The 135,320-nt window shown below is 37.4% G+C and overlaps 6 protein-coding genes and 2 long non-coding RNA genes across 10 annotated transcripts; 7 read left to right on the forward strand and 1 right to left on the reverse strand.

Moving 5' to 3' along the window:
- Positions 1 to 8,831: 8,831 nt before the first annotated feature.
- On the forward strand, positions 8,832 to 9,253 carry LOC119788206. Its single transcript, XR_005281434.1, has 3 exons — positions 8,832 to 8,915; positions 9,081 to 9,102; positions 9,182 to 9,253. It is a non-coding gene; the product is annotated as an uncharacterized LOC119788206 (long non-coding RNA).
- A 5,806-nt stretch (positions 9,254 to 15,059) lies between these two features.
- sri (sorcin) lies at positions 15,060 to 30,707 on the reverse strand. Of its 2 annotated transcripts, none has more exons than XM_038292381.1 (9): positions 30,572 to 30,707; positions 30,439 to 30,488; positions 27,490 to 27,543; positions 27,254 to 27,323; positions 26,870 to 26,913; positions 20,649 to 20,796; positions 20,379 to 20,492; positions 15,875 to 15,933; positions 15,060 to 15,362 (listed from the first exon to the last, which is right to left on the reverse strand). In XM_038292381.1, the coding sequence occupies exons 1-9, from the start codon at positions 30,687 to 30,689 to the stop codon at positions 15,336 to 15,338; spliced, it is 684 nt and encodes a 227-aa protein (XP_038148309.1). In that variant the 5' UTR covers positions 30,690 to 30,707; the 3' UTR covers positions 15,060 to 15,335. The 2 variants fall into 2 exon arrangements, with proteins under 2 accessions (XP_038148309.1, XP_038148310.1); XM_038292382.1 differs by having other exon boundaries at positions 30,598 to 30,691.
- A 5,486-nt stretch (positions 30,708 to 36,193) lies between these two features.
- LOC119788197 lies at positions 36,194 to 36,657 on the forward strand. Its single transcript, XR_005281432.1, has 2 exons — positions 36,194 to 36,339; positions 36,465 to 36,657. It is a non-coding gene; the product is annotated as an uncharacterized LOC119788197 (long non-coding RNA).
- Positions 36,658 to 38,623: 1,966 nt separating this feature from the next.
- On the forward strand, positions 38,624 to 51,953 carry snrnp48 (small nuclear ribonucleoprotein 48 (U11/U12)). The gene is made up of 9 exons (XM_038292385.1): positions 38,624 to 38,860; positions 40,964 to 41,077; positions 44,877 to 44,937; positions 45,218 to 45,298; positions 49,668 to 49,847; positions 50,081 to 50,202; positions 51,239 to 51,342; positions 51,431 to 51,658; positions 51,780 to 51,953. Exons 1-9 carry the CDS (start codon positions 38,711 to 38,713, stop codon positions 51,853 to 51,855), a joined length of 1,116 nt encoding a protein of 371 aa, XP_038148313.1. The 5' UTR covers positions 38,624 to 38,710; the 3' UTR covers positions 51,856 to 51,953.
- Positions 51,954 to 52,795: 842 nt separating this feature from the next.
- On the forward strand, positions 52,796 to 89,301 carry zgc:113232 (uncharacterized protein LOC541546 homolog). The gene is made up of 26 exons (XM_038292412.1): positions 52,796 to 52,994; positions 56,630 to 56,714; positions 57,611 to 57,685; positions 57,781 to 57,917; positions 58,623 to 58,766; positions 59,340 to 59,393; positions 59,492 to 59,545; positions 59,916 to 59,969; positions 60,102 to 60,155; positions 60,662 to 60,715; positions 63,719 to 63,772; positions 64,631 to 64,684; positions 64,879 to 64,932; positions 65,893 to 65,937; positions 70,870 to 70,923; positions 71,013 to 71,066; positions 72,966 to 73,019; positions 81,221 to 81,292; positions 81,769 to 81,804; positions 84,722 to 84,766; positions 84,874 to 84,906; positions 85,537 to 85,683; positions 86,751 to 86,927; positions 87,210 to 87,300; positions 88,244 to 88,321; positions 88,475 to 89,301. The coding sequence occupies exons 1-26, from the start codon at positions 52,974 to 52,976 to the stop codon at positions 88,678 to 88,680; spliced, it is 1,986 nt and encodes a 661-aa protein (XP_038148340.1). The 5' UTR covers positions 52,796 to 52,973; the 3' UTR covers positions 88,681 to 89,301.
- An 18,907-nt stretch (positions 89,302 to 108,208) lies between these two features.
- LOC119788198 lies at positions 108,209 to 112,654 on the forward strand. Of its 2 annotated transcripts, none has more exons than XM_038292391.1 (5): positions 108,209 to 108,356; positions 108,490 to 108,623; positions 110,191 to 110,419; positions 111,725 to 111,837; positions 111,988 to 112,654. In XM_038292391.1, exons 1-5 carry the CDS (start codon positions 108,311 to 108,313, stop codon positions 112,138 to 112,140), a joined length of 675 nt encoding a protein of 224 aa, XP_038148319.1. In that variant the 5' UTR covers positions 108,209 to 108,310; the 3' UTR covers positions 112,141 to 112,654. The 2 variants fall into 2 exon arrangements, with proteins under 2 accessions (XP_038148319.1, XP_038148318.1); XM_038292390.1 differs by having other exon boundaries at positions 108,214 to 108,356; positions 108,487 to 108,623.
- Positions 112,655 to 120,020: 7,366 nt separating this feature from the next.
- On the forward strand, positions 120,021 to 125,175 carry LOC119788203. Its single transcript, XM_038292398.1, has 9 exons — positions 120,021 to 121,196; positions 121,297 to 121,510; positions 121,665 to 122,246; positions 122,424 to 122,636; positions 122,819 to 123,042; positions 123,201 to 123,367; positions 123,715 to 123,816; positions 124,009 to 124,266; positions 124,417 to 125,175. Exons 1-9 carry the CDS (start codon positions 120,021 to 120,023, stop codon positions 125,111 to 125,113), a joined length of 3,633 nt encoding a protein of 1,210 aa, XP_038148326.1. The 3' UTR covers positions 125,114 to 125,175.
- A 1,455-nt stretch (positions 125,176 to 126,630) lies between these two features.
- Positions 126,631 to 132,243, forward strand: cunh8orf37 (chromosome unknown C8orf37 homolog). Its single transcript, XM_038292409.1, has 5 exons — positions 126,631 to 126,848; positions 128,983 to 129,085; positions 131,577 to 131,641; positions 131,866 to 131,931; positions 132,095 to 132,243. The coding sequence occupies exons 1-5, from the start codon at positions 126,727 to 126,729 to the stop codon at positions 132,192 to 132,194; spliced, it is 456 nt and encodes a 151-aa protein (XP_038148337.1). The 5' UTR covers positions 126,631 to 126,726; the 3' UTR covers positions 132,195 to 132,243.
- The last annotated feature ends 3,077 nt before the right edge of the window (positions 132,244 to 135,320 follow it).

Below are 135,320 nucleotides of genomic sequence, written 5' to 3' on the forward strand. Positions count from 1 at the left end.
CACTCACCAGCAGTCCAGTCCTGTTTCTCTTTAGCCCAGGCAAGACGCTTCTGACGCTGTCTGTGGTTCAAGAGTGGCTTGACACAAGGAATGCGACAGCAGAAACCCATGTCTTTCATACGTCTGTGTGTGGTGGTTCTTGAAGCACTCACTCCAGCTGCAGTCCACTCTTTGTGAATCTCCCCCACATTTTTGAATGAGTTTTGTTTCACAATCCTCTCCAGGGTGTGGTTATCTCTCTTGCTTGTACACTTTTTTCGACCACATCTTTTCCTTCCCTTCGCCTCTCTATTAATGTGCTTGGACACTGAGCTCTGTGAACAGCCAGCCTCTTTAGCGATGACCTTTTGTGTCTTGCCCTCCTTGTGCAAGGTGTCGATGGTCGTCTTTTGGACAACTGTCAAGTCAGCAGTCTTCCCCATGATTGTGTAGCCTATAGAACTAGACTGAAAGACCATTTAAAGGCTTTTGCAGGTGGTTTGAGTTAATTAGCTGATTAGAGTGTGGCACCAGGGGCCATCAATTTTGAACCTTTTCACAATATTCTAATTTTCTGATATGATGAATTTGAGATTTTCATTTGTTGTCATTTGTAATCATCAAAATTAAACAAAATAAACATCTGAAATATATGAGTTTGTATGTAATGTATGAATATAATATACAAGTTTCACTTTTTAAATGGAATTACTGAAATCAATCTACTTTTTCATGATATTCTAATTTTATGACCAGCACCTGTACTTCATGGCCACAATTAAAAATTTTTTTTGACCATGTCATCAGAGGGGCTCCGTAGGAATGAGTATGTTTGCTCACATAAAAAGATAATTAGATGTTATGAACTTAATATTTTACTTATTTTAAATGTAAATAAATGTCACACCAGCAAATTGTCTCACCCTATTACTTTAAATAAAGGGAAAATCCACTCAGTTAGAGAAAAGTTGATTTATTTATATTTCAGTTTCTGCAGTCTATATATATCTATTTGAATGCAGGGTCCACAACAAGTGCCAGGACCAGTTCTACAGGGGCACTGGCCCCCTGCTGGTCCCTATCTAGAGACGTCTATGTTCTTCTGGTGAAGTTAAGAGTAAAAGTTGGCATCCCCATCTTCCACTTTGACACGTGATAAAACAGCAGCTGAGATTAAAATATGATTTACATATAATTGAAAAATCTTGCAACATTAGTTTATAAATACACTAGCCAAGAATTTACACTTTTAAAGGTACACTATGCAACCGGTGTTGATTTTCCAGCGAGGCTCCCCCCAGAGGTCGAAAGTATAAGTGCACTGTTCTCCTGGTTTCTCCGTCAAGCCAGGCGCGGTTGTTTTCAGCTTAGCAGACAGGCGAACGCAACGAATGACCAAGCATCTGACGCGCATGACGTGCCGCAAACGCGCTGCTGCTCGAGATGGAAAAATTTAATTTTTGCTGCTCGACGCACCGCGTCAAACAATCAAAGAAGCTGATCTGGGAGCTGGCAGGGAGAGACACAGCATGATCAGCGCTATGATCACTCCTCTTAAACAGTTTATTGACGCCTAAATTAACTTAAAATGCAGAAATCTGCCGGCAGAATATGTTTGCTTTTATTATCCTGCTGCCTGCAGTTTGGATTATTTAGATGAAAAACACCTACCAGCTGCAGCGGTGAACCGCGAGGAGGCGACCCGGCCAGAGGCTGCTGATGAAGGGATTCCAACTGTCGGCGCACCGCTGGTATGTGGGGGTCTGAGCGGCTCCGACAGAAAAAATATTGTAAGGCAGGATGATAATCTGAATGAACTGACGGCACTGATTACGTTTTCAGGTGTATTTTCTCACTTAAAAACATATTAAAACTACTTTATTCCCACTGATCACAGCAAATATAGCTGCAAGGCAGAGAAAGGATAGTGAAGCTCCGCCCAACGCGCGTCAGACACACTTTTGCACCAGAGCAGCAAAGCTGCTTCAGCAGCGCGTCAGAACTAACTGGTACAAGCAGTGCTGCGTCCGGTGTGAAAGCAGCACTGCACAAAGATCGCCACTGTGCTAGCTAGCATGCTTTTAACTGGGGGGTGTAGCAGTTCTCGCCGTAAAGCAAGACCGACTCTCGCGAGACTTCTGAGCCTGTGGGTGCGGGTCAGTGATCCTGCAATTGCAAGTGCGGTATTTCCCCCACAGACCACCAGGGCGGCCGAGAAAACCTTTGTTCAACCTGAAATGACTCATTTAATCATCCAAAACGTTATGGAACACATTAATTAACTGAAAAATGTTGCATAGTATGCCTTTAATTACAAACAGCCTAATGCCCAAAATTTCAACTGATAATTAAAAACGAGGGTCACTGGAGCTTTGACTTAGCTATACCATGTATATTTTTAAGAATTTTAAAGGTTTTACTTCATGTTTTCACTGTATTCTCATTGTGTCATCTGCCTACAGTTTAGAAATAATGTTTAGTCTTTGCCACTAACACATGTGCAGTGATAAGAAGGAGTTTCCTAAATCCAAAATAGGTCTGTTTGTTTGTTTGCTTTTCTGCCATTGCTGTTCTGGGAACAGACTCTGTTCTCAGAGGAATGCTGTTTAACTGCAGCTATGAGCAGAAAGACAGTCAAACCTGTTTCTTGACATTTGTAGTAGGTCACTACTTCATAATCTTATGTATAGATGTTGCATTTGACATATTTATTCATATAAATTCATATAAAAGCATGTTGGGTTTTAGCTCTCCTTACTTTACTGGTGTTAAACTCTTTATCTCATTCACATATCTACAGAGCCTGAACGCTGAAGATTATGCTCGAAGTCATGGTGTGTGACGACTCACTCTAAAGCAACCTGTGGTTGAAGCACTTTTGGTTTTAAGCACACGGAGGCCCGTCCTCCAATGCACATTCAAGGGGAGGGGATGGGATGGGAGGGCAGGAATACATGGAGGGAACAGTTAAGCAGGAAAACTACGAGTGTTCAACCACTTTCAAAGCAAACTTCTTTCTGAAACAAACCAGTTAAAACTTGTTTTTAAGGTTGGGAAATATAACATGGAGTATTATCCCTAAATGTTCTTAGATCATCTTCAGTTAATGTATTACTGGTTAATGTATTAATACTTTGCACATAAAATTATGTATCTGTGTTTCATTTTTTTTTATAAAACTGTATTTTTTGTTTGATTAGGTTAGTTAACATAATATTTTGCCCAGGATCATAAAAGTGTAAATTAATTAATGTTACATTGGTGATCAGTTCTATGGTTCATGTTTTTTTTAATACTGCAGCTTAAACAGCCCAGAGCTGTATGCTGAGAATTAGAACAGATAATATGGAAGAGAAGAGTTATTGGGCAAAAGAACATATTATATGAAGGATAGAAAGTTGGCCACTCTGAAGAATAAAAAGAAAAACATTAATAAAGCCTTTTTCCAGGGTGGAAACATCTGATTCTGGGGGGCACAGCCTTCCAGTGCCACCCTATGTTCCTGGGAATCAGACAGTCGACCAGTTTGGACCAGTAGGTTGAGAGGCAATAGAGTTACTGGTGAAGACACATTCTCTAACTTTGCCTGCAAGCTAAACTCTTGTGGTATTTGTGGTTGAGAAAACACCCAAGAATGCATCTTGTACAGCTCCAGCTTCAAACATCATCGAGCATTGATACGGAATCAAGTTGTGTATGTTTACCTGAAAAATTATTTAATAGAGCTCAAATTTTCAAAGAGTCAAAAGTTACAGCGTTGCTTTAAGAAGTGCATGCTTTTCAGAGGCCAAGATTATTAAAATTATATTCATAAAAAAAATTGTTATTAACTTGAAATAGAGGGATAACTTATTTTCTGAATTGCTAGTAAGAATTCTAATGAAATTCTTCTCTACAAATTTGGTTAGAAGGCCTGATTGTTTCACAAAGCTTTATCTGATCTTCCTTGTGATTAATTTACAAATACACCTTAAAACAAAGAGGAGTGCTGCTGCTGCTAGAATTGCCATAACTCCATTTAGTCAAATATTTCAACAGGCAACGTTCGAATGAAAAACATTTTTTATCTATCCAGTATTATCCCTCAGCGAACCTTTGTGGATGTTAAACAAAGTGACTACCTTTATCTTTTTACATTCAAATACAAGGCAGATGACAGTTTAGTGTTCTTTTTTCAACAAGTGGAACAAATGTGTATACTTAGATTAATATTTAACTTAGTTCCTATAAAAACATAAATGTCTACACTATTACCTAATTAACATAGCTAAATGTTTTCATATAATTTCTTAATATGCTGTTACTTTTAATCGTTTATAGTTTAACTAACCATATACAATAAAAGAAGAAAAACTTTGTCACCTTTGGTTATTGTTGTGTTCTTTGTTTTCTTCAGCCATTACACTAAGAAGCTGAAGAAAACAAGGGGGGGTCAAATAATTTATTTGAACTACTGTAGTTATTTTTTTTCCTTTGCCTCTTTACTGATTTCATTGTGTGTCAAGTGGTTCAGTTGTGTCTTTTGTTTAACTTCTCTGAAGCACTCACACTCGTACTCGTCGTCTCCCGCTTTATCCGGTACCGGGTCGCGGGGGCAGCAGACTAAGCAGAGACTCCCAGACTTCCCTCTCCGCAGACACTTCCTCCAGCTCCGTTGGGGGAAGCCCTAGGCGCTCCCAGGCCAACCGAGAGACATAGTCTCTCCTGCGTGCCATGGGTCGTCCCCTGGGCCTCCTCCCGGTGGGACGTGCGTGGAACACCTCCCGAGGGAGGCGTCCAGGGGGAATCCGAAGAAGATGTCCGAGCCACCTCAACTGACTCCTCTCGATGTGGAGGAGAACCAGCTCTACACTGAGCCTCTCCCGAATGACCGAGCTCCTCACCCTATCTCTAAGGGAGAGCCCAGCCACCCCACGGAGAAAGCTAATTTCAGCCGCTTGTATCCAGGATCTCGTTCTTTCGGTAATGATCCAGATTTCATGACCATAGGTGAGGGTAGGAACGTAGACCGACTGGTAAATTGAGAGCTTTGCCTTTTCGCTCAGCTCTCTCTTCCCCACGACAGACCGGTGCAGCGTCCGCATTATTGCAGCAGCCGCACCAATCCGTCTATCGATTTCACGCTCCATTCTTCCCTCACTCGTGAACAGGACCCCAAGATACTTGAACTCCTCTACTTGAGGCAGGGACTCTCCTCCAACCTGAAGGGGACAAGCCACCTTTTCCCAGTCGAGAACCATGGCCTCGGACTTGGAAGAGCTTATTCTCATCCCTGCTGCTTCACATTCGGCTGCGAACCGCCCCAGCGCAAGCTGTAGGTCTTGGCAGGAGGGAGCCAGCAGAACTACGTCATCCCCAAAAAGCAGGGACGAGATCCGCTGGTCCCCAAACCAGACCCCCTCCGGTCCTTGGCTGTGCCTAGAAATCCTGTCCTTAAAAGTTATGAACAGGACTGGTGACAAAGGATAGCCTTGTTGGAGTCCAACATGCTCTGGGAACAGGTCCGACTTAATGCCGGCAATGCGAACCAGACTCCTGCTCCGCTTGTACAGAGAACGGATGGCCCCTAATAAAGGGCCCCCGACTCCATACTCCTGGAGCACCCCCCACTGGGGGGCACAAGGGACACGGTCGAATGCCTTTTCCAAGTCCACAAAACACATATGGACTGGTTGGTCAAACTCCCATGAACCCTCAAGCACCCTGCAGAGCGTATAGAGCTGATCCACTGTTCCACGGCCAGGACAAAAACCACACTGCTCCTCCTGCAGCCGAGGTTCGACAATCAGCCGGACTCTCCTCTCCAGCACCCTGGCATAGGCCTTTCCGGGGAGGCTGAGAAGTGTGATTCCCCGATAGTTGGAACACACCCTCCGGGCCCCCTTCTTGTGGAGGGGAACCACCACCCCAGTCTGCCAATCCAGGGGGACTGTCCCCGACCTCCACGCGATGTTAAAGAGACGTGTCCACCATGACAGCCCGACAACATCCAGAGCTCTAAGATACTCAGGACAGATTGTCACCGTGGAGTTTTTTGACCACCTCGGTGACTTCAACCTTCTTCCCCCACGGAAGGCATGTCTGTCGGGTTGAGGAGAACCTCAAAGTATTCCTTCCATCGCCCGACAATATCCTCCTTCAAGGTAAGCAGCTTTCCACTCCCACTGAAAACAGTGTTAGTGAAGCACTGCTTTCCCCTCCGGAGGTGGCGGGGGTTTTGCCAGAATCGCTTTGAGGCCAACCGATAGTCTTTTTCCATGGCCTCTCCGAACTCCTCCCAGGCCGGAGATTTTGCCTCTGCAACCGCCCGGGCCGCGACACGCTTGGCCTCACGGTACCTGCTTGCTGCTTCAGGAGTCCAACAAGTCAGCCAAGCTCGATAGAACTCCTTCTTCAGCTTGACAGCATCCCTTACTATCGGTGTCCACCACCGGGTTCGGGGATTGCCACCACGACAGGCACCGCAAACCTTACGGCCACAGCTACGGGCAGCCGCATCGACAATAGAGGCAGAGAACACAGCCCATTCGGACTCCATGTCTCCAACCTCCCTCGGAACCTGAGAGAAGCTCTCCCGGAGGTGGCAGTTGAACACGTCCCTGACCGAGGGTTCCACCAGACGTTCCCAGCAGACCCTCACTACTCGTTTAGGCCTGCTGAGTCTTTCAGGCTTCCTCCTCTTCCAACGTATCCAACTCACCACCAGGTGGTGGTCGGTGGACAGCTCCGCCCCTCTCTTCACCCGGGTGTCCAAGACATGCGGCCGAAGATCAGAAGATACGACTACAAAGTCGATCATCGACCTTCAGCCTAGGGTGTCCTGGTGGCAAGTGCACAGATGGACATCCTTATGCCTGAACATGGTGTTCAATATGGACAATCCATGACTTGCACAGAAGTCCGATAATGAGACACCACTCGGGTTCAGAGCTGGGGGCCCTTTCCTCCCGATCACGGCCCTCCAGGTGTCACTGTCGTTTCCCACGTGGGCGTTTAAGTCTCCCAGTAGAATGATGGAATCCCCGGGAGGGGCACTTTCTAACACCCTCCCCAGGGATGCTAAGAAGGCCTAGTACTCCGTACTGCCGTTCAGCCCATAGGCCGAAACAACTGTCAGAGTCCTCTCTTCAACCCGAAGGCGAAGGGATGCGACCCTCCCGTCTACCGGGGTGAACTCCAACACGAGACGGCTGAGATGGGGGAAGACAAGCAGCCCCACCCCCGCCCTCCGCCTCTCCCCGCGGGTCAATCCAGAGTAGAAGAGAGTCCAGCCTCTCTCAAGGAGCTTGGTTCCAGAGCCCTGGCTGTGCGTAGAAGCGAGCCCAACTATTTCTAGCCGGTATTGCTCCACCTCCCGCACAAGCTCGGGCTCCTTCCCCACCAGTGAGGTGACATTCCCCAGAGCCAGTTTAAGCGCCCGCGGATCAGGTCGCCGAGGTCTCCGCCTCTGGCTGACGCCCAATCCACTTTGCACCGGACCGTCATGGCTCCCCCTGCAGGTGGCTGGCCCACTGGGGGATGGCCTCGCATCGCTCCTTCGGGCTGGGCCCGGCCAGGTCCCGCGAGGAAGAACCCGACCACCAGGCCTGGCTCCAGGGTGGGATCCCGGCTCCGCCATACCGGGCGACGTCACTTGCCTTGCTGTATTTCTCGTCATGAGGGTTTTTGAACCGCTCTTCGTCTGACCTGTCACCCAGAGCCTGTTTGCCTTTGGAGACCCTACCAGGGGCGTTTAGATTTAGGTTTCAGTGCCTGGGATCACTATGTTTTTCCCCATTGTTTATCTAAAAAAAAGGCATCAGATAGCTGTGAATCGGGCAAAAGATGACAGCAACAATCCAGTCATCTTTGTTATCTTTAAAAGGACTGTAGGAAGTTCTGTACTATAATTCTTCTTAAAGCACGATTATAAATGCAGACAAGCAAGGTCACAAATACATTTACAGATACACTGGAATAATCATTCTTTAAATGAAAATATTTACAAGAATGTTTAATTAAGGGATTGTTTGGTTACAAAATGATATGACATGCATATCAACAATGGTAAACATCTACTCCAAATGACTAAATCCATCTGATCGTATTTCTTCATTTCTGTTTTCTTACAATATAATTCCATGTTGTCAAATAATGTTCTTCCCCTGAGATAAAAAATACTGTTTGCCAAAGCTAGTGTAGGCCTAATGCTCTGTACTGTGCACCATAAACTAACAGTTAAAGTAGCAAAAAAGCAAAAGGGTTTTTTCCTGGGATCATAAAAGCACAAAAAGTTGTACTTTCTTTTTTTTCATTCATCATCATGTTTTTTTTTTGGTAAACAATCTTTTAGAATCTCTAGCTGAAAGTGGTGAATGTCTAAAACAAAAAGACATCAGATAAAAAATGAAAAAAAGTCAGTTATATTAGCATAGAAACCGGAATAATTGCTATGCTACCAAAACACATGTTCTCAAAACGTGCTACCAAACGTGATGTTTAGTGATAGCACACAGAACAGACTTGCAAATATGAAGGTCAGATGACTGTAAAGTTAAGCTGATGCATGTGTGGTTTAGTGTCCTGCGTTTTCTAACAGTAACTTTAGAATTATTTTCCTTTTTGTAAATAAATCACTTTCTAAAGATGTGCAACTTTGTATGTGTGAGCTACTTGGGATGGGAAGAGGATGGATCCACTCTTTAATATGTTATGGTCTGGCAACCCTAGACGGGTCGTAACACAGTAAAAGAAATTATATTGTTTTGCATAAATGTAAAAAACGTCCACAATGTCTTCTGAGGCCGTTTTCTCAAAGTTTGGATGATAACTTAATCTGATCCTTTGCAGTTGTCCAGCCTATATAAGTATACCCTGTACACTCGTTCCCACTACCAACATCTCACAAAGAGAATTAGATCTTCACAGAAACACTTCACAGGAGTATTTCCTCAAAGGTAGAGTATAGAAATATTATTTTATATTGAAAAAATTTTCTTAGCCTGTCACCTTTTACATAGACTGTCTTACACAGGACAAAATACTAATGTTTTAAAATAAAATATGACATTTTGAGAAAACAATACAACCTAAATTCTATTCTATTTTTTTTATTCTGACAGTGGAAGTCAAGCTCTTTAAGAGGTAAGTCTTTGTGTTTTTTTCCAATATAAAACAGTTTAAGTCATTCTACTAAAAAAAGTTTGTTTTTGTCTTTTTAAAGATGAAGGCCCTTTTCCTCTCAGTTGTTTTCCTTCATCTTTTGATTTTAATACAAAGTGTTGAGGTAAGGATGTTCATTTTTAAATCACACTTGCCCTTAAGTCAAAGGATTATTTAAACAAGATTAAATCATGCAAATTTAGAATCCATGAAAGAATGTTATATAGTAAATAGCTGTTAATTTTGTTCCTTTGAATCATCATCTGTCTGACTTCTTGATGAGAGAGTGTAATCCAATTTAGTAGGAATACCGGGATAATGTTTATCCCACTTACGACACTCAGAAAAGCTTTGCTTTACGAATGATTTTTGTTGTGTGTTTTTGTGTGTTGTCTTTTTTACTGTTTAAGAATGCATGTACTTTAACATAATTTTGCAGGAAATCAGACCACATGGCTTTTCTGTTTTACAATGAGTGTTTTCTGTTTATTCCTGCAGTATGAATTTGGAGATATCATTGCATTCCCCAGAAAATGTCCCTGTACTGACAAAATTATGTACAAGCACTATGCTTTGTATGTGGATGGTGAGATCCCTGGTGCTGATGGTGACATAATCCACCGAGTAGGTGAGTATTCCACTAAAAGTGAAAACTATTTAAAAACCGTTATAATTAAAAGTGTGTTGTTTGAAAATGACCATTGAGAAAATATATTTAAAAACATTTTTATTTTTTTGCTGACTGGCAAAGAAAGTGACTAGATGATGCATGAAACCTAAAAGTGTCTTACATGGTATCCACAATTGTTTACACTCAATTTTCAGCTTGTCAATTATTTAAAGGTTTGGTTTCATCAAATAGGAATAAACAATGCTTAGATATTTTATTTCTTTCAACTTTGACAGGATTTCCCCTAATGAATGACATCACGTTTGGTCATCTTAAAGATGAGAAGGAACACCACAAAGAAAATGTTCCAGGTCTTCCTAAACCAAGCAAGGAGGAAATCAAAAAAGGCATCGAGGCTGTGCGTAGTAAACCTGATCTATATGGTCCATTCAAAAACAACTGTGAGCACCTTGTTACCTATCTGCGAACGGGTGAAGCTAACTCAAAACAGGTATGTTGTTAATCTAAAAGCGTTCCACCGCTGTCTGTATTTTGCTGAAAAGATCACAAAACACTAGAACACTTGCAGAGGGAAACCATGTTTTAATTTTATTTCTTTATGTGAAAAATAAAATGCAAAATTGAAGAATGCATGATTTTATACAATTGTAGATTCTTACATATTTGCATATAGCCCATATACTAAACCCAAAATGTCTACACACTACTCTTTGGATTAATATTTTAAAAAGTACAAAAATAAACATACGAATAGAAATGAGGATGGAACACACATTTAGCTTGTTTTTTTTTTGTCCTTTTTATTGGCTTTAAAAAAAACATGAATGAAAAGGGATTATCTTATTAAATTAAAGCCTTCTGTGTTGTGAACTTTTGCAGCTGTACCAAGTTATTTTCATTGGCTGAGTACCTTCCTGTTAAAAGTTTATTTATTTTCTAGTGAAATATCTTTTAATTTAACCAATACTTTAGTTTTAGTCTGCATCATTCAAATAAGTTACTTATGTTTTTTTTTTAAAGTAAAACTTTGTTTCACTTATAACCCTCTGCTATCGTTTCAGGCATCTGACATAAACTCTGTTCTTTTCACAGTCTGAAACCATCATAGGATGTTTTCCTTGCTTTGGCAAAAAGGAATGTAGTGTTTGGGACAAACTTGTGAAGGAGATGATGGAAAATGAAAAACGTGAGGCGAATTGTAATTCTAGCTGTGAAAGGTCTAATGTCGCAGGAGGTTAAAACTGTGTTAAGTGGAAATTTTGCATTCTCTCTGTGCATGGTAAAAAAAATAAAAATTAAAGCAATGAGCAAAACTTGTTTCCCTATTCTCTTTTTAAAGCAGTTGAATGTATTTTACAGTAATTTACATGGTGTAAAATACTTTGAACATGCTGTGAACATTTCTAAAGGTTAGTTTTCTCCATAAAAAAGAAAACAACCCAGCAATAAAAAAAAGGACTTTTGCATGTAGTCCAAATGCATAAGGTGATGAAATATTTATAATAAACATAAAAATACACATGCACACAAAAAAGTACTAATTATAAAAATCTAGTTGTTCTTTCCAAACTTCCCATGTAAAGAAAAGGGTTATGATTACCTCAAGCAATCCATCAATTAACCCAATTTACTAAGATGTATGTCATTAGACAGCCACCTGCCCAGAGACTCGTGATCCCTCCCCATCCAGCTTGGCTGAATTTTACAATAAACTACTCCCTTGAGTTTGTGTCCATGCCTGATTCAGCATGTGGGTCCAAAAGGTTCAACCAGACATGACAGCTACAGATTAAAGAGTAATAATAAAAGCTTCAAACATGCATGTAGTAACATGTTAGTCGAAAGAAGACAAAGATTATAGTAGATTCTTCTAAGTACTTAAAAAAAGTAAAACTTAGTCTTTAGTTAATTAATTTTAGTTATTGGGATAGAAAGGGATGAATGAAAGTGGCTTTTATACAAAAATTAATGAAGAAAGTAATATAATAATAGATATAATAATAAATAAATAAAGTGAATTTAAGGAAATATTAACCTTGTCATTTCCTCACGGGAAAGCTTAATTCTTTTCAGACGCTTGTGGTGACCTGGATGAGCTAGAGAGACATGTACAGATGTATTTAGCAATAGCTGTTTTAACAAACAAACAAACAAACAGACAAAGCAATCGTGTTTATATAATTGCACAATTTGTCAATCATCCAACAAGCTGAGTATTACATTTGCGTGTAAAGTGTGAATTTTTAACACATAGGATATATTATCCAATAAATAATGCAATCCAATAAAAATCCTGTGCAATATTAACATTTATTAATTTTCTTCTTCTTGTCCAGAAAGGAGTGGAGAGAATTAGACACTCCCCCTCTCCCTTTGTGCATGTTGTGCAAAGTTATCTTGTAGTGACAATATCTTTCCTTTCAATGGTGCAGCCATAGTTCAGATTATACAAATAGTGAGACATGCTAGAGCTAAATATGTGCATTCTATAGAACAACTGAAATTAAAAATATATATCCCTAAGTCAACCTGAATTTATCCCTTTCCAAAGCAGCTTAAGAGTGGTTAAAATCAGAGGTACTGCTCTCAAATAGTGATGTTAACAATTTGGACACTGCAACTAATTGAAATCTAAAAAAGAGATTTTTTCTTAAAATTTGTGCATTTTCTCTTGAATGGAGGAGGTACAAAAGACACCTTGCCAATGGAAAAAGACGGTATAAATTTAACATAAGAAAAAACAATTGTTTTGTCTTATGTCAAGAGCATGTTATCTAATTATAACTAAAAGTAAAAATACTAATTCCATCTTATTTACATACTCAGATTAAGGCGAAATACACTAAATTTAAGAAATTTCTAGTTATTTCTAGATACCGTAATTTTTGCAGTGGAGAAAAGCTGGTCTCAAAATCTCTGAGACTGCAGGTGTAAAGCAAACTAGTTTATTTAAAATCAGAGGATTTAGTGTCTCAAACAGAACCAGTTTGGGTCTTTAATACAGATTTCAACAGATTATCTTGACTATAGTTCAGAGAAAGTTTAGAGAAAAACAAATCAAACTAAAACTGTTTTTTTATATACGAACAAGTCAGATAGGATGATTTACTACATAAAAGTTCACATGTAAGCTAAATCTGATGTTGAGAAGCTATTGAAAGATTTCATGTTCTGAAGTATAACACAGCTTTGAGAAGTCAGGCTTTTAAAACCAAACCTATAACATCTGTGGTTTCAACTGTTAAAATCCAATACATGCATAAAACCACCAAACTCATCTGTGTAGAAAAGTTTCTATAACCTTTGTGGTTTGACTACAGAAAAAATGCAATATTTCCTTTACAGTAAAACAGCATTTTGAAAAAAACATCAGACAACAGATAAAGCAAGCTTGATGTGACCTCTGATTTACCTTTTTAAATGTCTATTGCTATAGGCTGCTAAGTTTGCCAGTGCAGTAGTTTTACATTAATGAGACATACATGACAGAATGGAGAGTTATTTGTATTCTGTGCTATAGCCACCAATGATATTTGGTATACTGCAAGTTATGCAACCTGGATCAGCCTAAAACATATTTATGCAGCCTGGTTCTCTGATGTTCATAGTAAGCTGAACAAAAATCATTAATCAAACATACGAGCCATAAAAAAAACTGAGATTGTGCTCCAGTGAACATCAGTGCTAAAAAAAAAACGCAGACAGGATCACAGACCAGGGGCCTACTTTAGAAAGTGGGACAAATGAGAACCAGGAAGGAAGGAAGGAAGATAGGAAGGAAGGAAGATCGATAGATCATTATCTCCCTTTTATCTCCTCTTTCTTTCATCTTTTCATCCTTTTTTCTGTTTTACCTCTTCTGTTGTACTTACACTGCAGTATAATCTGTAAAACTCCCATAATTATAATAAAGCTATTTATATGCATGAATCAAGCGGAACACTATGGTAATAGCCCTACTGCTCCACTTGTGATAGTAAAATCTGTTGGGCTCTTTATGGCATCAAGACAATTATTCTTATTGCCACATTGCCGGAGAGGACACTCTTAAAAAAAAAAAATCTAGTTCTGTTGATTTAATTTGTAGAAGATCTTCATATTTCAGCCCTTCAGAATCTAAAATTACTCCACTGTACAAATCAGTCTTTATTTAAGTTCTTCATCAATTATAACAAAAAAGAAGGAAAGTTAGTATGTTTTGAAAAATACCAGAAAAAACAGACGTCTTTAACGTCCTGGTTACGACCTCTAGTGTGCTGTGGAGGTACTGCAGGAGGGTTGACAAATTTATATCTGTTACCCAAATTGTTAACAACTCAGGCAACATCTGCATATGGCTTTAACGAGGAAAAATATGTTTATTTAATCTTTAAACAAGAACTAGATGTTTTCACCAAGACCTTACAGCTGTGGATATATTCTTGATTTTTTTGGCCGATATATATTTTCAGGCAGACATTAAATTTAAAACCCTCTGAGCTTAATGATGTATATTTCAGTCATCATCACCCCAACGTGTCTGATACAAACAACTTTTTTAAGCACCCCTGAATGGGTCAGTAAAACCTCAGGTACCAACCTCCCAAACCCCAGAGCGGACACGGTAAGGGGGTCCTTGCTTCATCTCCTTTTCAATCTAGGGGTCCCAGAACAAGCACGTTGAAGACCCTTACAGTAAACTATTTAAACTATCACCCAATATTTAATGGTATTATATTTATAAGGTACATTTCCAGATTATCCCTTGCTGAAACGTTTTAATAAATTTATAGTTTGACATCTTTAAATGGAAGCAGATCACAATCTTACAGGAATAATTATCTTGAAGGACATAAAGTTCTTATTGGTGTGATGAAATCCAATAAAATGCGTCTACATTAATGTAGATTTTAAGAACTGTATTTTTGCAAGCCAGCTTCACCTACAGAGGCTGATCAAAGCTCCATTTGATCACATCTGTCGCTCTGAACTGTAGAAAAGTAGATCACTTCTCCACATATATTAGACTTGACTCTTTATTTCCTGATTTAAATCTCTTTTTAAGACCCAATTCTTTTCTTTGACTTTAGACACAATCTGAGATGTTGATTCTGTCTTACTCCGTCTTACTCTACTTTATTTATTGTGTTTTTGATCGATCATTTGTATCTAATGATTATATATCTCACACGTGTTTGGTGTTTACAGTTCTTTATACCGGTAAGTAGATTTGGTATGGTACATGCACCACACTGCAAACATTAAGGCTTATCAGGCTATAAAAAGCAATGTGAAAAAAAAAATCGCAATAAATAAGAAACAGAAGGAAGACAGTCAACAGGCTTCATATTGTGTTTTAATTTCATAAAAGTCTGTTTATAGTTAACATCATATGGTAGAAAGCAAGCAAAGCATTTATAAAAGAGTAATAATCATACTTATAAGATGCTAAATGTTTTGTTCTCCTATATAAGGGCAAGAATGGCTTATAAGTGACTTAAGCTTTGAAAATGGGAGATGAATTTATAGAAAACACATAAAATAGAAATGATTAATAAAAAAAACAAAGCAGTTGGATGGTCCTCAGTGGAAAGGTTTGTCCTTTTCAAACGCTCATAGCGACCTGGATAAACTAAAAAGGACAGAGATATGACAAGAGTTAATATGCAACTAAACATCATCCAACTGCACCTCAATTCTCTCTAATTTGTCTACATTTTATCTGCTAATGCTAAAGGATTAAATGACTCAAATAATAAACATTCAATAGCTAAATATCTATATGTTTCTCTTTGATCAACGTGAAAAAAGGACAGCAGAAAGTGAGAACATAAAGTAAAGTACATTTTTTTTATTTTCTTTCTAAACCAAAGTGGAGCAATGAGTTAAATATACTTTCTACCATTAGATGGCGATATGTACCTATCTAAGTAAAAAATTATTCTAAACAGGAGCTACAGATGTTATATTAAACAGAAAGATCTTTCTATAAATATTCTGCACTGATGATCCATTGTTGAGAAATTAGTTTCTTTTCAAAACATTGTTGCAGAGGGTTCAACCTTTAAGGTGTCACTGTCGATATCTGGGCAATATTGAACCCTTTCAGACACTAAAAAGGTAAATTTACTTGTATAAACTTACGTCGTCATACTGAAAGGTGGCATTCCCACTGTGGGCCGTGTCCCTTCTTCGGAACTGATCTAACACACAGGAATTTTAGGTCAAAGGTTTAAGTGAACAAAAGTGGAAATGTTATATGAATACAAAAAAATACCAAATATAACTTAGCACTTCAGTCAGAAATGACGTCTTTAACTGATGGAGTCTCTAGATCCTGAAGAGCAAATACTCCCCAAAATTAGAAGCATTTTCATTTCTGGATACGTAGATGTTTGAGCATATCCCTTTTTCCTCAGAGTCAATGATTAAACTCAATCAAATTAAAGCAGCATGTCGCTCATATGTCCTAAGGACAAAATCTGTGCTCTATTCCGCTTTTATACTGAATACAAAAAAATACCAAATATAACTTAGCACTTCGTAAACAGAGATCACAATTGTCTATTTTATTTAAAGTTTTTTTTAAATAACTAACTGGTAAATTATTATTCAATGTTTTTGATCAGATCTAAAAAAAAAAAGAAAAAAATCTACTCTTTTGAACAGTGAACCAGTGTAGGTATCTAAGGACTGCAATGAACCAATTTCTTGTTCTTGGTGAGGACTTTAGCTGCTGCTGAAATGTATGTCGGAGTCTATAAAGTAGATTTCCAACGATTTTTTTGATTATACTTCAGAGAAAGTTTTGAGGAAAACAACTCAACAAACTACAGTAAAACTGGTTTTCCTCTTTATATAAATCAATCAGTCTCTTTATTTAGACACAATTATGGTCCATGAACAGACAAAAAAAGAATAATAATAAAAAAAGACATTAATAAAAGATAAAGATATATAATAAAATAATCAATCCCTGACATATGAACTAGAGTGCCAATGATTCCACAAACTGGAGAAGAATCTCACTGAGCTTTGAACAGGATTGGTCAGAGTCTGAATGATGCTGTTTGCAGAGTCTGTTAATCTACACATACATATATAAAGAAGTCAGATAGGATGATTTGTTAAAAGTTCTTATTGTAGCTACAGCTGATGTTAAGATATTGATAAATTTCATGCTCTGAGGTTTAACACAGCTTTAAGAAATCATGCTTTTAAAACCAAACTTATAACTAGTGTTGCACCAATGCCGATACAAGCATCGGGCGGAACCCCGATACTGCACTTAAAGGAATAGTACACCCAAAACATGATTAGCCTTCATTTTCTACTCACCCCCATGCTGAACAACACTCTGGAGTACTTTTTTGATATCTCAAATGCATCTGGAGATCTGGGAGGCTTCTTGCTGTCGGCTGACATTCAAATAATGGAGGTCCATGGTACCCAAGACAGAAAGGTCCATAAAAGTCCACAAAAAACGTGTCAATATTCCTCCATACTGCTCGTCCAATGTATTCCAAGTGTCCTGAGTGGGTAGCGTCCAGAATTTACTCGAAACGGAGTCATTTAGAATGTTTTTAGAGCATAAACAGTAGTGTATAGGATTTCCTAAAAGCGCGTTCACGAGTCTACGGAAACCGCGGCAGACCAAACCAGATGAAAGTGCGCATTCAGCTCGGCAAAGAACTCATGCTCTCCCTCAACACTGAAGTCCTCAGACATTTTTCTTTCGTTGTTTCTTTCTTTGCACAGGTAAAAAGCAAATTTCTTCTTCTACGCTTGCATTATCGGCAGAGCAGACGCTGAATGCGCACTTTCATCTGGTTTGGTCTGCCGCGGTTTCCGTAGACTCGTGAACGCGCTTTTAGGAAATCCTATACACTACTGTTTATGCTCTAAAAACATTCTAAATGACTTCGTTTCGAGTAAATTCTGGACGCTACCCACTCAGGACACTTGGAATACATTGGACGAGCAGTATGGAGGAATATTGACACGTTTTTTTGTGGACCTTTCTGTCTCAGGCACCATAGACCTCCATTATTTGAATGTCAGCAGACAGCAAGAAGCCTCCCAGATCTCCAGATGCATTTGAGATATCAAAAAAGTACTCCAGAGTGTTGTTCAGCATGGGGGTGAGTAGAAAATGAAGGCTAATCATGTTTTGGGTGTACTATTCCTTTAAATAGTGGTATCAGCAAATACTGACAAATAGGGCAACGATACGATTTTCAGAGCCAAAAGTTTATTCAACTATTGTCACCCATTCCAGGTATACAATAAAAAGTTCTATTGGATACTACTGGAGTAGTATGCAGTTCTTCATATATACACACACACGTTAATTTCATAAATACTGTAGATGGTATATGTTTGGTATCGGCCAATACCGCATAGCCAGGTATCAGGGAAAAAATAAATAAAAATAACATCTGTGGTTTGAACTGTTAAAAACAAATACATGCAAAAGAAAACCACCAAACTCAGTGTGGAAACTTTTCTACAATCTTTGTGGTTAGACTACAGCAAAGAAATGAAACATTTCCTTTTCAGTAAAACAAAAAAAAAATTCTTACCAGAACCTCAACAGGTAAAGGAAGCACGATGTGACCTCTGATTTACCTTTTTAAATGTCTATTGCCATAGGCTGCTAAGCTTGCTAGTGCAGTAGATTCATATTAATGAAAGATAAATGACAGGATGGAGAATATAGTTACTGTTATTGTTTCCTATAACAACCAGTGATATTTGGGATACTGCAAGTTATGCAACCTTGATCGGCCTAAAACACATTTATGCTGAATAAAAATCATTAATCAAGCATAGAAACCACAATAAACTGAGATGGTGCTGCATCATTATGATACATTTCACCAGTATTGACTGACAGGTTGTAGCAACAGCTGAAGGTCCAGAGATAAAAAATGCAGACGGGATGAGAGACCAGGGGCCTGTTTTAAAAAGTGGAATAAGTGAGAATCCAGGATAAGTTCTGGGGTTAATATCTGCATATGCTGGGTTTTTTGTTTCAGAAAACCAGATAGCCCTTATCCTGAGTGAAGTTACTGCTGCGAGTTACACCGTGAGCTCTGGTGTTGTAAATTTCAGCTGAGACTAGTCAGAAATGACGTCTTTAACTGATGGAGTCTCTAGATCCTGAAGAGCAAATACTCCCCAAAATTAGAAGCATTTTCATTTCTGGATTCGTAGATGTTTGAGCATATCCCTTTTTCCTCAGAGTCAATGATTAAACTCAATCAAATTAAAGCAGCATGTCGCTCATATGTCCTAAGGACAAAATCTGTGCTCTATTCCGCTTTTATACTGAAGGGCAAACTGTCAGAGATGTAGCATTAAACTGTTACTGAATAGCAGAGGTACCAAGTAACAAAGTACAAATACTTTGTTACTGTACTTAAGTACACTTTTTTGGTATCCATTACTTATTTTTCTTCCTACTTCTGAGATTTAAGTCAGAATTCTAAGATTAAAGTCAGAATTCAGAGAAAAATGGTCAGAATTCAGAGAAAAAAGGTCAGAATTCAGAGAAAAAAAGTCAGAATTCACAGAAAAAAAGTCAGAATTAACAGAAAAAAAGTCAGAATTAACAGAAAAAAAGTCAGAATTCACAGAAAAAAAGTCAGAATTAACAGAAAAAAAGTCAGAATTCAGAGGAAAAAAAGTCAGGATTCAGAGGAAAAAAGTCAGGATTCATAGAAAAAAAGTCAGAATTCAGAGAAAAAAAGTCAGAATTCAAAGATTAAAGTCAGAATTCAGAGAAAAAAGTTAGAATTCAGAAAAAAGGTCAGAATTCAGAGAAAAAAGGTCAGAATTCAGAAAAAAAAAGTCAGAATTCAGAAAAAAAAGTCAGAATTCAGAGAAAAAAGGTCAGAATTCAGAAAAAAAAAGTCAGAATTCAGAGAAAAAAAGTCAGAATTCAGAGAAAAAAGGTCAGAATTCAGAGAAAAAAGGTCAGAATTCAGAGAAAAAAGGTCAGAATTCAGAGAAAAAAGGTCAGAATTCAGAGAAAAAAAAGTCAGAATTCAGAGAAAAAAAAGTCAGAATTCAGAGAAAAAAAAGTCAGAATTCAGAGGAAAAAAAGTCAGAATTCAGAGGAAAAAAAGTCAGAATTCACAGAAAAAAAGTCAGAATTCAGAGGAAAAAAAGTCAGAATTCAGAGGAAAAAAAGTCAGAATTCAGAGGAAAAAAAGTCAGAATTCAGAGGAAAAAAAGTCAGAATTCAGAGGAAAAAAAGTCAGAATTCAGAGGAAAAAAAGTCAGGATTCAGAGGAAAAAAAGTCAGGATTCAGAGGAAAAAAGTCAGGATTCATAGAAAAAAAGTCAGAATTCAGAGAAAAAAAGTCAGAATTCAAAGATTAAAGTCAGAGTTCAGAGAAAAAAAGTTAGAATTCAGAAAAAAGGTCAGAATTCAGAGAAAAAGGTCAGAATTCAGAAAAAAAAGTCAGAATTCAGAGAAAAAAGTCAGAATTCAGAGATTAAAGTCAGAATTCAGAGATTTAAGTCTCTGAAGAATTCTGATTCTTTTTTTATTTTTTCAGTGGCCTTAATCCTGTTCCATATTATTGTACCTGGTCTAGCAAAAATGCCTTCAGTGTCTCATATGAACCCATGATTTACTCACCAGTCAGGGCACGGAGTCTCACACAGCAACTCACAAAATCATCAAAAGGAATTCTGCCATGGTTGCTGTAGCGCTTCATGATACAATTCATAGCCTGAGGGCTTAGATTGTAGCCTGCAGAAACACAATGTTAAAAAAGGGTGAGGGATTTACAAAAAATTGTTTTAATCATGGTATGCGCCTTAAAACAAAAACTTAATTTCAGCAGAAATATCCAAGCGGTTTTAAAGAGTCAAAAGTGACAAAGCAAATCTTTCAAACTGTCCTTACCCATTGTGCCGATGGCCTGCTGCAGTTCATGGCCCTCCACTGTCCCGCTGTGGTCCCGGTCAAAGGATGTAAAGGTGCCTTTCCAGCCGTTGAGGGCCTGGCACAGGTCCTTGAACTCGTTGAAACCCATCATCCCAGACATGTCCCTCTAAGAAAGCATTTCCTGTCAAGGAATTTTCACTTACTCCTTGTTATCCCTTCTTTCTATCACAAAAACAGATTAGCTCCAATCTTTGGATTTAAATCTATGTTTACTTAATATTCTTAAGAATTAGGTTAAAGCAAAATTAAAAATTTTTTCTAAACTAATATTTGTAAAAACAACAGTTGCATATATTTATATATATATATTCTCTTTCTTATTGTTTAATGGCTACTCTATCCGTTCCCTCCATGCCTCACGTTTGCTTATTGGAAGAGTTTGCATCTGTGGTTTTGTGGTTGGTAAAACCCCCTGATACCTGGAAGCCTTTTGGCTTGTCCACAATGTGGTTTAAGGTTTAACAGTTTTGACACGATTCCGTGAGATTTAAGAAAAGAAAAAAAAAAGGTAAAGCAACTGAGAAAATAGAAATGTGGAAAGACTAGAATTTATAATAACTGAATTTAACTAATTTTATCTCCAGAACATGCAGACATGTTTCTGTCTATAAAAGTTATGATTCTTATAAGTATAGAAAACTGTACTGGAGTTTTTTTACCTTTACTCAAATGCTAATCTCTTAGCCCAGTTGTCTCAAAACAACAGCAGAATAAAGAGCCTAAAGATGGTGGATAGAGGCTGTTTATGGATAGAAAACCTGGGCCGGTTTGTGAAAAAAGCATTTTCTCTTACATTATTTAAAAATTTACTCAGAACAGCTTGTATTATGTGCAGCTTTCAGCAATTAATATAGAAAAAAATTGCAAAATTTATGTGAGGCTAAAATTTAGAACAGATTTTTTTTTTTTTTTAGATAAAACAGGGCTTTGCATTCATGCTGACCATGAGGCAGATTTGAAAATGTGTTTGTCATCAAGATTCGTTTTTCTTAAATATTAATTCAATTCAATTCAGTTTATTTATATAGCGCCAAATTCACAACACATGTCATCTCAAGGCACTTTACAGTTCAACCAGATCATACAGTCAAATTGATACAAAGTTTTCTATCTAAGGAAAACCAGTTGATTGCATTGACTCATTGACTCAAATACAATCCCCCACACTAAGCATGCTTGTAGCGACAGTGGAGAGGAAAAACTCCCTTTTAACAGGAAGAAACCTCCAGCAGAACCAGGCTCAGTGTGAGCGGCCATCTGCCGAGGCCGACTGGGGTTCAAGGAGACAGAAGCAGAGATACAAAAAGCAGCTGTAAAAGGCGGCCCCGTCCAGGAAACACACAGCCAGGCAGACGAGCTCCAAGGCAGCTCCCATGCCAGAGGACGAAGAGAGCACATCCACTCAGTCACGGTCAGAGAAACAGGACCACACTGGAAAACAGGCCGATCTCCAACATCTATTAACAAGGGTGTTGATAGAAGCAGCACAGCTGATGTTTTTTTCCAGGATGACGTCACAGCCAAACAGGAACAGACGAGGCAAAGCTACTCTGAGGAAAAGCAGAGAGAGCAGAAGGTTAGAGATTGAACTAACAGATTCTGCAGAATAGGAGAACAGAGAGAGAATGAAGCAGAATGATGAAATGGGGGTCCCTATGTCCTCCAAAAGTCTAAGCCTATAGCAGCATAACTATAGAGATAGCTCAGGATAACCTGAGCCACCCTAACTATAAGCTTTATCAAAAATGAAAGTTTTAAGCCTAGCCTTAAAAGTAGACAGGGTGTCTGCCTCACGGACTAAAACTGGTAGTTGGTTCCACAGGAGAGGAGCCTGATAACTAAAAGATCTGCCTCCCATTCTACTTTTAGAAATTCTAGGAACCACTAGTAAACCTGCAGATTGAGAGCGAAGTGCTCTGTTAGGAACATAAGGAACAATCAGATCTCTGATATAAGATGGAGCTTGGCCATTTAAGGCTTTATATGTGAGAAGGAGGATTTTAAATTCTATTCTTGATTTAACAGGAAGCCAATGAAGAGAAGCCAGGATAGGAGAGATATGATCTCTCTTTTTCATTTTCATTAGAACTCTGGCTGCAGCATTTTGGATCAGCTGAAGGCTTTTAACTACAGTTTGTGGACTTCCTGATAGTAAAGAATTACAATAGTCCAGCCTTGAAGTAACAAATGCATGGACTAGTTTCTCAGCATCACCCCTGGACAGGATATTTCTAATTTTTGCAATGTTCCTCAGATGAAAGAAGGAAATTCTAGAAACCTCTTTGATATGGGATTTAAATGACAGGTCCTGATCAAAAATAACACCAAGATTTTTTACTTTATTATCTGAAATCAGTTTAATCCCATCCAAATGAAGTGACTGGCTAATCAGTTTCTTTTTCAGAGACTCTGGTCCAAAGACTATAACTTCTGTTTTGTCTGCATTCAGAAGCAGAAAGTTAAGAGTCATCCAGGTTTTTATGTCTTCAAGACATGCCTGTAATCTATGTAATGGGTTAGCTTCATCTGGATTTATAGACAGATATAGCTGGGTATCATCAGCATAACAGTGGAAATTAATCCCATGCTGTCTAATAATTCTACCAATTGGGAGCATGTATAAAGTAAAGAGAATTGGTCCTAGCACTGATCCCTGTGGTACTCCACAGGTAACCTTTGAGCGTGTTGAAGATCTATCATTAACATGAACAAACTGAATTCGATCAGATAGATAAGATTTAAACCAGTCTAGTGCTGTTCCTTTAATTCCAACAAAATATTCAAGTCTTTCTAAAAGAATATTATGGTCAACTGTATCAAATGCAGCACTAAGATCCAACAGGACGAGCACAGATACAAGTCCATTATCTGAGGCCATGAGAATATCTTTAGTGACTTTCACCAGAGCTGTTTCAGTGCTATGATGAGCTCTAAAGCCAGACTGAAACTCTTCAAAAAGTTCATTATGGTGGAAGTGATCGCAAACTTGTTTGGCAACTACTTTCTCAAGAATTTTGGATAAGAAAGGAAGATTGGATATAGGTCTATAATTGACCAAGTCATCTGGGTCAAGAGACGGTTTCTTAAGCAGAGGTTTAATTACAGCAATCTTAAAAGCTTTAGGTACATATCCCTGTAACAGAGATAGATTAATCACATCTAAAATGGAGGAGGAGATCAAAGGGAATACCTCCTTAAATAACCTGGTTGGAACTGGATCTAACATACAAGTTGAAGGCTTAGATGAAGACAATAATTTTGCTAATTCAGAGAGTTCAACTGGATCAAAGCAGTCTAAACCCGGTTCAGATTCCATGACTACCTCAGGTACAATCGCGGATAGAGGAGTGCTTATGATCTTATTTTTAATAAGATCAATCTTATTTATAAAGAATCCCATAAAATCATTGCTGCTAAGAGCAGGTGGAATGGACGGTTCAACAGAGCTATGGCTCTGGGTGAGTTTGGCAACTGTATTAAAAAGAAATCTTGGATTATTCTTATTCTCCTCTATTAATGAGGAGAAGTATGCTGCTCTTGCTTTACAAAGGGTCCTCTTATACAGCAGTAAACCATTTTTCCAGACTAGGAAGGACTCTCGCAGGCCTGTGGAGCGATATTTTCTCTCCAGTTTCCTAGCATTTTGCTTCAAAGTACGCAGCTCTGCATTAAACCAAGGAGCAAGCTTTGTATTTTTAACGGTTTTCATTTTCAAAGGAGCTGCGTTGTCTAAGGCAATACGCAGAGAACTAGCAACCCCATCAACAAAATCATCAACCTGTGAAGGGGAATAAGCTAAGCTTTTGCACTCTGCAGCACTGCTCAGTGACACAGAGCAGAGAGAAAGTGAAGCAGATTCTTTAAAATTTATAACTGCACTATCTGATAAAGATCTACTAAAATTGAACCTTCTTTTGGGGGAGGAGAACTCTGTTAAAGTAATCCTGAAGGTTATTAGAAAGTGGTCAGAGAGGACAGGGTTGTGAGGAAATACTGTTATTTCTTCACATTCTATGCCATATGTCAGCACAAGATCCAAAGTATGAAGATGAGAATGCGTGGGACTATTCACATTTTGAACAAAGCCAATAGTGTCTAAGATAGCATTAAAGGCTGCTCTTAAGCTATCGCCTTCAATGTCAGCATGGATGTTAAAATCTCCCACTATAATGACCCTGTCAGTATTTAATACCAAATCAGAAAGGAACTCTGAAAACTCATCTAAAAATTCAGAGTAAGGACCTGGTGGACGATACAAAGTTACAAAAAGAAGAGGTTTTCTTGCCTTGAAATTTGGATCAGGGAAATTAAGGGTTAAATGTTCAAAAGAGTTGTAGGTATTAATTGTTTTGGGAGTAATCAGTAAGTCAGACTGGAAGATTGTTGCTACTCCTCCTCCTCGCCCAGAACTTCTGGGGATGTGAAAATTTAAATAGCTTGAAGGAGTTGCCTCATTTATGCTCACATAATCCTCTTGCTGCAGCCAGGTTTCTGTAAGGCAAAACAAGTCAATGTGATTATCACAAATCAAGTCATTAACTAGTAGACTTTTAGAGGAAAGCGATCTTATGTTAAACAGACCGCATTTAATTGTTTTAACTTTTTCCCCAATTGGAGTTATTTTGATTTTAATTAGATTGTCATGATTTACTCCTTTGGGAATCTTTGCTAATTTATTAGATTTTGGTCGTGGGCAAGACATTGTCTGGATGGAGTAAAGAGTGGGTAACAGTAGAGAAGCTGCAGAGATGTGTGTTAAACTACAACTCTGCTTCCTGGTCTGCACCCTGGGTGGTCAGGGTTTTGGAGGACTAATAAATGTGGCCAGATTCCTAGAAAGAAGAGCTGCACCATCCAAAGTGGGATGGATGCCGTCTCTCCGAATCAGACCAGGCTTTCCCCAAAAGGATTGCCAATTATTAATGTAGCCCACGTTGTTTTCAGGGCACCACCTAGACAACCAGCGGTTGAATGACGACATGCGGCTAAACATGTCATCACTGGTCAGATCAGGGAGGGGACCAGAGAAAATTACGGAGTCCGACATTTTTTTTTGGCAAACTTACACACCGAAGCAACACTAATTTTAGTGACCTCCGATCGGCGTAACCGGGTGTCATTACCACCAGCGTGAATAACAATCTTACTGTATTTAACCTTATCCTTAGCCAGTAGTTTCAGGTAGGATTTGATGTCGCCCGTTCTGGCCCCCGGCAAACATTTGACTATGGTCCCTGGTGTCTCTAATGCCACGTTTCTGACTATGGAGCTGCCAATCACCAGAGTGGGCTTCTCAGTGGGTGTGTCACTGAGTGGGGAAAACCGGTTAGAAACGTGAACGGGTTGGTGGTGACCAGTGGGCAGAGATCCACGACTACGCTTTCTGCGTACAGTTACCCAATCGCCTGGCTGCTCAGGCACTTTTGGAGAACAGCTACGTGGGGGGCCTACTTCAACAGCCTGAAGCCTGGATTCTAACTCTGACACCCTCGCCTCCAAAGCTACAAAAATACTACACTTATTACACATCCCATTATCACTAAAGGAGGCAGAGGAATAACTGAACATCTGACACAGAGAGCAGGAGAGAGGAGAGGAAGAAGGAAGAGTTGGAAAAGAGTCAAGGGAGGGAGAGAGAGAAGCCATAGCAATGCTAAGCTAGCGCTAGCCTAGGCTAGCTACTTCTTGCTATCAGAAATAAAACCGTGTGAAACTGACAAGTGCTCAGTAGAAAAGTGCAGCAGAAGGTGCTATGTTTTAAAGTAGTCAGTTAGAGTTACTTAGATACAGAGATATCACAGAGAAAATAACTTAACTTCAGATGGAGATCCTCTGAACAGCTGCACACTCAGTTGCATCACTTTTATTGTGTTCAACTTCTAAATTCATACCACCCATATTAACTTGTGTATTGAACAAAATGTGTAAAATAATATTGAATATGAGTATTTTCTCATTCATAACCCACAAATTCAACAGCTTATATCCATTTGATGAAATAATAAAAGCTTTTAGCAGTCTCACAGCCAACCAGAATCTCAGATTTTTAGAAGTGACTGAAATGAACCATTGACTCCATTTTGTTATAACTAGTAGTGACACTTTTTTATGTGCAAAACATGTCATTTTAGGACCATTTCAATCTAAGAGAGGATGGTTGAATAACGTCTGAAGGATACATCCAGCATGTTGATCATCAGTTTGCACGTCTCAATGCTGAAAGCTGCAGAGAGAAGGAAACATAACACAAAGTAATGCATATGCAGCAAAGGGAAACAATAGAACAAAGGTTCCTTTGGAATACAGTTTAAAAAAAATAAAAATAAAGGAATACTGTTCGGATCCAAGGCTCCTTTGACTTCAAAGATAATCAGAGGTATTCAAATTCAGACTACAAGTGTAAACTTCAACTTTTGTAGAAAGGGGGAACAATCTTTCACAGGTGATGGAAACTCAAGAGGTACAAAGATCTATAGTAACAGTTTATAATTTAATTTATAATCATCTGTGAAATGTTAATGTGTCTTTAAGCTGGTTTATCCACTAAAATGTTTCCATCTTACGTTTGTAGGATCCAGACATGCCGGACTGCGTGAGGCAGCGCTGCAGCTCTTCTGCAGAGATCTGTCCATCCTGATGAGGTTTCATAAAATAGAAAGAAGGAACGGCACACAGCTCAGAGTCAGAAAGCAGCTGATTACTTTAAAACTTACATTAGCATCAGAACTCACTGCAGATATTTAATTAGACATGAAGTGTGAGGATATCAGTCATAGTTTCCTTAAAGAAATCTGCTTACCTGTCCAGCCACTTGTGTAAAGTATCCATACATTGGATCTTGTTGCTGCGGCGGCTACACAAAGGGAAGCAGAAGTTAAGCCTGTAGATTTATAACATTATTTCATCATCACTGAATTATTTGATTCTTTAGTTATGGGATCAGCTAACAGTGCAGAAGATCCCTTTACAAAAGTAAAACAATTCAAACCAAACCCCCCAAAGAGTTTGAGCTGCATTCGAATACTATTAAAATCATACAGCCTTTTTTTTTTTTTTTTTTAAAGGTTGTGAAATATTAGGAGCGTCTAATAGAGAAGTACGATGGTGATGTGAGAAGAAAGCTTTTGTACAAACAGGAAATAAATGAAACTGTTAAAAATAAAAATAAAAAACCTCAAAGTATCTAAACATTTCTTTTTTGTTATCCACGCGATTAGAAACTAATTTACTATCTGGAATATTCTTCTCCAATAGTGTGAAACCATCAATATGTAAACAATATAAGAAACTACATCTTTTCAAAATCTAAACACTCACAAAAAACATTTAAGTTTCATTAAGTAAAAATAGTCACGTAATGATTAACTGGTCAGTAAATTTTATAATTAAGATAATTGAACTTTATTGATCTCACACTGGAGAAATTTACCTCTGCATTTAACCCATCCCTTTGGGGAGCAGTGGGCTGCCATTGTGCAGAACCCAAGGAGCTGTGAGGGGTTAAGGGTCTTGTTCAGGGACCCAGAGTGGAGGCTGTGAGGATCGGACCGGGTACTTTTAACCTTCTGAGAGCACAGGTGCACTTCTCTAACTGCTCTTCTGATTTAACAGCTTAAATGTCATCATATCTGCTGCCTAAGCTACAGCAAACTGAACTCTGTGATTTATTAATGATTCAAACGTATGCTTAAATGAACAGAGAGAAAGAGACAAACACCTGCAGTCAACCTGTAACAGCCGTGTCAAAGACTGAAGCCTCCATACATGGCAAGCATACTTCACCCCTGCACCTGCCACCTCCTGCTTTATCCTTTTTAATCCTAAATCATATATGGATTATCAGGGTTTCTACACATTTTTAAAATATTTTTTGGATGGATGGATGGATGGATGGATGGATGGATGGATGGATGGATGGATGGATGGATGGATGGATGGATGGATGGATGGATGGATGGATGGATGGATGGATGGATGGATGAGTTTTAATATAAGTCACACTGGATGAATCACTATGGAATTAGAATGAGGTTATGTTGTGGTTAAATATGGAAATGTATTTTATAAGGGAAAAGTAAGAAAACAACTGTATTGAATTTAACCATTTTCTGCAATGTTTAAGGCTGAATAGGAACCTTGCAATACTATTTGTTTTCTTTATTTTGTTATTCAGTTCATATGCACGGGTTAGCATTGTCAAGTTGTTTCCAGTGGAGAGATAAACAGAAGGTTAAGGTTTGGAGGAAGAAGAAGAACAACACATGAATATGTTTAACATGAATATTAAACACAACTGTAGATCCAACCCTAAAAACGTCCATATTTTCCCCATTTCAATCATATAAAATAAAAACTAACAATAAAGCATGTCCCAATCTAATAGGAAAAGCAATATATTTTGGGGTTTTCTTCAAATGGATAGGCCTACCTGAATATCTAAAATCTCCAACATAAGGATGATGATAGAGGAATCAACTCCTCTTTAAAATTTATGAAACCCATTGGTTATTAATAATGCTTCATCAAGTATTGTTACTTGATGAAGCATTTCTAAGATTCCACCCAACAAACCAGGTAATAAAAGTCTGTATGATTCATGCTGTTATCATACGGGGTCAATATTGGTATCTGCTGAAACTTGAAGCTGCAATAAGTTTTTTGTGCTGGAAATTTAAAAGTTGTATCTAATCATCCGAACTAAAAGCATCTCCCAAAACCAGGAAAATTTGGTTTGATGCAGAAATTGGGAAAACTTAACAGCTTAATTTTCCGGTGGTTTTAAAAAGAAAAAAACACCACTTTAGCGAAGCTGCAGAACCTTTTATCTATTACGGACAATATTTCTTATAAAACTTTCATTTACCCAACACAGAATTTACACACTAACAATACTGCAGCACTTAGAATAAGAAATTGGATGTCACTGACTTTTAGATAGGGACTAAATGATGCATTAAAAGCTTCCAAAGAATTTATAAATTGAATTCATTTAAAACTTCAGGACTTTAACTTATTTAAAAAATATATATAATTAAATCATATTGCCAGACTGATTCACCTGAGAGCAGGTTATCATAAAGGTTTCCACCCTACCTCACCCTGAATGGCATAAAAGTGTCACATGCACATCGCCAATCAGATCAGCCATTCAGGATTAGTTTAAAGTTCAACGGTTAGAAAAGGTTAGTCTGTCTGAGTATCAGCCTGGACTGATATAAAATGCTACAAGCCTCAGCTACTCAATGCAATATTAATCTAAATAGAATAAATACACTGAAAGCTTAGGAATTGTATTAAAAAACAAATAAACATCACCTCTGCAGCAAAACCAAATATTTCATTCAGGTTCTTTATTTTGTTAAGATTTGATGAATAATTTAATAATCTAGAGATAAGTGGGTCTATATATTACAATTAAAATTTAAGAAAGTTTATAGTGACATTTTTTAGCAGATGAATGCTTCTAAGTTTAAATGTAAATCAGTAATCAAAAGATAATCCTTAAGATGTTTTTTCTCTTTTAAAAATCTTCTACTTTAATTGATTTTTTTACACACTATAAAGATTACTGTAGTTAGTACTTAAAATAAGAAAGAAACGTTGAGGGAATTTTAAAATACTTTCTAGAAACTTTGCCCTTTTTTTCTGAACACTTTACAAACGTCCACTTCCGCCCTCTGTGTCTCAGACGTCCAATCAGGGTCAGAAACATCAATATTCCATTTTAAATCCCATAAAATGTTCTCACCATTCCAGGGAATCCACCAGCCGGAGCGCCGTATCCTGGGTAGGCCATTTCTAGATCAATAAAAACCAACAAATTAAGGATATTAAATGGAAAACTGCTGTCTTTGGGGCAGCGTAGGCGCACAGAACCGCACCGTAAAACACGGAGATTGAAAAACACCTGGAATGAAACTCAGTTTGAAGAACCGAGCTTGTTATAGGCAACTTATTAGAAATAAGGGGCGGAAGAGAGACGTGAAGGTGTAAACACATCCGTTTGGCTGTTAAACGATCGAATTTCCTGATTGTGAAGCGCCCAGCTGCGTTCTGATTGGAGGAGAGGACCTACGTCACTTAATGTTGCCCAATCAAACGCCCTGGTTTGAGATAAGAGGTTATAAAGCTGAAGTGAAATCTGAGCGCGTTTTAAATACTACCGCAAAAAGATACACCCATTTGAATGAGAAAGATAGAAGACTACGATTATGAGAATAGGGATAAAAAATAAAATAAAATAAAAAAATAAAATGAATGTCTGAGGAGACATTCATTCATTTCAAGGAGACACGCCCTATATATGTAACATCTGGAGTAAATTTCTAGGGGAAGGAGAGGAGGGCTTCATTGGATTCAGGAACACTCATTTCCTGGAGAAGACTAAAAGGATCTAATGATCTTTGAGCTTTGAACAGATTTACTGGAGTTTTACGCAAAGGGCAAAACAGATAAGAAAGCTATTGCTCTGTTCAAGATTTTCTGTGGCTCCGCACCAACGCCTTTAAATAAAGAAGAATTTCACCCTCTTTATATTGTTCTGTTTTACATGTTTGCAAAAATATATATTTAAAAAATGCATTTTCCTTTTAATCATTAGTCATCATTCTGTTCTGTGTCCATCAGAAACATGCAGCGTTTGGAGTTTTGAACTATTCAAGGATTAAACTCAGATTTTAAGAACTTAAAATAGCCTTTTTAACAATGTAGGCTATATGGTGCCCCTAAGCAAAAGAGCAAACAAACAGACACTCAGCTGGGATTAGAGGTGAGTATTGGCATGAGTGTTGCGATTCGATACATGTCGCGATACTTGGGTCACGATACGATATTATCACGATATTGCAGTATCACTATATATTGCCATATTTTCCCCAGCTATCAAAATCAAATGATGAGATAAAACAGCAAGTGCTGTATATTTTCATCAGAAAATATTGATTAGATATTATTATTATCCATGTTGTTTGGGGTTTTCTTCCACTGTGACTGCCTCAAATACAGATTTGGTGCTGCATGCACAGTTAAAGGGTTTCACAGCGCTTTCTGCCAGAGTGGTGGTGCAGAGGTAGCCCATTTTCCCATCAATGTTTTATGTAACCATTGTTTTTTTTTTTTAATCGATACTAAGAAGTGAAAGATCGATATTATATCGGGCAGCCGAATATCACGATATATTACCAAAACAATTATTTCCCACACCCCTAGCTGGGATGCTGGAGAGAATGTGGAGAAAACATGGTGGACCATTCCCATATATTTTGGTTGCGCCCCTCCACCCAGACTTACTAGAAGGAGGTGAGAGAAGTTATAGATACGGCGTTGGATTATAGTGTGGATGTGACATTTCTTTTTTTTCTGTATTTAGGTCATTTTCCAGAGGAATTAGACAAAGATGATGTGTATCTCTAAAAAATTATGATGGCAGCAGGGAAAAGGGCAATTACCAAATATTGGCTTCAGAAAGATGCACCTACAGTGGGCACATTTGTTGGCATAATAAAACATTTACATCCATTTGAGCAGATGACCTATTTCTTAAGGCTGCAAAAAGAAATTGGAGAAAGAAAGTGGGTCGAAGGGTCCGTTTACATGAATGACAGAACCAACAACACAGTTTAAACAGACTATTTTACTGTATAGATTGTATTGTATTTATTATGATGTGCACTTTACAAAAAATACCATAAATAAAAAGTATTAAAAAAAAGAGTTTGTGTCACTCCGAATCAACGCCTTTAAATAAAGAAGAATTTCACACTCTTTACATTGTTCTAATGTGCTTGTTTGATATAGATTTGAAACATTAAGACTTTTCTTTTATTTATTAGTCATTATTCTGTTCTTTATCCATCAGAAACGTGCAGTGTTTGTTTGGTTTTTCTGAACTATTCAAGGATTAAACTCAGAATTTAAAATTTTCTTACTGTTACGAACTTAAACTAGCATTGTTAACAATGTAGGCTATATGGTGCATAACATTAAACCAAAATTGTTGTTCTATAACAAATAATTAGTCTACATATTAAAACAATACACCTGTAAACCTGCTTTTATTTCTGATTCTTATTATTTATTAATTAGCATTCAAATGGTCAAATGGTAGCTTTTAATGAGCTAAAACAAACTTTTTTTAAATTACTGATCTTTTTCATTCCAGGATTAAAACTACAATGATGGTCCATTTATTTACATATTCTGTTTTGGAAGAACTGGAAAAGTTAAAGTTGGTTTTCAGCCATAGATGTTAGTTTTAATTTCAGACCTTCCTAAGAACCCCTGTTTGATGTTTTCATGGTTGGACCAACCAAGGGTAGTGAGGTTTTGAGCTCCAGCTGTTGGACTGGGACGCAGCTCAATCCATCACTGTGGCAGTAGTGGTCATTTATATATAGTTTATTCCTCCAAGTAAAATAGATTTGTATTATGCAAACAAAGGACATAACCTGTACGAGAAGAAAAAAAATAGAACGTCCAAATTTTAGACAAATGTTTAGTACAATATATAGCATATACTATAGTATAAGCAGCAAAGCTTTTCAGTTTATGATATTATGAGTAAAGCTAGAAGGTGGATCACGGTCTGGAGGAAGAAGTTGGAAATCTTTTAAAAGAATAATCAGAGCATGACAGAGGCTAAATTCCTGGCTGTGTTAAAAGTTTAACTCCTCACAGAATCTAGCAGGCATGTAGACTCTTTCATGTCATTTGTATTGTGGAAATGAGCCAGTGAGTGCAAACAGCCCCACAGCATGATGCCACTAACATTAATACAAATGAACACAGTGATACTCGAAGGCTCATCAACTCCTCCAAACTTACATCTTGTCATGGAGGCTAAATAGTCTAATTTCTTCAATCAATAAAAATCCAAAACGGATCCAAAGTTTATGACGATGAGAGAAACCTTTAATTCAATTTAATTCAATTTGATCATCCAGTCAAATTGATTCAAAGATTTCTATCTAAGAAAAATCAGTTGATTGCATCGACTAATTGACTCGAATGCAATCAATTGCACTAAGCATGCTTGTAGCGACAGTGGAGAGGAAAAACTCCCTTTTAACAGGAAGAAACCTCCAGCAGAACCAGGCTCAGTGTGAGCGGCCATCTGCTGAGGCCGACTGGGGTTCAAGGAGACAGAAGCAGAGACACAAAAAGCAGCTGTAAAAGGCGGCCCTGTCCAATAAACACACAGCCAGGCAGACGAGCTCCGAGCCAACTCCCATGTCAGAGGATGAGGAGAGCACATCCAGCCAGTCACAGTCAGAGAAAAAGGACCACACTGGAAAACAGGCCGATCTCCAACATCTATAAACAAAGGTGTTGATGGCAGCAGCACAGCTGATATTTCTCTCCAGGATGGAGTCACAGCCAAACAGGAAGAAACGAGGCAAAGCTACTATGAGAAAAAGCAATGAGAGCATAACATTAGAAATTGAACAAACAGATTCTGCAGAGTGGGAGCATAGAGATATAATGAAGCAGAATGGTTAAAAATTGGTTTCTTAACTTTTGAGTGAAACTGTAATATGTATTGGGTCATCACAACACAATATGTTTGTGTTTTTAGTTATAGGTTAGTTGAAACAGATATGACAAAAGCAAACTGAACTGAATTCTTCTGAATTGAAACGGTAAAGCGCAGGAATGATCCTTTAATTACAAGCGTTACATCATCGACAGTGAAAACAAACCAATCAGCTTGTTTTCTATGATGAAATGCACGTGGTCACTCCTTTTTGTGTCCGATATGCCAAATCCAGTCAGATGCTTCGTTTTTTGCAGAAGAAGCTTTCTGGAAAGAAGGAAAGTGTCATTGTAACTACGGTAAGACACATTTTCCAGCAGGATGTATAAACTTTCTCCTGAATGTTGGATTCAGCCACCTGGACCTCAGATTTGTGTCAGTCCTTATAATCCGGGCAGACTTGGAATTACTTCATGTGCTCTGAACCAGCAAGATGACGATGAGGGCGGAGATGAAGAAGTGTTTGTAGCTGCGTGCCATCACACCAGGGGTAAATCTAAGCTTACTGGTAATCAAGATCATAAAGAAATTTTATTCAAAGTGCCTGAAAAATCATTCAAATAAAAGGAGAAAATCTGAAAGAAGTCCTCAAGGAAATGGTGTCACTTTTTATGCAGTATTGTTCAGTTTTTATGATTAGTTTATTGTTATGTTTGTGTATTTGCATCTTCCATTGCTACGTATGTATATCAGTGACTTTCTGTTAATACAAATTCACTTAAAACTTACTTATGCCTTATAAAGGCATTATTAATTAAATATTCCCCGTATGCATCCTTTCATGAGTGATAACATCCTTTAAAATTTACACAAACAGAATAAAGCAATTCAGTGTTACTCAATCCTTTTTGCTATTTGACTCTGCTTATATAGTGTTGTTTTTTACCACCTAAACACTGCATGCAGTGTGAGCGTACATACTCTGTGTTGTACCTGCAGGGCTTCAGATTTACTGGCATCCAAACCCAGCAGGTCTCTTCAGGAAACAGATGGATCAGACATATGTCTGCAGGAGAAATCCTCCTTCATCCTCCAAGCATGCACATAACGGTAACTGTTCCAAATGCTAAATTAACCCTGCTTATCACCTTTTTCTACAGGTTGTCGTGACATTACTCATCAAACTGACCATGCTCTGTGGTTCACTTTTGGAAATCAAGTCCCCTCAGAGACTCCCACCACCCCAAACCTGCCTGGACATGATTACTTTCCAGGGGATCTAGTAAGAGGAGCAGAGCATGTGGAGGTTTTGCAGCAATGGGTTGGCTGTTGTTGTGGTGGACAAGTGGTAGAAACCAATGCATGTGGTGGAGTTTATGGCCAAAGAGAGCAAGAAGGGTTGAACCCTTGCTGGTCAGGATCTCCACCCAACTACTATGTTGGTAAGTAGAATCCTGATGCTTTATATTTACCTGAACAGCTCGTCCAAACGGTCCCCAGGTGTTTTGGTAGGAATACGATAAATAAAAGGTATAGACTTTAGAGAAGTCAGGGCAGGAAACAATGACTGTAGCTCATTAATCTAGTCTCTGTTATCTGGCATCTTAAAAATGTTCAGTTATAATTTTATTTAAAAGGAAAAAAAAGGACAGTTTATACTAGGATTTACTAAATAAAAAAACTCACAAATTTGGTTTTGCACAAAAAGCTCTTGATATTATTTACCATCTGTAGGATTTTACATAATTGTCCTGTTTAAAAAAGTCTCTTAAATTGTTTATTCTTTTAGAAGGTATTAGATTAATTAGAATTTTCATTAACCCTAAACCGACGGAAAGTTTTTTTTTTTTTTATATTTTGTGTTGTTTTTTAATAATTAAATGATAATAAAGGTTAAAAGAAGGAGAAGTGGATTGTTTTGGAGGAGCAACATGCATCTTTAATGTAGTGACTAATATTTCTGGACTTACTATATATAGTCAATCGCAGCCAACCAAGATAAATTATTAATCACAAGCAAATCAGGAATACTCCAACCTAAATATGATGCAGTGGATAGTTAATAGGGTGTAATAACTCTGACTTTTATAACAAATATCTGTTTGCAGTGAGACCAAACGTGGTGGTTGAAGTGCAGGTGGTGGAGGAAGTTGCTGTGGAAGACACTGTAGAATTAATGTAAGAACAAAACATCTTTAAAGATTTTTTCTCCTATGTTCCTCTGTTTTTTACATTCGTCTTAAGATAGATAATAACATCACCCTAAATAAATTTTTCTCTTGTTTGTTTCCTGTTTTAAAAAGGACCGAAGATGTTTATGCTGATGACGTCCTGGATGTGGAATACAAGCAAAGCAAACAGCTGTAGCCGCCATAAAGACCTGAGTAGCTTTATTTGTGTTTTACTCTAAGATAAATGTCTTCAGATGTTCTCAGTTTTTCCTTTGTTATAACTTAAATGCTTTGGTTTTATTATTTAAATAAATCTATCATGGATAATTGTTTTTTTCTTTTTTATAAGCATTCGTGGGACCCGTTTTTTTTTTTTTTTTTATCTTTAGTGAACTTCTCAAAAATGAAAAAAAATATATATGTTTTTTTTTTCTTGTATGAAAGGAAAACATCTGATTGATACGGAAGAGGATTAGGGCCACTGAAAAAAAAAAAGTTAACAGATTTTTTACTTTTTTTTCAGTTTAGTATGGGAAAAAAGTCAGAATTCTGACTTAAATCTCAGAATTCTGACTTTTTTTTCCATACTAAACTGAAAGAAAATTTAAAAATCAGTTAACTTTTTTTTTTCAGTGGCCCTAATCCTCCGTAGATTGACTTACTGAAGAGCTTAAACAATTTTTTTTCTATACTTAACCGCAACCTAACTTGAAAGAGAGCAATGTAATGAAACTGTGGCCTGTCCTAACATGCTCTGCAATGTGTTTGAAAAGCTGGAGGGAATAAGTGAATAACATCATTATGGGAGAAAAAAAAATGTCCTGCAACATAAAGGCTTATTTACGGTGTTTTAGAAATTGAGAGTTCTTGTGAAATAAAACAAATAAATTATTCACAGATCTGTAGAGATGCATAAATTAGCACATGGTCAAAGTTGCTAATGGATTTAGACACATCCGTTTTTTTCTAAAGCTCTATGTGGTGTTTCCATTTGTTTAGAGATCTTTTTATAGAGAATGCCACACCACAACCAAAACCCTCCAAAAACAAAATATTTGACAAGTACACCACAAGGACCACATTGACAGTTTTTTTTTTTTTGTATGTTTGTTTGTTTTCTTGCCCAAAACTATGCATATCTCACATTTCAGGGGTAAAAAAAAAATATTTATTATTTAGCAAATGCAATGCAAGCCAAGTTTATTCACAAAGCACATTTAGTAGCAACTAGCAATTCAAAGTGCTGTGCATGAAAAAGACAGATAGAGTCAGATTACATTGGGATGAAGGGGAATACATAATTAATAAGCATTAAATTTTTGATAAGAAAATAAAGGAAAAGTGAGACCAAAAAACTTAACTTATGTTTACATATCACAATCAGAGGCCAAACTGAACAAATTTGTTTTAAATCTCGATTTTTATTAATTTGGGGTTTCAGTGCTTATATAGTTTTCTTGAAGTTTATTCCAGATTGTAAGAACTTTAAGCTGCTTTTGGTTCTGGTTCTGTAGAGTAGATTAGAGCCAGTAGACCCGGAAGGTCTGAGTAGTTGATCTGATGAAAGCATTTTTTGTAATGTACTCTGTTACTAAGCCACTTAGTGAATTATAGACTAACAGGAGTATTTTAGTCTATTATCTGAGACACAGAGAGCCAATGGAAGGACTTTAGAACTGGGCTGATGTTCTCAACTTTCTTAGTTCTAGTGAGGACGCAGGTAGCAGGGTTCTGGATCAGCTGCAGCCGTTTGATCCAGGCAGACCTGTGCCATAGCTGCAGGGATCAATTCTACTAAAGTGGAACAATGCATAAATTAGTTTTTCAAGGTCCTGCTGAGAAGTCCTTTAAACCTGGAGATGTTCTTTCAGTGAAAGAAGGACAACTTTGTAGTAAGTGAAAGTAGCAAGTCTACTAAATATAGAAAGTGGAGATAAGACAGCAAGACAGGAAAGACACAAGATTATATAAGATTATAACGGAAAATAAAAAGGGTAATTATTACAAAGGTAATTACATAAAGAAGCTAATTAAAAGAGATATATACATTTATGTCTCACTGTGTAATAAAATTTTTACCTATATTTATTTGTTTATTGTATATTTGGGAGCTATTAATTGTATGCTTATTTATTTATTGAGCATTTATTTATTTATGTGTTTATTTTTAAATACGGTAGAGCTGGTCCTCGACGAGTCTTTGTATAGTGTTTGTTATATAAATAAAAAATGAAATAAAAAAATTCAACTACCAGCATGCATTGCTAGTACTTATGTCACTTCCGTATGCGTCATCATATCGCGCGGAAGCGCTTTCTCTGGTGCAGTAGTCGCGTTTTTAAGCAGATTTTAGTTTAGTTTGGTACTAGAATACACCAATGTCCGCCTCTATTCCTCCAGAAACTGTCCAGGATCGCCTGGACCGTCTGAAGGAGCTGACAGAGTTTACCGAAAAGTGCAAAAAACAGTTAAATGAAATATTTGAGACGCTCGGATGGTCACAGGAGTACGACGATGAATTCAATAAGGTAAATCTTGTTAGATATCTGTTTAGCTTCTGTTTGCTAATCAATAATTTGAGTTCTAAACCTAGAACCTTTCAAAAAGAAAATAATAGTTGGAAAGAGATAGTGAGATGAGGCCTCATGAGACATTATTGAACCGTTTGGCGAAATTGCTCCAATGATTCCCAGAGTTAATGAGGCTCCATGTGAACATATCACCACCTACTGGTGGAGTGCAGAACTACAGTTAGTAACAAAATCTGATTATTTTGCAATAGTTTTTCTTTTTTTTCTTCTCCATTTTAAGTTCCTTTGAAATTGTTAATGAATGGTGTGTATAATAGTCTTTTGTAAGTTTTTTTCATTTTACATACACAGTTTTTCTGCTATTTTGGTGAAATAAGCTCAAGCAGACAGTGAATGTGTTTGTGCAAATTGGGCAATGATGAGCAAAATGAAAGATGTTAGTCATTTTTATTATACATAATAGTTTTTCCACGGTTTTTGGTTTTAATCGGGTTGGAAGTTATGTGTTCAACCAATCTTTTGGCTAAACCGACCAATTTAATTTGGCAGCGTTTTTACCCAATCTATATTTCTACTAGGGCAAACCAATAAAAATTAGTCACATTAGCCAAAATAATTAAGTATAATCGCAACTTTCAAAAGTGAGTCTTGAACCATCAACGTCAGGAGTGGAAGTCGGTGTCTTACAGGTGACGATGATGAGGGAAATACTTCATAACACTAAAGTTACAACTGTGTCCAACAGCTTGCTCAGAATTTAATCATTACATTCTATAATCTAACCAAAATAGTTTTAAGCAACTAGATTTGTTGGAAAAAACAACCAATTTTTTCTTAGAATCTATCCAAACTCTATCCAACTGACAGCAACTATCCTACAAACTCCCACATCTGCACTGAATCCTTGCGCTTTCTGGACCACTTCCTGAAGCGCTCATGTGGTATCGCTGTAGCGAGGCTTCGGACGTCATCAATTTTGGACCCTCTAAACGAATCATGCCTGTTTACTGTTTTTACTGTATTTTTATTTTAAAAATATGATATAAAATCCTAGTAGCCTACACAAGTATCATCATTCACATTTTCCCCCAAATTTTCACGTTATGATATACATTATTTATTGGCTGCATCAAAAATGATCAAAGATATTTTCAATTTAAACACAGATATGAATTAATACAATATAACCAACAATAACTTAAATTATATCATTGTACTAGGTCATCAAATCAATTCAGCTTAGTCTGTCCAATAAGCTGCCTGTAGTGACTTTATTTAACCAGGAAAAAATCCCATTGAGATTAAAAACCTCTTTTTCAAGGGAGTCCTGGCCAAAAGGTCCAGCAGGGGTCAGTATTCTGTTAGACAGTATCAACGCAGCATCAATACAGTTTGGCTTCAAGATGCCTCATTAAACATCACTATGCGCAGTTTGAGAATCAAGGAAATAAACGGGAATTAAAAAAAAGCAATTCAGATGAAGAGTTGTGCAAAGGAAGCGTGTCAGGGAAGAGATAAAAATAATATTTAGATTCAGTGCTGAAGATAAAAAGAGTCATTTGAGCCCCATTTTTATCTCCAGAGACATAAATAAGAAAATTGGGGAAGTGGAATCAGTGAAGGAATTGAGAAATGGTAATTTGCTATAATGAGGAGCAAAAGAAGCGCTCATGTGGTATCACTGTAGCGAGGCTTCGGACGTCATCAATTTTGGACCCTCTAAATGAATCATGCCTCGACACGCACTTCAGGGAACGCCCCCCCCAACCCCCCCCCCGTTACTGGACACACGCCTCGAAGCCTCGGCTCATCTCATTACATCACTTCCATTTACATTATATGAGTGATGTGTTTGCTATTGTTTACAGTTGAATTCTGCAGTATACAGTATGTTACACCAGCCATTTCAGCTCCTTGTTATATTTTGCAAGATTTATTTGTATTTTGTCTTGATACAGCAACTCTCTAGTGCAAGTTTTTTATTATTGTTTTTAACATGCTATATGTAGCCAAATTTACATAAAGTACAGCCAGCGATTGATTGGTATCTTTGTTATACTGTTTCAATTTTCCTTGTTTTTGATTTTTATGTTTTATCAGGAGCCGATGGAGCAGTGTCCCTATGACCCAAACCACAGAGTCCCCGTCAGAACCATGGAAAAACACAAAGCCTCCTGCAGGCTCAGCAAAATGGGTTATCCTGCTGAGGAACAGGTAGCAGCTGAATTTCAACAAAAACAGATTTAGTCATGTGAAGTGAAAAAAAAATATATATGTATATACAGGTGCTGGTCATAAAATTAGAATATCATGAAAAAGTAGATTGATTTCAGTAATTCCATTTAAAAAGTGAAACTTGTATATTATATTCATACATTACATACAAACTCATATATTTCAGATGTTTATTTTGTTTAATTTTGATGATTACAAATGACAACAAATGAAAATCTCAAATTCATCATATCAGAAAATTAGAATATTACTGAAGACCAATAAAAACAAAGGATTTATAGAAATGTTGGCCAACTGAAAATTATGAACATGAAAAGTATGAGCATGTACAGCACTCAGTATTTAGTTGGGCCTCCTTTGGCCTGTATTACTGCAGCAATGCGGCGTGGCATGGAGTCGATCAGTCTGTGGCACTGCTCAGGTGTTATGATAGCCCAGGTTGCTCTAATAGTGGCTTTTAGCTCTTCTGAATTGTTGGGTCTGGTGTATTGCATCTTCTTCTTCACAATACCCCATAGATTTTCTATGGGGTTAAGGTCAGGAGAGTTTGCTGGCCAATTAAGAACAGGGATACCATGGTCCTTCAACCAGGTACTGGTAGCTTTGGCACTGTGTGCAGGTGCCAAGTCCTGTTGGAAAATGAAATCTGCATCTCCAAAAAGTTGGTCAGCTGCAGGAAGCATGAAGTGCTCTAAAACTTCCTGGTATGTGGCTGAGTTGACCCTGGACCTCAGAAAACACAATGGACCAACACCAGCAGATGACATGGCACCCCAAACCATCACTGACTGTGGAAACTTTACACTGGACTTCAAGCAACGTGGATGAAGTGCCTCTCTTCTTTTCCTCCAGACTCTGGGACCTTGATTTCCAAAGGAAATGCAAAATTTACTTTCATCAGAGAACATGACTTTGGACCACTCACCAGCAGTCCAGTCCTGTTTCTCTTTAGCCCAGGCAAGACGCTTCTGACGCTGTCTGTGGTTCAAGAGTGGCTTGACACAAGGAATGCGACAGCAGAAACCCATGTCTTTCATACGTCTGTGTGTGGTGGTTCTTGAAGCACTCACTCCAGCTGCAGTCCACTCTTTGTGAATCTCCCCCACATTTTTGAATGGGTTTTGTTTCACAATCCTCTCCAGGGTGCGGTTATCTCTCTTGCTTGTACACTTTTTTCGACCACATCTTTTCCTTCCCTTCGCCTCTCTATTAATGTGCTTGGACACTGAGCTCTGTGAACAGCCAGCCTCTTTAGCGATGACCTTTTGTGTCTTGCCCTCCTTGTGCAAGGTGTCGATGGTCGTCTTTTGGACAACTGTCAAGTCAGCAGTCTTCCCCATGATTGTGTAGCCTATAGAACTAGACTGAAAGACCATTTAAAGGCTTTTGCAGGTGGTTTGAGTTAATTAGCTGATTAGAGTGTGGCACCAGGGGCCATCAATTTTGAACCTTTTCACAATATTCTAATTTTCTGATATGATGAATTTGAGATTTTCATTTGTTGTCATTTGTAATCATCAAAATTAAACAAAATAAACATCTGAAATATATGAGTTTGTATGTAATGTATGAATATAATATACAAGTTTCACTTTTTAAATGGAATTACTGAAATCAATCTACTTTTTCATGATATTCTAATTTTATGACCAGCACCTGTATGTGTGTGGATTTGTTTGCTTATACTCTTTTAGTTAACTCAAAGTACAAATTCTTCGTTACTGTACTGAAGTACATTTTTTCGGTATTTGTACTTTCTATTCCTTATACACTATATTGCCAAAAGTATTTGCTCACCTGCCTTGACTCACATATGAGCTTAAGTGACATCCCGTTCCTAATCCATAGGGTTCAATATGACGTCGGTCCACCCTTTGCAGCTAGAACAGCTTCAACTCTTCTGGGAAGGCTGTCCACAAGGTTTAGGAGTGTGTTTATGGGAATTTTTGACCATTCTTCCAGAAGCGCATTTGTGAGGTTGCACACTGATGTTGGACGAGAAGGCCTGGCTCTCAGTCTCCGCTCTAATTCATCCCAAAGGTGTTCTATCGGGTTGAGGTCAGGACTCTGTGCAGGCCAGTCAAGTTCATCCACACCAGACTCTGTCATCCATGTCTTTATGGACCTTGCTTTGTGCACTGGTGCACAGTCATGTTGGAAGAGGAAGGGGCCAGCTCCAAACTGTTCCCACAAAGTTGGGAGCATGGAATTGTCCAAAATGTCTTGGGATGCTGAAGCATTCAGAGTTCCTTTCACTGGAACTAAGGGGCCAAGCCCAGCTCCTGAAAAACAACCCCACACCATAATCCCCCCTCCAACAAACTTTACACTTGGCACAATGCAGTCAGACAAGTACCGTTCTCCTGGCAACCGCCAAACCCAGACCCGTCCATCAGATTGCCAGATGGAGAAGCGCGATTCGTCACTCCAGAGAACGCGTCTCCACTGCTCTAGAGTCCAGTGGCGGCGTGCTTTACACCACCGCATCCGACGCTTTGCATTGCACTTGGTGATGTATGGCTTGGATGCAGCTGCTCGACCATGGAAACCCATTCCATGAAGCTCTCTGCGCACTGTTCTTGAGCTAATCTGAAGGCCACATGAAGTTTGGAGGTCTGTAGTGATTGACTCTGCAGAAAGTTGGCGACCTCTTCGCACTATGCGCGTCAGCATCCGCTGACCCCGCTCCGTCAGTTTACGTGGCTGAGTTGCTGTCGTTCCCAAACACTTCCATTTTCTTATAATACAGCTGACAGTTGACTGTGGAATATTTAGGAGCGAGGAAATTTCACGACTGGATTTGTTGCACAGGTGGCATCCTATCACAGTTCCACGCTGGAATTCACTGAGCTCCTGAGAGCGACCCATTCTTTCACAAATGTTTGTAAAAACAGTCTGCATGCCTAGGTGCTTGAATTTATACACCTGTGGCCATGGAAGTGATTGGAACACCTGATTCCAATAATTTGGATGGGTGAGCAAATACTTTTGGCAATATAGTGTATTTTCAAAACAAACGTTACTCGTTACTCTTGGCTTCGGTTTAATGTTTATAAATATTCACGTCATGTGCGCCATCCAATGCAGATCATTGGCTCCATCCACATCTAGTGAAAACTAGTGTAATTGGATGAGTCATATAACGCAAACACTCATTGGTTAGCTAAAGGAAATCATCAGAAGCAAGTAGGAGTTCTATAAACTGCAAAGGTGAATTGTCTATGCCATGCTACAATGTGGGATTCAGAAAAAGATGATGAACTGTCAAAGGTCGCACACAGGCGAGAACGTATCGGGAGACGGAGACCAACAAGACCTCCCTCATCCTTGGCACTATCTCAAAGAAATTTTGTTGAAATATTAGGCTTTCAATTTATATTGTGGCATCTGGCTGTTTTTTTTTTTAAAGGTTACTTTATACTTTTACACTTTAAGTAGTTTTTGGAGCACATACTTTTTCACTTTTACTTGAGTAAAGAGGTCAAGTTGATACTTCAACTTTTACCAGAGTGTTTTTAAACTGCTGTATCTATACTTCTACTTAAGTAACAAATGTGTGAACTTTTGACGCCACTGATCACCTGTCAGCTCTCTACACAGTTAAACAATTATTAACATGTGTGATACAATTTGTTTCGATTTAAGGGGATGTTTTTTTAATTCGAGCCCAGAACCCAGGCTTATAGTTTTAACGCCTATTAAATGTGATCCATATGTAAACCACGCTTCCTCAATTATTGATGCTGTTAAACTGACATCTCTTATCGCTGTTCTGCAGAAAGAGCTGTACGACCCATCTGTGTGCTATGAAAACAGCAACGTTAAAAGTTTTTTGATGGGTAAGGTCATTTTGAATATATACTTTGTTTAAAAGTGTCATTTTTTTCTGTCAGCTAATTCTATATTTTTCTAAAGTTCTGTTAATATGCAGCCCCTTTACATTGTTTTTTACCTCTGAATTGTAGTTTTATGTCATTTAAATGTTTATATATATATAACAAAGTATATATATGAAACATGAAAAGACAACCTAAATGATATAAAGGTACAATAATTATATGTTAAGGCATCAATGCTCTGCTGTTAAGTTTGTATGTTGTTTTTTTTCCCGTTTTGCAGACAAATCCACCCAACACCAGGTTATACTACAGGCTAGATCTGCAGCCCCACTTATGAAGATGGAGGGAGTCTTCTGGCGAGGTATAGTCTCACCTTTAATTACTAAATCAAGCTTGCTTTTTGTGCTGGATCTGATATTACAGCCAATAAACAAACTGCCCACTAGATGTCACTTATGTCTTAATTTCATTTTCTGCTGTCTTTTAAACTTGCAAACATCTTCACCAAATCTTTAAACAGACTTAAGTCAGAGGTAACAGGGCTTTGGCTCAGTTTGGACACCTATCCAGGAGTCATTGTCAGTTCTCTCAGGTCACAACAGAGTTTTTAGAACAGGGTTCTGATACCTGCAGCTCCAGGACGGCATGCTGCTTTCTGGACCCTCTAAAATAGCTCTTGATGGCTCTTGAAGCAACAGCGGCATTGGATGTAGGAGTTTTCCCAGAAATTGAAGGGTTGTCAGTTCAAGCTCCAGTTTTCAGTGATGTTTTGTCCTCGGGCATAGCACTTCACCCACATCGCCTACCGCTGGTGGTCAAATCACCATCAGTGCGTGAATGGGTGAATGAATGAATGAGTATAGTGGAAAGCACTTTGGTCAAATCACCAGACTTAAAAAAGTAATTTTAATAGTGGCTATAAATGATATAAGGTACTAACTTATATACTATAATAACAAATACCAGCATTAGAGGTTTTATGGGTTCTTATAAAAAATATTTTAATAGAATTTTCCCAGCAGAATAAAACTAAAAGAACCAGAAATTAGTTTTTAGAACTTTCTGTTTTTCTTTTAGTTAGCTTGGAAGTTTGTTTTTTTATTGCAATAAAGAACGTACAAGAACACTATAGAACATTATTAATTACAAACAGATACAACATCAAAGGGCTTTATAAAACAGAGCAGTTTTACAATGTCAAAATCAAATCTGCTTAATGGTTCAAATCTTTAAGAGCAGTTATGATTTTAATGGCTTTAGCATTTGAACTAAATTCTAAGGATTCTATATAGATATTAATAGAGGATAATAAAATCTGGAAATTAGGTTTTTGTTGCAAATATTTGGAGGTGTGTATATGATATTTACCATAAATAATAAAAAAATTTGACAACATATAAGAATTCTGTTTTGACATGTTCACATTTCTCCATCCCAAACAAAACATCCTTATCTGTTAAAGTAATATTGAGATTTCTTTGATTAAAAAAAGTGACATATCTCTCCAAAATATTTTTGTATAATTACAATCCTACGGAGCCCCTAAAGGTAAATGGAGGGAAAAAATAAACTTTTGCGAGATCTAGCAAAAAATAAACTTTTGCGAGATCTAGCAAAAAATAAACTTTTGCGAGATCCCACAATACTTTTGAGAGATCTCGCAAAAGTATTGCGAAATCCTGCAAAAGTATTGCGGGATCTTGCAAAAAAAAAACTTTTGCGAGATCCCGCAATAGTTTTGCGAGATCTTGCAAAAGTATTGCGAGATCCTGCAAAAGTATTGCGGGATCTTGCAAAAGTATTGCGGGATCTTGCAAAAAATAAACTTTTGCGAGATCCCGCAATAGTTTTGCGAGATCTCGCAAAAGTATTGCGGGATCTCGCAAAAAAAATAAACTTTTGCGAGATCCTGCAATACTTTTGCAAGATCTCGCAAAAGTATTGCGTGATCTCTCCGTACAATCCCAAAAAAGATGAATACGCTTTTCTTCATTATTTTTACAAAAAGTACACATCTATATGTCCAAATCCCATTTATATCTTTTTATCAAAAATGCATTACAGGTGCTGGTCATAAAATTAGAATATCATGAAAAAGTAGATTGATTTCAGTAATTCCATTTAAAAAGTGAAACTTGTATATTATATTCATACATTACATACAAACTCATATATTTCAGATGTTTATTTTGTTTAATTTTGATGATTACAAATGACAACAAATGAAAATCTCAAATTCATCATATCAGAAAATTAGAATATTGTGAAAAGGTTCAAAATTGATGGCCCCTGGTGCCACACTCTAATCAGCTAATTAACTCAAACCACCTGCAAAAGCCTTTAAATGGTCTTTCAGTCTAGTTCTATAGGCTACACAATCATGGGGAAGACTGCTGACTTGACAGTTGTCCAAAAGACGACCATCGACACCTTGCACAAGGAGGGCAAGACACAAAAGGTCATCGCGAAAGAGGCTGGCTGTTCACAGAGCTCAGTGTCCAAGCACATTAATAGAGAGGCGAAGGGAAGGAAAAGATGTGGTCGAAAAAAGTGTACAAGCAAGAGAGATAACCGCACCCTGGAGAGGATTGTGAAACAAAACCCATTCAAAAATGTGGGGGAGATTCACAAAGAGTGGACTGCAGCTGGAGTGAGTGCTTCAAGAACCACCACACACAGACGTATGAAAGACATGGGTTTCTGCTGTCGCATTCCTTGTGTCAAGCCACTCTTGAACCACAGACAGCGTCAGAAGCGTCTTGCCTGGGCTAAAGAGAAACAGGACTGGACTGCTGGTGAGTGGTCCAAAGTCATGTTCTCTGATGAAAGTAAATTTTGCATTTCCTTTGGAAATCAAGGTCCCAGAGTCTGGAGGAAAAGAAGAGAGGCACTTCATCCACGTTGCTTGAAGTCCAGTGTAAAGTTTCCACAGTCAGTGATGGTTTGGGGTGCCATGTCATCTGCTGGTGTTGGTCCATTGTGTTTTCTGAGGTCCAGGGTCAACGCAGCCACATACCAGGAAGTTTTAGAGCACTTCATGCTTCCTGCAGCTGACCAACTTTTTGGAGATGCAGATTTCATTTTCCAACAGGACTTGGCACCTGCACACAGTGCCAAAGCTACCAGTACCTGGTTGAAGGACCATGGTATCCCTGTTCTTAATTGGCCAGCAAACTCTCCTGACCTTAACCCCATAGAAAATCTATGGGGTATTGTGAAGAAGAAGATGCAATACACCAGACCCAACAATTCAGAAGAGCTAAAAGCCACTATTAGAGCAACCTGGGCTATCATAACACCTGAGCAGTGCCACAGACTGATCGACTCCATGCCACGCCGCATTGCTGCAGTAATACAGGCCAAAGGAGGCCCAACTAAATACTGAGTGCTGTACATGCTCATACTTTTCATGTTCATACTTTTCAGTTGGCCAACATTTCTATAAATCCTTTGTTTTTATTGGTCTTCAGTAATATTCTAATTTTCTGATATGATGAATTTGAGATTTTCATTTGTTGTCATTTGTAATCATCAAAATTAAACAAAATAAACATCTGAAATATATGAGTTTGTATGTAATGTATGAATATAATATACAAGTTTCACTTTTTAAATGGAATTACTGAAATCAATCTACTTTTTCATGATATTCTAATTTTATGACCAGCACCTGTAATAGCTTGGAAGTTACGTGTTTTATTATCATGCTTTTTAAAAACTTAACATATTTTGTCATTTGTGGGGGAAAAAACTCCAAGTCTCTTCTGTTTTTTTGTGCAATTAGGGGAAGTATAGAAATGTAATTATTTTCCACAGTTAAATAAAAACTCAAAAAGAAAACATTATATATAAAACAATATTTGATTTTTTCCTTTCTGTCATCTATCAGTCCTCTAGTTATTCCACTGGTTCCTAAACTTTTGGTTTAAAAGAATGTTTTCAGCCCCTTAAGACGACTTTCTAACTGTTGAACAATGAAAAGTCAACTACAGGAAATCCTATTGCAACAAAGTGAACTACAATCTCTTTAAAATTGTGAAAATACCACTTTTATAGTGTAATTACTTTGTGTTTAAATCTCTGTTTCTCTGTGTTGCAGTTTAATATTCCTATTAATAGTTTCTTTTTAAATTGCCTCTAAAAATTGGTAATTTTTTCAATTCATGCCCCCTGCAGTTATGCAGCATCCCCCACTAGGGGGCGCACCTCCATTTATGGAACCACTTCTTTAACCTACTCAGGTGTTAATTAACTGCATGGTGACTTATTTTTAAAAAGGCTTTGGGACTTTGAAAACGTGAGTCTGACAAAAAGGTGAAAAATAGTTAAAATTTCGAGGTTCGGTCCTTAAGTTTCTTTAAGTTTTCAAACTCTGGATGATAGCAGTGGTTCCAGGAAATGTAGAATATTGGACCTCCCAGTCATTTATTCCACGTTAGCTCCTAATTGTTTATCTGTTGTGTTAATACTGACTCAGCTGAAGCAGGTTTATGCAAAAAGTGACTCATCATAAATGCTGAAACATTAAAGTTTTTTTTTGTATGTTTTGAGCCACAGGAGCTCGGCTCTGCAAAGGATTTGCAGTACATTTTGATCCTGTACTATACTTTGATCCTGTTTGTTTTGTTGGGGAATCCCTCATTAATCTGTGACCAGCAGTAACCAGTGAGATAGCAGGCAGATGTACAGGTTGTATTCTTGTGTGTAAAAGCTCTCTGGTCCTTCATCAGGTCAGTACTCTGGCCAGCCTGTCGACGTGCCTCAGAACCACAAGCGAGCGGTCTGTGACCTCACTGTCGCGGACCGCTTGGCTCTTTACGATCACGTGGTCGGCGTACTCGGACAGCAGAATGAGGCTGCGGCATCCAACGACGATCTCTACGTAGATTTGGTTTCAAAACTTCAAAAAGGTGACAGTCACACTTTTCATGGCTTTATTTTAATCTAAGGAATATAAACCAACATTTTAACAAAGATTTTTTTTTTATCGGTTTTGCTTTAAAAACTGAACCAGATGTCCCTGCATTTATGTCACTTTAAAGTAGTCTCTTTTGAGTTTATATATACTTAAAGATTCACCTTATTGTGCCTTTTTTGTTTGTTTTTAAAGGGATCTTATTGATGGTTGTGTGTTTTTGTGCAGATGAAGGACAGAATGAACCAAAGAGTCACCTGGAGTTGATGGCGGAGATGAGGGACTATAAGAGGCGACGCCAGTCTTATAGAGCCAAGAACGTTCACATCACTAAGAAGTCCTACACTGAGGTAAACCCTTCAGTTACACTGTTGGGCTGATTTATTTTTCTTTCCTATTTGTTATTTGAATGCAACCTGCTTCCTATGTTTTAAAACAATCACTTCATAGAAGCATGAATTTGCTCCTTCAACCTTTTTCTTCCTAACATGCATGTTTGTAATGACAGCTTTGATAGTCAAATGCTGGTTCGACTATAGGGTCTTTTAGTTTAAAAAAGCCACTATAAACATTTCAGTTCATTTATATGGCACCATTGAGTCAATGACTTTGCAATAATTTGCAATTTATCCATCCATTTTCCATCACGCCTATCCCTGCTGGGGTGCCTATCTCCAGCTGTCTACGGGTGACAGGCGGGGTACACCCTAGACAGGTCGCCACTCTATCGCAGGACAACACAGAGACGAACAGGACAAACCACCATTCATGCTCCTAAGGAGTATTTAAAGAAGCAAATTAACTAACAGTCATGTTTCTGGACTGTGGGAGGAAGTCGGAATACCCAGAGAGAATCCATGCATGCTCAGAGAGAACATGCAAACTCCGTACAGAAAGACCCTGGGCCTGGAAATCGCACATGGAACCTTCTTGCTGCATCTGCTACCCACTGGACCACTGTTCATATTATTTGGAATTTAATCAGTAATAAATTAGCAGTACAATCAAAAGAATGCATCATTATTCGTTGCATGTGTGTGAGCTGGCTAATGCTGGCCTTTTTACCTTTTTATTTCAACCATATGAGTTTAAATTTCATCCTAACCTCCCCTTATTATAGGTTTTTCATGTTTTTTTTCCCTTTGGATTGAAACATGTTATTAATTGATTATTTAATTTCCCTTTCAGGCCACTTCCAAAATGTATAAAAACCTAAGAAATCCTCTTCCTAAACCAGTCACTGGATTCCAATCAAAACTTTCTCAATTATAGATTAGATTTTTAATTTTGATATTGATCAGCCTGTGCAAAAATCCTCTGTAACTTCATCATTTGTTCAAAACAAAGTGGAAAAATCAAAGTTATATCTTTGTGATCACCCTGCAGGTCATCAGAGAGGTGATCAGTGTTCATTCAGAGGAACTCGCCAGACAGTGGAAAGAGGACGAGGATGAGAAGCAGTTATCCAGATCTGATCAATCCCCTCAAGGGTAAACAAAAAAAAAAACAGTTTATTAGTTTGTTTGATTAATTAGAGAACCACTGTAGGAAAGACAGAATGTTATTTTATGTTTGAAGGCGCTGGCTGGAGAGAGGACGATCAAAATCCGCAGAGTCCCATCACTCCCACAGCAAGCGCCATCGCAGCTGCGAAAGGAGCCATGAACGAGACCGTGAGCGAAGCAGAGAGCAAGGACGCGAGCGAGACCGTGAGCGAAGCCGAGAGCCAGGACGTGAGCGAGACCGTGAGCGAAGCCGAGAGCGAAGGGACAACAGGGAGCGGAAGAAAAAGAAAAGAAAAGAAAGGTAAGAAACCCCAACTCGGTACACTGACAATTATTTCTGCTATGACAACTCTGCTTCAAAACAACTATACTTCATCTTCTTTAAAAGTTCTCTTGGGTAATACAATAATTGCTCTTCCTAGGGATTCCCGCTCCCCCGACGGCCGCCATCATAACAGAAAGAAAAAGAAGAAGGAAGATAAGGAGAGGGACAAGTGAGAACGCCGGATCTGTAGCATAGGAAGTCAGAAAGCTCATCCAGTTAAAACATGCTCCTGTTTATTGGTCAACTCTTTGTTTTTTACCTGTTTAAAGGTAATAAAGATTTGTTCAAACACCTATTCTATTCTCTCTTTTTAAGATTTTAAATCATGTTTTCATGTAAATTGTTTACATTTCTAGACATCTGTTCACCATAAACATGCCACAAATCATTATTGTCATCAAAGAAAAGACAGGATGAAGGAAATTGGTTCACTTGGATAAATTTAACAGGCTACTGAGTTTCTGTTACTGTTATAAGTATGTTTTGAAAATACAAGAATTTAAAAAATATACATATTTAATTCTGAATGAAATTATTAACTTCTGGCTGCCTCTAAGAAATTTACAACTTTTGATTTATTTCCAGCCAATTGACACTAAATCTCTAATTTTTATTTTAATTGGAAGAAAACTCCCACCTGTTATTTCAATAATCATCAGATCTCCTGAAATTTTTAATTATCCTTATATTTTATTGTTTATAATTGCATAAATTTACTTCAGATGTTGGCTTCTGGTTCCAAAAATCTTTAAATGTCACCTCTCATAGCTTGGTTAAATTTGACTTCAGATTTAATTTCCAGGCATTTTACTAATACCGTAGTCTTTATTTTTAATCATGAGGTATCCAGTTAAGTCTTATTGTAAATCTATGCTTTTCGTTCCAATATAATTCAATCATATATTCAGAGTTAATTAAATTGAATGAAAATGCAGTCAAATTAAGTGAATTTTCTTCTTCCAGTTGACAAAACAATGATCCATCTTAGGAAGTCCAGCTTATTGCAACCATTCAGAGACTTTAGTTTGTGGTAGAACATGCAGTTCTTAATGGTTATCACTAATCCATAGTCTTCCTCTGCTGAAGCCGGTTCGTGGATCAGGTATTTCTCACCCTGTTGGGAAGCAGAGGTAGAAGACTGAGAGGAGCCTGGGAGCCCGGCGGATCCAGAGGAGACAGGAGGAGGCAAACCGACGCAGTGATAATGCTGTGAAGGCCAACAGTCTGCCGGGCTTTCCTAATATCCTGATCAGGATCCAAACGGGTTTGAGGAGACGGTCTTCTCAGCACCATGGGATCATCCAGGGATAAGGTGAGAGGAAAGGTTACTTTAGGCTCTAATTTTAGATTAAATATTTTTGGCCATTTAGATAATAAATAATGTATGAAGTGCACATTGGTTTAACTTTATATTGATCAATAATAATGAAACTTTCTTGGAAAATGGAGTCGGACAGTGGAGACAGAGGATGTGTTTAATGAACTAACTGTTAATTTTAGACATATTTCTTTAATTAGTCAATCATTGAGTAAAAAATTAATGCAGAACTTCAGCCAGAAGCAGAAACACTGCAGGGGAAAAGGCTAGCAAGGCCCTTTAAATCAAATAACTCGCTGATTTAGTGTGAACCTCTTGCTAAATCATAGCTTTGATGAAAGGTCCTCATTTTCCTTTTTTATGTTGGATTTATATTGCCTTTTTTTTAAGTAGAAAGCATGTAATCTTCTGTATTTGGCTCTTATAGATGTTTATTTTACTTTATTTACTGAAAGTCACTTTGCTGTTTCTTTTTTCACAGTTTTTTTGTGTTCGGTAACAACATCTTTAAACTGCCACATATATCAGAGTATTATTACTTTTTCATGATTTAAACACTGGATGAATAAAACAGTTTCCTCTGGTGGGGACGTTTCTCACCTTGGCGTCCCAGAGGTCCTTCTGCTCAGTGTAAAATCGCTTCACTCTGGATGCGCAGAATTTTAATTAAAAGGGGCTGTTAAAAGCATGTCATTATTTATATTTAAATGATCCTTTTTTCCATTTTCCTTTTTGTATCATAGTAATAACACAGCTTTGATTTGATTTATACATGCATTTACATCATCTCCCTTAAAATCAAAATTTTTTTAGATTTTTCCACCTCAGTTTCCCTTCATTTAAGTTAGAAAAGCGATTTAAACCAGGAAGTTGTGTTTGAGGTTTCATCCTCACTAATCATCTGGTTATTGACTCCATGTTCTGGTCTATCAGCTGCTTGTGTGGTTATAGTGCAGGTTTATGTTCAGGCTCAGATGGAGGCTTCAGGAATGTCTGATGAGTCTGAGAAAAGCTCAGCAGTGCAGCAACCTGACAAAGAAGCCTCAGTGTGTTTAGTTCTCACACCGAGCACAGCCTGAGTCGCACGTACGGGTTAAAACCAGGGTCCGTCCATCTGCTGTCATGCACTTCAGCACCTTTAGCAAAACAGTCACACCAGTTACATTGAATAAAATAAAAAAGAGCTGAAAATAATGAAAGAAATGAATAAAATTTTTCTTTTTTTACCTGAAGTTAGCCTCAAACATGAATATGAGTAAAAAGGTCTTCTGCTAATTTATGAACAAAAACCTCCACACTGATCTGAAGAGGTATGGAAACCATATGAGATGTTTGTGTGTGTTTATGATACAAATAGAAAGTATTTTGCATCCAACCATAGTTAATCTGAAGGGATTTGATGGCCCCTTTTGGATGCTCTGTGCTTCCTTGCTGTAAATGTGATACAGGATGTTCATCTGATGAAAGACGAGGAAAATATCACAAAACTTTGTCTGAGAGAAGAAAATCATAAGGGATAAAAGATTTATAACACCTCTGGATAGTGAAAAAGATAAATTCTATACTGTTTAAGTAAAAAAAATAATTAAATGAAGCTAGGTTTAATATTTGAGAATCATCTAACAAAATAAAAGTTCTTATTTGTATTATTGTCTTGAACCTTTTTAATCGTCTCATTAAGGTTGTTTACAGTCAATTTATCCCCTGATTGCAATACATTGTCAGGCTGTCCATAAATGCAATAAAAGGTAACTAATTACAATAGAAATCTTATAAAAGAAGGTTTAATTGTTTGATATAAAAAATACTGAATTAGAGTTTGCTAGTTTTCCATTTGCTTTTCCATCTCAGGTTTTGATAGCATAATGACAGGCTTATTTTTATTTTTATTTCTTTATAGTCGCATTGTATTGTTTCTTTTTTTTATTTTTTATTTTTTTACAGTGTCCTGTCTGGCAAGGTGGCAATAAGAATAATTGTCTTGATGCCAAAAAGAGCTCAACAGATTTTACTTTCACAAGTGTAGCAGTATGGCAAATGCCATATTGCATATGAAAGAAAGAAGAGAAAGGAGACAATGACAAAACATTTTCAGTCTGCTTCATCACCTGTAACGAGATGAAAAAAAGAACAGCACAACCGAAAGACATGGTGCGAGATATACAATAAATCAACACCTTGAAACTATCGCTAAAGTAATATTATTAAGTCTGACATGTACTCTGTGTTACCTGAAGATACGGATGTGGGCTTTGTATCGTTTCTGAAACTGTAGACTATTTTATGCACATTTTATGGCAGAAAGTGTCAAGACTGAGTGAACCTCAGTGCTAAAACATGCACAAGGATTTCCTTTTTATCCTAAATATTTCTTGCTGATGGATAATATTCAGTGGTAAGACTTTGTGTTTTAATAACTTATATCCTGATTTGAAAAAGTGCTACTGGTTGCACTTGTTTAAATGCACTGGTAGATTATTGCACTTATTTTGAAGATTAATAATCTAGCAGAATCTGCTCTTGATTAGTATTTTATTGTCAAAATAAAATCAAAAAGACTTTTTGGCTAAATCTAAGATTGTAAGACTTGCTTAGATGGAGTTTTTCCTTGCAGTTTGAGTGACCTGATTCCCATTGCATTCCCATTTTTATGATTTCTCTTTTCCTGAATGTACAGTTTTTTTTTTTTCCTTTGGACATTTTCCTGCAGAAAAACTGTTTCTCCTGTTTCTCACCTACTTTAAGTTAGATTTTACCAGAACCCTCATTCCCATCTTCTTTCTTTATAAAACAAGCAGCATTTTGTTAGTTTGACAAACAAATAAGATAACTGTGCATGGAGGAGAATGATGCTGATAACAAGAAAAGCAATGCAAATATGAACCTGATAAAAGAGGTTTGTCACATTTCACATCATACTTTTAGGATTTCAATTCAATTCAGTTTATTTATATAGCGCCAAATTCACAACACATGTCATCTCAAGGCACTTTACAGTTCAACCAGATCATCCAGTCAAATTGATACAAAGTTTTCTATCTAAGGAAAACCAGTTGATTGCATTGACTCATTGACTCAAATACAATCCCTCACACTAAGCATGCTTGTAGCGACAGTGGAGAGGAAAAACTCCCTTTTAACAGGAAGAAACCTCCAGCAGAACCAGGCTTAGTATGAACGGCCATCTGCCGAGGCCGACTGGGGTTCAAGGAGACAGAAGCAGATATACAAAAAGCAGCTATAAAAGGCGGCCCCGTCCAGGAAACACACAGCCAGGCAGACGAGCTCTGAGCCAGCTCCCATGCCAGAGGACGAAGAGAGCACATCCAGCTAGTCACGGTCAGAGAAACAGGACCACACTGGAAAACAGGCCGATCTCCAGCATTTAAAATGTATCAACCAAAGCTGCTTTGAAAGGCACAAAATAACGTTTTTCTAAAGTTTGGATCTTGCTCATTTGAGCGGAACAATTAGCAGTATGCTCCAAGTATTTCTAGAGAGATCTGTATGGATGTTCTCCATTTTAAAACATCTCACCCAAATTCTATTTGCTAAAGTAAATATCTTTCTATTCCAGAGTAAAATTCCGAAGCAGTTTGGAGTTATGAAACTATCTATGTTTCCATCAGGTTTCCCTTTTCTCAGGGCTTCTGGTGTTGGTGCTGTGTGCCGTCTCATCTCTGTGCCAAGAGGAATACTCGGGATACCACTCAGGTCAGAAAGGCTCCATGTTCAGGTTGAAGTAAAGGTTGAAGCTCCTGCTGCTGCAGTCTGTTGTTTTACATCAACAATCAGCTGTTAAAACCAAACTAACACGATCAAAAGACAAAAGAAATAATTTAAATTTCTGAAAGAGCTTAGAAACATTTTTGAAGTTAATTAAAAGCTGTTTCTGAATAAATTAGGCAGAGAACAACAGGTTTCGGGTCTTAAAAATCCTCAAAAGTGTTTTAATATAAAAAAAAATTATTTTCAAGGCCTGGAAATTTTTTGAAAACAGCCACAAATTGAGGGCTTAGGTTTGAAATTTGGCACTTATATTTACTGCTGTAATTTGTTGGTTAATCCAGAAATTAAACTTTAAATTGTTTAATAAAAACTTTTGAGAGACTTTGCTATTTTCTTAGATTCAATGTTTTCTGTTTTTTTTATATTTAATTTTTTCAAATTATACGTATTTTTTTTTATCTTTTTCTTTTTGTTATCTTTAAAATGCTTTCTAAATAAGAATGTTAAAACTCAATCAGAAAAAGATAAATTTGAAAACTGTGACATTTATAAGTATAAAATACATTAAAAAAATAAAATTTAATAACTAAATTGTGAATAAAAAAACTAGAATTAATATATAAAGATATACTATCTTTGTTGGATTGATAACTAAGAAAATGCTTTATTGTGAATTATGATCTGGTGGATACAAGGTTTTGTGATATGATTTTGCAGATAGACAAAAAAAACTGTTCATAAATGATTTCAGGAATCTATAACCTTAAATAAACAAATTTAAGTTGTATATGAATGTCATGATTCTGCACTTATGTCTTTTTTCTCTCTTTCAACAAGTATCTTGAATCTGACATCCATAATTTAACTGTTTATCCATGCAGGAGAGACGGAGAAACACGTCTATGAAGAGTCGTCTGCATTCGACCACTATGACAGGAGAGGCTCCCATCATCCTGGTAGGACTCCAACTAGTCTTGATCACCCAGCAGCAGATCAAACATCCAAAATTATCTGTGAAGTTTAAGGATTAAATGTCTGAACCCTTTTTCAGAGCATCAGCCTGAGCCCACTCAGTTCTATGATGAGGACTCCAACCCAACCAGGGTCACCATGATCACTGAGGACGTCTTTCCTTTTGCTAAAACCACAGAGTCCCACTACGCCAAGGAGGACACAGAGACCATGCAGGTAAGACAGCAGGGAGATGTTTCCATGGACAGAGGATATTAGTTATTGACCATGCTGTGTATGAATGTTTTATCAATTATTAGAAGAAGAGTTTACTCTGCAGCCATTTCACATAAAAGTTTAAATCTATTAAGGTATAAAAATAAATAATTTCTCTCTGCTATTAAAAGCAAACATGGACTCTCAGTATAACTGTCTATTTATAGGTGGAAATGGTGAAACCTTTGGCTTTATTTCTGGCGCTGCTTTCTGCCAAATCCAGCCACTAGGAGGCGCCAAAGTCAGAGTTCTGACTAAGAAAAACACAAGAGGTCGTCATTAAACTGTAATTCTTTGAAATTGCTATAGTCACTTTGTTGTATTTCATTTTATTAAAATAAAAAAATAAATAAAAAACAGCTATGAGCCTTTAGCGCAACTGAGGTTCTGTTAGATTAGCAACAAGGAATTCTTTTGATAGATCCTAAACTTTTCATCTAGATAAGAGATGGATGATGGACAGACAGACAGACAGACAGACAGACAGACAGACAGATAGACAGATAGATAGATAGATAGATAGATAGATAGATAGATAGATAGATAGATAGATAGATAGATAGATAGATAGATAGATAGATAGATAGATAGATAGATAGATAGAAATCATGAAATCTGTTATAGTATCATTTCTTACTTACTAATTCCTTCATGGTTTTATTTCAGGTACCATTTCAGTACCCAGCAGGACGAGACACAGACTCCTCAGATGAGGAATCAGGAGGTGATTCTGCTCTTGGACAGGAGGGGCCAACGGAGTGCGACTGTGAACCTGGGGAGCCCGGCTTTGGTGGTTTTGCAGGACCAAAGGTGTGAACTTATCACACTGTTTTAATGTATTAATAAACTGCTTACTGTAACAGAAAACAAAACAATGGCTATATATATATATATATATATATATATATATATATATATATATATATATATATATACTTCTCTCCTTTTTTTCGCCATCTATATCTATATATATATGAATACATTCATTCCAAACTAATATCTTTACACGATCCACGTCATTCCTTCAATTTTTTTCCAACTTTTTGTCTGGCAAACAAAAGATTAAATACATTTTGTCTGAGGAGACCAAACATTTGAACTTTTCTTTAACTACAGTAGTAATATTCAGCTACAATTACTTTTTCATATTTTAAAAAAGTATAAGAATTTTTTTTTTTCAAAATACTGAATTGACTTTAATTATTTCTGAATGCAAGAACTAGTTAAGAAAGTAGCCTTGCATGAATATTTAAATATATTTAAGAATGGACCCTGATATTTGAATCCTAATGAATTCTTCTACTAGAAGACATCAAAATCACTTCATTTATGGTCATCGATGCTGATCTATATTTTATCTGAATGATTCTGTCTTTCTGATAGGGATCCAGAGGCCTGCAAGGTCAAACAGGCCTGCCTGGTATTCAAGGAAGAGAGGTAAGAGTCCAAACTCAGTCCTGCTGCATGTTTCTTTAAAAACAACAAAAAAAAGCAAATAAAAATGTGGATAAAGCATAAGATGCTTGTTATTGTAGGGATATAAAGGAGCTAAAGGAGTTCGGGGAAGAGGAGGAGACACCGGACCAGTTGTGAGTAAATTAGATTAATGCTTATTATAATGTGTTTACTCGCTTTATCTGTTTTTCTGTCTGGTAATTACTCCCAAAGCTTCCCTTGCTGACATTGTAATCAGGAGCTGAAAGTGAAAACTCAGCAAATTCAGGCGAAAATGAAACCAGACGTAATCTACAGCGCTGGAAACATCAAAGAATATTTGGTTGATTTTGATTTCCAAATTAAAAGTGAAATTTAAAAAGGAGTTGCATGAAAATGGTTTCAATTTCGAAAATGGAATAAAATAATTAAAAAAAATTAAAGGAGTGTATATCCATGTAGATGAAGCGTAAAAGATGTGACATGAATGATATCTTTAGTTTTGAGTTTTCTTTCCACTTGCAGGGCGATGCAGGACCCGAAGGAGAAGAAGGAGCTTCAGGTTTCTCTGGGGGGATGGTCAGTTCACTAAATAAGACCCAACACTTCATATGAATTTTAAACTTTACCTTTAAATGATTTAGCTGGATAATTTCACAGGATTCTAATGAAGCTGAAAACATTGTTTAAAAAGCAAACTGATTCCTTCAGGGTGAACCTGGACTTCAGGGAGAGCCAGGTGAGCCTGGAGAGCTTGGTCTGAAGGTAATTATACACCAAATCTCAATTAACTGAAAATGACAATGTCTTAGAATAAAGTTTATAGCCATGTTTTCAACAAAGAATGAGTTTTAAAATAAAGGATAGCAGAAACTTCCCAAATACAAATTTATTTATTTTGAAGACGAATCTTCAGATCTAAAACAGTTAAAAGCGTCTTCTAATAGGAAATAAATTCTATCCAGATAGAAATTGTTTGTCCCCAATCTTTTCAAAACTAAAGATCACCATGTTCATTTAAAATATGTGGCATAACCACTTACTGAGGAGAAATATATGGCAGCAAAAGATATAATGTTTTTTTAGACAAAAGCACAAAGTAGAAAAGTATGAGTCTGAACACAAAGCCTTGTGGTTCTCCAATTTCTATTGAAGATGGAAAATGTATAAAAAATGTCGAAGGAAGGAAGGAAGGAAGGAAGATTAATTTGATTGATTGATTTGATTGATTGATTGATTTGTTAATGTCTATTGTCTCTTGCGGTTGACAGGGGGACATCGGTATGGAAGGCCCCCGAGGAGGAGTTGGACCTGCTGGTGAGCCTGTAAGGAGCTAAATCTGCCACCCACCTGGACAACATTTTAACTTCTAATATGTAATGAAAAGTTTTAATAGAAACATTTAAAACTTTGTAAAAGTTTTGAATATTTAACTGGTCAACTGCATTGTCTTATTTCAAGTCTTTATTTTAAATTATCTTAAAGAGTAAAAATGCTTATTCCGTTGGCAGAACATCTTATTTACCTACTCAAATTAAGGGTAAATACACTTAATTTAAGACATTTTTACTTATTTCTTGCTTGTTTTTGCAGTGAAGTTGCTTACTTTGGCATGATACTTCTCTTTGCTCTGCTACATTAACAAGAATAGCATCAATATTTCCCTGTAATCTCTGTAAAATCTCTGTACAAATTATCATTCTCTCAGGTCCTTCAGCCACGAAACAGGCCTAAATCAGAGGGAACTGGACCTTCATTCAGTTTTTCTAAAAACGATTCAGCACCTCTCCACGAGTCTTTGTCAGTTCTGTGGGCTCTCACTATATCAGGGATTCTTAACCCTGGTCCTCAGGGTCCACTGAGCTTCATGTTAAGATGTGTCTCTACAGCACACCTGATTAAAATGATTGCAATTTCCTCCTTGACAGACCTAAAATGCTGCAAAAGCCATTGAATTACCTTTTCATTCAGGTCAGGTGTGTGGAGGCAGGGAAACACCTAAAACATATAGGACCGTGGGCCCTGAGGACCAGGGTTATGAAACCCTGCACTAGAGAACCCTGTGGTTGGAGCGCTGTATGAGTTTTAAACTTGGCCATTTGAATCATGATAAGACTGATGTGTGCTATGCTTGGAATCTGAAACCACAATCCTCCCCCTCTGTTCAGTGATGACTTTTCCTTTACAACAAAGATGGCTTCCTTCCTTTCAAACCCTCTTTCCTGGGTCCAGGATCTGAACATTTTGGTCGTCACAGGTTGATCTTGCAGGTACAGCCGAATCTTTCCCACAAAGCTGTGCTGCTCCATGTGTTTTTTGCAGCTGTTTGGTTTCCCTGATGTTGGAGTCTGAGCAGTAACACATTGCATAAAAAAACAACATTCAGCTGGTTTGACGGCTTCTGTCTTTGGGATGAGCCAGTTCTTGTATTAGTTGTGGGGTTTGAAATTCATGTGTGTTTGGAGAAAGTTTGGTTAGTTTCTTCTAAAATTGTTGGTGTTTGCAAACTGCCCACAATCTGGACCATATCAATGTAATTGTGTCACATTCTGCTCATAGCTGAAGATGCTGGACCAGCAGATCCATCTGGTTGGCCTTACTCTATGGTTCTAATTGGATATTTAAAACAACATACATAAAGACAAAAACATACAAAAAGATTTAAAAAAAAAGTTTTATAGGTTTTGCCTTGGTGTGGTTGCGAGTTTCTTTGAACCAAATCAGAGGTTATACAGGAACATTTAAAGTTAATTGCAAAAGGATAGTTTAGTATAAAGCTCATGTTAAAGGAGATAAGAAGCTTGACACTAAAAATCAAGACATTTTAAAAGCAGCTGCACATGATGAAGCTTAGCCTTATAAATTAAGCCATAAATTAGGAGATTTATGAATATGTATTGAAATAAAGTAAAAAAAAAAAAGAAGAATTTTCTGATTAAAGATGTGATGACTTTTGTAATGAGATTGTAATAACATACCAAGGTGTAACCAACCCAAAGGTTATTCATTCATAGCAGTCCTATGTTTGATCTTATTGTGATTGATTTCTCTTAGTAAATGTGACAATTACGGCTTTTAAACATGTTCATGCTGATGCAGTTAAAGGTGGTTTTTAAAAGGTAGTCTTAAACATTTCAGTGTTATTCTCATGAGGTGAGCCAGGTGGGCTGTAGCAGGTGGCAGACCTAATATAATAATTTATCTGGAAACCCCCCTGAACATCCTCTGCAGGCGGCGTAGCGGGGATTCACTAACCTCACAGTAACGGTAAACAGCAACCTTTGGAACCATCATGTCTGGGCATAAAAACCTGCTTCATCTTAGATTTAACTTTACTCTCAGCTATCATACTGAGGCCTTTTGTTCCCCCAACGCTTACTGTTCATATATGTCAGAAATAAGCACTTTTTTTTGACTGAGATTCACATAATACAATCACGTCTACTAAGATTTAAGCATCATTACTTAATAATTAAAACAATTTAAACTCATATTTACTCTGATTTAGCAAGATTTGTTACTTTTGTCCATTATTTAGTAAAATTTCAGTAAAATTTCAGCTAAGTTTATTTACGACCAATTCATTTTCCAGGATTAAAGGATAAATGTCTCAGCATGATCTGGAAAAACTAATCCATGCGTTTATTTTTAGTCAAATTGATTACTGCAACAGTGTTTTCACAGGTCTGCCTAAAAAGTGGATCAGACAGCTGCAGCTGATCCAGAACGCTGCTGCCCGTGTCCTCACTAAGACTAAGAAAGTAGAGCACATCACCCCAGTTCTAAAGTCCTTACACTGGCTCCCTGTATCTCAGAGAATAGACTTTAAAATACTTCTGTTAGTCTATAAATCTCTGAATGGCTTAGCACCTAAATACATCACAGACTTGCTATCAGTGTATCAACCCTCCAGACCACTCAGGTCTTCTGGCTCCAGCCTGCTCTGCATACCTAGAACCAGAACTAAACATGGAGAAGCAACAAACAACAGAAAACTGTAAAAGTGCGGAAAGCCTGAGTTCCTTTAAATCAAGACTAAAAACGCATTTATTTAGGATTGCCTTCTACTGTTCTAGTTTAAAAAGTTCAACTAAAACATATTTTCTTTAGTCCAACTTTTTTTAATATTCTTTTTTGTTTCTGCATTTTTTATTTTATTTATTTATTTATTTTTTCCTACTTGCTTTGATTCTGTTTTATCTTCCTGTATTTTAATCATGTAAAGCACTTTGCATTGTATTTGTACTGAATTGTGCTATACAAATAAATTTGCCTTGCCTTGCCTTTAAATTCACCCTGCTAATACTTATCTCTAACATTTATCCCAGGGGCCTCGTGGGGACCCAGGCTCTTCAGGATCAAGAGGAGGTAAAGGCATCAAGGTACCACAGTTTTTATTTTGTGCTTGTATTTTTTTCCTGTTTCCTTTGCCAACATGTAAGAATAGAAAATGCATCTATCCCATGCAATATTCTTGTAAAATTCAAACTTTGCACAAAAGTCTTATAAAAGAAGTATAGAATTCGTCGGAATTGTCTACATCATTGAGTTTTTTTTTTATATTTTGAAATGTATTCCTACTCAGTGTTTTTTCTAGGGTTGTCAGAAATAAATAAAAAAATTTATAAATTATTTATTTGTTCCACTGCCCGCTTAATTCAGTGGAACAAATTTAAACAGCTTGTGCATCATGTTACATTCAAAATTGTAGGGTCATGATAAAAAGAAACTGAGTCCACACAGAATAGGGCTTTTTGGCTCCTGCAGGAGGAGAGAGCCACATTCAGCCACATCTTTCTCTCTCATGGGTCTCCTCGCAGAAGCCTTTTATCAGCAGATCATAACACATGGGGTGGGTTACAGAACAGTGTTCTTCTGACAAGGCAATTGATCAGGTCATAGGACAAAATGCTGCTCCTGATTTAATCACAGAATAGAGTGGTCTCCTGATAACTGTGATTATCCTTGCACAAACATCAGCAGTTTTCTAACAAAGTTGCATGACAGTTTGCAGTAAACAGAGTTAAGCATCTCATTTCTTTAATGTTCTATATGCACATGCATTAATTTTATACCGTAATCATAAACCTGACACATCAAATTGGCACTTTGAATTATTCACAATTATTTTTCATAATGCAATAATTTGCATTGTAATAAAGTAATCTAACCTTTTCAGTTTTTCCTAGGTTTTAGTAGTTATTATTTGAATGTTTTTCAATTGTGTGTTTTCCGTTCAGGGATCTCGAGGCGACCCGGGTAAGCAAGGCCCTCAGGGAAAAGATGGACCCAAGGTAAAGACATTAAACTGCAGTACAGAGTATATTCGTTTTTTTTATTCAACTGGATGCGGTAAATATGAATGAAGGATAAACCTCTAACTGTATTTTATTTCCTTTTTTTCTTTTAAAATTCACCTGTTGATAGTTTGGGTCCTTTGCTAACAAGCAGGGATTATCTCATTGAATTATTTCATCTCATCTCTCAGGGTCAGACAGGAGCCCCCGGATTTCCCGGTGACATCGGAGAGAGAGGCTACTCTGTAAGATAAATCCTGTTATTCTTAGTGAATAACTAATAACACTGCTAATAAAAGGAAATTTCATTTCAGCTTTTTGGTCTTATATGAACATGTCTGTTAATGCTTACCTTTTATAATGGGATCTCCATTTCATAATCTCATTGATTTTAATTTCATTAAATCAGTTCTGCTCTGCAAAGAGAGCAGAACTTAGTTTTCTAATTAGTTGTTTTGCATCTGTTATTATTTATTTCTTATATTGTGTGTAAATGGTGGGACAGTGATTTTTGTTGTTTATTTTTTTAAGCATATGCACTGATCGATGGCACTTTTTAAAATTTTGTTGTTCTTGTGACAATGACAATAAAGATAAATTGAAATTGAGAACTTTTATTGTCGTAATAAAACATGAGTTTTCTTGGAGTCTCTGAATATCAGTGGCAGAAGCTCTTCAGTACAATTAATTTGACCCAGATCTGACAAGAAAAACACTAACATGTGTTGTTCGCACCTTTTCTATCCGCAAATCTCACTTTCAGCAATGCCCCCTCACTGCAACCCACAAGCGAAGCCACATAAATTAATTTCCTGTTATTGTTTCGTGTTTCTTTCAAAATCTTAAATCTTGTTATTGATATTATTTACTTTGGTAGGGATGGAATCTAATTCGAAGTCCTTTAAAAATCCTGCTTTTGGTCTTTTTGCGCAGACCTTAAGCACACATTTATCCTGGGAAAACTTATCTCGGGCCTTTCAAAGCTGAATATTTGTAAAAAAAAAAAAAAAAATTTATCAAAACTGAATTGTGCACATTTCCCTGTAAAACAATCTATTACATACAATGAAAATATGCTTTTAGTTAAGGTTAAAGATTCTCAATTAGAATTGTGCATCACAGCAGATGTTACCCATCAGATTTCGTTATTGTTTTTTTTAACCTTTGCATCATTTCTTAAAATAATTTCTACCCTTTTCTTTCAGGGTTATCCAGGACAAAGAGGACCTGCTGGACCAAATGGACCAAAGGTAAAAAAACTGAGGATTGTGTTTTTATCTCATTATCCTCTGATGTTTTTCTAGAGCTTAAACAAAAATCAAAGTGTTGGGGAGTTCACATGTCGGTTTGTGAGGTATTTAAAAAAAAAAAAATCTCTCTGGTGAGTTTCACTTTCACCATTCTGACCTTAGTCGTATCAACTTCGGAAGGAAAACAACAAAGTTGTTGTTTAAAAAAATTCCTTTGAGGTTTTAAAATGGTTTTGAGATTTTTGTTGTTGATTTATTTGATTTTTCATGTAATTCCGGTTTGTTTTACAAGATCTGGAAAACCCATCCACTTGCAGAATGTAGGTCATGTTGTGAATGAGTAAAGGATGAGTCTAAAGTTCAGAAAGAATCTCACACATCCTAACATAGTAATACTTTCACTGTACATTAACCCCAGTATTTCTACTGTCACTGCGTTAAATGAAATTAGGAAAATTGCAAAGCGATACTTGATCTCTGATCACCTGTTTTTCAATTTCTGTTATGAACATCTGTCTTGATATTAAGATCTGATCAAGGTAGAGGTATCGGTGCAGTGTAGTTAAACTTGGATTTTGGTGTAGAGGGATTTAATTTAAACTGAATTTACAGTCAAAGCTTTTTGGTAATGTTTTTGCGACAATTTATCAAAAGGATTTCCCTAGAGCTTGAACGGTTACGGTAATACTGTAACACCTGGACAGAATCTGGAGACTTGATAATTCAACCGACACAAGGAATGAGCGTTATAAAAGAGTGTATTAATAAGTAAACTGGTGTTGCTGAAGCAGGAACTGAGTGGGACTGGAATCACTGTGTCGAAGGCCTTCATGAGCAGTTATCAGTCCCATAGAAATTCAGAATTCTGACTTTTTTCCCATGCTAAACTGAAATAAAATTTAAAAGTCAGTTAACTTTTTTTTTTTTCCCCAGTGGCCCTAATCCTCTTCTGTATGTTGGGGAAGAAATGTCTCGCTTTCATTTTCCCATTTTAATAGCCTTTATATCTATTATTGCTTTTGTCAGATTCAAGTTATCGTTATTGTGGACTTTATGGTTTTTTGTTTTTTTTTAAACGAATGGTACCAGAAATTCTGTCCATGTATACCAGAAAACCTGAAATAAAAGTAAAATGTTAATTATCCTTTAATTAAATGTGTATTGGTGTAGTGACATTGACCCATTAAACTGAAGGCTGTTTGCATTTTAACTTCTCCACATAACCTTAATGATTCAAGTGTGTCCGACACGCTTTTTGTCACAAAGGTCCCTGGTGTGTTCAGTGTCCTTTCTGCCATTTCTTTCTTTTCAACTCTTTTAAACCTGGATTTTTTTTTTATTAGTGCACATCATAGGGGAAAACAACAGTTTGTGAGTTTTTAAATGTAATCTAATCTAATGTAAACACATACTTACATTTCAATGCATTAAATCATAAGAAATGGAAAGACCAAAATGGTCATTTCGCAATAGTCCCAACATTATTCTGTTCAGAAACCAAGTTTAGTCTGTTACATGAGTGCAGTAGGTATAGAAACCTGCTTTTTTTATCTGGTCGCCTTTGTTATCTCTAACCAACAGCTTGACACATCGAGAGAAAATTCATTTTCTGTTGGCTTTAACTGAGGCTTAACTGATTCAAGTTAGTAACATTTTTATTCTGTTGAGGATTTTTCAAGCTTTTGAAATAATTTTCTTGCACATCTACATGACACACAGGGCTGGCCCTAAATCTCTCAGTTTGAATTTGAGATGCCAAAAACCAAATTTTCTTTATTACTCTAAATACAACAGTGCATTTCTAAAGTTACTTGAAGGTAACTGGTGTCAAACTGTGAGTGAAAGTGAATGCATCTCAGAAATCATTTGGTCATTGAGTCACGCATATGAGATTTCATGGACAAGTTCCTGGAATTTCCCTGACTGTCCTCGCCTGAAAGGCATCTGTATGATTATTATAGGTATGTATATTATCTGTCAGTCATCAGCGCATTACATGTAAATAATGGTTCTCTTCTCATGGGAGTGTTTTAGACACCATATAAAAACATTACTGTGGGGCTTTTCCAAAGGCCTCACTTCATTTACTGAGAACAGAAAAACTGAAAGTGAAACCAAACCATACTGCAGGGATTTCAACATCAGTTTCATTGTGTTTAAATATAAATAAAACACATTAAAACTAAATGAAGCGGCAGAACCACTTCTGTTCTCTTTAGTTTTCAGTTTCCTTTTATTTACACAGAAGTACAGTCAGAACCTTTTGGGCCGTTGTTCTTCCAGCATGTTTCCGATTGTGGTTTCTAGTTTTATAGGTATATAAAGTGCAATTACTATTTGATGCACTGTGCAATAACCTGTTTCTCTATATTTGACACACAGTGCAATAACAATATCCATCTATATAAATACCCATGTAAACACCCTGTACAATAACCCTGTATAATAATCCTGCTAGAAAAAAATGGTGTCATATGTGGACACACTGCATATATTGTAAATATCCCATGCACCTTTATCCTCCTTTGACACGTTCTTCTTCCCCTTTGAATATTTGAGCTGATCTCCACTGATTAATAAAGTCAATCAATCAATCAATCAATCAACCAATCAATAGTTGTAGCTAGTATATGAAAACCCTTAGTATATGTACCCAGTATTTATTAAAGCTACAGTGTGTAATAATTACAGGGATATACAGTCAGAAATGTAATATATTATACATAACTATGTTATTTATCATCATCTGCGAGCTCAGCCTCTTAACCTTAATATTTGCGTTGTCTTAGAATTCGTTATTTATAATTACATAGGAGCGGGTCTCGAAGCCATGGAGGCAGACATCTTTGCGCTACGGCAGCGCAGAGCCAACAAACTAGCGATTGCGAGATCGCCAAAACGTCACAACGATGTAGAAAAAATAACGGGTATATTTATTATCTTAAGTCTACATGAAATCTATACCCTACACAGACTAATGAAATACTATCTGTAAAATTATCTATGTAAACAAACCTCATCACTTGAGAAGGTAGGTGATGTGGACGTCGTGGAAGACATTTTGTCGCGTAACGTTCGCCGTACTGTTGGGGGGGAGAAGCGGTGGGGGGGAGATGTTCATGTTGCTGCGGTCTGCCGTCTGGACGTTAGATGTTGCTAAAAATTACACACTGTAGCTTTAAGGAGACTCCAGGTCGAACTATTTAAACTTCTTAACTGCTAAGCATTTGTGCTAGGAGTAAACTGGGAATTAAGGCAAAATAAGAATGTGAAATCAAAAATGCCTGTTTTGCAATTTGTCAAAACATTTAGACCCCGTCCACACGAAGACGAACCCTGGCCTAAACGCACAAATTTTTCACCAAACCAGCCTCTCATCCACACGAAGCCGGCGTTTCGGGGGTCTGTAAACGATCTTTTTTTATTCAGCCTTCAGAGTGGGAAGATTTCGAAACGCCGTTTTCGCGTTTCCATCTTTACGCTCTAACCGCATATTTTTTTTTACACGCATGCGTCATAGCGTCGCCTCTAAACACGCATGCGCGACACATCACAACAACAATGGCGCCATTGCTGCTAATGCTACTCACCCTGCTGTCGGGCTTACAACAGAATCTTCTTCTTCTGGAATATCTCCAGGAAGAACAGAGCAATATCGACGACATAGTTCAGCACCTGAATTTGACTTAACCACGAAAATGGACCCGCAGGGCAACCATGTATAAATATTAGTGCGCATACCCAACATTTTGTCGCTTATTTTTGCTTTGGCACCACAGCGCCACTTACAGGCCTGGCATACATTTTGCAGCGTTTTCATGCATTCGTGTGGACGCTCACATTTATTTTACGCCTCCGGCAAACGTTTTGGAAAATATCAGCGTTTCGTGTTCGTTTTGACTTCGTGTGGACGGGGCCTAAATTGAAGGTTTCATAGTGGAACAGTTAAAAGCACTAATAGCCTTGAAACAAGAGGGCTGTAGATCTCTGCATGCAGTTTGAATCTTGCACCCTGGGAACAACCTTTGCATGTGACGGTTTTCTCTGGGTCATCTGGCCTTCTCCCATATTCTAAAAACATGAAAGGCCTCTCTTGATCTAAGTGTGAACGAGTGAATGATTGCTAGAGAGATTAGTAGTCTATCCAGGGTGTCCCCCACCTCTCCTGCAGTGGCCACTGGAGAGTGGGTCTGCCTGCAATGATGCATCCCTGTTACAGACAATGGAAGATTGGAGTTTGCATCACGTCAGAAGTATTAGATTTTCATTTTAATTAATACTAGCCTGGAAGATTTAATATAAAGAAAAAAAATAACACTGATTTTACTGTATGATGAAATTCTGGTATATTTTTTGTTTTTACTTCTGTTACACTTATCCGAAGATCATTACAACTGACTGGTGTTTATGACTGTATTTCATCCACAATTACGTTCAATGAACAGGGGTGTAAAAAGTTTTAATATTATTACATAAGTAGAAGTATAAATCCTACCGTTTAAGTATACTTTTGTAGAAGCTAGGGTTAGGGTAAGAAAAAGTAGAATGTATAACACAAAAGTAGAAATGAAGCGATGACACAAACGCAATAAAGAAACCAGGCCAATAAACTGTTCAAAAAAACCAAAAAAACAACTGACCTTTATTAAGAACAATCAGAAAACAAGCAAAAGAAAAGAAATTCTTTAAAATTTTGGCCTTACTGATTTTAAATATAATATTATAAAAAGATTAAACATATTAACTCATTCTTTATCACCTAAAGACTAATTTTATGCTATTGTCAGAAAACAGATGTATGGCAGCTTTTAATAATGATATAAATATTTTTTTAATGGGAATTTAAAAACACTAACAGTTCAAAAGCCTGCATTCCACCTCTGAGCTGTTTTTTTAAGTGGATCTTTCCTGTTGTTTTTTTTTTTTCCATAGGGCCCTAAGGGTTTAGGAGGTTTTCCAGGAAGTGATGGTGACCCTGGAGAGGATGTGAGTGGTTAAATCTAAGCCCTTAAAATGACAGAAAATGTCATGTCAGCTGGAGCTATCCTAAAGATTGTTTTGTTTGGCCTATTTAGGGTCCGACAGGAGTCACAGGTTCGATAGGAGAACCAGGACCGTTTGGTGTTAAGGTAACTGTTCACTTTTTAAAAGATAAATATTGCTCGGAATGATACAATTTTTGTCCTTTGGCTATCTAAGAATCGTGACAGTTTGTATACATAATTTATCTATACATTAGCTTTAAGGTTCCTTTCAGTAAAGGGTTAAGCTTAATTCAAGGCAATCTTCAGAGGCCTTTGCTTTAGTTCAGAAAGACCCACTCTAAAGACTCTGTCACACCTTGCTGATTTAGACAGCCTATGCCTGACGTCCATAAATCTCATAAAAAGCTGGCATATGCTGATATGTATAGTATTTTTATAAATTTTGGGTGTATAAATAGTGTATTCATAACGATTCCAGAACATATGTCCAACAACAGCCTGACTTATGCATAATGCATGACAGCTTATTGCCCATTAAATGATGTAAAAGCTCGAGTCCTGTCCTGAGGGGGCAGTGATGCACCCGGAGGCGTCCTGCCTGTATAAAAAGATGTATTTGATCACAGTACTAACCTAGCTGCTATATACCGCTCACCGAAAAAAGAAAGAATAAATAAATACAAAGAAAAAAGAAAATTTGCAGTCGCAGCAGATTCAGCGTCATGTCTTCTAAAAAGTTTCACCTTGTCGCTCACGCTATGATGGGGATGAAGTCTGGAGAACAGACGTTTTCCGCTTCTATACCAAAACGTTGCGTATATGCCATCAAATGGCAGCTGTAAGTTAGAAACATATTCAGTGGTTGTCTAGAACACATCAGATACGTTGATATGTGTTGGAGATAAGTTCTTGATAAGTTACGCACAAGTTTTGCACAAGTTTTGGTTAAGCTAGACGCCACGACTTATGAGTATATTACACTTAACGTATGTCAACGATCAGATAACTTACCTGTAACTTATGCCCCATGTATAGGATACACTGGCATATGTTGAAAGCATTTTGAGCATGCTCAAAAATTATTAACGTATGTCGATGTATGCTAGTGTGTTTCAGCGTACTTCAGCGATCTCATAACTTATACAAGACGTACCCATAACTTATCCAACGTATGCTAGCATTTTTGCCAGATTTTCCGTAAATCAGGCATACGCTGGTCTAAATCGTGGGCTAACATAACTGCCTTCGAATAAAAAAAAAAAAAAAAAGCTTTTATATTTATCTCCTAAGGTTGTATTCGGCTATATTCGGATTTCTTGTTTAAAGGCAGTGAATCTCTGTTGGTAAATCTTTTTCTTCTGGGATGGCTTCTTCCTGCTTTACGGAAGAGGATTAGGCCACTGGAAAAAAAAAAAAAGTTAACCGATTTTTAAATTTTATTTCAGTTTAGTATGGGAAAAAAGTCAGAATTCTGACTTTAATCTCAGATTCTGACTATCTTCTCAGAATTCTGACTGAATTTTGATATTAAAAAAAGTCAGAATTTTGAGAACAGGGGTGTAAAAAGTTTTAATATTATTACATAAGTAGAAGTATAAATCCTACCAATACTAAACTGAAATAAGATTTAATAATCAGTAAACTTATTTTTTTTCCAGTGGCCCTAATCCTCTTCCGTACTGCTTATCTTGTAGCTCTAACTCAGATAGGAAAAACCAACAGCTAGTTTTCTCTTCATAATTGATTCTCTGTACAGTTTATTGATTGTAACACAAATCTTAATGAAAGGTTCAGCTAATGTTTTACCCTCAAGGCCTGTTTTTCAGGTTCTGTAGTTCTTTGGAAATTTTGTTGCGTAACATGCTGGCAGCACTTTTGGATTTTCTTTCCAAAACAAGTCCGTCTAACAGCCTGCCATAAATAGCAATTTCTGGAAATACCACCGCTCCCCCAAACAGAAAGTCCCACTTTATTGTTTATTTGAATTCCATGTTATTATTCTTCTCATTAATTTCCAACTGTTCCTGTTCTTTTCCTGTATAGGGCAATAAAGGTGATCGTGGTGTGCGGGGACCCCGTGGTAGAGAGGGCCGAGTGGTGAGTTTAAGGAACAAGACTGTTAGTGTCTAGACATGAGAAATCTTTGTCTTCCAGAGAAAAGCCTGATGGGGTTTTTTTCTAGATAACTACTGAGTACTTTTTTTTTTTTTTTACTTTGTCTGGTTGTTTTTTATAATGGGTTTTTCTTTCACACTAATTGGGGAAATTTTTCAGCCAGACCTTAAGAAATAAATATGGTCACTTTTAATTTTATCTACTGATGTTTCATCTGATGTTAATCTCATGCACACATAAGGCATTTTCACAAAGCTAACCTGAACCATTTCATCCCTAAAACTTACCCTGAACCCTAAATCTCCTCTGGGTTGTTTGTGTTTTTTTCATTTAACTTCATTTTATTCTTTGTTGCTACTTCAATTAAAAAAAAAGATTAAAACATAAGAAAAAAGAAAACATTTTCTAATAATTTTATAATTATCTAATGAAGGTTAGGGATGTATGCCTGGATCCATAATAAAGCTTTAAGTCCTTCATGAAAGCATTTCCTCTATAAACTGAAGGAAAATTTCCTTCTTCATTAATATTTTAAAAAAAATAATAAATAAATGAAAATATAAAGATATATAAAAAAACAAATAAATAGTCATTACTGTAAGCTGCCGGTCTTAGGAAAACATAACTTGATATTAGCATTTTTTAAAATCCATAAATCTTATCAATTATGTAGATTTTGAATAGGAGGCACCCTAGAATGGACCCTTGGGGAACAATGACCAGCAGCATGTAGGAGGCTTTTGCCTACCTGGCGAATTTGAATGCGTGCGAAATGCTTTCACTGGGCAGTCGAATATCAAGTCAAGCAAAAGGTGACGGAACTGTTGAAATATTTGCAGGTTTTGCATTCGGTGTGAAGAACTTTAAAGGTACACTATGCAACCGGTGTTGATTTTCCAGCGAGGCTCCCCCCAGAGGGCGAAAGTAAAAGTGCACTGTCGTAAATATGCACAGCTGTTCTCCTGGTTTCTCCGTCAAGCCAGGCGCGTTTTTTTTTTTAGCTTAGCAGACAGGAGAACGCAACGAATTACTAATGCTGCGTTCACACCGCAGCTGGCGCGACAGAAGCAGCGAGTTTACATGCAACGTAACGTCAAGGCGCAGCAAAAGGTCCCGCGGCGCGTTTTGAGCAGCAGGCGCAGCACGTCTGAGCAGCTGAAGCAGCGCATCGGGCGCGTTTAAGCATCTGACGCAGGGAGAGAGACACAGCGCTGATGATCAGAGCGCTATCATCACTCCTCTTAAACAGTTTATTGACGCCTAAATTAACTTAAAATGCAGAAATCTGCCGGCAGAATATGCAGTTTGGATTATTTAGATGAAAAACACCTACCAGCTGCCGTGGTGAACCGCGAGGAGGCGACCAGGCCAGAGGCTGCTGATGAAGGGATCCCTACTGTCGGCGCACCGCTGGTATGTGGGGGTCTGAGCGGCTCCGAAAGAAAAAATATTGAGGGCAGGATAATAATCTGAATGAACTGACGCCACTGATTACGTTTTCAGGTGTATTTTCTCACTTAAACACATATTAAAACTACTTTATTCCAAATGATCACAGCAAATATAGCTGCAAGGCAGAGAAAGGATAGTGAAGCTCCGCCCAAAGCGCGTCAGACACACTTTTGCACCGCGCAGCCAGAGCAGCAAAGCTGCTTCAGCCGCGCGTCAGAACTAACTGGTACAAGCAGCAAAAATGAAGCAGCAGACAGGATTTTGCTGCGTCCGATGTGAACGTAGCATAACTGCACAAAGATCGCCACTGTGCTAGCAACGAGAATGCTTTTAACTGGGGGCGTGTAGCAGTTCTCGCCGTAAAGCAAGACTGACTCTCACGAGACCTCTGAGCCTGTGGGTGCGGGTCGGTGCTCCTGCAATTGCAAGTGCAGTATTTCCCCCACAGACCACCAGGGCGGCCGAGAATACCTTTGTTCAACCTGAAATGACTCATTTAATCATCCAAAACGTTATGGAACACATTAATTAACTGAAAAATGTTGCATAGTGTGCCTTTAAGAAATTGTTGTGCTGTTTAAACACTGTTATTTCAGTGATCTCACTGATGAAAAGGGGGATTGAGGCCTGTAGTTCTGCAGTAGCAGCTTGTCCAAGTCGCTGTTTTTCAAGAGCTGTTCGGCCTGGAGGAAAACACCTGGCAAAAGGGACGTGTCTTTTATTAGAGTTAAATCATGCGCTATAACAGGCAGAACTATCTGACGAAAAGGCTTGGGGGAAAAAACACTGAGATGGCATGATGAAGAGCATAGTTGGTGAACAATTTCTTTTAAGATCTTTTAAGAGTATTTGGCAGAACTGGGACATTTTGGCAAAATCTAATAGTTGGGGACACATTTTAAACTTTAATCTTTTTATTTTTTGGGTTAAGAAGTTAGCACATTTGTTGCATAATAATGCTGTTTTGTAATTACGTCACTAACTAGAGCGTCTGCTAACACCATTAGCTGCAAACCTACACCATTTGATGCAAACGGTGAAAAACTTTGATTATGGTGTAAATATTTAGAAAACTATTCAACATGATTTCCAATGCTGACAGCATTATATAGTTATTTGTTACTTCTTAAATTATTCTGAAAACTAAATCTGTTTTGCTGTGTATATACTTTCACAAAATTGCACACAAGAGGCGGCAGGTGACAAAGGGATGGAAGAGGGGGCGTTAGGACAGGATTTCAGCTGGAGTGGAGGAGGCGGTGCTGTGGCTTGTTACACTTCTTATCTTGGTCTGCAGACAGTGCTAAACAGCCCACCTAGTGGTAAGCAGTGTTGGGCATGTTACTTTGAAAAAGTAATTAGTAATAGTTACTAGTTAGTTCTCCCAAAAAGTAACTGAGTCACTCCACAATAAAAGTAACTAGTTACTAGTAAAAGTAACTATTGCTTTACTTTTGTGTTTCTCGCCCCCGTAACCCTCACCACCTGGTCCCCACCTTCTCTCCGTGTGTTTCAAAAGGCAGCTGAATAGAGTTGACGACAAAGACAAGAACCTGCAGAGAGGTTTGCGTTTATTGCAACTCAACGTAAATGACATCACGGGGGAACGCTATCTGATGGGCCTATAAACCCCGTCAGATAGCGTTTCCCTCTTTTTAATACTCTCAGGCTCAAATTAAGTTGTAGCAGCAAGAAAAATCTGATATTTTGAGAAAATGATCATATGGGGTAGTATAGGGTGACCAAACGTCTGTATTTCCCGGGACATGTCCGTATTTCACGTCCTGTCCCGGGCGTCCCTGGTTTATTTTTTAGAAAGTGAGGAAATGTCCTGATTTTTTAAATTACCTTAATTGGACCATTAAATTTACAGGCACTAGGGCACTGCGCACGACGCTGCGTGTGACGTAATCCCTGAGCCGCGTCAGTGCGGGCAGCCCTGTTCTTAATCAGAATATAGATTGCGTGGCTGTCAGTACGCCAACATCATGCAAAATCGCAAATGTATGTTTACTGACGATTTACAAAAGAGTTTCCCCGCTTTCTGACTGGGTCGAGACACATTGGAAGGCCTTGTGCACAGTGTGCAAAGCAGGCACATATGTCTCCCATATGTCCAATGGGATCTGAAAAGCCACCTGGACACTGAAAGTAAAGATAGTCTATTGATATGTTTGTTCGTTTTTGGTACATTTTGAGTTATTTTTGCTACACAAGAGGTATTTTTTGTTAATTAGCTCATTTGTTAATTTATTTTTTCCAATAGCCTACAGAACAGACATTATTTCGTTCATTGCTGAGGCTGAGTATCATCTGTTATTGGGAGTTGAGAGTTATTGTTAACTTTTATTGTTAAGTGAGGGATGTTTAGATGAGACATTATTTCTTTCATTGTGCTATTCATTCATTACAGGAATTGTTAAGCATTTTTAATAAATACATTTTGAATAAATGTATTGTTTGTTATTGGAGTTATTGCTGTTGACTTTTACTGAAAAGCATTTTTGATAAATCAACTGTAAATATAATGTTATTGTAGGATTACGTAGGCCTATGTTAAGTGAGTGCATGCCACAGACACCCCCGCTCCAAGGTGTCCTGGTTTTTCCAAATGAAAATATGGTCACCCTAGGGTAGTTACATACAATTCATTGCATTTGAGAGACCCTCAAATGCAATGAATTCTAGGATGTTGCAGATTTTCAACAGTGGCCCAGAGTGGTAAATTAACACTGTAGACTGAATCTGATATGAACGTTAACTTTATTTGAATGTTGCAAACAACAAATTAACAAAACAAAATTGGAAAAACAAATTCTCTCACAAAATTAGAGACAAGTTTTTCTCAAACTTTTTCTCCACCGACATCTCAAAACCTCTTGAGAAGGCCGTTTCTGTTAAACTGTTTCTAAGAAATATAGGCAAAATAGTAGATAAAGCATGTTGCATCCATTGGTACCTGTTTGGGCACACATTGCAAATCCACAACATTGAAATCGAGATGCCTCTGGTGAAAAACCCCAGAGGAGATCAAATCTACTAATAAGCATGTGTCATATCTATACACATTCATGATTCATCTTATGTAATATTGATTTCAAAATAATGGAAATCGGTAGTGATACTTAGATGAAATTGGTGCTTAGAAAATCTGTTTCAGTGACACCCAGGACTCAGCCATTTTGAAAGTGAGTCAGCAGTGCTATCTGGTGAGCTGGAGAGAAATTGTTTGTTGCATATGCACAACTAAGTCCTTCTGTTTTACTTCTGAATAACAAAAGCTCTTAAATACGGATGTGGAGTAATTAGCTAAGTGTCATTTAGCTGTTGCAAATCTGCAACATCTGCCTGGAGAGGGTTAACATGGGGGAACGGTATCTGATGCGGTGTAAATATTCATCAGGCTGCATTACCTCTACTCATGGGTGTGAAGTTTTTTAACAGGGCGTTCAGATCTGGTGAGTGTATGAAATTAATAACTGGGGATGTCTAATCCTGTGTGTTCGGGTTGTTATAGTAACGGTGTTAGTAACGCCGTTACTCCCATCACTGGTGGTAAGATTTTGATTTTACTGTAGTTCCTTTTACAATCTCTGACTCACTGAGTCACTGACTTTCAAGAATAATGAAATATTCTGATGAATAATAAAACAATCAATCAATAAACCTTTAATGTTTATGCATCTGTAATGAATTACAGCCAACTCATCTCAGTTAATCGTGGCTTATTAACAGAAACCCAGCCAGTTTCATTTAGGGTTTGTTTTAAATGAAATGAAATTCTCGCTGGGTGTCCCCCACTTTTGGTTTAGTTTTTTTTTTTTATTCTTTGTAACTTCCTTTAGTTTTGCATAAAAGGGTTATTCTTGTGTATCGGCAGTCTTTAGGAAGTCCTAACATCTGGTATTCGAATTGACAGATCGAAAAGGAAGTGAGAACAGTCTGCTTTCTTGTGAAACAAGAAAATACCTTTTCAGTAATGATAGTCATTCTAATTTCAATCTGATGCTTATTGAAGTGCATTTACCTGTAAAAGCAATGATTACATTTGATAGCTAGTTTAACCAAAAACTTAATCATGTATGACCTTAACTTAAAATCTCTGTTTCTAAGTTTAATAGTACAATTTTAGATCATAAAGATTTTAACTGATCAATCAATAGAGTCCTTTTATTAATGCAGCAGTTAATCAGGTTTTAGAGAATTTTTTTATACATCCTGATAGATATATAATAGTAAAACCTTTTATAATATAAATGTGTCAGTGAGGGCATATTGGTCAGCAGCTGTGTGGGCGTGAATGTCAACATAACCAGTGACCTTATCATCTGAAACATGAGGGACTTCCCCTTAAAGACAAAAATATTAACACTCTGATCAACATGATTGTGTCTTATAAAGGTTATTATTTGAGCTTTTGCCAAAAGCCCTTTTGTGTGTTTTGACTGTACTGCATTTTAAGTCTAATCTCTGAATGTTTGACTGAATGAATGACTCCAGTGAATTTCAAACCATGGTCGATAATTCCCTACATGAGGCTCATGCAGCAGAACTGTAAATTATTCTTATTGGTTTATTTATGTACTGAACTGAGGTTCTAGACCAGGGGTCTTTAATTCCGGTCCTGGAGGTCAAGGGTTCTGCACCTTTCAGATGGGTCTCTGCTTCCCTACAACTAAATCAAATGGCTGAAATATCTCCTCAGCATTTTTTTTAGACCTAGACAATTTTTATTGAAATTTCGTTTTGTACAGCTTACAGACAGTAAATAAGCAGCAACTGAGCCGTGAAAAGAACATTTCCATTCCATAAAGTGCAGCAGTGATCGAGTGTAAACAGTGTGGGAGAAAAAATGTGGTGCAAAACGCACTGATATGGAAGTTCAGATCATTTCAAGACAAATATATATGGTGCAAATATGCAGAATATTGGTTTGTTGTTATCAGTGTGATGCAGAGTCTGTGACTTGATTCAGAGTTTTTTCAATAGTTCAGCAGTCTGATGGCGGTGGGGAAGAAGCCGTTGCAGAATCTGCTGGCCCTGCATCCAATGCTGCAAAGCCTCTTCCCAGAGGGCAGCAGGGAGGAGGCTTGTAGTCTTTTTCACCTTTCGTCCTTCTAATGACCTGATTATTTAACTTTAAGATACTGGAGACTGGATCTCTAGGACTGGAGATGAAGACCCCTGTTATAGACCATCAGAGAGTAGAAGTGGGAAAACAGTCTTCCAGCTTTGTATGCATACAGAGCAAAGATCGACCGATACGGTTTATTCTAACACCAATCTAACCGATCCTCAATTTGTGCTGCCAATATTTTTTGGTTGACTCTTGAAGCCAGTATTTCTTTGTCCATGTAGTACATGATAAAAATGACACAACATAGACAAACGTTAGAGTCTCAATTTAAACAAAAAGGTAACATTTATGAACCAATCAAACAAAATAACAGGGATGGAAGGAAAGGGCGATGCATGCGCTTTACTTGATCTTTATTTGATTTTGCCCATTCTGCTTCACAAAATAGCTCAAGCTTAGTCAGATAAGAAATCCTCCATTAGACCTTTAAAGGTATAGTGGAGGATTTATGCAAATCCTTTAAAAGACCCGTCCTCTCCACTTTAAACAAAAAAATGAGCATGCACGAGCCTATTGCATCGCTCATACACACTTTCTTTCCAAAAGAAAATTTGCAATTTTTCCACTATGTCAGACTCACCGCTGGTAAATGAAAAAGGGGACGAGCACGTAAATATATCACCATTGATATATCACCATGACAATTAGGAGGACCACTTATTTTGATGATGAACATCCTCCACTCTACCTTTAACTTTGCATTTTTTCAGAACTTTAAACCATAGCATATTTCTGCTATGAGGCAGGCAGTGCTCTCCTCCTAATATAACACTTTGCATGAGACAGCACCTTCGTCCACATGTTTGTTGAGTCTCAAACAGCTTGTGGCAGACATTGGCGTTTTCATGTCTACAGACTCTCCCACCTGAGTTTTGGATCTTTGTAGCTCCTCCAGAGTTACCTTTTAGTTTCTTTACAAAGGAATGTTCTTGTTGCTCTTGCTGTTGATACATATACTGTTTTTTCTCTTATATTTTACAAACATGGACTCTATTTACTGTTTAGACGAACTGTGAAGGCAGCTGATGTTTTTGTTTAGAGGTGTCGCAATAAATGGGATTGAATATAAAAGAACAAAATCCTAATAAAGTTAGGATAAAGGATTGTGGAACATGGATTATCTTGGAAAGCTGTGGACTCAGTTTAACATTGTTGCTTAAAAGTTTAACGTCACTCTTTGTTTCTTAAATCAAACTTCTTTTTCTAAATCTATTCATAAATATTTGCAAATAATTGTTACTGCTGCAAAATTACCTGTGTTAGCTGCTAGATATTCAAGTTTCCTGAAAGTTTTCTTTCAAGGGATCATTAGAGTTAAGGTTATATAATTAGATTTCATCAAACAGAACCTTAAAAAAAATGGTTTCTTTAGTTTGGTTCTTCAATTTTCTTTTATAAGTTGCAACCAGTGATTTGATTCTTGGTTCTCTCCTAATATACATCAGTTTTAAACATTTTGAGTTGATTTATGTCATGTCAGCATTCCTAATACAGTTATTCTAGGGGTCTGTAGATGTTGATAACTAGTTTTAAAAAAAATATGTTGAAACCAAAAGATTTCAACTTAATTACATTTTTGTTTTTTGTCCAACAGGGAGATCAAGGAGAACCTGGAGATGCGGGAATACCAGGAAAACATGGACCCAAAGGTCTTCAGGGTCCAAAAGTATGTGCACAGCAAGAAATAAGATTTAAAGTTTAAATTTTAATCAGTTTTGTGTGAAAATTCATAAATCATAATGTTTTTACTGAAAACCTTTGCAAAATATGACTGAAATTATTTGAATTTGCTTTCTTACTGATTTTAAGATCAGTTTTAAAAACTGCAAAACAAAAAAATATATTCTTTTTAATTGCAAATTATCAAAATTTGCTATAATCCAAATATCCAGAATGCTATGATTAGATGGATTTTTCTTTATCTTTTTAATCTTTAGATTTCCAGGTTGCACTTATTTCTTTTTTTGATTCATTTTATTTGTTAGGTCTATGTCAAAATCATCTGGAACTTCAGACGCCTATCTATGAAAATGTTTTTGTGACAGGATGTTATATTAGTTTACTTTGGAAATAAACTGATTATTTTTTTTTTTTTTTTTACATTTAAAAAGTTTCTATGTTTTACAAATTTATTTTTTCTAGGGGGGCAAAGGAGAGACAGGACCTGATGGGGTGAAGGTGAGTTTTATAAAAATGTGTTCTTTGCTTTCAACAATAATATATAAATGAAACTCTATATGTTTTTGATGTATCTCTTTGTATTATAGGTTCATTTGAACTGGTCCCTCTCAGAAACACGTTATTATGTTTAAAAAGTTACAATATTAATTGTAACTTAATGTTCAATTCCAAATTTTTTCTCTAAAATCCAATTGTTTTGCCTTGTTTTTCACATTTCCATATATGCGACTTGTATGTAATCTCCTGTGTGAACTGCATTCATACAACAAAATGTCCTGCATGTACAGTAAAGGATGCAATGATGTCACAAGCAAGCGAGCATGCTCTGTGTTTACGGAACTGAAAACATGGATAGTAGTGCTGGAGCACATCTTGCAATCTTTCATCTCTTTTCCAACCAGAAACGAGTAAATTATTGATGCATTCTTTTCCAGAAAGTTGAAAATAAAGACTGCTGTCTGCGTTTTTTTCCTTCATGGTTTTTGTTTTACTTCCCACTTATGCATAGCACGACGAAGAATAGTGACCTTTGTTGAGTATTAATGGCGTTCAGGTCGGATGAATGCGACCTGGCCGTTCAGACAAAGGTCACATTTGAAAAGATCAGATTTGTATCGGATTCAGGACCACATAGCTAAGGCTACAGTCACACAGCAGCTTGAAGTGACACAAATCTGATTTTTTCCAGTATGACCCAGGCCTATTGGCTATGTGGTCCTGAATCTGTTACAAATCTGATCTTTTCAAATGTGACCTGTGTCTGAACTGCCAGGTCCCATTAATCCAAGCTGAAAGTCATTAATACTAAATGGTCACTATTCTGCAGACGATAATACGGAGAACCGTCTTTATTTTCAACCATCTTGAAAAGATTGTATTGTTGATGCACGGCTGAGGTTAGAAATGAAATTAAAGATTGCAAGACGTGCTCCAGCTTTACCATCCATGTTTACTTCCGTAAACATAGCGCACACTTGCCTGTGATGTCATTATATCCCCTTCTGTGCATACTTAAATTGTAAGCGCACTTAAGTTGTATGAATGCAGTTCACACAGGAGTTCACATATTTTTGGAAATGTGAACGACCATGCAAAGGAATAGTATTTCACAAACAAATCGGAATTGAGCGTTACGGCCTGCAGTGTGAATATAGCCTAAGTGGCCTTTGAACAAGTTGCATTTGAACAAATTTGATCTGTGTTTTTTAGAATGTCATGACAAGATCAGATACAGGTCGCATATTGGCCGCAAAATCGGATTTGGGTGACTTCAGCAGGAAGTGTGAACATAACCTAAGACATTCCTTCTGGCCATGAATGGTTGTGTCTGACCGGGGAGGCAGAGGAGCTTGCTTTTCCACACTAATTATCTGTGTCATATTTTAATGCCATAGTGACAGTTTTTAAAAATATGTAAATAAAAAAAAAAAATTCAAGTTACTAAGTGCAGCTTTAAATCTTGGTATTTGCATGTATTTAATAATAATCCAAATGTTATAGCTACAATTTTTTCATCTTTAAAAATAAGACATAAGAACATTTGGACTGGTGCAGAAAAAAGTATTCATATAACAGAAAGAAATAGTATATCTAGATAGTTAATATTTCTTTTATTTTGACGGGCCCAACATATCAAAATATTTACTTCTGGTTACGATGCCAGCCTGAACACAAAAGGGTTCTGCACCAAAAGTTAAAACAGGTTAAAAATCATCAGGGATGGAGCTCAGGTCCTGCCGGATCTTAGTAACGTTGTCTTTGCGTTGCTTTTTATTTTTTGACAATTTAGCCAAAAGAAAAAACAAAGGTGAACATTGGGACCGTTAAACTAACGAGCTCAAAGCCATGAGATGCATTTTTCCTTCTGGACAGGTAAACAGGCTGGCAAACATTAAAATTGAAGGTTGAAACGAGATCAGGCGAGCACAAGTGTGCCACCAGCTGACCCGGGGGAGTCAAACTTGTAGCTATCAGATTTTTAAATAGTCTTTGAAATTCTGAAATATTTTGGTTAATTAAGTTCAAATTGTATATCTTTGATCTAAAAACTCTGAACCTTGAGTTTAGCGACAGTTGGTCAAATCACATAAATTAAAATTCTGGTTCTGGTAGACCTTTGAACACAGAAAGTGCATTACAGTTTGTTGCATCTGTAGCTGCATAGCTACAGACACAGGATACTCACTCTGACTGCAGGCCTATGTTAAAAAAAGTCAACTTTGGGGATGTTTGGGTCTGAACTGCACCAGAAAGGAATGTACATAAAAGCTGGTTTGGTTTTACAAAACCCAAACAATCAGATGTATGTGCTTTACTCGCCTGAGGAGCACATGACACCATGACACCTTATGAGAGGCTGTGTGATGTTCTACTGAAAGGCATGAGACTGTCATGATCTGTGTCAGCAATGAAAAAAGATAATTAATGAAGGGAACATTAAGAAAACGAGAAAAGTTCTTTGCTTGTAGGAACTTTTAGATAATAAAGATTTAAAAGCACAGATGTGTATCTGTCAGATTTGAGCTTTTATTTTATTGAATATGCTGCATTGGGATCTATAGAGTCTCATAAATCAGGATCATGTTTTTTCATGCAACGTTTTACACAATGCACCATGTGAACTAGAAGGAGATCTGGAATGGACCCAGTCACCTCGTGATTGAAGGATAATCAGTTAAACTCGCGAGGAACATGCAATACTGTGTGACAACAAAGGTCAAACTTCAAACCAGCAAATCTCCCCGTGCCAAAAAGGGAAATCCCTATCTTGTGTTGACATTTTTCTTTTTGGTTGCCCTTCTCTATGTTTGAGCTTAAGTAAACTACAATCTGTCAGATGATGTTTTTGTGAAACTTATGACTAATCGAGTCTTCCTCTTTTTATCGATGCTTCTTTTGTTGACATGTTTTTTAGGGGGCAGCTGGGACGAAAGGTCTCAAGGGAGAGAACGGCCAAAAGGTAATTAAAATGTGACAAAGCTGTGCTTTCATTAAGTTTACGCTGCTCCTCTTTTACACTCCGAGACTTTTTACGTATTTCTACATTTTTCTTTGTTCACCTTTCAGGGAGGAAAGGGTGACCGTGGAGACAAAGGAGAGGTGATCTAAGTGATTCTGATGTATTTACAGTCACAGCAGGTGCAGGAATGCATTGATCTGGAAAAAACAGACTCTACCTTTGTCAATGTCAAATAATCCTTTGTTCATACTGAAAATATCACCTATCAGTATTATTAGTTCACTTGTTGCCTTTAGGTTAAAAAAACAGAAGCTGTATTCAGACAAATTTAAAGAAACATACCTCTATCCTTATTTTTATTTCCTCAAAAGTTAATATATTAAATTTATGTATTTCAACCAAAGTACAATCTCTTTTTTAGGGACAAAAATTTGGCAAACAGATGATGGACAAGTACAATTGCAGTTTACCATAAGTCTTTTCTAAAGTAGATTAAAAAAATGTATCTTGATGAACAATTTCATCTTAATTATTATCCTTTCTGGTTGAGATGGAGTGAATTGTCAAAAAAAAAAATCAGATTAAGGATATTGTTGCTTGAATCCAATTATCACACAAACATGTATTAGTAAAGATGTTAAAGATGCTGAGAAAATTGCACCTTATTTGCAACAAATCAGAAATCCAGGAGTCTATGAGCAGAAAAAACTAAACAATTGTTTTGTCTCTACTTTTCTTTTCTTGCTTTAATCACATTTTTTTCCTGAAAGCGAGGACCAAAGGGCGCACCGGGCCGTATCGGCGTCCCGGGTCCTGTTGGACCGCCTGGTGGCCCTGGCCCCAGAGGAGGCCGCGGTCCAACCGGTGATCCCGGTGGCAGGGGCAGAGCAGGACCGAAAGGAGTTCTAGGTCCAGCTGTGAGTAACTAAATGTAGAAGCTTGACTCTTGAAATGTTTGAAGCAGGAGTTTAAAGGCCAAAAATCAGAAGAAATCCTAAAGACAAACTTAACTTACTTTTGCTGCATTCTTTCTTTCCTGCTAAAGTTTAATAAGTGATGAGAAACTTTTTTTGATTCCTGAAGCCTTACTCTAATTAGTTTTGTTCAAACATGTTGATGTTTTTCCGTAAAAATTCAAAAAATATCCACTGGACTTGGTTTTCAAGATTTGAAGACGTTTCGCCACCTCTCCAGGAAGCTTTATCAATTCAAATGTCTGGATCCGCAGTGAGTTTGAGTCTTATATGGACAAGGCCTTGTATCGCTTGGAAACATAATGGTAACCGATGAATGGGTCGTTTAGTTCCATCGTTAGCCTGTAATATCTGAACCTGTCTATGGGTCGGTCGTTAAGGAGGTATTGTTCACCGGCTGGAGCGGGTAGGTCCCTGGAGCGGGTAGGTCCCTCGTTTTTGGAAGCTGGAATCTGAGTCCACCACCTCTGTTTAAAGTTGGTTTTTCCAAAAACATACAATTCAATCATAGACATGATCCCTTCCAGATATCACCAAACCCCCCACCCCATCACAGAGGAACGAGGGACCTAACCGCTCCAGCGGGTGAACAATACCTCCTTAACGACCGACCCTTAACAATCATAGACAGGTTTCAGGTATTACAGGAGACAATCCCCCCCCTTAATGGCAATCCCCCCTTTAACGACCGACCCCTAGGATCATAGACAGGTTCAGATATTACAGGCTAACGATGGAACTAAACGACCCATTCATCGGTTACCATTTGCATGTTTCCAAGCAATACAAGGCGTTGTCCATATAAGACTCAAACTCACTGCGGATCCAGACATTTGAATTGAGAAAGCTTCCTGGAGAGGTGGCGAAACGTCTTCAAATCTTGAAAACCAAGTCCAGTGGATATTTTTTGAATTTTTACGGGATGACTATGACCTGGATGACCGAGAACCTTCATCAGCATGTTGATGTTTTGTATCAGAAGATAATCTGGGTTGTTTTTGCTCCTGAAGGGTCCTGGTCTGACGGACGAGCAGGTCCTGCAGCTCTGCCAAGGCGTGGTCACAGCCCAGTTGGCCCAATACGCCGCATCAATCAGGGCCAAGTGCACCCAGGGCTGCCCCATCAACAACCGGACTCTGATCGGCCCTCCAGGGGCCCAAGGACCTCAGGGATCACCTGGCAAAGCTGTAAGTGCTTCTTCAGGTTCACTAATGAGACAGTTACACTCAATTTTCCTGATCTGTGGACCTGGATGGCTTCATTAGATCTGCTGAAAACAGATAAAATATTTTCAAATTAGCTTCAGCTCCCATACAGTTGTGTATTTATGATCAGTCTTTTAGAAAAATGTTGCCTTTGGTTCTGCTGTTCACAGATCATGATTTCGATTCATTCTAGGAAGTGATTTTAAAATTTGTAGGTCAGACTTTGTGGGGGAATCAAATAACATTTTTGTTTTTAATAACCAGGGTAAAGCAGGAAAACCTGGAGAGAAAGGAGCCCGAGGTGTTCAAGGTCAAAGAGGGCTGGAGGGGCAGAAAGGAGCCGAAGGCAGCAGAGGTAAATCTACCTGCAGGATGGAAAGAGACCAGCAGCTCAGACCTTTTCTAACTGATCAGTTCAGGAAAAACACAATTATTCTGCTAATTCTGCAGCTGACAAGAGCAGCTTCAGCCATAAACAACCATATTAAAGGACAATAAGACAACACATTTGGCTTATTAAAATACATCTTTACCCAAATTGAGAGAAAATAACCCAGGATCCTGTTTTCATTTATTATTTCACCCGATTTAAGGAAAAAAAATATATTATGATAATTTTATTTAACTCAGAAGGGACAAAATCTTAACAACAAAATCTGTAAAAAAAAACAAAAACATTTGCATATTAATAAGTGATCAAAGATTTCCTCCCCTCCCCATTTATCAGTATTTCCAGTAATATTGTGATTTATTTTTAATGTTAAACTGATATGAAAATGAAATCCAAGCTGCAGCTTATATCTTAATATCTCATATCTGTTTTCTTTTCCTAAAACAACATAAAATGTAATTTCTTACGTTCAAACAATGTCTTCATATCGGTTTTGTGTTATCAATACTTTTAGAAGCTTATTATTCAATTTATGATTATTTTCTAAGTAGCCACTGCGTTTTTTTTTTGGTTCTTTGTGTTTTTTCAGGTCAGCAGTGGTTTTGGGGTTTTACTCAGAGCTTTAGATGTTCTGTTTCATTTTTCACTTCCTGGATGAGACAATCAGTCTTTTAGTTTGAACTCTCCTGACTCACAATTTAAACTAGAGGTTTGGATTATTTTTTTTAATTTAATAAATGAAATCATAATTTAAAACCACCAGACAAAAAACAAACAAAAAAACAACAAAAACAAATGAAACCTTTGAGAGAGGAAATATATCCCAGTTGATAATTCCTCTAAATCTAAAGTTTTTTGTTTTGGCTCAAAGATTTTCCCAAACTGCTTTATGTGTTTCTCTCTGCAGGTCCAAAGGGAGCCAAAGGCATCCCAGGTGATCCAGGTAAAGGCCTGCCGGGCCCAGACGGACCACAGGGACCCAGAGGTAGAGGGATTTTATTTTTTTCTCGTTTCCATAAGGGTTTTTCAGAAAATTTTGCTTAAAAACTCTTGTAGTACCAAATAAGAGATTTGGCTTTTCCATAAAAATGTTAGAAAGCCTCTCTGAACACTTTCGATTTCCCCTAACTTTCTCCAGGTGAGCCGGGTTACTCAGCAGAACCAAGGGACGGGACTGAGGGTCCACGTGGGCCTCGTGGTTTCCCTGGCCCGGTAGGGTCACCTGGTATGGTCGGGTTCCCAGGCGTCCCGGGATTTTGTGAGATGAGGGACTGCAGTATCTATGCGCCGGTGATGCGCAAAGAGCAGGGCCTGGTGAAAGGACCTACAGCTTTAAACATCTGATCCTGAACTGAAGCTCTGTGTCATGGCAGGACAGAACTTCTGCTTTCAATGGCACATTTATCTCAGAAGCGATTTGCATTAAATAGCTTTTGGGGAGGAAACTACCCAGAAGAAGAATTGGCTGCAGGCTGATTCACTGAGAACCAAAGAATCAAATCTTCCATGTGAGCAAGAATCCTGCACAGCTAATTTAAATATAAACCAGGAAACCTTTCAACTTAGTTTATTCTATTGTAATCTTAGGAAAAAGTAAGTTATTCAAGAAAGATTCCTCCTTCAAGTTTAGTTTTGTCTCCTTTAAATAATAGGAAATCAGATTGTATGTAAATAACATGTAAAGAGTCTAAAGTTCATGTGCTGAATTTCTTTTATTTTTTGTTAGATAAACTCTAATCTTTTTTTTTTACCTGAGTGTGAAGACTAAGCTGTTATTTCTCATTTACTCACATTAAATTCATTTGTTTCTTTAAATTATATAATCGATCCCCCACCTAAAGTTTAAGCCTAACTTTTAACCATTTGATGTCATGAAATGTGCAAAAAGTGAATTTTATGGAGACATGACATTGTCTTGCAGATGAACCTTTTTTGAAATAAATCATACACATGGTTTGAAGTGTGCAAAATTTTTTATTGTTTTCTTAAAGTAAGTAAAGCAGGCATTCAAAAACATTCATTTGATCTGTTTAAAAGGCAGTTTTTGAAAAGACTATAAAAACGATAAATGGGGATTAAACATGGAGAGACACATTATTTTAATTTGATTGAGTGGGTGCATAAATTAAAATGGCACGGAGGTAAACGTAAAATTGGTCCTAATCATTTTTCATCACAATATACAGGTTCATATTGGCAAAGACTAGAAAAACAAGCTGGCAAAAGCAAATACACAAAAGCATTCTAGCTGCGCCTTCTTATCACATGTTATTTAATTCAGTTTATTTATATAGCGCAGATTCGCAACACATTTCATCTCAAGGCAGTTTACAGAGACTACTTTCACATGTTACTCGCCTCCCAAGTTACTACTTGCATCTCTGTGTTTGAATGTGGTATAAATGGTTCTGGGAGGTAGGCACGGCCAAAAAAGCACCATAGGAAATGAATCTGTTCACTAATTTAATGCTAACAAATGATTGAAAGTTGCACCATAGTTTAGCTTAATGCTGGAAAAAAAGAGGTATGGCATTTGTAAGAAATCTTGAAAGATCTGGAGCAAAAATGAGCATTACTGCAGGGTTAAATAATCATCTAAACTTCATATATTATCTTTTTAAAAGTTCACAAAGTTAGGTCTAGAAAATATTTTAGGCTATTAGTGCTTAAATTTTTGTTTTTAATTAAACATTACACTTCACATGGTTTTGCGCAGAAAAATAAGTTGATTTTTTTAATTAAAAATATCTATATAATATAGCTGGTTTGGTTATGTATTTAACTGCAATAATTTGGAATATTTCATCCTTCAAGTAACAAAACATAATATAAAGTTAAAAGGCAGTTTGCCGAAGCTAACAGAAAACTTTGGCACAAAAAACACCTGAGAACAAATAAAAGGAGACAAAATACAATACATCTGACATTCAAAGGGGGTTTATATAAACATAGTGCAATTAAAAGCATATATAATATTAAGAGTAACTTTTATTCTGTATAATACTATGTCAGTATTTTACCAAGTGTTTTCAGATGGGATGTTTTTTTTTTCTTAATTCTTGAATCACTTAATGGATTGATAATTTTTTATTAACCTCTTACACCCTTAGGGGGTATAAATAAATTTCTGCGTGACAAAAACACACAAAAGTAAATCACTTATAGCCTCACAGCTATTAGATTTAAGAAGAAACTTTTGGTACCTCTGTAAAGGTAAGATGTCATAGAATGGTTTTCTGGTGTCAGCACCATTGTAGCTTTGACCCTGCCTGAAATATTAGGGACAAAATACAAAATATTTTGCATTTTTTGAACCTCGCCAAAATTTTCTTTGAAATAAACATTGCAAAACACTACCAAAATATTATTCATAGCACAAAAAAGTAGTACAGACTTTTAAATCTAAATGTTGTGTAAAAATATACCAAATTTGGACTCAATCAGATGAATCATATTTATTTTAGAATGGTATTAGTGAGAAATTTCTTAGGCGGAGAGGCCATTTTGGCACATTTATCCAAAAATGTCACCAAACTGTGCCAAATGTGTTTTTTACATCAATACTGGGGGTTTGGTAAAATTACGAGGTCACGTAGCAGCTGGACCCACCGGTGGGTCCGTAGGGTTCTAGGGGTTAATACAGGTTGAATTTTTTTTTGTTGATATTTGTACATATTTATTTAAGGGTGTTAAAACTATACAAAGAAAAAAATTTAATTTACTAAAAAGCAACACTTTAGTGTATCGTTGTCTTTATATGACAGAAATACATGGGGAGAGTAACACTGAGCTCAAATGACATGAAGGTTTTATACTATTGATAAATATTGCTAATGTGTTAGTAATACTAACTTATATTAAACATTATGTAAATAACTCTGTGTTATTAGCTTATTCAATCATACTAATGTTAGAAAATAGCTAGTTTACAATCAAAGATGAAAAAGCAACAAATTGTTAAGCAAACTACCTCAAACTATGCATGCATTACATTCATTATCAGTTTAAAACAGAATATTTTCAGCAGTTAAAATATAGAGAAGCTGATACATTAATTAATAGTGTTTTTTTATATATATATATATATATTATAGTGTGTATTTATAAATGTGTCTTGATTTATTACAATCTAGATGTAATATAGATGTTTATTGCAGTTTGTTGGAAGGCAGTTTCACATTTATTGGGAATATTTAGAAAATATTGTCAATCTATAAATCTGTTTTGATCCCAGTATATATTAATGAGTTATGTTGCAGCGTACCTTTAGTCTTGACAAAATTTGATGAATGGCAAGGCAGATTCAACCCAAGAAAAAGAAAAACAGGGGTAAACATCGGTCACATTTTATTATCCTTCAGGAACCAAAGGGGTTAACTGAACCAAGGTTAGCATTAGTATTAGTGGACCAGCATTCAAAAATGACTTTAAAGAATGGGTGCAATAAAAGTCTCCTGTTTACTTAGAGTTGATGTTAGCTATTTGTATTGCAACTTACAGTGGGTGTTATTAAAGAATAACAATTAAGAAGACTTTAATTCATAAGTAAATTAATAAAATTGATATGTGTCTATATCAATCAATTGCTAAAGCTGCCAGTGTTTGTACTAAAATCCTTTTAGGGACAACGTTTTGGTCCAGGGTCCCACTAGACAACCCTGCAATAAATGCTCTTTGCTGCTCCAGTAAAGTGCTTCCAAAAATAAATAAAAAATCAAATTGAAATACAAAGGATGTCTTTAAGTGCAAAAGTAAAATAGTCCTTCTGTATTTTTTTTTTTTTAGCTAAAAAAAAAGTGTCAATAACAATAAATAAGTTTTCCAATCACTTCAAATGAAATTATAGAGATAAGATCAGTATTTTCCATTACAAACTAACTGTTACACTTATTTTCAACTTTAGCAGCAAGTATATCTAAGAGTTATTTGGTTTTTGTGTCAAGTTTACAGATTTGTTCGCAATAAACTAGTTTTGAGTACCGGTAAACTTTGATTTGTGGAATTTGATCTAAAGTAATGAAAGTCTTTATCTTTACAGTAACCTGGAAATTTTCATTTTTTGAGAACATAAAAAACAAAATGATATAAAATAAAAGTGCAAAGAATCCCTTTTGAAAGACAGAAAAAAACTTTTTTTTAAGTGCTGCCTTAGAGGTTTGTGCTTTGTTAGCAAAGTAATTCTTTCAAACAACAGAGAACATAAGTATATAGGATATAGGTAAATAAAAAAGCAGTAAGATGATGCAGAAGGCACCGAAAGAGAGGCCCATCCATTTAGCAAAGCAGCTTTGCACACTTATTCAAAGCAAAATTGGAGGAAGTGGTTTTGCTTTGAACTGGCTGATCTTAACGGATGGGGAGCAGAAGCCATTCAATCATTACAGCCATCAGCAGAAAGCCAGCAGAACCTGAAATACAAAAAAACCCCCAATGAAATAAGAAAAAATATCAGCGCAGAAGAGCTCTAATTATCTGCGCACGACCCCATTCAATAATATAACTTCAGTCTTGGTCCTGAATGCAGCTAAGCCTAAAATGATTAATACCCCTGGCAGAATAAAATAAATTATTTTAATTCTGCCAAAAATTCAATCAAATCAATCAGTTATTTTATGATTACAGAAAAATACCTGTTAAAATATGTTAAAAATTTGTTATTAGTTACTTTCCTCATTGATTTTAAAGCAACACTGTAAATTTTAGCCATTAGGGGCCCTAGATCTGTAACATGAAGGTTTAACACCCCTATCAGCCAATATTTTTCTGGAATCTGATAGCACCTGCAGAATGAGAAGTCTTGGAGTTGTTTATAAAGACAAGACCCACATTCATTCCTGTACTCCAAAAATATGTTTCATCAAGTATGGGCTTATATCTGTTCTGTTGGCTAACTACAACTTTATCTTAGTTAGCTCTGGTGTTTAAGATGAGCCCATACTGCTGTAAAGTGTTGGTTTAGCTCAAATAATTTATTCAGCAACAGATAAAACCCTCTCAAGTTACACAGGCAAGTTATTAAGATGGACAGTATGAAAAATCATTTTGTATATCTAAGATTAAGCTCATATTTGGCTCAAAAGTTATCTAGTGTTGCTTTAAAGGGGGCATAGTCATGTTATTTGCCCATACGAAAATGACCAAAACCACTCAAAGAATATATGACTGATATTTCTCCGCTGAGTGTTTCGACACAGAAAGAGGCTCAAAGTAGAGCAGCTTCTACTCCACATCTAGAGGAGTCAGTTGAGACATCTTTGTCGGATGCCCCCTGGACACCTCCCTCAGGACGCACGTCCAACTGGGAGGAGGCCCAAGGGACAACCCAAGAGGATGTGTCTTGGGAGAGGGATGTCTGGGAGTCTCTGCTGAGACTACTGCCCCCAAGACCCAGTCAAAGAGAAGAGGAAGACGACGAGTATGAGAGAAAATAAGGTTCGATAGACCAAGCAAGCATTCATCCTCATAGTGTTTAGATTGTCCTTTTCAAGCCTAAATAGAATTTCAGCACTGGACATAAGCAGGCAGGCATAAACTGATGTGGCGACATCTGCTGGCAGTTACGCAGAACTATCAGAAAGCCAGATGGTGGCGATACGCAAATACGTAACTTCAATTCATGCATCCTTCCATCTATTTTCCGTCACACTTATTCCAAGCAGAGTCACGAGGAGTGCTGGTGCCTATCTCCAGCTGTCTATGGGCGAGAGGCGGGGAGAGGTTGCCAGTCCATCACAGGGCAACAAAGAGACAAACAACCATTCACCCACACATAAGGAGAGTTTAGAGAAGCCAATTAACCTTAAAGCCATGTTTTTGAACTGTGGGAGGTAGCCAGAGTACCAAGAGAGAACCCATTCATGCACAGGGAGAACATGCAAACTCCATGGAGAAAGACCCGGGCTGGGATTCGAACCCAAAACCTTCTTGCTGCAAGGCTGCAGCGCTACAGACTGACCAGCCACATCATTTTAATCAAGTTTATTTCAATTCAGTTTATTTTGTAGCACCAATTCACAACACATGTCATCTTAAGGCACTCTACAGAGAAAATTCAATCAAATCATACAGTCAAATTGATTCAAAGTTTTCTATATAGGGAAAAAAAGTTGATTCATTGCATCAACTCTGAGGCAATCCCTCATATTAAACATGTATGTAGCAACAGTGGAGAGGAAAACTCCCCTTTAGCAGGAAGAAACCTCCAACAGAACCAGGCTCAGAGTGTGCGGCCATCTGCTGAGGCTGACTGAGGTAAATAGGTTAAATAATAGAGTCCTACTGAGCTGATTATCCTGCAGTGCCTCGGAGTGAAGCAGCAGCTTAGAGTGGTCAAAGACCAACCAGTATTAATTAAACTTTACACAGATTAAGCTGGTTAAAATGCTAATTCCCAAGTGCATTGTTAATGACACCTAAATTGAACCTGATCTTGAGTAGCCCTCTGGATTTTAAAAGTTTTCTTGCTGCTTTTTTGCAGTTTTCTTACACACAGTCTCTCAAATTCTCAAAATCCTAAACAGTATGTAATTTAATATACAAAATGAAGTAAAAGCTGCACGTTTCCTATATTCACAAACGGATCAATAGACCCTTAAATAGTGTTCTGGGTCAAAGTCAACTACTACGTAGCTCTTCTTTAGCTGTCTACAGTGCAGAGAATCCAGGATATTAACATTTTTTTATGCTTTTTTATGGAAGCTGAGAGCTGTCGTGTCCCTCCGATAATTTTTCTCTGTGGTGTTCTTGAGAAAACATTATCTACAGATAACGAAAGCTGTTTTCTTGTGATAACGAGATGATTGGTGTGTTTTAAAACTTTATTACCACAACAGCGGGCGAGGATTTATAAGTCATGGCAGTCGATTAATAATTCTGTAAATAATCCTGTGTTTAACTTTTAGGTAAAAAGATGACTTTGTTGGTTTGATGATTTGCTTCCACTTCTGATTCATAAGCAATTATTAGACTGTGCGGTGTTCTGTTACCGGGTGTTTTCTGAACAGCCCCGGTGTTACGCCTGTAACAGGTATAAGATGCATTAAACCTAAAAATTAGTCCATATTAAAGATTTTCATTAAAAACAGTATTGTATTTCATGCAATCCAATCAACAACCATGACCTGACAATGAGTGAAAAGGAAAATGGAACTAAAAAAAATTTATTATTTGCACCTACACGGTACCACGACTGCAAAACTACGGGCAACGCAGGCATGGATGGGCTGGGAATCCAGGGCTGTTTGCCAGCCTCATTTATTACTCATACAGGTTAATCATCTCGTTATCTCGAGAAATCAATTAATGGTTTAACTGCGATAACGAGATAGTTATGTCATTATCTCGAGAAGGCAAAGGAAAGAGGAAAAGTTCAGTACGACTGCTCTCGGCTTCCGGCATTTGACCTTTGGTAATATATACACTCTATTTATGTTGTCTGCTGTAATTCTATCTTTACCTGCATCTTGCTTTAACTCTTTGTATTCTATATAATCTACTGGAACCAGAGTTTCTCTGAAGGAGTAATCCCTAGGGATAAATAAAGTTGAGTATATGTCTAAGTATGTGGTCTTCTCCCACTGGGGTGTGCCTAGAAAACCTCTAAAAGCAATAGTACAACAATACAAGCACCATGGTTGGTATGTTGACAATTTTGAGTGGTACTTGGAAGATATTTTGGTTTCAACTACTATCAACGTAGCTGAAAAGCAAACAACCTGCAGAAGTCGGGCTGGACAACGCTTAAACCCAACATCGTTGGAGTGTGAGTGGCCTTTTTAGCGAATTGTTTTTATGTGAAATAGGCATGTTTTAGAAACCTGACTCCGCCAGATGGATTTGCTCTGCATATCCATCTGGAAACCTTCCGTTGAAGTAATTTTGGGAAGGGGCAAAAATACTGGTTAGCTGATTGGCCTATGTTGGTGATAGACGGGCCAAATAAACCAATCAGATCAACGAAGCATATGACGTAACAGAGTGACGACGAAGAGCAGCCAATTGATAGATCAAACTCTTGCCGAAACCAGTCGGGAGAAGAGCAAAAACATCTTTTCCTCTGAGAAAAGCCTCCAGAGCAGTGTTTTGCTCTTCTTTCAGTGAAGAAATACTCTGTAATTCCGATAAAACTTGCTCGATAGCCACGCTAACGCTAGTTTCATCGGCTGAAGCCGCCATGTTCTTTAGACTGAACTGTCGCGCTTCTCGTTGCGTCACACCTCAACCCGCCTCAAAGCCAACGCTGATTGGACGTTCGTTTGGTGAACGGCTCCAAATTTTCTTTAACGGAGAGTCTCCAGACTGATTTGCTAGTGAAACCTTGAAAGCTCGCGAGATCAGGATGGTCTTACGAGGCTAATGTTTTAGGGCTAAGCTGTATTTAACTCCTGTATGTCAGAGTGATTGAAACAGATGCTCCTTTTCTACATGTGTCATACATTTGATTTGCATGTCAAGAGGCTAAAATAATGAACCTTTGATAAAAATATATTAGACAAAGTCTTTCAGTGATCAGATTTTTTTTAGACAACATATAAGGACTTACCCTGATTTCGATTTGGAGAGCCGTTGGAAAATCGGGAAGGGCACGTTTGGACGAGGTAGGTTATCTTGGTCTCTTTCGTCACTCTACCATTCCGCTGTTAAACAAGAGTTTAAGGAGAAAGATAAAACTTTTATTTTTCTATCTAATATATATTTACACACATTTAAGGTCTCCCTCTTGCAGGAAAGGTTTAAAATGAGGCCAGAAAGATTTAAACTTACAGAGCAATGAGTCTCTATGGTCACATTCACACATTTATCCAGGATTATCCGATCGCGATCGATTTCCTTGCATGGAGAAATACAACCCTTGGATTCAGTAGAAATCTGAGCGATGGACTGCAGAAAAAAAGAAAAAAAAAGGATAGATTTAAAAGCTGAGTTTATTTAGCAAAGGTTCTATTTCAAATGAGAGCTCTGCCCTTTTTAGTCTCAGTGTTTTTGGTCTATAATGACTGATGGCTCAGTTATTCTTTGTAATAAAACATTTCTAAAGACAAAATCTATATATTATTGGTTTTCGTATGCTAATATTTTGAAAAATATATAAAACTATTTGCAAAATGAATCAGTATTTTGCCCCCTGAAATAACTTATAATCAACACTTGAAAAGGATAATAGCTTTTGCAAAAAAATTCTGGCAGATAATTTATTTTCCAAATCAAATCAACTGATAATTTATTCTCAATTCATGAAAACTTGACTTATCTTTTGTTCACTTTTTACAGTGTAGTAGCTGATTTAGGAAACTATGAAAAAGAGCTCTGTAAAAAGATGATAAAAACACAAAATCTAAGGGAAAGAGTGGTCAAAACAAGAGAAAATATCTGTCAATGCGGCAAAATTTCTTTAAATTTGAGAATAAAGATACTTAAAATAAGAAAATAAAAACATTATACTGCCCTTCCAAGTTCAAGTTTTTTTTTTTTTTTTACCCTCTAGAGAGCCACTTAATTTGCAGTGAGCTGGTCTGGCAAAAAACGTATATTTTAAATAATGTTGCACCGATGCCATTTTTCGGCCCCGATACCGATACCCGATACCTGGCTGGGCAGTATTGGCCAATACTGATACCACACTGATACCAACTGTTTGAAATTGATGTGTGTGTGTATATATATAAAGAACTGCATACTACTTGGATGTAAAATAATTGCCATCATGGCTTTGTTAAGCTGCTACCTACCTTTGTAAAGCAGGAAAAAGACTAATACAAAGTGAATCCATTAGAACTTTTTATTGGCTACCTGGAATGGGTGACAATAGTTGAATAAACTTTTGGCTCTCAAAATGGTATCTGTGCCCTATTTGTTGGTACTTGCCAATACTGATATCACCATTTTAGTGCTGGATCGGGACCCGATCCGATACTGGTATCTTTATCAGTGCGACACTAATTCTAAATGGATAACAGTTATTCTTATATCCATAAAGTATAAAATAAAATGATACATCTGTTCTGTATTATATGATAAGCAGGGAGGGATTTTGCACAGTTTTAAATTTTTATTAACTTATTTCGTTCAGGTCATGATACAAAAAAAACATTTATTTCAAAAAGGAATGAAGAAAACTCTTTATATAAACTCTAATCCTCATCAAACCAATCACTAAACATACCATATCCAATAATATCCTGAGTTATATATCTTTAAACCTATATCTCATAACGTTCCAATATTTTTTTCTTATATAGTGGGAAGTTGAGGAGGAAGCTGAAACTCTTGCAAGAGATTGTTCAAATTTATTTAACGTCTTTAAACGGAGAGCATACAGACTGGCACTCAAGCATACAGACTGGTACAAGACTTCTAAACAATCACCCCTATTTAGGCAGAGAAAGGGCACACTCAAAATATTTCACTAATATGCTAAGGAAAATTTTTCTTCCACAATAGTTTCTTAAATCTACAAAATGTTGTGCAACTCTGTAGACGGAAACATTTGTTTTAAGGCTGTGCGTGCAAAAGCAGTTTTAAAATAAAATCACCCTCCATGGCCATCTTCTTCAGATACAACTGTAAATAGATTTTGTAGAGCTAGCATTCTCTACTTGGCTTTTCATATAATATTCAAAAATTTTAAACCATAAAAAATAATCAACTTTACTGTCCAGACTTATCATTACAAACAAACTATTACTACGTTTATGTGTCCTTTAGCATTTATAATCTTTATTTCTATGAAAAAACAAAAACAAAGGTTTTGTGTTACCTAGATACATATTACCTCAGATTTCTGTGCAGTACCCAAACTATGGGACTATTAGGGAATTGTACAACATATACCACTTTATTTTCAAGACCTCAATACTTTTAAAAATTTTACTCCTAGTCAATGTGTAACCTGACGCAGTCAATGTGTAACCTGACTCCACCAGATGGATTTGCTCCACATATCCATCTGGAAACCTCCTGTTGAAGTAATTTTGGGAAGGGGCGAAAATACTGGTTAGCTGATTGGCCTATGTTGGTGATAGACGGGCCAAATAAACCAATCAGATCAACGAAGCATATGACGTACTAACAGAGCGACGACGAAAACACAACCACAAGCCAGGCTACTCTTGCCGAAAGGAGTCGGGAGAAGAGCAAAAACATCTTTTCCTCTGAGAAAAGCCTCCAGAGCAGTGTTTTGCTCTTCTTTCAGTGAAGAAATACTCTGTTATTCCAATAAAATTTGCTCGATAGCCACGCTAACGCTAGTTTCATCGGCTGAAGCCGCCATGTTCTTTAGACTTAACTGTCGCACTTCTTGTTGCGTCACACCTCAACCCGCCTCAAAGCCAACGCTGATTGGACGTTCGTTTGGTGAACAGCTCCAAATTTTCTTTAACGGAGAGTCTCCAGACTGATTAGCGAGTGAAATTTTGAAAGCTCGCGAGATCAGGATGGTCTCACGAGGCTAGTCAATGTGAGCTTTTCAATTTAATTTGTCAACTAAAATTACGCCTAAAAATGTAACCCATTAACTCTTCCTTTTTCAGTCCCTTCAATAACTGTTATTAACTTTTTATTATTTTTAAGTTGACCAAATCCTGTAATTTGTTTTTCCCAGTTTAAACATAACTTACTGTTAGGGATGCACGATATAATCAGCCCCCTATCGGAACTGTATCGGCCTTAAAACTGAATATCGGACATCGGCCACCCCACCGATATTTAACCCGATATTTGATCAGCTTCTGAGTTTCTAAAGTCTAAAAAAAAAAAAAAAATACTGCTACTTCTTCCTGAAAAACTTATTTTTTATAGACTTAAAAACTTCTAAAGACGAGGGAAAAAATATTGATACATTAAAATATCACAATATCTTCATATGCTGATATATTGCCATTTAAAAACACCATATCAATCTCTTTTACTAATGAAATATTGCTATATGTCATCGTTATGCTACGAAATCCCATGAAAATCCACGAAATTTTGCCATATGTTTATATGTTGATATATTGACGCGGTATCGATCTATTTTACTAACAAAATCTCACAAGAATTTGCAAAATATCACGAGAGTTTGTAACAGAATGATGAAATTTCACGAGATTTTGAAAGTAAAATAGATCGATACAGCGTTTTTAAAAATCTATTTGATATCAGCATATGAAAATATATTTGAATATATTATTTTTCAAAGTGTCAGAAATGGATAACAAAACTGCCATTTACAATGACTACTTATTTTTGTCCAGCTTTAACATCGGTATCGGTTATCGGCTACATGAGTTTTAAAATATCGGCATATCGGATATCGGCCAAAATCCCAATATCGTGCATCCCTACTTACTGTTATTGAAAACGTTTCTTCTTTTTTATCATTCCTGAACTTATATTTTCTGTGAATTCTGACAAATTATTTCCAGAATAAGAAAAATTTCCTGTCATCTGCAAACAACAAAAACTGTAATAAAAGGGGTACTTCACAGAGGTCATTAATGAACAGAATAAAAAGTAAGGGGCCTACGAAGGACCCTTTTGGGATGCCACATGTTAAATTCTTTAAACTTAGATTTTTCTATATCAATTTGAACGAGCTACTGTTGACTATTGAGATAAACTTTAAGCCATTAATGAGCTAGACCTTTGATGTCATAGTTTTATGACTTGGCAAATAACAGACTATGATTTAAGGTGTCAAATACTTTCCTTAAATTGATAAAGAAGCCAACTGTGTATTGCTTAATCTCAGTTTTAATTGCTGGACTTAAAAGATGTTTATTCTTCCAATTGTTTATCACATTATTTTCTGCCAGATTCAGTCAGTAGTTTAAGGTTGTGATGGAAAAGAACCAGCAGTGTAGAAAAATATTAACTTTGATCATTTGGAACAATAGTTCTTAATTAAGTTACACAGATCATTATTCCAACACAATGTAGGATTATCTTCCAAGTTAAAATTATATTAAAATCCCATCTTTTAGGTCCCTCTGTCTTTCAGAGTTGAACTTCTGAACTAGTCAAATATCGCTTTAAATGTCTTGTACAGATTATTTATAGATTAACCAAGTTATGGATAAGTACTTTGTTTGTCTACATTGAGATAACAGTCCAGATTCTTTGCGATACATTTTACAGCAAACCAATTTAATAACTGCAGCTACATTTCTTCCTAAATACTAATTAAATGTCAGCAAAAACATGTATTTAGAGTGCAGGAAAACTATGCATTCAGTTACTTGGTTAAAAACCAAAATAGTGGTGGATAAAACGGTGATATCAAAGACAAACATGGCATTTAAATGCAATTAAAGTAAACCATTAAATTTATTTAAGTGAATGAAAATGCAGACAGTGGTTTGCATTTTTTTAACAGTTTTACTACATAAGGGGGAGTCCTCCAGAGGGAACCTTACCATATAATTGAAGCTCCACATGTTGTCACAAGAAAGATCGTGTGTGTGTGTCACAGTGTGGTTACAGCAGGGAAACTCTTTCTTGGTCTCCTGCACTGCTTGGCTTATACCCACCATCCCAAAGACACCTAGAAGAACAAATTCACCAAATAGCAAGTATTAGTCTTCATTAGTTGCCGTTGGCCTGTACATTAAGCTTTATTTACTGATTCTGACCACAGGAAATAAGTTAGGAATTTTAGGAGCAGAAGCAGTGAATGGTAAACATTTTAGTATTTCTAACAGCCCTCCGTGTGCTTGCCAGAGGTAGCAAGATGAGATCCTCAGAACCCTTATGAGACAATATGCTGGTGTGGTTGGCCCTGGGTTCCTCCTAATGCAGGATAATGTGAGACCTGATGTTGCTGGAAGTGTTTTTGCAGTTCCTGCAAGATGGAGGCATTAAAGCTATGGACTGGCCCACCCGTTCCCCAGAACACATCTGGGACATAATGTCTCCATCCATCCACCAACGTGACCGACTTCACGTTGTACCACAGGCTGTCCAGGAGTTGGTGGAGGCTTTAGTCTAGGTCAGAGAGGAGATCCCTAAGGAGACCATCTCCGCCTTCTATCTCTGCATGTTGGTCCTCTACAAATCTCCTTGCCGATCTCTGACACAGCTGCTTTTCCTTAGAAAACATGTCTTAACTGTCCCTAGAACTGTGTGTTTCTGGAATGAGATCTCTGATGTTTCACCAGGAATCTGTTTGAGCGACTTCTCCAGTGTAGGTCTTACTGCCGCCAGTGCTTTGATGACCATGGGGATTACATTTGCCTTCACTCTCCAGGCTCTTTCTGGTTGTTCCCTGAACCCTTGGTATTTTTCCAAATTCTCATGTTCATTTTTCCTGATGATTTGGGATGGCCTCATTGATCACTATGGCTGTCCTCTGCTGGTTATCAATTATCACAATGTCTGGTTGGATGGCTGTTGTGCCTGTTTGTATCCGAAAGCCCCACAGGATCTTAGCTCTGTCATTCTCCACCACCTTAGGAGGTGGCTCCCATTTTAACCTGGGAATCTCCAGTTTGTATTTCTGCACAGATATTTCTGTACACTACTGACAAGGCAAGGCAAGGCAAATTTATTTACATAGCACAATTCAGTACAAAGACAATGCAAAGTGCTTTACATTATTAAAATATAGGAAAATAAAACAGAATCAAAGCAAGTAGGAAAAAAAAATGCAGACTCCAACACTGACGTCTTTACCAACTTCTGTCAACCCTGTTGACTTTATAGGTCCCGGACCTATTTATTTCAAACATAATGTTGTTTTTTCAAACCACAAGATCCCTGACCTTGACATAATATGATACCCACAAGATCCCTGATCTTGACACCACAAGATCCCTGACCTTGACACAATATGGTACCCACAAGATCCCTGACCTTGACAAAATATGGTACCCACAAGATCCCTGATCTTGACACAATATGATACCCACAAGATCCCTGATCTTGACACAATATGATACCCACAAGATCCCTGATCTTGACACCACAAGATCCCTGACCTTGACACGATATGGTACCCACAAGGTCCCTGATCTTGACACAATATGATACCCACAAGATCCCTGATCTTGACACCACAAGATCCCTGACCTTGACACGATATGGTACCCACAAGATCCCTGATCTTGACACAATATGATACCCACAAGATCCCTGATCTTGACACAATATGATACCCACAAGATCCCTGATCTTGACACCACAAGATCCCTGACCTTGACACGATATGGTACCAACAAGATCCCTGATCTTGAAACAATATGATACCGACAAGATCCCCGATCTTGCCACTACAAGATCCCAGACCTTGACACGATATGGTACCCACAAGATCCCTGATCTTGACACAATATGATACCCACAAGATCCCTGATCTTGAGACCAGAAGATCCCTGACCTTAACAAAATATGGTACCCATAACCCTGATCTTGACACAATATGATACCCACAAGATCCCTCATCTTGACACAATATGATACCCACAAGATCCCTGATCTTGTCACAGTGTAACAGCCAAAAATGCAGAAACAAAAAAGAATATTAAAAACAGTTGGAATAAAGAAAATAAAAAGCTGAACTAATAATGTTGTAGTTGAACTGTTTAACTAGAACAGTCGACAGCAATCCTAAACAAATGTGTTTTTAGTCTTGATTTAAAGGAATTTAGGCTTTCCACACTTTTACAGTTTTCTGGAAGTTTGTTCCAGATAAGTGGAGTATAGGAACTAAATGCTGCTTCTCCATGTTTAGTTCTGGTTCTAGGTATGTAGAGCAGGCTGGAGCCAGAAGACCTGAGTGGTCTGGAGGGTTGATACACTGATAGCAAGTCTGTGATGTATTTAGGTGCTACGCCATTCAGAGATTTATAGACTAACAGAAGTATTTAAAGTCTATTCTCTGAGATACAGGGAGCCAGTGTAAGGATTTTAGAACTGGGGTGATGTGCTCTACTTTCTTAGTCTTAGTGAGGACACGGGCAGCAGCGTTCTGGATCAGCTGCAGCTGTCTGATCCACTTTTTAGGCAGACCTGTGAAAACATTATTGCAGTAATCAATTAGACTAAAAATAAACACATGGATTAGTTTTTCCAGATCATGCTGAGACATTAGTCCTTTAATTCTGGAAATGTTCTTCAGATGATAGAAACCCAACCTTGTAATTGTCTTTAAATGCTCCTGGAGGTTCAAGTCTGAATCCAGCACTACACCTAGATTTCAGGCCTGATCAGTGGTTACTAGCTGAAGCGACTGAAGCTGTGTCCTAACTTTAGATCTCTCCTCACCCTATCCAGGCATTGATTTCTTCTAAGCTTTTCCTCAGTGCTTGAATTGGTTCATAGTCACCTGGTGACATGGTGATGTAAAGCTGTGTGTTGTCTGCATAATTATGGTAGCTGATGTTGTTTTTTATTAACTGAGCAAGAGGGAGCATGTAGATATTGAATAGGAGGGGACCCAGGATGGACCCTTGGGGAACCCCACATGTGATTTTTGTCATCTCTGATGTAAAGTTGCCTACTGATTACAAAAAACTCCCTGTCCTTTAAGTAGGATTTAAACCAGTTGAGAGCTGTACCAGAGAGGCCGACCCAGTTTTCCAGGCGCTCTAACAGGATGGAGTGATCGACAGTATCGAATGATGCACTAAAGTCCAATAGTACCAGCACTGTCGTTCTTCCGCAGTCTGTATTTTAACGAATGTCATTAAACACCTTGATAAGGGCGGTCTCTGTACTGTGGCGAGCACGGAAACCTGACTGGAACACGTCAAAGCGGCTGGTCATACTTAACAAAGTGTTTAATTGTTGAAACACAGCTTTTTCAATAATCTTACTGATAAAGGGGAGGTTTGATATGGGCCTGTAGTTCTGGAGTAGTAGTTTGTCTAAATTGTTCTTTTTCAGCGGGGGTTTGATATTTGCTGTTTTTAGGGACTGTGGGAAAACACCTGACAGGAGGGACATGTTTATTATCTGAGTCAAATCAGACGCTATGACAGGCAAAACTTTCTTAAAGAAAGCTGTGGGTAGAGCATCAAGGCAGCAGGAGGAGGAACTTAGCTGCTGAATGATTTCCTCTAAGCTTTTGTAGTTTATTTGGCTGAATTGGGACATTTGGTCAAGATCAATTCCAGTTGGAGACAACTTTGGTACTGAACTTGATATGGATGTATAAACTGATCCTTTGATCTTTAGGATTTTCTCAGTAAAGAAATTAGCAAATTCATTGCAGGCCCTGGTAGAGTGGAGTTCAGGAGCCACGGGCAGAGGAGGATTTGTTAACTTATCAATTGTGACAAATAACGCACGAGTATTTTTAATGTTCTTGTTAATGATTTCAGAGAAGAAAGATTCTCTTGCATTTTTCAGTTGAAAGCTATATCTGTAAAAGTCTCTCTTTATAAATGTCATAGTGAACCTGGAGTTTCATCTTTCTCCACCTGTGTTCAGCTATTCGACACTCCATTTTTTTCACTTCTAACTGCTGGAGCACTTCTCCAAGGAGATTTTTTCTTTTCCGGAAAAGTCTTTCACTTTAATTGGAGCAGTGCAGCTAATGATGTCTGAGACTTTAGACTGAAAGTTATCTACTAGCTCATCTACTGAGTTGCACCCCAAGGTTGAAGTAGCAGAGTAAGCTTGAGTAAAAGTTTCTGTGGCATTTTCCTTAAAGGTGCGTTTTCTTATGATATCTCTTTGGCTAAATGAGTCAATGGAAATGATGCCCTCAAAGGTAACAGAAAAGTGATCGGATAGGGCAACATCAGTAACTCTGACTTTAGAAATCTACAGACCTTTATTGATGATCAAGTCTAAAATATGTCCCTGTTTGTGCGTTGGTTGTTTGACAAGTTGAGTTAAACCAAAGTTTCTAAGTGTGTCACACAGTTCTTTTGCATGTCTGTCTTCAGGGATGTCAATGATGTCAACAATAATTAAACAGTCATAATCAACGCATATCACAGACAGGAGGTCACTGAAATCATTAATGTGGACTTAGGAGGCCTGTAAACATTTAGAAACATAGTTCGTACCTGTCGTCAGTAGGGCAACAGTGGCATTGGGTGCAGGACTTTGCCCTGCAATAGTAGGGTTGTCGGTTCCAGCCCCAGTGTCATTGTGTCCTTGGGCAAGACACTTGACCTACATTGTCTACTGATGGTGGTCAGAGAGAACGGTGGTGCCAGTGTACCGCAGCCTCGCTTCTGTCAGTGAGCCCCAGGGTAGCTGTGGCTACGGGTGGGCCAGCTTGCCACCATCAGTGTGTGCATGAAAACGTGAATGTAGTTTAAAGCACTTTGGTCAGGTCTCCAGCCTGCACCTGGGATGTCTTGGTATATAGTAAATATATACATATCTATATATATCTATATCTATCTCTTTGTCTCTGTCTCTCTCTCTCTCTCTGTATATATATATATATATATATACATATATATATATATATATATATATATATATATATATATATATATATATATATATATATATATATATATATATATATATATATATATATATATACTATCTAATAGTATATCGAAACTGTAGTTATGTAGTTATCAAGTTCCTGGTTTATTTGGGGAAGTTTTTTTTTTTGTGTCACCACGTGTAATCAAACAACTCCTCTACATCACGGGGATTTCCTTTTCTGCTTTCTGTAATTACGCACTTTACCTCACAGCCACCGTGGAAAAGCACGGGGAATGCCAGCATGGTTTCGCTTTCTCACTGCCCCTTTAATAATACTATCATTATCTTCATTTCGAGCAATGTAATTGTGATTAAAAAGCTTAAATTTCAAACATCGCTGAATTAAATAAGTCTATTAATAAAAACATTTACTGTCCCACAACTCACCGATTCAAAGTAATAAATAGCTTATTGCAAATCTAATTAATTATCTAATTAATCTTAATTAACTAATATTGTTTATTCCATTGTGTAATTTTCATTTTAAAGGCTTAACGAATAATTGCAAATAAAGACGTGCTTTTCATGCAACATGCTCATTTTTCCTGACGCAACATTTCAACATAATGTGTAAAGTAAGGTGACTATTATAAAATTAGATATAAAGCAGCAGGATCGTAAGGTTGTGACACTTCCATAGAGCAAATGTTAACGGATGATCCATAATGTCTCTCTAGATGATAGTTATTAGTGATAATTGAAGACCTCGCACGCTCACGGCTTCGACAGGTCCCGTTTCATCACCACCTCCATCACTATCACCACCGGTATTTCTCTTCCTCAATAGGTGGAGTCTGTCATCAACTCCGATATGCGCATGTTTTTTTTGTTTTTTTTTAAACATTGCTTTTAGAATCAAAATTATATCCTAAATATATTAATAAAGCCGCTATCATGAAAAATATAAATAGTGGAAAACATAAAGGGGGAGTTATTTATAAGACGTTACTTTACAAAGGGTTGTGCAAAACAATGAAAACAAATAAAAAAGAAAAATTAAATGCCGAGCAAAAATAATTCAAATATTGACAAATAAGTTGATCAAAAGCTTTTATTTGCTGAAAGGTTTTAGCCTATTTATTAAAAATACAAGCATAGATAATGAAAAAGACCTGTTTAAAAACATCAGTGGTATAAATATGTGGAAAAGTAGCTATAAAGTAGGATCTTATGTTATTCTCTACAATGACAAACTATATTTTCTAAGTTGAACTTTTTTATAAAATGATCAGGACCGGGACTATTTCCTTTATAAAGCTGGTATACCTATTTATATAAATAGATTACAATGTCCTCAATCATTGATTATTAATTAATAAAACTCCCTCACCAAGAGGAAGAACTGGTTTGTTTTGGGATTTTTCTTTTTTCAGAAACTCATTGGTTAAAGGAACATTGTTATTTTTTAAAGGAAAGAAAACGAAAGAGGAAGTGGGAGGAGCTTAACCTCTTTATAAGAAGTGTCAAACCTTTGAAAGTCAGTTGACTTTCTAAATCTGTTCAACATTTTGAGCTTCTCTCTCCGAGTCTGGACCTACCTATCAACATGATGACATCACATCTGCTGGGTCTTGCTCTGCTGATGTCAATGAGTAAGTAATGATAGTTAGTCAAGAGGTTTAATCTTTATGTTGCATCTTTAGTTGATATCCAAATGGCTGTCTGTGTAACTTCTTTTGAAAAGAAGCCATCCTGACCTGCTCTCCCTCTTGTTTGCCTCAGCAGTGTACCTCTCATCAGGCAGAGCTGTCAGTCAGGACACGGTGGAGGTCTCCTCTGTGTCAGGTCAGGACTCCACCCTGATGTGCACTGCTAAACACAAGCCTGGGGTGCAGTACGTCGCTGTGAGGTGGTACAAGGTAAAAGCAGTGTTTAGTCTGACCTGTCTTCTGTAAGATCTGTACAAAAAGTTTTCTTTTTGCAGTTAAATGCAAGCATGGCCTTTCCGAAAGCTGCAAGCCTCTGTTAGTTTCATTTATGGATTTACAGTCAGCACGCATTGCTGAAACAAATCAGCTGAATTAGCAGGATAAGGCTGCAGCAGCAGTGTGGATTATTGCAGCAGTCTGCTGTTTGTGTAGAGTTACAAGCTTTAAATAGCAGTTATAGAAGTTGATTCAGAGGATCCTGCTGAGGATAAACTACTTATTTTGATGCAGATTCTGTTTAATTTTATAATAATTAAACCTTCTGACAAACTGTCCCACATAGAAAACAATTAATTCTCACAATCAAATCTAGATAAAGAAGAATTCATAAAAAATTACAGATGGTTTGAAAAATTCAGTCCAGTTTCTAAATCTATATGTTTTATCGACAGTTCAGAACAATAACAGAACCTATAATGATCTAAAACCAGACATTTTGCAGCTAATTGGTAATAATCTAATGAAGTAATTTGAAAAACCTTGATTCCATATTCTCATCATCTACTGTAAACATTTATTCATTGTTTTCCTTTTTGGTTTTCAACAAAGAAAATAAATTTCTTGATGATTTTCTGAATCAAATCACAAACTATCCTTTTATTGCTCATATTTTTCTGAGGAAAAGTTTTAAACTTCCCTGGTTATTTATTGTTACCTTTTTTTTGTGAACATTTGTTTATTTTTTAGACTTTTTACCTTTATATGCCCAGATATTGTTCAGCATAGTCCTGAAAAAGAACAACAGAAATTCAGGTTCCAAAAGAAAAATGCATTGATGTAAAAAAAGAGTTTTCCATTACAGATGAAAATAATCTTAAAAACCAGTCTTAAAATTGTAAACCTTTTGGTTAATTTGCTACTAGTTTATTTCAGCTGTTCATGTTCTGATTTACCTTATTGCAGCTTTTATCTTCTTTTTGTATCAATCATTTATTTCTGTCATTCTTCAAAGATTAAGCTTAAGAGGTGGAAACTGTGTCTAATGAATGGCTGCAGGAAACAAAGAGCTTATAGATTCTATTTAAAGTAGTTTTTTCCCAATTTGCATGTATATCAATACACCCTTTGAGTTTAAAGGCATTTTTAAAGTCAGAAAGACTTATAAGTCAGGATTTAGTAAATAAAAAAAACAAACCGATTTAAAAAAAATGTCTGAAAATGATCAGGCCTGAAAATGAATGAATGAACAAGCAGCTGATGTCCAACTAGAACTTGAACAACAAACAGAAATCCTGCAGAAATATCATTACAGCTCAGTTTAGAGGTTACAAATCTGGGCTTTGGAGGCAAACTGTGCAACTTAAGCTATAATATTTAAAATTTTAAAGTTTAAAAATATTACTAGAACTGGTCACACTGTGTTTTCTTTTTGTAAGGTAGATGTTACTGACTTTAAGGCTGTAATACAGCAGTGTGTTTATTTCTGTACTTAGAAATCTGCTGTCAGATTCTCCTTTAGCTTTTCAAATATCTAATGATTTTTGTGCTTGTTTCACAGCTTGAGAGCTATCCGTCTCCTCAGCGCAGCGGCCTCCTGACCAGAAACCTCCCCGATGGCACAACCAAATTGTACAAAGGAGTATCCAGGCAGGTGGAGCTGCAGGATGGATCCCGTGACATCTTCCTGCCCAACGTGACGTGCCGCGATGGTGGCGTCTACCTGTGTTACCTGGCTGCACCTGTGGGAGAGCAGAACCAAGAGGGGAAAGTCCTTCTAACTCTGAGAGGTGAGAGCTTCCTCTGGGTTTTACTCCATGTTTCCAGTCATGGGCTCGCCTCAAATCTATGAGGCAGGGATTCACATTGCAATCAAACCAGCTCATTCAGAGTAGCAACATTTTAAAACATGTCATTTCCTGAAACGTTTCAGAGTTGAATCACATTGGTTTAAAAGTTTACAAGGTTACAGCTTAATGTTTGAAAGTAAACAGCAGCAACAATTTATATGCTAGTCATGTGTTGTAGGCCTAAAGAGGATAATGAGCATAAAAATCTAACTTATTTTATGCTTCTGCTGTAGAAGAACAAAAGTATTTGTCTCTGTCGGGAAAGATAATATGAAAACGTCAAACACAATATATGAGAATATCCTCTGGAGTCAATGGTTGGAAAAACAAGTTTGATGACTGTCTTTAGGATAATTCCTTATCTGAGCTTTATAAGCATTACAGCAACATATTGATTATAATATAATACTAAGATTCAACAGCAAATGATTAAAGTACTGTAGGCAATGGTGGGAAAAGGAAAGTGGAAACCATTTTTTAATACAAGCCAATTCAATTTTATTTCTTAAGCACTTGTAAAACAACTCCAGCTGATCAAAGTGCTGTACAGAAAAATAAATAAAACATAAAACAGTACAAATATAAGACTAAAACAGCTCAAACATGGGTAAAAATAATATTCATAGAACCAAAGCAATAAATAAAATGGGGTAAAAGATAAAAGGGATAAAATCATAAAATAAGCTGGTGAAGATTCGCATTCAGGTCATAATCATTCCAAAAACGTAAAAAAAAAAACAAATAAAATAAACAATCCAATGGACTTTGTTTCCAAGTTTGAAGACATTTCGCTTTTCTTCAAAATGTCAGAAATAGTGTTGAGTTCGAATTCAACTCTATTTCCGACATTTTGAATTGAAAAAGCTTCCTGGAGGGGAAGCGAAACACCTTCAAACTTTGAAACAAAGTCCCTTGGATTGTTTTCTTTAACTTTTTTGGATAAAATAAATCCCAACGTCTTCCTGGGTGTTATAAGCCAAAGCGAAAAGATGGGTTTTGGAAAGAGATTTAAAAATAGTCAGAGAAGAGACCTTAGGTCAGATGTACTGAGGCAGGTCATTCCAGAGCTTTGGAGCTTATATGAATCAACTTTTAAGATTTAATATGTGAATTGATTCAGAATAGGGGAAACAAATTTTTCCAGCCGTAAAATATCATTTGATATTGTTATTATATTTATTCTCTAATGTCTCTAAAAACTCCCTTTATGTTAGAGGTTCTAAGCATTTCTCTCTTTTCATGCAGATTGTCCTGCTGCCCCCATCAATGCTGAAGATCCTCTGTTGGCGGATACAGTCATGGTTATTTTTGCCTCTGCGCTGCTGGTTTTAGCACTTCTCATATCCTTCATAAGCTACGTAAGTGGATGAAAACAAGGATCTAACTAGTTTCGCATCGTTTAATGGTTTTTTTTTTTACCCCTTGTTCTTTATTTTGGGCACATTAATGTTAATTTCCACATTTATTCCTAAACTAACATATTTTTCTTTCTTTTTCCACCTCAATAGAGATGTTTGAAGAATACAATCAAAGAAAGAAATCAGACAATCAAGAAGGAAATCTTGCTGGATGCTCCTCTCAAACCGCTGGAAAAAAAAGACTTGATGCTGATTTACACTTTGGGGCCCAAAACGTCCACGATGAAACACGTCTGTGTCTGAGGATTGTCTGAGGAGTAAAACACCACAGTCCTGCTTACAGCTCGCCGGCACGTTTGTTAAAACAAGAGATGAGGAGGTGACAAATGGAGCAGCGATCAGAACGTCAGGATGCTGCATGCGGGTCAGACCTGTGATCGATGAAGGCGTTTGGTCTGTTTTTGCCCAGAACAGCTGGAAATGGAGCTATTCAGCATGACAGCAATGCTTGGACTCTCCACGCCTCAATCAAAAACCACACAAATACACTATCAGCTGCTTTATATGCGTTGTAGTTGGGTTAAGTCTATCTGAGTAGGAATGGAAAAGAGATAGATGCTCCTTTTTTCAAAGTATTAGTTCTCATTATGATATTTATATATTTCTAAATTGGTGCTTTTCTTTTTTGCTCCACCTTTTCATACATTTACATTTCTTCTCATATAAAACCTGAAAGTTCTAGCTGAGAGACCAAAAGGAATTATAATTATACCTGAAAATTCAGAGCAATGTTAATTTTTTCAACTTATACATTGAGGAAACATGGTTTTATTTCTCCAATAATTCATATCTACAGACAGGAAGTATACCTAAAGAAGTAAATCTTTTGAGCCAGCTCACCCCATTGGAAAGGAAGAGGTTATATAGAGATATAGGATGATATGCAGCACAGCTGATTTGTAATTAAGAGTGAAATAGTTCTTATCAGAGCTATCTGCACTTACGATACTTAATCTGATGCTAGAGGTAAAAAAAATAATTCTGATGTGCAGCATTGTTATTCAGCTGAGACTCTATGGGGATGTGCATGTCTTCTGAAGGAGTGCTAGACTAGTATTTAGAGAGTAGGCTGTCTATGTCTTGGAAAATCCTTGGATTGTTACAATATGTTCCTGACAAAGACCTACTCCTTCTGCCCTATGGAGGAACCTTTTTTTATAGGAAGAGTGTTTATCAACCATTGTGGGTTCATATTGAGGTTTCTTCCTGTTAAAAGGGAGTTTTTCCTCTCCACTGTCGCTACAAGCATGCTTAGTGTGAGGGATTGCATTTGAGTCAACTGGTTTTCCTTAGATAGAAATCTTTGAATCATTCTGACTTTATGATCTGGTTGAATTGTAAAGTTCCTTGAGATGACATGTGCTTTCAATTGCCGCTGTAGAAATAAACTGAATTGAATTAACAGGCAGGATAAAAGGAAATGACAACGTTTAGGTATGAAAAGGTGGATTTAGCAAAATGAGTCATTCTGAACAGTCTTTGTTAACTTTACTTTATTTAACATCAGGGTTTCCTCCCCCACACTGGAAAAATCAAAATATATATAAGTCATTTTTTCTTAAAATAAGTGCATTTGTTCTTGGATTGAGGAGGTAAAAGTGACATTTTGCCAATGGACCAAGGCAATTTACGTTTAAAATAAGAAAACACACATGCATTGTCTCATTTCAAGGGCATTTTATCTAATTATCTTATTTTAAGAGTAAAAATATTAATTCCATTGGCAAACCACCTCATTTTAAGGGTAAATACACTCAATTTAAGAAATTGTTACATATTTTTAGATCATATTCCCAGTGCAAAATGGCAGAAACACTACGTGATAAAGGCTGTTCATATGCTTACGATTACATTGAGTTAACTCTTCATACTAAAGCTATCACTGAGATTTCCGGAAATCAAACTCTTATTGAGTTGTTTTATGTTCTCATATGTTGTGTGTGTTTATTAAAGCATATTAAAACTGTGATCTGGTTGCACTGATATTCAGCTTTGACCTTTAATTTCTCTAGTTGGCTCATGTGTTTTGGGATTTTTTCTTACACTGGTGTGGAAGCTGTACGAATGGGGGAAAAGCATGAAACTGCGTGGGTGGAAACCAAATCTGTTTAACCTTTGTAAATGGAGAACTGAAACGTGATGACATATTGAAAACACCCACTTTGTGTATATATTTAACTCTGGGGAAAGTTGTGTTTGTTTGTCTCTAAGATCTGGGCTTTTGGTGGGATGGACACTTTTAAAGCGAATGCTCCGGTTTAACCTATCGTGATTTTAATCTGTGCAAGATAAACGATCTCCTGTAATACATCATTATGTAATAAACTAAAGCTGGAAAATGGGAACCTAAGACGTCATTTAACCAAAGCTTAAATGGAAAGCCTGTCAGAAGCCTTTATAATCTCTCCGCAAGTTACTTTGTAAAACCAGAAGTGGAAAAAGGAAGTAGGGGGAAGTCCCGTGGCAGCTAAAATTATGTTATTAAGCACACTGGCACTTTATGTTGAAATAAATGTTTAATAAAAACTACTAATTATGCGTGGGTGTGTGTGAACTCTGTACACTAGCTAATGTTTTGATAACTTAACTGGAAGATGTCAGGACTATGTGCTAACATATGATCCAAGGATTTGTACGGTTAAACAGTGAGATGAGTGCAAAATTTATTTAAATGCCCTGGAATGTTTGTGATACAGCTCATGTCATCCCAAAATAACTCAAAAGGGGAACCGTACCAACAAGAAGGCTAACCAATTCACATTGGGCTGCAGCTCTGATTAGCAGAAAAAATGCTATTTTTACTTTAAATGGGGTTTGAACCTCCTAGCAACAGTCCAGTCCCTTTTCTCTTTAATCCAAGTAAAATGCTCCTGATATCTCTGGTTTAATGGCTTAACATAGAGAATTATGACAATTATTATTACAATATTTTGTGTAGGACTCCTCTTGAGGGCCTGACTGCAGTCCTCTCCCAAAAAGTCTCAAATTGTTTTCTTTGTTTTAAAGGAAAAGTCAGGAGAGTCAGGAATAACCAATGGGTCATTATTTATTCCTAAAACGAATACGTTCACAGTGATTTAATTGATTTAGCTTTAATCAGTAAGAAAAAAGAAAAACAATATTTTTCATTGTGATCACTGAGTCCAGGAGCGGCCATTTTTACCCAAATATAGTAACACCTCCCTCCTGCCATCTTCCAGCAGTGACGTCACGGTGCGGTAAGCCTAGCGCCATTCTCCCCGCTTTTTCAATGGGAACTACTAGACACATCTGCAATCAGCAACAATTATTGAAGATTTCCAGAGGACTTCACCATTGAAATTCACCAGAGCTCTAGTGAAACAGAAAATGCCCACGTGCATGGCAGCTGGATGTTGGAATACATCGGGTAAAATGAAAAAAAAAACAACAACATTTATTTCCCCTTTCTGATTCCTGATCTTCCACGGACGGGTTCATCGATGGATCGCCAACTTGAAGAGGGAGGATTTGCCATCGAACTTCTGGCCAGAGAAAAAACACGTCATTAATCTGTTACTCTCTGCTTCGCATAGTGCACTGGTCGTCACCATCATGGATAATAGCGCGTTGTGACAAACATCAGATAGAGCACTGGGACTTAATCAACAGCCGATACCGCACCGTGACGTCACAAACCAGTAGGTGGCAGTAGTGTTCTTTGACAAACACGGATGCCTCCAGTAAAGCACATTTGAATGAAATTACTCTTAATTAAAAGAACTTAACATTTATTGAAAAGCATGTAATAATTTCATACTTAAAGTACTTTCAGAAGTTTGTATTCTGAATGTGATCAAACTTTTCCTTTAAAAGCCTGTTAAGCTCATGTTTCTGCACCTCAGAGCCGAGTCCCATGTCAGAGGATGAAGAGAGCACATCCAGCCAATCACGGTCAGAGAAACAGGACTACACTGGAAAACAGGCCGATATCCAACATCTATAAACAAGGGTGTTGATGGCAGCAGCACAGCTGATATTTCTCTCCAGGATGGAGTCACAGCCGAACCCTTCTTCAAACTTTTCTTCTGTTTTAACCCAGTGAGATTTAACACTTGTCTGTTGCCCTTTTTTCATTGTAGCCTAATAATGATGTTTTTATTTCTTATTTCATATATTATGTATTTCCGTTTTGTTGTTCTTCAGCACTTCAGTCAGCTTCTATGTTGTATTTTAATTGCTTTAAAAATAAATGTAGTCATTAACAAACTTAATTAACCAAAATCAAATCAAATTTAACAAATTTTGATAATGCAGGCTAATTAAAACGTACCAATTTTTTAGCTGTGTATATTAACAGGATGCCCAAAAGAAAGTTGGATGAATTGAAGAAAATATTTTTTTGCAGTTTTTGGTGCCACCAACTGATGAGGCGTGTGTGTCAAGAACAGCTCAGTTTTCCTATTGTGGTGAAGTTAGTTTTAAGTTGGATATTCGATACATATTTTTCGCTCCGGTAAAACCTCTTCTTCGCTCATTACTAACGGAGAAAGTAGCTTCAACAATTCAAGTGCACCCGTATTGCAGACTTTACAGTAAAAAAAAAAATGGTGAGAGAAAACAGCTACCTGTTTTTTCCTTTTTCCAAAATAAAAGTGGATTCTAGCTTTTAAATCCGAGAAGTTATCAATCTAGAGTGTTAAAGTTTGTCCTATACTGAAATTGACAACAAATATTTAGAAATTTGATGCAAAACTAAAAGGTGTATTTCATGAAACCAGTGAAGTACCATGATCCCACATGGATTTTGAGACAATCCATCACAAAACCTGGAAACTAATGAGCAAAAATGCCAAAATTTCCATAGGCCTTTAAAAATAATAATAAAAGAAATAATAAGAAATGGAAAAATGAAAGGCATACATTTTGAAGCCAATGGAGTACTATGATCCAACACTGATTTTGTTTAGGTCGATCACATTATTAGCTGTAAGCTACTGAGCAAAAATCCTAATATTTTCATTTAAAAAAAATGTATTTAAAACATTTGGGGATTTTTAATGCAAAAATAAAATGTGTAACTTTTGAAGCCAGTGGAATACTACGATTCAGTACTGATTTTGAAAGATTTTTGCACATTGTAGTGGCTTCAAAACTTACACCATTTATTTTTGCATATGAAATCTTGAATTATTGTACCGTAAATACATGTTTTAATGGAAATATTAGCATTTTTTTACTCAATGTCATCTAGGTTGTATGATTAATTGACTCAAAATCAGTGTTGGGTCATACCACTCCACTAGTCGAAAAAGTTAAGGCTTTTATTTTTGCATTTTAAGTCTCTGAATAATTTTAGAAATAATAGCACAATAGTTTCCAGGTCATGTGATCAGTCCACTGGTTTCATGAGATACACCTTTTAGTCTTGCATATCAAATTTCTAAATATTTGTTATCAATTTTAGTAGAAAAGATAATTATTAACGGCTTCTCAGCTTCAAAAGCGATGCATCTGCTTTATTTTGAAAACAGAAAGTCGATACACGCTCTAACCTTTTTCTTTGGGTGTTTTTTTTTTTTTTTACTGTAAAGTCTGTAATACGGGTGCACTTAAAGTTTTGGAGCGGCTCTCTCCGAAAAGGTTTAACCGGAGCAAATCTCTGTCGAAAGTCTGTGTCGAATATCTAACTTAAAACTAACTTCACCCTTTCGTCAACCTGAATTAAACATATGTCCAATATTTAGAACGGTCTGGTTTTGGGTCTATGGAAATTTTGAATGGATACTATATGAAGGTTATCAGTTGTTGTGGCCGTACCCGCCAGTTACTGGACTGTATCTGAGGTCCTAACACATCACAAAAGGTCCGAACAAAGTCCGAACAAGTTCCGAACAAGATCAAACGAGGTCCGAACAAGGTCCGAACAAGATCCGAACAAGGTCCTAACGGGATCAAAGTGTTTCAACAGAGGACCAATCAATTCCGTCCGAACGGCTCACGTGACGGTGGACCAATCACCAGTCCTCTACGTCCTCTACGTCCTCAACGTCACGGTCCCGTGACTTAGAGGGCGTTTTACTGTAAGCATCAACAACAGAGCGCTAAAAAGGTATGGAAACTTGATTAATACTCATAAAAACACCGCCATAAAAAATGAAAAAATAAACGATTTAATTTCCCATAAAACACCACCATGAAAACATTAAAAAAAATAAGCGATCGCATGATATTTAACTGTTATTCAAACTTTCTTATGCGCTTGCACTGTGTGGCTATGGTGTGAATATACGTAATATTAGACTAGAGATACTTTATTGTTATTTTATATGCACAGAGTGTATGCAAAACGAAATTCCGTTGCATACAACTTGCAACAGTGTTATGAGCAGTTTGCAACTGTGTAATGAGCAGCTTGCAAAAGTGAAAGAGTGAAATAAACATTATTATTTATAAAGTGCAGCAGTGATCAGAATGTAAACAGTGTAGGAGAGAAATAAAACATTAAAGAAATAATTGTGCAAAAGGCCATTAATATTAAAAATGCAGTGCAAAATGAATATGGTGCAAAATGCAGTAAAACGTTGAGTTGCATTCTATTTAAAAGGATTATAAAAGTTCTGCAGTTTAGTAGTACAAAATAATGTTATCAGACCAATTATATCTTAATTATTCGTCTATTTGCTGTAAAAACGTCTCTTTCTGTCGTCTGTGTGTCACTATACACACATAGCTTAGCTCCATGTTAACCTGTTTTATATTTGATGTTTGCAGATGACTAAGACAGGTAAGCCAGATAGCTACTGGAGGGACATCTGCTCAAAATATGCCCAGGGCAAATTCCACTTCTCAACTGGCAAACGGCCAGGGGCCAAGAAATGGAAAAAGGCCTTGGAGAGAATAGATGCTTGCCCCTTGCAGAACCGTACAAACATTAGGGATCTGTTTGGGAGAAGCCTTCAGTGCTCCTGTGGGTTCCACAAGGTAGGTGAAACAATTTTTTTTAATTGCCTTTTGCTGCTTTTTGTCTCTTCTAGTGGGCTTTGGTGGTTTTGCAGTAATGCAAAGCCTGTTTGTTTTTGTTTATTATGCACATCCAAATAAAAAATTATTTTAATTTATTTTATTCATCATTCTATTATAAGTCATGATGAGTCACTGTAGCATATGGACTTATTTATTTAACAATATATATCTGTACAGTTTTAGGCAAGGCTAGTAGTATAGGATTATACTATTAATGTTGCATGTAGTATGATCCTTTCTTTATACCATCCCCAGCCAGCAGATCTGCCATCAGGCGCTGGGTCCAGTGCAGCATCAGGTGTTGAGACAGAAGCAGGGCAAGTCCGATTCAGCGCTGAGGTAGAGAGAGGAGGAATGGAGACAGGTAGAAGAGACAAGGAGACAAAGAGAAGTGACACAGATGCAGGGGGAGCCTCAGTCAGCACAGAGGTAGAGAGAGGAGGCACCGAGACAGGGAGAGGAGACACAGAGACAAGGAGAGGAAACACAGAGACAAGGTGAGGAGACACAGAGACAAGGAGAGGAAACACAGAGACAAGGAGAGGAAACACAGAGACAAGGTGAGGAGACACAGAGACAAGGAGAGGAAACACAGAGACAAGGAGAGGAAACACAGAGACAAGGAGAGGAAACACAGAGACAAGGAGAGGAAACACAGAGACAAGGTGAGGAGACACAGAGACAAGGAGAGGAAACACAGAGACAAGGAGAGGAAACACAGAGACAAGGAGAGGAAACACAGAGACAAGGGGAGGAAACACAGAGACAAGGGGAGGAGACACAGAGACAAGGAGAGGAGACACAGAGACAAGGAGAGGAGACACAGAGACAAGGAGAGGAAACACAGAGACAAGGAAAAGGGAAACACAGAGACAAGGAGAGGAAACACAGAGACAAGGAGAGGAAACACAGAGACAAGGAGAGGAAACACAGAGACAAGGTGAGGAGACACAGAGACAAGGAGAGGAAACACAGAGACAAGGAGAGGAAACACAGAGACAAGGAGAGGAAACACAGAGACAAGGACAGGAGACACAGAGACAAGCAGAGGAGAAACAGAGACAAGGAGAGGAGACACAGAGACAAGGAGAGGAAACACAGAGACAAGGAGAGGAAACACAGAGACAAGGAGAGGAGACATGGATGCAGGGGGAGTCCAAGACAACACAGAAGCAGGGAGAGGAGACACAGAGGCAGGAGCATCAGTGGCAGGACAGGAAGTGCAGTGCTACAAGTGCAACCAGCATGTGAAGGCAGATAAATTTTCAGAGCACCTGTCCGACCACCATACAGAGGAGGTGTGTGAAACCTGTGGTGCTAAGGTGCAGGGTACTGTTGGTCTTTTAAACCACATCCAACTGGTTCACTATGCAGCATTAACGATGCCCTCACAACCAAAGCCACTAGCCAAGTGCTACGAAAGCACGACCAACAAAAAAGCAATACCATCAAAGACAACACCATCTCTGCTCTCTCCTTCATGTAGCTCTGACACGCCACAGCACACTGCAGCTCCATTAACCTCAAAATCAACTGCAGTCAACTGGAAAGGTTTTCTTCCTGAGCAATTTCGGAGAGTGATACAAGAAGCAGATCAGGTGTGGATTTCCAAATGCCTTTATGAAAGAACAGGCCAGCTGAAACAAAGATTCCAAGCCTGCTGGTTTCACCCCCCACTGGAGCCCAAACCATCTTCTCATGAGCCTGGGTGGTACTACCGGCAGAGGCTGTTCATCTGGGCACCAATGAGGATGTGGGGGATTCCTTTAAAATGCCCACAATGTTCCCGGAAAATGAACAGCTCTGGGATCTACAGAAAGGTGAGGGAGGTGATTGATGTGGATAGCCGCTACTACCTAGTGGGAGGGGACTATCCACGTTGCAGCAAGTGCTCTCAGCCGGTCTGCCCATGGAGTCAGGACATGCTCTCCCAGGTTGATGTGGCACACAGGAGCTTGTTCCCCGCTGTCCTCACTACACAGCTGGCTCTGGACAGAAAATGCATGACGTTTCTGAAGCCAAGGACAACTGGCAACAGTTCCTCCTACCTCCAGTCTGCTATACAGGAAGCGCACAGTGAAGAGTGGGCACGGCAGACCATCCGCTACCTCTCCGACTGTGAGCGCCATATGAAGATGGCTACTTTCCTCCACTCTCCAGCTGTTCTTCCACCACCACCACCCTTCAGGCCCCTTCCTCTTGCTCAGTGGTTTGAGACCGCCCACTCAAATGATATCCTCAGCCACATTGAGGAGATGAAGGGAGTCATCACTTCTACCTATGGTAGAATTCTTAAAATGGACTCAACAAAGAAGGTTGGGATTTCAACATTAAAAAAGAATATAAAATAGAGAATGCATGATTTCAACAAAACAGAAATTGGTTTACTTCTTAGTGCTTGTTTTTTTTTTACAGATCACCAAGAAGCTGGCTGGTGGGATCGAGGACAGTGCTGCATGGATGTCAAACATCGGCAACGAGTTTGGCCAGGTGTTGAACTCTGTGCTGACAACGGGTGAAGGTGCAGGGTTGGAGGAGTTGTGCCAAGGAATTGTCAACCGGTATAGGAATGCAGGCCAAGCTGAACCTGAGGTCATCTATGTTGACAGAGACTGCTGCAGCCAGACAGGTGGGTGAAAATTGCTCTCTCTCTGTCACACACTTTTAGAACCATTTGTAAAAATGTTGTTTGGGGGAGAAGTGGTAGTGACAATTGGCAGTTTACTTAATCATGGTGTAACCACACACAGGTCTATGTTATTATGAATGGTTGTTTTTCACAGGAGTGTCTTCAGTAGCAAAGCTCTTTCACCCATGGAAGTCTGCGGTGCGCTTGGACAGCTTCCATTTCATGAGACGTTTTAACTGCGGCCTCACTACAGAACACCACCCTCTCTATGGCACCTTTTGCTCCAAGCTTTCTGCCTGCATTTTCATATGGGACCAGGACGATGTGCAACGCCTGAAGGAGGCCAAGAGAGCAGAGTGGAGGAGCAGCCACAGTGGACAAATACCCACTGAAGAGCAGCTCATGGCCACCATCAGCCCGGCGGAACTGAAGAGACACTGCAGGAGGAGGACGCGTGGAGTGGAAGAGATGCGGAGCATGATTTCAGGGCTGCTGGAATCAGTGTGGGAGCTGACAGACACCACAGGCCTGCGTTTGGTAAATCATGACAGCATGCGCCACGTGTGGGAAGTGCAGCAAAAGCATCTGGAGTGTCTACAAGATCCTGTAGGTGTTGCATTGTACACAAAGGTGGGGACACTCCAGAAGGGCGGCAAAGAGCTGGACACCCTTAGGTGTGCTAGGGGATCATCCTCCCTGGAGAGTTTTCACCGACACCAGTGTGCTTTTATTCCAGGTATTCTTGCATTTCTTCTTGCATTTTTGTATGTCTTTTTTAAAAGTTATTCTCTGTTAAGACAGTGTTTGTGTTTTAATTATGAAAAAATAAAACATACAAAATTAAAACTGTCAGGTATTCATAAATGTTCATCTTATAATAACCGTTGACTGATCAGAGTACTTTGTTTCTTAGGCTGGCGGTGCAATGCTTTACATACCCAAATGTACATGCTGGAGGGGATATCAAGATGGAACATGGGCCGGGCCAAGGAGGCAGTAGATGTGGAGGGGGCCTCAACACTAAGAAGCTTTGATGTTCGCTTGATATCCCTCCTTAACAACTTAAGTCAGCGTGTCCATGGTTGTGCTCTGGTGCCAGAGTTCACCCCACCTGGAAAACCCACTGGTAAAAAAGATCTCAGAGCAACACTGCTAAACCTGAGTATTACATCTCCTCCTCCTTTTTTTAATTACCCCTCCCACTCAGAGGACATGCATTTCTTGAATGTAAAGATTGTGCTTTTTATGTATGACATTGATGTGTGTATTTATGTCCTTTCTTCATCTTTGTGTTTATACTGGTTACAGGCGAGCGAATAGCAGTGGAATACTTATTGGCCCAGACCAACAGAGGTGACCTGTTGGCTCCATCACAGGTCTCTGAAATCCCCTCGCAGGTGGTCGAGGATGAGGATGAGCCAGATGACACCATCAGCATGCCTGACATTCTCTGCCAGTCAGCTGAGACAGGGGCGGGTGATCCTCCAAGTGCTGTAGAGGATGACACTGATCCCGACGCCCTCGTTACAGAGGTCAATAACACTTTCTGTAAAACATTATTCAGAAACACAATATTTAGCTGAACTAAATGTTGCCACATTTTAATAAGATAAAATAACGTAAAATCAGCATTGCTTACATATTACAAACAAGATTTGACATTTGCTTGTTTTTTCTTCTCACTTCTCAGACCAGCCAACGTGACTCCAGGGGCGTTGTGGGATGGGATGCAGTTGATGCCCTTGCAGCCTACCTAGTTGACTTGAACCGCACCATCACCGCCTTGTCAGCCAAGGAGGAGACAGACATAGTCCACCTGTACACAGCTCTTAATGCCATGGACAAGGCACCTTCAAGGTACAGAAGAGTAACTACTTTGTACACCAAGATTCAACCTTGCCTTTAAAAAAAGAGTTCAGCTTTTATATATATATATATCTATATATATATATAGATATATATATATATATAGATATATATGTATATATATATCTATATATATATATATGTATATTTTTGTATATACATATATGTATATACATATATATACATGTATATATATTTATATGTATATATATATATATATATATATATATATATATATATATATATATATACATATATATATATATATATATATATATATATATATATATATATATATACATATATATATATATATATTTGTTTCTTTTACGGTTTAGGTACACCCAGAAGGCTAAAAAGAAAGCGCATGCTACTTCAGGACCTTGGAGAGCACCCAGGAAGCCGAGTGGTTCTGCTCCTGGACAGCAGGCGGCTGAGAGGTACTTGGCCACAATTTGCCATTAATTTGGTTCAATACAAACCATTGATTAAAAGATGGCATGTGTCACTGTGAAAAGCATTTGTTAATTGTAAATTATTTCATTACATTTCCTATTGACATTTTAAATTGGTTCTTCATGACTTTGAATCATTGTTCACAGCCCAGATCATGTCATTCTTATCTCCCACAGACTTTACATGACTCATGGCCAAGCAGCCCAGGACCCGGAAGCAAACAGGGTCAGTGAGTGTGTTTGCCTCAGACTCGCCAAAGAGTTTGAGCAGTCACGCAACAGGCCAAAGGACACAAAGGGGAAAACCATGCCCATCCCTCAGTCCATAGTCAAGGTATACGGCCATATAAAGCAGTTGCTGGAGGACAGCAGGGTTGTCCTGGACCAGACAAACCTGGTTCTGGTGCCGGTTAACAACACCACAGTCTCTTCATGGTATGTGTTATTTCAGTTACCTCTCCCACACAGTCAAGATAGTAGATCAAGATTTAACCTAAAAAAAAATATACGTACATGCATGTAATAACCTTAGGAAAGGAGTATATATATAATAGATGTATAAAATAATAAATGTTTGTTTTGTAGGCTGCTTAGGAGGGATAAGAGGAAGGACAGGGACATGCTGCTGCAAGGCACTGTTCTTCCCAAACAGTTGCACCTGGCCAAGGAGCCTCTCCCTGCAACTAAGACACTTCCTGCAGCACCTGTGCAACACGGACATGAAAAAATGGAATTCGAGGAGCCTGAAAACCGCGAGGGGGAAGCTTTTCCCCGTCAGCGCACTCTGGCGGCAAACAAACCAGTGTCCGCTCCACCATTTCCACCTCCCCAGTTCCCTCCTCAGTTTTGGCCAGCTCCTCAATTGCAGCAAGCTCCTCCATTTCCACAGTTTCCATTTCCAAATGCTCCTCCGTTTATATATGGTCCTTCATTCAGCTATGCTCCTCCATTTAACTATCCTCCTCCACCGCAGCAAACTCCTCCTCCTCCACATGCACCTCCATCTCCTGATGCTCCTCCTGTGCAGCATGCTCCTCCAGAGAGCCTTCCATCCCAGCCAAGACAACGTGCCTGGAGGCTAAATAAAGCTGCACAGGAAGATGAGGAGCGTGTATCAAAGGGGGAGCCACCTCGGAAGAGGCTAGCGAAGGAAAAATACCACTACACGTGCAAGGTGTGTGGCCAGGACAAAAGCAAAAAGACTGGACACACCCAGCTGAAGGGGCGGTGGTATTGTCCTGCCTCTGGAGTTACCCAGGAAGACTGGAGGAAGAATTTGTAGTTTTTGTTACCTCTGTTTCTCTGTTTCTCACAATAAAGTTTCATACGTTTTTTGGAGTTAAGAACAACCTTCATGTTTTTATTAACTTTTTTGAATACCAGTGGGGTTACCTATTGAATTGAATTGTTAAAACTAAAGCCCTAATTACTTCTCATTTATAATATTTTTATTTACAAGAAAATTTGCTTTGAATGCATTCGCGTGATTTATCACAGGGTTATTACTAGTGTGATTTATAGGGCAAAACAGTTCCTTTGTTAAAGTTACTACATAACCCAGAATACACTGCATGTGTACCTCTACTTCTGGAATGCCCTAAGATGCAAGCGGTATTGCCCAAGCACAGGTTCAAATCCCGCAAGAAACATAAAAATTTATGTGATGATAAAGCCTGAAATAAGTGCAGAAATTACAGTAAAAAATGTTGGGAAGGTAAAAAAAGTAGATAGAAATTGATATAGTGCATGTTTTCCTCCTTTTCTTTTCTCTCTTTTCCCCCCTCTTTCCCCTCTTCTTTCCTTCTTTCCCCCGCGCGGGCAGTCCCTTTTGCCCCATTTTTGGCCGAGAGGTCAAGGTGATGGACTTGAAATCCATTGGGGTCTCCCCGCGTAGGTTCGAATCCTGCCGACAACGCTTATTTATTTATTTTTTTATGGCAAACATGTTAGTATTCTTTTTTAATTTTTCTAGCTTGTCGCTTAGGCTAATTCTATAATGCAACTGAAGTTTAACGGCTGTTAAGTTGGTTGGTAGTTGATCAAAAGGGGTGGGTTCTGCTTGTTAGATTTTCAAAATAAAATCTTAAGCAATTTAATCATAAAGGCGAAGAATCTGTTTATGTTGAATTTCAACCTGCTTGCATAATCTGGTCCTTTTTTCCACATAGGCTGTGTAAAAAAAAAAATTACATTACTCAAAAAAGTAAAGAATTGTACATGTAGGAGCCATTTGTCCTATCCTCTGTTATCGCCACCAGGGGGCGTATTTTATTGTGAGTACTGATTGTCTGATCGGGGATGGGGTTATCTAAGGTCAACCATGATTCTGTTCAGGCGTTGTTATGGCGTTGTAACATTTCGTTATTGTCTCTAAAAGACAGTTTACAACAAACAAAATACATATAAAAATTGTTAGGTATAAGAGTTTTCAGTATTTTATTTGTGTGCAAATAAGAAATTCAAAAACGCTAATGTTGTAGTAACTCATTGATTTTTTTTTTCTACTGGTTGATGCTCACTGTTATCTGTTATTTTTTTTTATGAGAAATTATCCGTCATAAAAATCATCTCCAGAGGTTCTAGATGAGTTTCTAGAACAGAATCATCCTTTTTATCTGCTTGTTTAGCCTTTTTAATGCATTTGCTCTGACGCTTTTACAAAACACACGATGACAGAGGAGAAGCGCTTTAAAAGCTGTAATAAAAATGTATTTTATGGTACAAAAAAAAAAAAATAAAATAAAAAAAAAATAGGGCTTTTATTTTGAATGAAGAGTTTGGCCTACTTCCGCTTTGTAACCTAGCAACGGCAAACGCCCGATCCGTAGTGGAACTGGCCCGAATGTGCTGATTAGCCCCAGAAGCTAGCAGTGAAAAGACAAATACTAGTTTACAATGGATAAAGATGACCTGGATGAGCTTTTAGATGAAGTGGAAAAGAAGTTCTGCGGTAAAGTTTCTGCTGCGTGTTCCGATGAAAAGCAGAACAAACGGGAAAATAAGCTTGGAGAACGGAGGTAAACAATGCTTTTCTTTTTGGCTAGCACTTGTTTACTTTTAGCAAATACACATCATTGTATCTCCAAAATGTTGACACGGTTTATTAATGGAAACGACGTTTTTCTCAGTAATCTAATACAAAATGAATTATGCATTTTAGGCTTTAAGGTTAATTATTCCTTTATCATTTTTACAGTTTTATAAACAGTAAAATTATTAAATCAGCAGGTAGGACTTAAAAAATAAGCACAGCTGTAAAGTGAAGCATTCTGATGAAATAATAAAAAACAGTTTATGGTGAGAATAATAAATTAGTGCTGAATGATGTAGTAGTTGATTAAATTTCAGGAACATCTAAAAAACTAGAATATTATGAATTCCAGAAAGTGAAACTTATATGTTATATAGATTAATGACACATAGAGCTGAACATTTTAAGCTTTAAATTATTGTCATGTTGGTTGCATTATGCACAGATAATGAAAAAAAAAAAACTTAAAGAAAGTGTAAGAAAAATCTAATATTAAATAATGGCAAAAACATTTTATTTTAAACAGAAATTCCAGACATGTGAAAACTATGTTTATTTTTGTGGCACTCAGTAGTTAATTGTGGGTTCTGCTGATACAGCCCACGTTGCTTTAGTAGCTGTCTAAAGGTCAGCTGTATTGTTGGCTTTATTGTCTCTCAATGTCCTTTTGAAAACACCTAATGTGGGCAGCTGCCAGTCCTGATGGAAAATTGAATCAGGATCTGCATAACTGCTCAGCAGAAGGAAGCATGACTTGCTCTAAAATGATGGATGTATTGAGAGAAGACGAAGCGCCACTGACTGAGGGGTTCCTGATTTTATAGACAATATTCATTGTTAAACTTATATGTCTATACATAAAACATTAAATTGATGTGACACTTTGTTTAATAATAAACGGGTCGGTTGTTGTTCTACCCGTTGTTGCTGTTTCTGTTTAATATAAACTTCAATTTTTTTTCTGCGATTCCACACTATGAAATAAAAGTAAAGTAAAAGTATATATGTTTTTTGCTTATATTGTATTTAAAATGAAAAAGTTGCATTAGGACACCCCTGGTACCTGGATATAAACATAAATCTGAATATAGGAACATTTGAATCCATTTTACTAAGATTGAAAAGTATAGTTAATAAAGACTGGAAGTGATTGGATCCTAAATAACTCAACGTGCATAAATATATTTCACCTTTTTCTTCTAAATGTAACATGAAGATTACATACTCGGGCAAGGCATCTAAGCAACTGCTTATAATCCCACAGGGCTTCTCAAGAAACAATAATTGGGTTTTGTTTTGCTTATTAGTCTCTATTAAGATAAACTAACAAAAACAGATTTTTTTTATTTTTATCAAAATATCCTAAATAATTTAGAATTTCTACTTGTACTTATATATAAAAAAAGTTGTTCTTGGAGCCAGTTTGACACACAGATGAAGGAGGAGCAGCGTAAAAAAATTCCCAGAAACAAACTTATCTTTGGATAACAAATGTAAAGTGGATATGATACCTATTATTTTGATTGAACTTTTAATTATGTCCGTTTTTGTATAGTTTCATTTATTATCTGTGTTAATTAAAACTATTTATTCCCCTATTGTTGTTCACAATGTTTATTTGCACATTGTTTTTGCTGATAAAGCCAAAAAGTATAAACCTATAACATTTTTAATATAAATAAGCAGCATACTTGAAAGCCAAATCCATTGGATTGTTTTTTAAACTTTTACGGAATGACTATGACCTGGATGACTGAGAATCTTCAAAAGCATTCAAGCAGCATACTAATTCTTTTATAAGTTTATAGTGGATGAGTGAGTGATCTGATCATCAGAATGTTGATTGCAGCAATAGATTTCATTGGCTTTATCAGAGGGCCTGACAATCAATGTTGCTTAGGGCCCCATGGAAGCTATGGACGGCCCTGTTTCTCCCTTCATTCCTTAATAACTTGGATGTCATGAAAGATCAAAAGCACTGAAGCCAGTAAGATCTCTAATTAGGATTTTCTATTCGCTCATGTTTTTGAAGCTTTTTAGTTTGGGGAAATAAACACTTAATGAATGACACAGGTAATAAAGAATACTGTATTGAGTGAGCTGTTGTTTTTCTGACTTAGTGCTGCAACATGTGAAGAACCAAAAAGCAGCATCTCTGAGGACATTGATGCCCTTCTGGAGGAATTGCTGGAGGACGATTACAGCAGTTCTCCTCCGTCAAAGGTTGGCTTATAACTGTGACGTATGTTTTACATGGTTAGAAAAAGATAGGTGGTTATATAGCAAATGCCCTCTTCAAGATTATTTGTGCTGTTTTATGTTTTCTTTACAGAAAAGGACCTTTTATAACATCATGTGATTTATATTCTGCCTTAAATCTAATACTAATTACAGGAAAACTGTCACTGGTTTCTGCCTTTCTAAGCTGCACAAGTTCTTTCAGAGCATTTTGACTGTATTTCTTTAATTTTTCTACGTGGCATTTTTAAAATTGGAAAGTCAGTTTGTGGATATCTATAAAAATAAGCTAACAAGATTTATTGTTCATATTTTTCCTGTCTTTTCTTTCATTTACTATTTTCTTATGCAAAAAAAAAAAAAAAATCTTCATGAGAAGCGAAAGAGAAAACATGTTGGTTCATCTGTGGAAAAATACATAAATAAATCTAAAAATTTTTAAATAAAATCCAAAAGATATGCAGTTCAATAACATAATCTATAATATGATACACATGCAAACCCACACCCATATATGTATATATATATATATATATATATATATATATATATATATATATATATATATATATATATATATATATATATATATATATATATATATATATATATATGTGTGTGTATGGTATATATATGTATCTGTATGTGTATATATATATATGTGTGTGTATGGTATATATATGTATCTGTATGTGTATATATATATATGTGTATGTATGGTATATATATGTATCTGTATGTGTATATATATATATGTATATATACACTATATTGCCAAAAGTATTTGCTCACCCATCCAAATTATTGGAATCAGGTGTTCCAATCACTTCCATGGCCACAGGTGTATAAATTCAAGCACCTAGGCATGCAGACTGTTTTTACAAACATTTGTGAAAGAATGGGTCGCTCTCAGGAGCTCAGTGAATTCCAGCGTGGAACTGTGATAGGATGCCACCTGTGCAACAAATCCAGTCGTGAAATTTCCTCGCTCCTAAATATTCCACAGTCAACTGTCAGCTGTATTATAAGAAAATGGAAGTGTTTGGGAACGACAGCAACTCAGCCACGAAGTGGTAGGCCACGTAAACTGACGGAGCGGGGTCAGCGGATGCTGACGCGCATAGTGCGAAGAGGTCGCCAACTTTCTGCAGAGTCAATCACTACAGACCTCCAAACTTCATGTGGCCTTCAGATTAGCTCAAGAACAGTGCGCAGAGAGCTTCATGGAATGGGTTTCCATGGTCGAGCAGCTGCATCCAAGCCATACATCACCAAGTGCAATGCAAAGCGTCGGATGCGGTGGTGTAAAGCACGCCGCCACTGGACTCTAGAGCAGTGGAGACGCGTTCTCTGGAGTGACGAATCGCGCTTCTCCATCTGGCAATCTGATGGACGGGTCTGGGTTTGGCGGTTGCCAGGAGAACGGTACTTGTCTGACTGCATTGTGCCAAGTGTAAAGTTTGGTGGAGGGGGGATTATGGTGTGGGGTTGTTTTTCAGGAGCTGGGCTTGGCCCCTTAGTTCCAGTGAAAGGAACTCTGAATGCTTCAGCATACCAAGACATTTTGGACAATTCCATGCTCCCAACTTTGTGGGAACAGTTTGGAGCTGGCCCCTTCCTCTTCCAACATGACTGTGCACCAGTGCACAAAGCAAGGTCCATAAAGACATGGATGACAGAGTCTGGTGTGGATGAACTTGACTGGCCTGCACAGAGTCCTGACCTCAACCCGATAGAACACCTTTGGGATGAATTAGAGCGGAGACTGAGAGCCAGGCCTTCTCGTCCAACATCAGTGTGCGACCTCACAAATGCGCTTCTGGAAGAATGGTCAAAAATTCCCATAAACACACTCCTAAACCTTGTGGACAGCCTTCCCAGAAGAGTTGAAGCTGTTCTAGCTGCAAAGGGTGGACCGACGTCATATTGAACCCTATGGATTAGGAACGGGATGTCACTTAAGCTCATATGTGAGTCAAGGCAGGTGAGCAAATACTTTTGGCAATATAGTGTATATATGTATATATATAAGTATATATATATGTATATATATATATATGTATATATATATATGTATATATATATATATATATATACATATATATATATATATATATATATATATATATATATATATATATATATATATATATAAATATATATATATATATATATATATATATATATATGTTTGTTTATCATATTATAGATTATCTTATTTTACTGCATAATTTTTGGATTTTAATTTAAAACATTTTTAGTTTTATTTTTATATTTTTGTTTTATTTAGAAACCACATTATTATAGTTTCCACAGTTGAACCAACATGTTTTCTCTTTGGCTTCTCATGAAGATTTTAGAGAATGAGACTCAATTCCTGTTGATTTTTAATTTGTATTCATTATTCTTACAGTTTGGGTGCGTTAAATTCGAGTGTCTTTATTCTGTTATTGTCACTGTTTTTGATCTGTTTCAGAGTGAAAATGTTTCTAAAAGAGACGAAGCAGAAAAGAAGCCGTCAGCACAGAGTGCAGGAAGGAAGTAAGACTTTCAGCTTTTTCTCTGTAAATAAAAGAAAATATACAACTCTGAAGGAATTACAGTACTTACTGTATATTACTGCAGAAAACAGAGCCGTTCTGCTTTGAACAAATTCTGTGAAAAGATCTTAAGTTTGAACAAAAGCTCTTTGTTCATGTAGCCATGGTGACTTTTACTTTCCTCACTGTATTTGCATGGCACTGGGTTGCCTGTTCTACTTCCAGGTGCTGTCCTGTTTTTATCGGCGGGAGCTCAGTCACAAACGGTGTTGGAACAGCCACATCCAAAAGGTGTGAAAACAGAATTTCATTCTAACAGCATCGGTTGTTTCTGGTTTTCTACTCATTATCACAGCTCTTGCTGATCATGTAGAATTTTCACTTTTATTTTGCTTTTCATCGTAATTGAAATGTGATAAACAGCTGACTGGTGGCGATGTTAATGTGTCTGTAGGTCATGTGACCAGCTGAGGTGCATCTCTTGTGACTTCCGGGTGCTGATGTTTGATGATTCTGAATGGGACACATCCTGTGATTACCTGTTTCTAAGGTGAGCGCAATAGGAATACTTTTTAACCACACTTTACCAAAATATGTAATTCTAAATTGGTGCATACTTCCCATAATAAAAAATAATTTGTTAATAATCAAACCTAAAGATTAAAAGGACCTGGAACGTTTGCTTTAAGTTAAAGCTTTGAGTTAAAGCTACAGCTACCATGAAAATTTCTGCAATTTCATTTACTGAACCTTATTTCACTTTCTAAGACTGCCTTCCATAAACCATGAATATGCTAATTTAGCTATTTTTAAGTTGAAACATATATTTTTTAAATTTATTTTTATTATTTTCCTAAAATGTTCAACAAATAAAACAGCGATAGGATAAAGCTGTAGGATAAAGTAGTGTGTATTTTGTGCTGCAGTTCAGCTCTAATCAGTGCTGAGCTTCAGTTTAAAACTAACATGTGGTTTATGCTCTCAGATGAGCTGCCTTATAAAGGATTTATTATTCCCTTTAAGGATAATGAAGTCTACAGCATGAGGCTACCTCAGCTCAGGTCCATAATGAGAGTTTTGATGCTCTGTATGGTTTCTTATGGTTTTTTCCCCCCAAAAAAGCAAAAACAGAGGCTGCTGATGAGCCAGCAGGACAAAACGATGTTGCATGAAGATTTTGAAGTGGCTGAATGACATCAGACACAGTCTGTCTGATATATATTATAAAAATGTATGAGTGTGTGTGGATGTGTTTTACCTACATTGTGGGTGCAGTATTTTGTAAAATATCCTACATGTAGGGACCTACTGGTACATACTGTATGGGGATATTCAACTGGTCCCCATATGGTAAAGTTCTGTCCTGTGGGTTAATATTAGGTAACCTGACTCCGCCAGATGGATTTGCTCCGCATATCCATCTGGAAACCTTCCGTTGAAGTAATTTTGGGAGGGGGCGAAAATACTGGTTAGCTGATTGGCCTATGTTGGTGATAGACGGGCCAAATAAACCAATCAGATCAACGAAGCATATGACGTACTAACAGAGCGACGACAAAAACACAACCACAAGTCAATTGATAGATCAAACTCTTGCCGAAACCAGTCGGGAGAAGAGCAAAAACATCTTTTCCTCTGAGAAAAGCCTCCAGAGCAGTGTTTTGCTCTTCTTTCAGTGAACAAATACTCTGTAATTCCGATAAAACTTGCTCGATAGCCACGCTAACGCTAGTTTCATCGGCTGAAGCTGCCATGTTCTTTAGACTGAACTGTTGCGCTTCTCGTTGCGTCACACCTCAACCCGCCTCCAAGCCAACGCTGGTTGGACGTTCGTTTGCTGAACGGCTCCAAATTTTCTTTAACAGAGAGTCTCCAGACTGATCTGCGAGTGAAACCTTGAAAGCTCGCGAGATCAGGATGGTCTCACGAGGCTAAATATTAGGTACATGTTGGAAATAGTTAGGGTTAGGGTAAAGGTCTGGGTTAGGCCATATAAAATGAAAATGTCCCCATATGTCATGAAAAAACAGCTGTTTGTGTGGGGATGTGTGTGTGTGTGTGTGTGTGCTTTCTGCTGCTCTCATATTCACAGACTTTTAAAGGTTTTTACACCTGATGCCATTCCTGATGCCACTGAAATTATAACCCCACTGTCGCCTGCAATGACTTAACCAATGTTACCATGGCGACCACAGTATTTACTACCAATAAAAGGAGATAGTAAATAACAACTAGAAAAAGCTGTTTCGCAGAAACAGCAAAGTGGGAATGCTTTTTTTGCTGAATGAAAAGAGAAAAATTAGCTAAAGCAACTGTGAGAAGGAAAAGAAGCACAAATTAGCCGAGGAACATATGAAAATGTGAAAGGAAGTCATCAGAAACTTCAAAGTGCAGAAAACAATTGAATCATCTGAAGATTTTGTAGGGTAGAATCATCTGGCAGTAAAATGGCAGAAACAGACTCATCTTAAAAGCTGCACATCCAAACCATACATGATATCAAAAAATGTGTTCAACGTGGACACTAGAAGGGTCTAAATGTAATGTCTCCCAAGTTTCTAGAAAAAGTTCTCAAGAAATTTTGAAAGGGGGCCACCTACTTTCCAGAAACATGTCAGGCGTGTTATGAATTAGCAGCAAACAGAAAAGCTTAATTCCTGTCCAGAAAGAGAGCAGAATGAAACCAAAGTTCTCAGCATAGGCTGAAAAGTATTAAATTAGCTGAATCAGAAAATAAATTACAAAGAAAAACTTGAATCTTATTTGGTTGAAGAAAAAATTAGTAGCTCAAGGATGGGAAGTAAAATGTTGAGGAAGATGGTATTGAATAAGTATCAAAATTTAGAAATTGTGGAAATGTCAAGACTTGGCAGAACAATTTGAAATGATTTAAAATGTGTTGGTTGATCAGCATAAAGAAAACAGTGTCATCCTTAGAGGATTGAAAATCTACAAACCTATGTGCAAGACTGACCATGACAAGCAGAGGAAGGACAAAGAGAGAAGCTTATAGAAAGAGAGCTAATTTCACTTAAGGAGCTGAATTTGTCAAAAACTTTAACCTGCATGTTACGAGCCGCTGTGTTGATGACAGCACCGTTGGCAGGCTAAGGCTGCTTGTTACGAGGTTAGCAGATGCTTTATTACAGTGTAAATCTTAGAACCTGATTAAGAAATATGCACTGAGGTGTGTGGTCAACAGGCCTTGGTAGTGTAATTTGAAGAAATTGGTTGAGTTTGGGTCATAGCTACGAGCCATATGGCACAATGAATGAGTGTGTGTAAGGAAGAGGCTTTTATTTTGTAGAGTCCCTTTAGTCTTATTTTGAAAGTCTAACATGGATGTGTGTCAAGGGAAGGGTCATGCCCAGCAGTTATATAGAATCCATTTCTAAATATGAAATCACTCGTTTTCCATGTTATTGGGTGAATAGATGCCGTATTAGAGCATAAATGGGAGACTTTTATTGTGAAATTCGCCCCGGGGTATGTTTTGAAAAGGTCCCTAAAGTCTAATAGAAACAAGCTGGTAGAGTTTGGGTTATAATGCTGAGCCATTTGCATCAATTAATACGTGAGCATAATATAGAGGCTTTTATTGTGTAGGGTCACTGGAGTCTTATTTTGAAAGTCTAGCAGGGTTGTGTGTTGAGAAAAGGGTCAGACCCAGAAGTGATACT

Source organism: Cyprinodon tularosa, unplaced genomic scaffold, assembly GCF_016077235.1.
Source record: "Cyprinodon tularosa strain WSP-4 unplaced genomic scaffold, ASM1607723v1 ctg311, whole genome shotgun sequence".
Classification (NCBI taxonomy): Eukaryota; Metazoa; Chordata; class Actinopteri; order Cyprinodontiformes; family Cyprinodontidae; genus Cyprinodon; species Cyprinodon tularosa.

Bases quoted from the DNA above. Each gene is read 5' to 3' on its own strand.
- sri (XM_038292381.1), bottom strand. From the start codon at position 30,689: ATGTGTTTACACCTTCACGTCTCTCTTCCGCCCCTTATTTCTAATAAG. The intron at 30,489-30,571 runs GTGCGGTTCTGT...TTATTGATCTAG, and splicing joins TTCAATCTCCGTGTTTTACG to AAATGGCCTACCCAGGATAC. The intron at 20,797-26,869 runs GTATCCTTCAGA...ATGCTTTCTTAG, and splicing joins TGATGATCAACATGCTGGAT to AGGGACATGTCTGGGATGAT.
- snrnp48 (XM_038292385.1), top strand. From the start codon at position 38,711: ATGTCCGCCTCTATTCCTCCAGAAACTGTCCAGGATCGCCTGGACCGT. The intron at 38,861-40,963 runs GTAAATCTTGTT...ATGTTTTATCAG, and splicing joins ACGACGATGAATTCAATAAG to GAGCCGATGGAGCAGTGTCC. The intron at 45,299-49,667 runs GTATAGTCTCAC...GTCCTTCATCAG, and splicing joins GGAGGGAGTCTTCTGGCGAG to GTCAGTACTCTGGCCAGCCT.
- zgc:113232 (XM_038292412.1), top strand. From the start codon at position 52,974: ATGGGATCATCCAGGGATAAG. The intron at 60,156-60,661 runs GTAATTATACAC...TGCGGTTGACAG, and splicing joins CTGGAGAGCTTGGTCTGAAG to GGGGACATCGGTATGGAAGG. The intron at 81,293-81,768 runs GTATGTGCACAG...TATTTTTTCTAG, and splicing joins AAGGTCTTCAGGGTCCAAAA to GGGGGCAAAGGAGAGACAGG.
- LOC119788198 (XM_038292390.1), top strand. From the start codon at position 108,311: ATGATGACATCACATCTGCTGGGTCTTGCTCTGCTGATGTCAATGA. The intron at 110,420-111,724 runs GTGAGAGCTTCC...CTTTTCATGCAG, and splicing joins AGTCCTTCTAACTCTGAGAG to ATTGTCCTGCTGCCCCCATC. The intron at 111,838-111,987 runs GTAAGTGGATGA...CCACCTCAATAG, and splicing joins TCATATCCTTCATAAGCTAC to AGATGTTTGAAGAATACAAT.
- LOC119788203 (XM_038292398.1), top strand. From the start codon at position 120,021: ATGGATGCAGGGGGAGTCCAAGACAACACAGAAGCAGGGAGAGGAGAC. The intron at 123,043-123,200 runs GTCAATAACACT...CTCACTTCTCAG, and splicing joins CCGACGCCCTCGTTACAGAG to ACCAGCCAACGTGACTCCAG. The intron at 123,817-124,008 runs GTACTTGGCCAC...TATCTCCCACAG, and splicing joins GGACAGCAGGCGGCTGAGAG to ACTTTACATGACTCATGGCC.
- cunh8orf37 (XM_038292409.1), top strand. From the start codon at position 126,727: ATGGATAAAGATGACCTGGATGAGCTTTTAGATGAAGTGGAAAAGAAG. The intron at 129,086-131,576 runs GTTGGCTTATAA...GATCTGTTTCAG, and splicing joins GCAGTTCTCCTCCGTCAAAG to AGTGAAAATGTTTCTAAAAG. The intron at 131,642-131,865 runs GTAAGACTTTCA...TTCTACTTCCAG, and splicing joins GCACAGAGTGCAGGAAGGAA to GTGCTGTCCTGTTTTTATCG.